Below are 102,103 nucleotides of genomic sequence, written 5' to 3'. Positions count from 1 at the left end.
TGAGATCTCTCCCATCAGCTGGTATCAGCTGACATGAGTAAGCAAGCCTTCAGGTTATTCCAGTCCCCAGTTTTTGAACCATCCCAGCCGACACCAAGTGGAACAAAGCATGCTATTCCTATTGAGTTCTGACCAAACTAGAGATTTGTGAATAAAAATACTGTTTTAAGCCACTAAATTTTTGAGTGGTTGATTAGGTAGCTATAGATAACCAAAATGTATATATTAAACTGTTCCCCACATAGAACCAACATTTCCCATACCTACCAAGTTTCCAAAATCAGAGATACACATAGATATCTGAGAGGAAAACACTCTAAATGCCAGGTGCTTAGTCATTTGAGATTTCTACCCAATAAATAATTGAGACATCCACTCATAATTAAAATTATTCTTAAATTGGGAGCCATGACACAACACCTCCAAAACTGTAAAATTAGTTACCAGTGGTTCCAGGAGTGGAAAGGGGAATTTGGCTTTGAGTAGACTGCTCTGGGAGGAATCACTTTCAACATCTGGATGTAAGTCAATAGGGTAGCCCCAAAGTAATCCAAATGTGATATTAAAGTGCTGTATGGAAATATATACTTTTATTTTTAAAACAAGCCATTTGGGATTGTTTTTAGCCTCTTGTGCTGGTTTGGTATATTTGAAGAGGACTGCTGGCAACTCTAGTTCCAAAAAGTTCTTCAAGATCAGTTAAGTTTAGCAAGTATTGCTATCAATCCATATTGATACACACACACACACACACACACACACACACACACACACACACACACGTCACACTAGCATACTGAAGGCTCTGAGAGCCTGTGGTTGAGAAGTCTGCTTTAACTTGAGAGTCTTACACCAAATTAGTTGTCCAGGGAACCACTAACATCTTAAGTAAGCACTGGGAAATGTTGGTTTGGACCACTCGTTCTCAAACTGTTTAATCTCAGGATGCCTTTACATTCTTAAATTATTGAGGACCCCAAGGAACTTTTGCTTATGACCAATTACATCTACCAATATTTTCCATATTAGAAATTAAAACAAAAATTTAAAAAACATATTCAGACTTCTACTTAAAACAAAGTGAAAACAACACGGGCCAGATTTACCCTCTCACTTGAAACAACCAAAACCACAAGTTGTATGAAAAAAATATGGTTTTCAGGCACTGGACAACAGGCAACAAAGAACAGTTATGGGGAAAATGAGATCAGTCTTAGGATTAGCAAAGCTAACTGCTTTCGGAGTTTCTAGGCTGGAGCTGGAGTGCAGAGAGGGAGAACACAGGTGGGGTTGGAAGGCATTCTGAGTTGAGACTGAGCCAAGTCCAGAGGGACCAAGGCAACTAGGGTTCAAGGGACCGGAGAGAGCTGCACAGAAAACCCCACAAACATGCACACTATGACCCAACCCCACTTTGCAAGTCTTCAGCTGAGTGCTGATAGTACATACATGTAAGTAACTAACCAAGACCAGAGAAAAAAACAACTGAAAGACTTAGAACAAAGACGTGCTCATATGGAGCTGGGAGTAGTACCTGTTCATTCCCACCAGTGAGATGGGGAAACACGATTCATGGGGCTTTAGATGTAACACACAGGTCTTGCTTGCCTCAACAATGGGGAATCATTAACCCAAACTGAACACTGCTCTGATCCTACCTAACAAATCTTGCTTAGCAATAAAACCTGAAAGGATTGAAGCTTCTAAATAACTCCATCCCAGAACAAAGTTCAGCACTTTTTGTACGAATATAAAAATATCCAGCACCCAGTTCATAGTGTCTGGAATCCAATCAAAAATTACTAGTCATGCCAAGAAGCAAGCAAATACGATCCATAATAATGAAGAAAAATCAAAACCAACCTAACCTGACCTAGATGTGAAATTGGTAGGTAAGGATATTAAAAGTTAATTTTAAGTATACTCCGTATCTCCAAAAAAGTAGAGATACAGAAGATATAAAAAATGATCTAAATCAAACACTGTAGGTGAAAACATTATATAATGTCAGAGATGAAAAATACACTGAATGGTATTGACAAAAGACTATACAATATAAGTGAAAAAGTTTAAGTGAACTTAAAGACATAAAAATGATCCAAAGTAAACACTAGGACAAAAGAATTTAAAAGATGAATTGATCAGTGAGCTGTAGGACAATCCCAAGTGGCCTAATATGTGTGTAACTGGAGTTTCCTGAAAAGCAGGGGTGGGGGGAGGAAAAATATTTGAAGATATAATGACTGAAAATTTTCCAAATTTGATGAAAAACTGTAAACCTACAGATCCAAGCAGCACCAGCAGCAATGAGGCTTTCTGATGCTTTGAATGGAAACAGTTCCTCCTCCTGAGTACTAGAAATACTGCTGTCTATTAAAAAGTATTTTTCAACCCAAATGTATGTCTGATGATAGATATTCTTGTAAAATTTATCTGAGTAAAAAATTCATACTCCAAAGGCAAAAAGTTTACTAAAAGGCACATCTGGTTTCCTGGAGTTTGTGACCTAGCTGACCTAGATCAAGGAACATTTTGAATATTCTACTTAGAATTACAGACTTTTCTATTTTATACATCACATAAAGATATTTAATATAAGTAACTCTTATACCAACAACTTTATGGAACTGAAGATTTACTTTTTGATAAGAAGCTAAGACTTCTTGTCCTGATATATATCACTTGTTTCCAGTTATCTCTATATACCCTTAGAACCAGATATCCTTATCATAGGTACAATCTACCAAACTGGGAAGGGCTGAGGAGGAAGAAAGCACCTGCAATGAAAACTGATGGCTTGCTGTAGAATCTGCTTCATTTTTACACTTGTTCAAAATATTGTTACTTGAATTCTATACAGCTCTGGAGGTATCACTTTAAATATCATAAAATAATTATGAAATGAGTATCAGTCCAATCTGAAAATATTTAATACCACTGGGTTCTCAATTAAACTGTAAACAATCCTCTGAACAGGCAGGAAAGAGTCCCTTCACAAATTTTGCTTTTTAAATTCCCCAATAAAGAAGTTGTCATGCACAGCTTTTCAAAGTAACTGAGATCAATGTTCGATAGGTTTCCTTTTCCAAAATTTCACCACAATGTCTTCAGACAATACTTATATTTAAAACTTGGAGATTCATACAATCCCTGAGCATTCTAATTACTCTATGGAATCCAAATTTTTTTTTTTTTTTTAGAGAAAGAGACAGAGAGAGAGAGGCAGAAGGAGAAGCAGGATCCCCGCTGAGCAGGGAGTCCGATGCGGGACTCGATCCCAGGACTCTGGGATCATGACCTGAGCCGAAGGCAGACACTTAACCATCTGAGCCACCCAGGCACCCTGGAATCCAAAATCCTTAAAGAAAAATTTATTCCTTTTATTTAAAAAGTATTAATTACATACACATACATACACACAGAACTGGATATTTTGAAAGAATGCTACCACCTTTTACTTTTGCTAATTTCTAGTCCTGCCATGTGAATCCTAGTTGATCCAGATATAAATACACAGAATAATCTTTTCATACCATAGGTACCACTGCCAGTGTTTCATCAATTTCTTGAAGTGAACTGAGCGAAATAACAAACAAGCACACACTTAAGAGTCAATATTTATTCTGATTAATATTTTACAAAATTTTGACATTTAATTTATGTAAGGAGAGCTAATTTATTAAACACTTTACAGGTTTTTCTTTCCATAGAGTAACATGGTAAGTAGTAAAATAATACTTGGCACAGTTATAAATAAAGAAAATATAAAATAAAAATACCCATAGCTTAAGTATAATGATGCTGTTTTATGCCTATTAATATTTCAAATAAACTCCTGGGAACAACAAAAAATATGAAGAAAAAAAAACCTCCAAGGAAGTAATTCATGTTCAGGGCTGAGAAGTAAGTTGCTATTTGCTAAAAGTATCCAATTAAGCTGATATGAACTATTCCCAGAAGGGTTACCTTCATACACAACTTTAGAACCGGGTTAAGCTGGTTCCACACACAAGACTTAAAAAATAAGTAAATAGACGGTACAGTACGCTGCTGCATAGTTGGCTCCTGACCATCTGACCATCTACTGTGAGATGGTTAGTACTAAAGCATTAACATTGCTAATATGTTCTATGTACTTACAGATCTAGAGGACTTTTTCTATTTAACTGAAAGACATCTCTTTTGCACTGAAAAGAATATTGTACCACAAAGAAAGAACATGGTAACAACACTCTTATCCAAACTCTGAGAATACCACCATTGTATTCGACTGTTAATAAAAATGTATTCAATAAAAATTGCAACTGAGTCTTCATGTGAAGTGGCTCAAAATACAAAAAAATTAAAAGAAATTCTAGCCTTTTATAAATAACTTTGAATTTAAAAATTATCTAAAATTTCCCCCAATTAGTAGTCAAAACTAGCAGAGACATTTGTAAAGTTAACCAATTTTTTACATTCTATGACAAAATGGCACAATGCTATTGCCACCCCACACCCATCTCTTCCCTTTTCAAAAATAAAGTACATATGCCAATTTTCTAATATTAAAACACTCAAATACACTAAAGGTAATCTTTTTGATGTGTGACTTATGGTCAAAGAAACTACTATATAAAAATGGTACTTGGAAATACTGAACATCAACTATATACATTTCACTGCTCCTCTTACTAAGGCAAGGGGCGGGTATACCACTAGATTGCTTTAATACCTTTAATCTGCATTTTACAGAGAATACTAATTTTACCAAGCATCAGACATGCAGTGAACTTGCAGGGTATAATGCCTATTAACAGCAATATTGAACATCACTAGAAGCTCATTAGTTATCTCCCTTTTCTTTTTGGTTGGATAAAATGAAATGAGCAGCTTTAAATACACTAACACATAGAGACACAAAGAGAAAACTATTTGATAAATTATTTATATACAGATACACAATCTTTACACTGGTCTAGGATCTGTCAGCAGTCTGACCACCCTTCGCCCACCCTCCCCCAAGCCCATTCCCTCTCACAGGTTTGCCACAGGTTGCTCGAACCACAGTTTGCTACAGCACTTAAGAGGACTAAACCAAGTCTCACTCTGTAAACAATATTTATGGAAGCAGTGACTAATAGTTCACCGTGAGAGTATGGAAATGCTGCAACAAAAATTGATCAGTGCGTTACATTTAACAATAAGAAAATCTTTCTGAAATTGTTTCAGACAGCATTAACAAATTTTAAAACATTCAATATTGGGAAAATTGAAATAATCTTGAATATTAAATTCTTTCTGATAGGTCACTTTTTAAAAACCAGAATATACCATTAGCTTTTCTTTTATTCACATGTGCTATATGTACAGAGATCATGCTCCATCTTGAGCTAAACTCCATTATTTTGTCTACATTTTGCAGCTCAGAATTCTAGAAGTATATCCATTTATCTCTATTACTGAGAATTTTGCATTAACTTATTTGTTCTGCCTTGAAATTACCTCAACTCTTAAAAATTGGACTGTCTGCACATCAAATTAAATTCTAATTTAAGCTTTACTGGATAGTATGTGCTAGTATACATTCTATGAGGTGTATCATGCACTTAGTAGGGCTTTTAAGTTTGAACAAAATAACATGACTTACTATACTCATGCAAGTGCTTTATTATCAGACCATAAAACCTCAGAGCAAGGTTACTACAAATTATTTCACTGAACTAGAAATATATCAGCTGATATGTTGCAACAGCTGATGGCAGCTGATAGTGCAACAGCTGATGGCAATAAAATATTATTAGCACATATTTTTGTGAACATTATTTTCTTGTGCCCTTGAAGACATATTACAGTAGATCCCTAATAAAACCACATGATTTTTATCACAGTATTTACATGTACATTCTAAAATGTACATAATACTAGCCTGAATCAATTTAAGACAACTCTCCTGGAATTAAATGCAATAGTCATAGTAGATTGCATCATAAAATTTAGCTGTATACCATAAATTTAGTGTTAGCTAGAATCGAACATTTCTGATCAGTATACCATGTCTGTCACCAGAATAAGTTCACTCTTTATTCATGAAAAATGTTATGAGAACAAAACCAAAACGTTGAGTATGTTGTGAATTCCCACATTAAGAACCATTAAAATTCCTTTTATGATCTTTATTCTTCCCAGAAGTGGCAGTGTGCTCTGTCCATGTTTACTTTTGTTAATAAAAGTGTTGGAAAAAAGACTGTAAAATTCACTGTTAGCCCTACATATAGCATGCTATTGTTCAAAAAATGTGGATTCGAGTGTGAGAGAGACACGGACAGACACAATTTTCAGGCACCACTCAGCAATATGCTTCATAGGATAAAGATGTTGCTACACGAGCTGGTACCCAGATCCTGATATTTGGTCATACTCTATTGTATACTGCCTGGTCCAGTCCACGATAACAGGACGAAAGAGGCCACAGCATCGAAATTCAAAGAAGTCTATAATATTCCTTACACATCCATGGCTAAAACACCCCCCCAACAAAAAGAAAAAGAAAAAGTCTATTAGTACAATAATTTAACATATGAATTTAATATAATTTTGGTGTTAAATGTATTTTTTTCTAAACTTAAAAGCTCAGTTTACTTGCCAGAAAGAACCTGTTTATAACTCTATAAGATATACATGCATTCGTGGTTCTTCACAGCTCTGCCAACACTAATTTTTCTTCTCTCTTTTGCTAATTTAATGGGTTACACAATGATATTTTAAAGTTATTCAAATCTGCATTTCTTTCATTCCTGTGTCATATGTAATTTTTGATAAAACCTTTCCTTGATGGGTGGCTCTTTGGCAAGGAGACAAACTATATCCAAAATTGAGAAAGTAAAACACAAAATAATTATAAATAGCATGAAGCTGGCAATGTATCTCAAAGTAACAATTTAAGAAAGGGTATGTCACGGATAAGTTCAGGGAATTTTAGGACTTCAAGAACACCTCTGGAAAAGCAGTCACAGTTTTACATTTTGTATAATAATTATGCCTATGGAAGAATTCTCAAAATTACCCAAATGACTCCTTTATTTTTGCTTTTATTTAAAAGTTTGTATGCTTTCCAGAAGCATGCAATAATTAATAGCATTACAAAAGCTTGAAGGTAGTAGCCAAGTAGTTTGAGTAAAACTCAAAAGTTTTAAATATTTCATTATTTCATTAGGAAGCTCTACTCAGCATCAAACAAAATGTAAGATTAAATATATATATTTAAAATATGAATGAATAGGACAATCTCTTCAATAAAAGGTGTTGGGAAAACTGGGCAGCCAAGTGCAAAAAAATGAAACTGGACCACTATTCTACACCACACACAAAAATTAATTCAAAATGGATTCAAGACTTGAATGCAAGATTCAAAACCATAGAGCTGTTAGAAGAAAACCCGTGGTAAGCTCCTTGACATGGGTCTTGGCGGTGAAATTTTTAATATGACACCAGAAACAAAGGCAACAAATGCAAAATAAACAAGTCAGATTATATCAAAATAGAAAGGTTCTGTACAGAAACCATCAACAAAATGAAAAGGCAGCCTACTGAATGGGAAAGAATTTGTGCAGATCATATATCCAATAAGGGATTAATATCCAAAATATATAAAGAACTCATACAACTCAAAAAAATTCAATTAGACAATGGGCAGAAGATCTGAAGAGACATTTTTCCAAAGATATACAGATGGCCAACAGATACATGAAAAGATGCTCAATATCACTAATCTTCAAGGAAATGCAAATCAAACTCACAATGAGATAGCACCTCATACCTGTTAGAATGGCTATTACCAAGAAGACAAAAAATAACAGGTGTTGGTGAGGATGTGGAGAAAAGGGAACCCTTGTGCACTATTGGTGGGAGGGTAAACTGGTGTAGCCACTAGGAAAACAGTATGAAGTCCTCAAAAAAATTAAAGATGGTACTACAATATCATCCAGCAATTCCAATTCTAGGTATTTCTCCAAAAAAAAAAAACCTCTCAAAAAATAAAAAAAGGAACAAACAGAAAAACGCACTCTAACTCGAAAAGATACATGCACCGCCACGTTCACTTCAGCATTATTTACAACAGCCAAGACATGGAAACAACCTAAGCATCCATCAATGGATCAATGGGTAAAGAAAACGTGGTATGTATGTGTATGTGTACACACATACACACACATGAACACACAGAGAGAGACTATTATTCAGCCATAAAAAAGGAGATCTTGCCATTTGTTACAACAGGAATCGACTTTGAGGGCATTATGCTAAGTGAAATAAATTAGAAAGATAAAGACAAAAACCATATAATCTCACTTATATATGGAATCTGAACAAACAAGCAAAACCAAACTCATAGACAGAGAGAATAAATTGGTGGTTGCCAGAGCCTGAGGGTGGGGTGTGGGTGAAATGGGTGAAGGGAGTCAAAAAGTACAAACTTACAAAATTAGTAAGTCATGGGGATACAATGAACAGCACTGTGACTATTATTAATAATACTCTGTTGCATACTTGAAAGCTGCCAAGACACATCTTAAAAGTTCTCATCACAAGAAAAAAAAATTCTTTGGTGACAAATGTTAATCAGATTTATCGTGTGGGTCATTCTGCAATATACACAAATACTGAATCATTATGCTGTACATCTGAAATTAATATGATATTATATGTCAATTATACCTCAATTTAAAAAAGGAAAAATAAATCCGTGCATGGAAATTTTTGTGTCATGCAGAGGGCAAATAAAATAATTCAAACTGAAAAGCAGCTGCCCTAGAGTCTAGAAAATTTCCCTAAATATGAATTTCAATTGACTGTATTTTTAAAATCATATTTTAACTCTGTGGATACATTCATTTATCAATGAAAATTTGTAGAAACTTATGGCAATATTAAAGCTGTATGTTAATGTATAATACATGTTTATACTAAATGTTAGTAGGTCAATAGAGTTTGGATTGTGCAACTAAGAAAAAAATGTCATAAATTTATATATAGTTAATGTGATGAATTTTAAAGTTTTTAAGTTTAAAATTTTAACCAATGCTATGTCTGGCAGAAAGCTTAGAATTCAGTAAGATTTATAAGCTATTTTACATATTGCTAAGCAAAAGAAATATTCCCTGTTTCATATCCTATTGACATACTTAAAGATGGTATTTCTCTTTGATGTATTCACTAGATATTTGCTAAGTTATATGCCAAAATAAAATACTAAATTTATAAACATGTACGTACTTGAATGGGCTTTCAATAGATGTTGTTGTGACTTTAAAGTGCTTGTATCTTCTGGCATTCATTCTTTCATTTGTAGTAATACCTAAACATGATATCTAAGAGGTAAGAGAAAGCAAACCATTAACTCTCTCTGATGTAAAGTAAGTATTAATGTAAAATAAGTTAATTCTCAAGAGGACCAGGATGGAGAGAAAAATGATGAAGTTTGTTTTTGCTTTTCCATTAGGAGATCATCAAGCTAGTGTACATGATATCACTTTCACTCTTGTGAAAAGTAGCCAGTTAAACAGGAAAAATGTTTAAAAAAACAGGTTATCTGGGGACGCCTGGGTGGCTCAGTCGTTAAGCGTCTGCCTTCGGCTTAGGTCATGATCCCAGGGTCCTGGGATCGAGTCCCGCATCGGGCTCCCTGCTCGGCGGGGAGCCTGCTTCTCCCTCTGCCTCTGTCTCTCTCTCTCTGTCTCTCATGAATAAATAAATAAAATCTTTAAAAAAAAATAAAAAATAAAAATAAAAAACAGGTTATCTGGCATTGTGCATGGGGAGAGATGGACATTATGTACACGGACCACCTCTCCATCAGCCCCTTAAAAATTGAGCTTTTAAAAAAAATCCTTAATTAAAAAAAGGTTCCTGAATAAATACTGATATTTGTAGGTAATAAAACATTACTAATAAACACAAAACTAATGCCATCATTGATCTAAGCTTACACCTATATCCAACTGGATATATCTGAATCAGGAACAACAGAAATAAGTTCTGTCAAAAGTAGTACTGAAAATTCAGGGGTGCCTGGGTGGCTCAGTCAGTTAAATGTCTGCCTTTGGCTCAGCTCATGAGCTCAGGATCCTGGGATCGAGCCCCACATGGGGCAGGGAGCCTGCTTCTCCTTCTCCCTCTCCCCCCTGCTTGTTCTCTCTCTGTCAAATAAATTTTTAAAATAAAAAAAAAATCAAAATGTAAGAACAAAGTTCATATCATAATGAGAGGGGGAAGGGAAGTGGAAGGTAGAAAGGAAAAAAGAAAAGAAGTAAATGTAAAGAAAATAAAGGAAGAGTAAGTAAATTGAAAATTTTAATCTTTGAAAAGCAGAAGTGGTTAGAAAGAGAATGCATTATTATCTTTTCACAATGAATGAAGTGTTAAGAGTTTTCAGTTAGCACACTGAAGAACCGATCATATACTTGCACATACCTGGTACATCTGACACATGAGTAATACAGCCACCCACATGAAATGAAAAACACTGTTCAGAAACATCCAAAACATCCAAGGTGAACATGTAGCAATTTGAGTAATATATGTCCAAAATCCATCCTTGGTGTAAGTGGTCTCACAGTGGAGTCCCCAGTCTAAAATGAGAACAGAAGGTTCACATTTACTCAGTAATCATCCAACCACTTCACAAAGGCATCTGCAGTAGGCACCACTTAGAAGCCATGATCCAAAAGTCTACATTTAGCCAATGACTTTGAATGCAATTTTTTTATACTCTTAAATAACCCCATAATTAGTGAAAAATTAGTATATAATTAGTGTATAGTGAAAAAACACAGCAAAGACAGAAATGGAAAAAGCACCAATCTTAAAAAAAAAAATACTACTGTACTTTAACAATACAGTTTTTATTTGATTGGTCTTACATACAATAGTTAATATTACCTCTATACAAGATAAAATGATATGTATATAAGTGAAATTTTTTTGGGTGGGTGGTACGTATAACAGAACAAGATCACCTTGGTGAGGGAGGGCTTTTTCCAAAACAAAAATCTCTTCTTTTAGAGCTGCTGCCATAAAAAAACTACTGTTGTTAGCGGGAACTACAGCTGTTCATGGGAACTACGGCTGTTAGCGGGAACTACAGTTGTTAGTGAGAACTTCGGCTGTTAGTGGGAACTACAGTTGTTAGCGAGAACTTTGGCTGTTAGCGGGACCTACTGTTGTTAGCGGAAACTACAGCTGTTAGCAGGAACTACGGGCGTTAGCGGGAACTTCGGCCGTTAGTGAGTGGGAACTTCGGCCGTTAGTGGGAACTACTGTTGTTAGCGGGAATTTCGGCCGTTAGCGGGAACTTCGGCCGTTAGCGGGAACTTCGGCCGTTAGCAGGAACTACGGCCGTTAGCAGGAACTACGGCCGTTAGCAGGAACTTCGGCTGTTAGTGGGAACTACTGTTAGCAAGAACTTCGGCCGTTAGCAGGAACTTCGGCTGTTAGCGGGAACTACGGCCACTAGCGGGAACTATGGCCATTAGCGGGAACTACGGCTGTTAGTGGGAACTACTGTTAGCAAGAACTTCGGCCGTTAGCAGGAACTTCGGCCGTTAGCGGGAACTACGGCCGTTAGCGAGAACTTCGGCTGTTAGCGGGAACTACTGTTAGCAAGAACTACGGCTATTAGTGGGGATTATGGATGTTAGTGGGAACCACGGCTGTTAGCGAGAACTTCAGCTATTAGCGGGAACTCAGGCCGTTAGTGGTAGCTATGGCTGTTAGCGGGAACTACTGTTGTTAGCGGGAACTTCGGCTGTTAGCGGGAACTTCGGCTGTTAGCGGGAACTACGGCCGCTAGCGGGAACTACGGCCGCTAGCGGGAACTATGGCCATTAGCGGGAACTACGGCTGTTAGTGGGAACTACTGTTAGCAAGAACTTCGGCCGTTAGCAGGAACTTCGGCTGTTAGCGGGAACTACGGCTGTTAGCGAGAACTTCGGCTGTTAGTGGGAACTACTGTTAGCAAGAACTACGGCTATTAGCGGGAATTATGGATGTTAGTGGGAACCACGGCTGTTAGCGAGAACTATGGCTGTTAGCGAGAACTATGGCTGTTAGCGGAAACTACGGCTATTAGCGGGAACTACTGTTAGCCAAGAACTTGGGCGTTAGCGGGAACTTCGGCTGTTAGCGGGAACTATGGCTGTTAGCGGGAACTATGGCTGTTAGCGAGAACTTCGGCTGTTAGCGGGAACTTCGGCTGTTAGCGAGAACTTCGGCTGTTAGTGGGAACTACTGTTAGCAAGAACTACGGCTATTAGCGGGAATTATGGATGTTAGTGGGAACCACGGCTGTTAGCGAGAACTTCGGCTGTTAGCAGGAACTTCCGCTGTTAGCGGGAACTACTGTTAGCAAGAACTTTGGCTGTTAGCGGGAACTACTGTTGTTAGCAGGCCCATGTGCTTCCTCAGGTTTGTTGGGCCAGAAACTAAGTTAAGATCTTTGACCAAATCTTTCTCTCTCTTAATCTGTATTTCAGAAAGTAGCCTTTTTCATTAGGGCAATAACAGACATTATTTTTAATATGTCTGAAAACAGGAGGGCTAGGAAATCATCCTTCCACAACTTATTTTTAAGTCAGGATTTAATACATATTCATGCTAAGTACCACCAAGCCCTGAAGCATTGTAACTAATACCTTCATTTAAACTCTTCTCAAATCATGTTCTCAATGCATAAAAATCCATCATTGCCCTCATACCCATATGATCAAGTGAATGACAACTTATTCCTAAAAAAGTATCTTCTAACACCTTTTAATACTAATAGGCAATAATTACACCTTACTTTTTGAAATATTTCAAGTTCTGTGCGAAGTTAACTGCATTTTCCCAGCTGTTTGATACTAAAGAGCAACTAGCATAGTCACAAAATCTGTAAGCTACTAGAGTAAAGCAAGCATGTGATGTGAAAAATGTTGGTGTATTTTACCCAGAAGCATTTCAAAGCCTATTAAACCATCAAAGGACACACATATTAAAACATAGCTAACTGATAATTCTGTTGCTTATACTGTATGTTGAACACATTTACAGTTCTACATCTGTTCTTTTCTTTATGCTTCATTGCAATAAGGTGCCCCAGACCATAATTTTTAGTTAAAAGACTTGTCGTTATCATATTTTGTTAATATGGTAAGCAAAAGCACACATTTAAGAAAGTAAAAAGCTAACTGTACTCACAAGAAATACAACCATAAATCATCCAGCAGATCATAAAAAGCAAGAAGAATAGGTAGCCCATAAAGTATCTATGGTTGCCTGCACCTAAAGAACAACACAGAAGCAATTTTTTCAGCTAAGAAAAAACAACTGGAAATGCGCCTTTTGGGGATGGGGGTAAAGGAATGCCATGAATGATACAATCTGGACAATAATGATAAACATTATTTATTTTATAAAATGTTCTTCAGGAAAATAAATGTTTTAATAAGTCTTAAAATAAGGGTGCCTGGGTGGCTCAGTCAGTTAAGTGTCTGCCTTCCGCTCAGGTCACAATCTCAGGGTCCTGGAATTGAGTCCCACATCCGGCTCCCTGCTTCTCCCTCTCCTCCCCCCACTTGTGCTCTCTCTCTCTCTCTCTCTCAAATAAAAAAATGTTTTTAAAAAGAAGTCTTAAAATAAGAATGTTTATAACTACAAAAATGTGATGACTGCAATGACATTGATTCTGAAGTCACATCCCAATGAACCAAATGAATCACAACTTTGAGTTTTTAACCTACTGTTTGCTTTGTGAGGTTTAAAATAACCTATTTTATCTTTACTTTTATAAACTTTATAATCCAACTTTTTAAAGGCTTCTCCCCAACAGTCATGCAATCTCTGCCATGTTTCCCTGTTGTCACCTCATAAAAACCCAGGGTCATCTCTCAGACCACTTAGTTCACCTCCTCAGACCACACCACTCTTGAACACTAAGGTATATAGAGTTTTTATCTGTCGTTCCTCTCTGCTTCTGTACACAACATTCTTCCAAATATTTTTATTGCCTTAACTTTTTCCACTTTAACTAAAAAGCAATACTGTCTCTGCATCCTTATTGATTCCACTATTATCCAATAAAGAAAACAGGAAAGAACAGGCACCAGAAAGAAATGATAGAGAAATGTCAATCTTTTCTAGACACTGATTTTATAACTTTCCCCCCTCTCTTTCTCACAACTGAGTTGCTGTTTGTCAACCAGAAGATTAACTGGGGGCAGGGCTATAGTAGAGTGTAGGAATGAAGTTTCTACCATCTACTTTAATACTGTACTTCATTAGTTATCTAGAATAACTTAAATGAACAATGCACTTAGAAATTATTAATAAAACTTACCTACACAGTTACCCACCCATGGGCAATGATGATCAAATTTTGCTATGCAGCGGTTGCACACACCACAATGTTTGGACCTCACTGGTTTCCGTATCTGTTAATAAGCATTTTAAAAGATTACGAAAGGCACTACACCGAAGAAAGGAAAGCTGAACACTGATTTTCTCAAAATACAATTATGAAGAAAACAAAACTATATTTCCAGAGGCATAAAATAAAACAAAAACCACTACTGTTTTGTTAAATGAGATTTTAACTGCAACACAAAAGATAAAAAGGACAAGCCTACTGTGGAATATAAATGCCTAAGAGTGGGGTAGAACCATCACTTTACAAAACTAATTAAGACTCAAAGACCAATTTGCTGTTGTGATGAATGGTACTGTATTTAATTCACACCCCTCAAGTCTCTGAATAATAAAAACATCACTCTCCAGGCTTCTAAATGAAAAGTTATTGTGATTAATGGTCATGATACTGGTTCTTGTTTAACGAAATGAAATTGTTCCTTAGTAAAAGGAAGGCCAAATTAGAAGTGAATAACAGCAGCTTTTAAAATTCAAAATCATTAATAAAATGTCTTCCCAAAGGTAACAAATCCAACAAAAACCAGTAAGTGTACACACATCTTTCTCTTTCCCTGGCTCCTGAAATCTCAGATTAAGGTACAACATCTCTGCTGAACTTCATGACCCATCTAAGAAAGTACACCATGCTTAGCAAATTTAGGTAGTCCCTATTACTTCAAAAACATAAAATATATTCATTATTCAGCTCCTGACAGGCAATAAAGAATTCATGTTTATGATGCCTTACTGTTTTAGGTGTTGAGAAATGTTTCACTCTATATTACTCTGAATCAGCCAAGTGAATAAAGAACTCATTATTGATCTTTGAAGGGGTGCTCGTCCTAATGCTGGATACACGACAAGAGCTAGTTATTAACCCATGCCAGAAACAAAATTTATAACATCCTTCATTGGTGTTTCAATAAAAGCAATGCCGTTTCTCCACCAGTTTGTATAAGGTTATATATCATTCTGAGGCACTAAGAAAAAGCACAGGTTGACTATGCAGTCCTTACACATACTAAAATGATCTGTGGGCTCTTTAAAGGGTCACTTATTCTTTACCACAGATAGGAAACTACATTTATTTAGGAGAAAGAAGAAGGATGTATTAAACAAATCTTATCTCCACTTCCAACCCTCAACTATACTTGCCCTTTGGGCAATACTTGTCAGTGAATTCTCAACAAAGATTGACACAAGGCTCCTGAGCATGAGAGGCTCCTCGGTTCACTTACAGAGTAATTCATTTTTAGGAAATTCTGATTTACATATGGCTTCTTAGGGACCTGTCTTTTTATCAAAGGGAAGGATACCCACATAATGACAAATACCTCTGCCAATTTGAATTATTTTATAATTGGATATGCTCTTTTCTTTACAACACCGAATTATCTATCCAGAAGTACACGGCTTACAATAATATAATAAAACATTTATGCTAGAATGATAAAAAGTCTTGTTCTTGCCATCGGATATTTATTTAACAGTGAAACCATACTGAGTGACTCTATAAAGAATTTGTTTGCCGCATGGCAAACATATCAGCAATGCATACTTGGCTTTGTGGAATGGAATAATATGTCCAGAGAACAGCAGAATACAAAACTGTTCTGAACATTAGGGTGCCAATCCTGTAAATTAACCATTTGTAAAGCACAGAAACAAAAACCTTTTTAAAGAATGCTTGAAAATTCAAAAGAATCTAGTCAGCACCTTAAAGTTGCTACCAAAAGTAAAGCATTATACATTTTGAATATTCAAAATTGTAACTGTTTGGTTAAGGAATGGAATGTTAGGTGGAACAACTTAAACAATCTGTAGAGTTAAGAGCTCCATTTCAAAGACTTATTCCAGGATCCCAAACTAAGTCAATTCTCTTGTTGTTATTTACATGTTAAGACATTAGTTCAGTGATAGTGTATAACTTAAAAGTATAAAAGGACATTTAGTTTCATGGATGATTTAGGGATTATTTCCATGTAGGAAAACATGGTTTAACACTGTGGCGACCTATATATTTTTTCAAGAACTAATTATAAAAATTAGCAGAAAATAATTAAAACACAAAACAGTATTATTCTGTAGAAATTTGCTATCTATAATAACACAAATAATGTATTACTATACCTGATTCCATAAGTAAATGCTATTTAATTTCATTTATACCTTTTTTATGTCCTGAAGATGACAACTTTTAATATCAATGATATAATAGTGCTCAAAGTTCCATAAATCCTCTAAGACAAAGAGGTAACTACTCAAACCGAACCATTTTAGAGTCCATGCTGTCTTAAGTTAGCTAACAGATTTTCCCAATGTGACCTCTAAATATAAGAAAATTTTTTCTTAAAATGCCTAGGAAAACAATATTAGGGAAGCATAATGAACCTTTGATTTTTAAATATTTTATTACTTAGTTTTTTCTTTGTTGAGTTATATTAAAAAAGAAAAAGAGATTAAGGATGAATACGAAAGAATGGTACGTTGAATCAGAAGTACAGTCAAGGTCCACCATCGGGGGAACAAGCACATTGGGAGGAGACATCTTTTTACCATCTTTCTCCTTACACTATGGTCTAAAAGGAATGTCGCCGGGGGGGTGGGGGGGGGTGGGGGGGTGGGGAGGGCATGAAATGTGCTCAGCAGAAGAAAGTGTTATTGTTCCCCACCCCTTCTATGCTATGCCACTGCTATGCGAAGAGGAGAGAGGGTAGAATAAAGAAAAAAAATACTACCAAACAGGTACTGCAGAATATACTGAGGTCCAGACTTCCTGTCTCTGCAAGTTCAACTATTGTCTGTGAATTAAAAATATATATATATATTTTATTCAAAACTGAACAATGTTCACCAACTATAGTGCCATCAATATGAATCAATAAACATGATGTTCATTTTTAATTAACCAATGTTTTCTGCTCAGAATAAAATCTTTTAGTTACTTCTGCTATTTTATTATAATATGAATATAGAAATTTTATTTCTTGGGTATATGAAAATGCAACTCTAAACTTAGGGGAATACTCCTCTGAAAATAAAACTAAGTTACCTACCCTAAGAACTGGTCTGTATAGGTTTTGATGACTAAGACATGAAAATAAACTTAAGTTCAGTAAAGAACTTAATCTTCCGAACTGGATTATGACTAAGAAAACCTAGCAAACCAATTAGTAGTAATGTCTGAAGAATACGGTAAACATAAGGATAGCAATCTCTATGCGGGCTAGAAAAGGGGGGATTAGACCCTAAGAATTGAATTTGCTACTGTTTTAGTTTATTGTGGACAGTAATAATTCATCAGGATTTGTTTTGTTTTCGGAGACTGGATAAAATAGCTCTTAACATAGTTTAACTGCCTCCAGTCTAATCTAATTCTCTACTTATAGGACACCTTAGGGTTGTAAATTTCGTTTCCTAAAGTACCTGGGCTTTAGATAAGGGAGGCCCTGGATTTTACATATATATACACACACACATATATTTGTTATTGAACACACACATAAATATGTTATTGAAACATAATATCTGAACTATCAACTAGTTTACTGACCTTCCAGTCATTTAATAAACACTTACTGAATTCATATTATTTGCTGAGGGTTTTCATAGATGTTTAAAATGCTGTACTCATCCCTCAAAGCAATCACAGTTCTTATACAGGAGAGAAACATGAAATTTTAAAATGTCATGAAAGTGTAAGGATAGGCATTCAGGAGTACCAAGGGTGAGCAACAACTATGCATAATCTCAATTTGGTTTGAAACTTCTTTATGTTCTAAAAGATAGTTTCTTTCTTCGTACTCTAATATCTGGTATAAATACTGATAATTTGGCAATTAAACACATATAACTAGTTAGATTCTATCTTGCTACCTTTTTCTTTTGTTCTTCTGTAGCTTTAATAATCCCTGGATCTGATTTCCAAGATTTTCCAAAATTGTAGAAAAGTGCAACACTATTGGCAAGGAATGGAAGATGGATAAATAAAAAGTTGAGATGTACCTGAAGTTAAGGAATCTAAAGAAGCAATGATAAATGAGTTACTATCATAGGTAAACTTATAATCTGTAAAATTTTATCACACACACCGACACACACACACACACACACACACACGGGAACACCAAGAAAAAAATACAAGTTGATTTATCTATTATTACATCAAAATAAATATGCTTCTAAATATTCATAACTGAATATAGAAAGTAAAAATGTGATTTCTTTACAAACTTTAAATCATGTAGGATAAGCTTTCTGACACTTTAAAAAAGTCAGTAATGCATTAAAAATTCAGTGAATACATTATTTTTAAATGATCATTATTTCTTCTGATCAAAAATGAAGGGACTTCTCATGTTCAAAGTTATTAACATATTGCTTTATCTATATGCATTAAAGTCTTTATATATCCACCACTTAAGATACCACACCTAGGTATTTAAAAAAGACTGCTTTTAAATTCTCTCCATTGCCTTTTTGGATACATTCAAATTGACCCTAATTTTAGAAAAATATTCATAAACTTGCTTTAAACAGAAGTTTCTATGTTAACATTTTTTCTACCTAATGAAAATATAAGAAATGCACTAGGCTTTATAAATATAAATGAGGAATCAAAAACTACTTAACACTAAGAAAAATAATGTTGCTAGAGCAACACATTTCTGAGGCACAAAATATCTGAAATACTCAAATACTATTTTCAAGACTTTATGCAGGTACAATTATCAACAGCTAAAAATCTCTTGAGAATAAAGCTGGGTAAAATGTACATGCAAAGAATACTGAACTCTGGTATTTTTCAGGAGCAGGACCTTTATACACTCTAAGTTTGAAAAGGTGCTAACATGTAAATAGCTCAGGTTCTTAAAGCCCGGATTAAATTTGCAAGGGGGCTAAACAGCAGCTCAAGAAATGACTACAGATTTAAAAGGCATAGGATATTCAACAACTAAATATCAGATGAACTTACAGAATTTCTTTGCTTGATCTTTAAAGGTAAAGAGATTAGATATCTTTAAATGGTAATTTGAACTTAGCTTTAGTAATAGGTCACACCAGTTAATTTTTTAAATTTACAAACAAAAATTTACAAACTCTCCACAAATGGCATGGTTGTTTTTTGTAAAGGTTTAAAACAACCTTTCTTCCCCCTATAAATCAGAAAACACTAAAAAGTATAAAGGCAAAAACAATACCTCTACAACCCAGGGACAATTTCTTTTATACTTGGTATTCTGCATTTTTAATAATTGAGATCATAGTGTTTTTATGAACATCAGTAAAACAACACCTATTAATCAACTATATGCCATTTAATCTGCACAAAAACTCTATCCCCATGTTACAGATGACAAACCTGAGACAGAAGTTAACTAAATAGTCCAAAGTGGCAGACTAAATTAAAGGTAGAGCAGCTATTAAAATCCAGGCTCTTTTTACCTGTGCTATCCTGCCTCTCCAATGCACTCAGCAGAAGATACTGGGTCCTTAGATATTATGAGAACAACATCTTTGGGTATGACCATACTTAAGGCTTGATGTATATTTTTGTACTGTCAGATTATTTCCAGAAAGATACACCAATTTAAAATCCCACTAACATCACATATTGCTTGACTACTACATTTTCATCAGCTTTGAGCAAAGAAGAGTTGTCAATTTTAGAAGCAAAAGAAACCTTATTTTGTCTTAATTTGTATTTGTTTTTATGTTTAAATAGTCCTCCAATTAGATAAAGAAGAAGTATGTGTCATCAATGTTTTCATTTAAATGTTTATGGAATCCTTTTTTACATTTAACTCTTTAATCTACTTGGATGTTATTTTGATGCTTGCTGTGAACTGCAGCTCTAACTTAACCACAATACCCAAAAAAACAAAACAAAAATAGCAAATCAAATGAATCAACTGTCTGCAAAATACCAGCAACAACTTCAGAAAGGGGACAAGCCACACTCTACCATAAAGTTCAACTGGAGGTCAAGAAAAGACAACTCTGGTAAGGCAAGCTGCCTGGGGTAGTTGTTAATCCCACCTCCACTTGTACGAACAGTATGGAAAATGCAGATGAGAAGATAAAGTCAGAATTCTCATCAGTCCCACCTGGCCCTCTGCTGTGGACTGAATCATGTCCCACTCCCTAACCCCCCCACCCAAATTCATAGAAGCTCTAACCTCTAATGTGACTATTTCTGGAAATGGAGTCTCTAGGTGGTAATTAAGGTTAAATGAGGTCATAAGGGTAGGACCCTAATCCAACAGGATTGTGACTGTGTAAGATTTAAGAGGAAGAAAGAAATCTCACTCTCTCCCCCTGCTATGTGGGACACAGGGAGGAGGTGGCTACAGGAGAGGAAAAGAATCCTCGCCTGAACGTTATCATGCCGGCATCCTTATCCAGAACTGTGAGAAAGTCAATTTCTTTGTGTAAGCTAACCAGTCTATGTTACTTTGTAATGGCAAAGATCTAAACATCAAATTATTCTTCAACTTAAATAGAATTTCAATCAAAATTGCATCAGGCTTCTCACAGAACTTAAAAAGCTAATTCCAAAAAATCTGAAAAGAACAAAGTGCCAAAAAAGCTAAAATATTCCTGAGAAACAAAGAAGCTGGGAAACTTGGCCTACCAGATATCATGATTGAAGACTAAAGCTTTAGGGGAGAGGTGGGGCGGGGGGGGGGGGGGGGAGGATGGGTGAAATAGGAGAAAGGGATGAAGAATACACCTATGGTGAGCACTGTGTAATATACAGAATCACTGCATCATTTGTACACCTACAACTGACATAACACTGTCTGTTATCTGTACTAGAAGAAAAGGAGGAAGGGAGAGAGGAAGGAAGCTAGGAAATTAAGAAGTTAGGAAGGAAGGAAGGACGCGAGGAAGGAAGGAGAAAGCTATAGTAATAAAATAGTACTGAGACAGCAGAGATCAATAAACTGAATAGAGTACAGGAAAACTGATAAATATCAAGGTTGATACTGCAACTGAGTGAAGAAAGGGTATACCGGAGCAATGAGTTCCCTAATAAGCAAAAAGGAAGATAGACACACGCTGGCCCTCACATCATTCATTATACACAGTACTCAAATACACATTAATAAATTAGAGATTATCTTTAATGACTTCAGAAACACCTGCACATGCACGCGCGCGCACACACACATGCACGCGCGCACACACACACACACACACACACACAAATGATATACAAGAATATTTACAACAATATTTTCAGAATTCACAGACGTAGTGACTGGACACCTGAAGACAGGTATTAAAAAGCTTAGAGAATATTATAAGAAAACTGGAAAAGATACCAAACCCCCCCCCCAAACTGAAAAAGTCCTAACAGTAAACGGCAGGAAAAAAATGCTTAAGAGGAAAATGTATAGGAGAAGATGGTGAAAATGATAATTTAGCAATGTCTTCATTTTTATATACATAATCATCCCAGCTTCCAGAAGTTCTTTATATCCATCTTTAGTTTAAGCTTAATTTAACTTAAAACCTGACTGAAAACTAATTTATTTTTAGACATAAAATTTCTAATAGCCTAACATATTTTTTCACTTATTACATCTTAAGTATAAGCCCACATTAAGTCTTAGAAAAGCACTGTAATGGCTATTTTATCCCATACTACACATAGCTAATTGGTAACAACTATTCCCCATTCAGGATGGATACTCAGGTTGTTTCCACTTTTTCCCTACTATAAATAGTACTATGGCAAACAACTTTGTAAATAAATTTTAGATCTTATCTCTGATGATTTACTTATGAATGACTCAGGGTATTTTTAAAGCTTTTTCTACATGTTGCTTTTCAGGAAGGTTTAAAAACTTAAAATTATGTTCAGAGTATAAAATAAGACATTTGAAGATACACTGTTATCAGATCAAAAAGCTGGGCAAGACTCTTGATAATTACCTATCTATGTGACTTTGGGCAAGACATACAACTTCTCTGAACCTCAACATTTCCATCAGTCAGAGAACAGGATTAGGATTTATGTGGTTTGTTTTTCTAATCTCAAAGAATTGCTTTGAGAACCAAGTCAAACAATAGATCTGAAAGAACTATAAACCAAAAAGCACTGAATAAATGTAAGGTATATACAAGATAATAATTAATGAACAGTAGAAAAGAATAAGAACTTACTTGTTAGGACAAATAATTTATATCAATATAAAATTCATTACACCACAAAACACGTAAGTTGGGTATCCTATTATGAGAAACTAAAATAAAGTTTATACAATTGATCCTCATGCCTACTTGCTAAAATTTATTTGTAACCCCAAAATCAATACTCACAGTGCTTTTACAGTCATCCATGGATATATGCAAAGTAGCAAAAACTATGAGTCACCCTAGGTACACAATGCCAGCCGAGCTGAACAAGAGAAGTCTGCCTACTTGTTCTAGCTCTCATACTGTAAACGAGTATCTTTTCATGGTCTCTTCTGTGCCACACTTTTTGCCTATTTGTGCTTTTTGTTGGCAATTGTGCTATTTAAAATGGTCTCCTAGGGTGGTGCTGAAGTGTTATCTTAATGTTCCTAACACAAGAGGGCTGTGATGTGCCTTACAGAGAAAATAGGTGTGTTAGATACGCTTTGTTCAGGCACGGGTTATAATGCAAGCTGGCTGTGAATTCAATGTCAATCAATCAATGATAAATATTAAATCTGATATTTATACAGAAACACATATAAAACCACGGTTATGTACTGATTGGCTCACAAAAATGTTATGACCAGAGGTTTGCATTTCTTTTTCTCCTAGGAGCAACAGGTTTAGTATTTGCTAATTCAATGTTTGCAGCAACTTCATAGAACATAATTACCACATATAATGAAAATTGACTGTAACTCTATTTTTCACAACTGGTCTAATCAGTTTTAATTACATATGTAGTCATGAGTCGCATGAGGAAAGTGGTAGAATCAACAGCAAAGAGGATGAGGTCAACAAGAGAGAGTCCCTGAGAAGAGCTGCCATTTTTAACTCCCTTATCTTATATCATGAACCTTCTGACTCTTTCCTGTCTAACATCCTTTGTGCTTCCATTATAAATTATTCTGGGCTCTTTCTGTTCCCTTCCTATATAGGTTTCCTGAGCTCTTATCTCTGGCCTCAAAGTTTAATACTGAAAAACAAAAAAATATAGTTCTAAAATCACATACGGCATAGAGATCTGGTTCTTTTATAACACAGAAAAGCGTAAAGCTTTTTTTTTATTATCAGAATTTAAAGTTATTTGTGATTTCATTCCACATTCCATGAGCAGCATACACACATACACAAACATTCAAATAAAAGAAATCGTAAATGCACACTTAAAGCCTATGTGGACACAATGATCCCAAAAGTCATGGATAAGATAGTAACACACACTTATTTAACATTTTTTACGTCAGGTGTGTCCTAAGTTTTATTACATTCATCTTCTCAAGAATTCTGTGAGACAGTACTATGATCATCACTCCTTTACAGATAAGTATAAAAACTTTGTATTCTCATACTACAATTTTTATTTGAAAAATTAAATACATACAATTTGTTCAGTGCATCTAAAAAATGAACTATATGCCAATCTATTCTAATGACATAATTATTCAAATAGGGCAAGTTAAATTGCTTGATTGTGCTGACCTTCCTTTCAAAATCTACTTCTTACATTCTCAACTCGCTTTGGAAACTTGCACAGCTATTTTATTCTACCTCCAAATAAGGAAGAAAGAAAAGGAAAAAATTCAAGTCAGACTACATAAAAACTCTCTGGCATGTTTTCATTATTTGTAATTTACTAATTTTCCTACTTTTCTCCACTTAAATGCACAATAGATTAAGAGAAGAGCAACAGTCTAAAATTATTTTGAGATACGAATCTGACTTTTTTCATGATATAAAATTTACTGTCCAATTTAGGAAACAAAATGAGAAAATATGTCTGGAATACTAATGTCATTTCAGAGGTCAGTGCTTTTTATAAATTTAAAATAGATGAGGTAACAAAAATAAGCAGATCTGTTTTACCTAGACTAAATGTTCCAATAAGACAAATTCTAATGTTTAATAAACCCTTGAAGAACAATTTTTATACCAAAGTTTAGTACAAGGCAGAATGAGCTAGCAAAAACTGCCACATCGAAATATTTCAAAAGAAACTTATGCTAAGGAGATATTTTTTAAGCACTATACTTTCTGAAAGTAATCATATAATGATATAAAAATGTAAGAATGACAGGTATAGCCACAATTCTGTGCCTCAGTCTCAAAATAAGCATTTTGTTTTTCAATACTTTTTGTTTAAAACACAAGACAATAAAAAGAACACAGTGCTATAACATGCAAGACTGTGAAGTGAAACTAGGTATTAATTAAAATTGTTCAGAACAGGGGCGCCTGGGTGGCTCAGTCGTTAAGCGTCTGCCTTCGGCTCAGGTCATGATCCCAGGGTCCTGGGATCAAGCCCCACATCAGGCTCCCTGCTCGGAGGGAAGCCTGCTTCTCCCTCTCCCACTTCCCCTGCTTGTGTTCCCTCTCTCACTGTGTCTCTCTCTGTCAAATAAATAAAATCTTTAAAAAAAAAAAATTGTTCAGAACAGTCATAAGTCAACAAAAACTGCATTCCATTTAAAACCTATCATATTTTTTATGGTAATGTTTTAAAAAATGATTTATTAACAGACATTTGTGAAACATGTGCCTTTATTTTAATAAAACAGACTGTTACTGATAGAGCTGCTTCTACATAAAAATATCAAAAGTTGACATTGGTCTTATTTCTTTGATACACACATGCACACACACGTTTACAATTTCAAATTATTACTTTTTAAAAGCATACTACACTGAAATAATCAGCAAATATTTGAAGATACAGTACTGCATGCTTTTCATGATGCAAAAGAGAAAATTAACTGTTACCAACCACAAAAAAATAAAAGGTTGTGATATTAAGAAAGTATTTAGAGAAAATAGTTTGATACTAAAACATGAAAATCATAGTTTAGTAAAAAAGGTTTCGAATAGGTGTTGTTGAATCAGACTAGTGTGTGTTTCTATCCCAGCCTTACCAGAGACTAGCTATGTGGCCTTGGGCAAGGATAACAGCTTAGCCTATTTAAGCCTAAATTTTCTCATCTATAAAATGTGGAGATAAAAATATTAATATATAGAATGTGTACTAAATGAGTACAAATGAGTATTTACGAAAATGCCCTTTAAACACTCAATAAATAATAGCTACTATTATTATTACTGATGTAGTCATTAAAAGCAGCTTTCAAAAGCAAACGATTAAATATGAAACATTTTAAAACAATATTTACTTTGGTTCACAATTAGTATTTTCCTAGAAATACTGTTTTACTGCAGCAAATCATAAGTAGTTCAGTCCTAATGTTAAATCAGTATAAAACATTCATTTAAATAACAAACAAAAATTGCTTTAGATACGACCTTTATAACCAAAGGATATCATTCCAAAACCAGAAGAACCACGTTACATACATCCAGAATTTGGTTGCCAAATATATTCCAAGGGGCAATGCACTATGCATTGAATGATCAAAAAAGGATCTGCAAAATACAAGTTTTTATAAAATTTGAGCTCTATATTTCTTTATAAAAATGAACAATTACTTAAATGAAAATTACACACATTCCATATAGTAAACTCTGGTTTAACCAAAATCCAGAAATCCAGGATGCTTAAATACCAAGACCATTTTTCATGGTAATCAATAACAAATGAGGGCACAGCTGAATCAGTCAGCAAGATTCTGAAGCTCCTAATTTGCCGAGAAATGGAATTCTATTCTATTCTATGTACTTTTCAACCTCAGAATTTCAGTCTATTCCTATACTCTTAAATCAATAATTCGCTTTAGTATATTTAGTAACTCTATCACTCAGCATATTATTCACCAAAGACTCATTATAATTTTGACAAACAAGTCAAAGCAATCCTCAAGTTTTTATGTTCCATTATTTCTCCTTACCTACACACTCTTGTTAAGCTTTTAGTACAGCTTTCAAATAGAATGAACTGGCCAGTGTAATGGAACTGAAGGTCATGATGTACAGAATTTAGAACTGGGGGAAAAATATGTATTAATGAATTTTATTAAACATAAGCAGGATCACCTATCCATGTAGACTAAGTAGGAAGTCTTCCTATTTATGGGATCCCTTGGAGCTCCTAGAAACACTACAATGAGATTCATTACCTAGAATTAAGCCTCTTCCCGACAGTTAACACATTAGTGTATTACCAGTCATCCTCATCTCTGTGAATTATTTTCACAACTCCTTTTTCACAATTCACGTGAAAACAAAGTATAAAGAAATGGAGATTACGTGGAAAGTTCTAGATCATAGACAACTGCCTAGGTTTGCTGAATGGGCAACTTAAAGAAATGAGATCTAAGGATAGGAAGAAAGGGAAAGATCACAGTGTTTTAAAGAAAAATGAGGGAGGAGAAAATACAAAGGCTGAGCCTTACTGCATATGTTCAGACTCTCTCTACCGTAGTACTAAAATCAAACCTCTTTCTTGCACATTATTTATGACCAAAGAAAATATAATTCCTATGGAAAGGTAACCTCAACCATTATAATTACCTAGAAATAAATAATATGCATATGGCAGTTAGAGTTGAACGAACTCAAGTCTACTTCTACTGAAATGTTTTAAAATTGTATTTTAGCCTTAAAAATTATGTTAGACTTTGGTCAATGAAAGTACCTGGGGAATTTCAACATTTCAGTTTCTTTCCTATAGTTATGGGTCTCTCATGGTTTGTCTCCCTCTCTGATTTCTTCCTATTCGGTTTTCCCTCCCTTCCCCTATGATCCTCTGTGCTGTTTCTTATATTCCACATATGAGTGAAACCACATGATAATTGTCTTTCTCTGTTTGACTTGGGATTGCTGGAGGGGAAGGGGGGGAGGATGGAGTAATTGCCTGATGGGCATTAAGGAGGGCACGTGATGTGATGAGCACTGGGTGTTAAATGCAACTGATGTATTACTGAACTCTACATCTAAAACTAATGATGTACTATATGTTGGCTAATTGAATTTAAATAAAAAAAGAAAAAGAAAAAAAAGAATTTCAACATTAAAAAACTTAAAAGATTTCAGATATAAGTCTGCCAAAATTCTTTAACATTAAATTAAAATGAAACATATTACCTAAAGGCAGTGTTCTAAACATACAAAACATTAATTTTACATAGCAGGGTCCAAATTATATCCTTTCATGCAGTTAAAAATATGGTTAAAAACAACATACTTACTTTGAAAGAAATTGTACTGTAGCCCAAACGCCACCATACATTAGCCCTTTAATGAGCCAAGAATCAATATTTAGGTCTGCTATAAACCCAACCAGCCAAATAACTAGGAATGGAGTTCCTAACATTACTTTCTGCCGAAATTCCTGTACAAAAAAAAAAAAAAATCAGTTAGAAAGTTTGCATGTTTCAAGTAATCTGAATGTGAACCACTGTTATCTTTGTGAAAACATGCAACAGAGAGTGAAATTCATTCATTCAAATACGCCTACTATGCACAGGTACTATTCAAGGTGCTAGTCTCAGTCTTCTACAGACAGGCATTAAATAGACAATTTACAAGTACTTCAGTAAAATTGTGGAAAATGAGAATCTAAGTTATAGGAGTGGATCTAGATATTCAGATACAAAAGACAGCAGTACCACCTGCCAATGCATGGATAAACTAGAAAATAGTTCATGATGATACTACCCCATTAACAGGGCCATTGATAACTAGAGAGATAAGAACCCAGAACGACTTCAAGTTCTAAGAGCTACATCAGATAAAGAAGCGTGAGGATGCTTAGCCTGAAGAAAACACTTTGAATGATACATAAAAACAGTAAACTAAAATCTTAAAATGAGATAGAAAATAAAAATCAAACAATCTAAAGGGTCCCAGAGTCCAAAGAATGAAGATTATGTGCCTCTAAACACATATCAAAGCACAGTGCTTAATACTCTGGAGGTACTTCCATTTCATTGTTGTACTGATCTAGTTGTTACAAAGTCTGTCCTTTGTAGGTTGTTAGAAAACCTATCTATATCTACTTCCTTATAACATCTATCACAGTTATATCTTCAGAGCAACACAAAGTAAAATCTACCACCTCCTCCACATAGCAGCCCCTCACAAACTGACAGGCAGCTACCAAGTCTCTGGAGGTACCTTAACAGAACAATGTAAGATCTTCCAGCTGTGATCTAACAAAGCTCAGAGTATAAACATTACTTTTCTCCTTATTTACCTTTCTAAAGGCTAAGATACTACATTTTTTTAGCACCCCTCCTATACTGTTGGCTTTCAGCGAAATACTTTTTCATATAAATGGCCATGTCTTTCCCAACTTAACCACTGTAATTCATTTTCTGAATGGTGCCCAATTTTAACTTGAAAAACAATTAAACATAACTTCAGAGTTTAATTTTATGCTGTAGTAAACTAACTAACCCTGCTGATCTGTTTTTTTCATCTCAAGTATGCATGAATTTTGTATCAAGACATTAGAGAAGATTTATAACTGGGAGGACAAAGTGTATTGGTAAAGGGTGGGTATTGGTGGGAGAGAAGGCAGGTCACTGGAAAAGTATTTTCTAAAATTATCTGTAATTTGCCTTGTTTTTAGTTAAGATGCTTTTTCTCCCTCAGCAATAGCCACATTTTTTCATTATTAAAAATAAAGATACAATTTACATATAGTAAAATTCACCCTCTTTGGGGCAGAGTTCTCTGATTTTTGATTAACATACACTGTTTTGTCAGCATGAAAATCAAGACACAGAACAGTTCTATCAAGCCCTGAAATATCCTGTGTTCCCAGTCCCAGCCCCTAACAAACACTAATCTCTGCCCCTGTATTTTTTGCTTTGCAGGAATGTCTTATAAATGGAATCAAACTGATGCAGTCTTTTAATTTTAAGTCTGGCTTCTTTCACTTAGACAATGCATTTGACATTCACTCACGCTCTTGGGTGTATCAGCAGTTTGTTCCTTTTTAATGTTAACTAGTATTCTATTATAGGATGTATCACAGTTTATTTACCCATCTCCAGCTAAAGGATTAGGGTTGTTTCCAAATTTGAAGACTGTGAATAAAGCCATTATAAACATTTGCACACAGGTTTTTGTGTGAACATAGTTCATTTCACTTGGATAAATACCTATGCGTGGGCTTCTGGAGTGATTTTTTTTTTTTTTTTTTCAAAATATTATTTAACACATGTATTTATGATACATACCATAAAGATGTTTAAAAAAAAGAGATGTAATGGTGATGTGCTGCTACTGTAGATATGAACAATCTATTTTTTCTTGAATTTTATTATGGAAATTTTCAAATATATAATAAGTTTGAAAGAATTTTATAGTAATTTGCATTTCCCTAATGACTAATGATGTTGAACAGCTTTTCATGTGCTTATCTGCCATTTTTATATCTTTTTGGTGAAATATCTCTTTAACCCATTTTTCTAACTGGGTTGTTTGACTTTTTCACTGTTAGTTCTGAAAAATTCTTCATACATTCTGGAAATTAGTCCTTTATTGGGATATATGGTTAGCAAATATTTTATCCCAGTCTGCAGTTTGTCTTTTCATCCTAATTAACAGAGTCTCTCATTGGACAAAAGTTTTTCATTTTGATGAAGTCTAATTGATTAGTTTTTACCTTCATGGATCATACATTTCATGTCAAGTTTCTTTGTATAGCCCCAGATTCTGATGATTTGTTTTTTCCTAAAAGTTTTATAGTTTTACATTTAAGTCTGTGACTCATTTTGAGTTAACTTTTTTATACAGTGTGAGGTTTGAGTAGAGGTTTATTTATTATTTTTTTGCTTATGCAGGTCCAAATGTGCCAACATCATTTGTTGAAAAGGCTGTTTCTCTTCCACTGAACTATATTTGTACTTCTGTAAGTCAGTAGGCATATATCTGTGTGATTCTATTGCTGGGTTCTCTATTTTGTTCCAGTGATCTAGGAATTCGTTCCTCCAATACCACACATTCTTGATTACTGTAGCTACATGGCAGGTCTTAAAATTGCACAGGATGATTTTTTTTTTCAAAACTGTTTTAGCCATTCTTGATCCATTGCCTTTCCATACAAATTTTAGAATAATCTTGGCTATACAAACAAATCTTACCGGAATTTTTATTTAATTGCATTAAATTTGTATAACAATTGGGGCACTATGTTGAGTCTTCCATTTCATGAACACAGCATGTCTCTCCATTTATGTAGATCATCTTTGATTTCTTTCATTGACATTTTAAAAAATTTTCAGTATACAAGTAACTTTACATGTCTGGTTAGATTTATACCTAAGTATTCTGATTTTTTTTTGAGCAGCTGTAAGTAATATTGTAGTAATTCTGGTGTTCACATGTTTATTGCCAAGTATATAAAAATAAAATAAAATATCCTGTGACTTGCTAAACTCATTTATTAGTTCTAGGAGTTTATTTTGTAGATCCCTTGGGATACAGACAATCATGTCAACCACAAATAGGGACAATTTTATTATTTTTTCCTTTCTGAACTATATGCCTTTTAACTTCCTTTTCTTGCTTTATTTCACTAGCTAGAACTTCCAGCATTTAGAGTCTCTGTGTGGTCGGGACTTGCAGCACTAAGTTGAATAGGAACAGTAAAAGGGATATCCTTGCCTTGTTTGTTTGTTTTTTTTAAAGATGTTATTTATTTATTTGACAGAGAGAGACACAGTGAGAGAGGGAACACAAGTGAGGGAGAGGGAGAAGCAGGCTTCCCGCTGAGCAGGGAGCTCGACGTGGGGCTCGATGTGGGGCTCGACGTGGGGCTCGACGTGGGGCTCGATCCCAGGAACCCAGGATCATGACCCGAGACAAAGGCAGACGCTTAACAACTGAGCCACCCAGGCGCCCCAATCTTGTTCTTGACCTTAGGGGGAAATCAGTCTTTCACCATAAAGTATGATGTTAGTTGAAGGTTTTAGAAATGCTCTTTATAAAGTTCAGGAAATTCTCCTCTATTCCTATTTTTCTGAGAGTTTTACCATAAATGGATACTGATCTTTATCAAATGCTTTTTTCTGCATTGATATAATCATGAGATTTTTCTTGTTAATATGGTAGATTACACTGAATAATTTTGAATATTTAAATGAGCCTTGCATTCCTGTAATAAACCCAATTTGGTCATAGTGCATAATTCCTTTTATGTAATGATGATTTCTATTTGTTAGTATTTTGTTAAAAATTTTTAAGTGTACAGTTGACCCTTGAGTAACAGGGGTTAGGGGTACCAACCCCTTGCAATCAAAAACCTGCATATAACTTGACTCCCCAAAAATTCAACTACTAATAGCCTACTATTTTCACTGGAAGCTTTGGCAGTAACACAAACAGTTGACTGAACATATTTTGTATGTTATATGTATTATATACTGTAGTCTTATAGTAAAACTAGAGAAAAGGAAATGTTAAGAAAATCATAAGGAAGAGAAAATACATTTCAATATTGTATTTACCAAATACAAACCTGTGTCTTCAAGGGTCAACTGTATATTCATGAGGGATATTTGTTTATAGTCCTTTGTTTTGTACTGTCTTTGAGTGGTTTTGGTATCAGGCTAACACATACTGCTTCCAATCTGTTACTTACCTATATAAGCTATTTGCCGATATTCTTACACATGAAGTGAGTTTCTTATAGACAGTATATAGTTGCATTATGCTTTATAATACACAGAGCCAATAACTGTCTTTTTCTTGGTATATTAGAATATTTTAATTTAATGTGATGATTGACATGTTAGGTCTATAATTTTATTTTTTGTTTTCTTCTTCTGTTTTAGTTTCTCTGCTTTCTTTTTCCTGCCTTCTTGTGGGTAACTGGAAAGCTTTTTAGAATTCTATTTTATCTACAGTGTTTTCCAGTTTATCCCTCTGAACAGCTTTTTTAGTGGTTACTCTAAATATTATATAAACATAACGTATCACACTGGTATCATTTTACCAGTTCAAATGAAGTGTAGAAATCTTACCTGCCTTTATGTCCCTCTGCCCTCCCATTTATATTATAAATTGCCTCACATGTATACCTACATTTAGAGACACATCAAACAATATTATAATTTTTGCTCCAACTGCCAAGCATAATTTGGAAGGCATAAGATGAGAAGTCTACTGCATTTACCCATAAATTTGTTTACTATGATCTGATGTTCCAAGATTTTTCCTTTTATCGTTTCCTTTCTGTTTAGCGAATATCTCTTAGACATTCTTCTAGGGTAGGTCTGCTGGCAACAAATTCTCTTAATTTTCCTTTATCTGAGAATGTACTGATTTCTCCTTTATTCTTGAAAGATATTTTTACTGGATACTGGATTCTGGGTTGACAGTTCTTTCCATTCAGCACTTGGAAAATGTGCCAGTTTCTTCTGGATTCTCTGGTTTCTGATGAGAAACTCACTGTCATTTGAACTGTTTCACTCCTACTGGTAAGGGGATTTCAAGAATTTTATTGTTTAGTCTTTGGTTTCCACAAGTTTGACTATGATGTGTTCAGGCAGGATTTCTTTGAGTTTATTCTGTTTAGGGTATGTTCCACTTCTTAATCTGGAGGTTGGTCTTTTGTCAAATTTGGGGATTTCATGGACCACTGTATCTTTTGGGTACTTTTTTAGCTCCACCCTCCCTCTCCTCTTTTTCTGGAACCCTAATCATATCAATGTTAGATATTCTGTTATAACTCTTAGGCTCGTTCATTTTTTCAATTTATTTCCTTTTGTTGTTCAGAATGTCTAATTTTTGTTGTTCTAGCTTCAGGGTGACTGATTCTTTCCTCTGTCCCCTCTACTCTGCTGTTGAGCCCATTCACTGAGTTTTGTAAATTTTATTCTAATTTTCAGTTTTAAAATTCCCATTTGGTTCTTCTGTATATTCTATTTCTGTATTTCTACTTCATTGCTGAGACTACTTTTCATTTATTTCAAGCATGTTCATAATTACTCATTGAAGCCTTTGCATAGTGGCCGCTTTAAAATCTTTTGTCAGATAATTCTAATATTTCTGTAATCATTTTGTTGGCGTCTATTTGATTCTCATTTCATCAGTTTCACATCATCTTGGTCCCTGGTATGATGAGAGATTTTCATCTGAAAACTGGACATTTGGGGTATAATGAAACACTGGATCTTCTTCAAACCTTTTCTTTTAGATGGATTCCTCTGCTGTAGCTTGGCAGAACGAGGGGAGTGAAGCACTTACTCATTACTGCCAGGTAGGGTGGAAGTTCAGACCTCAACTTGGACTTTAATGACACCTGAGGAGGGGACTCCTCATTACCGTTGGGCAAAGGTGGAACTTCCAGCTCCCCATTATACCTCTACTGATACCTCCCTGGCTAGGAAGGTTAGGAGTGCCTCATTATTGTGTCCTATGTGGTCTTCCCTCATAGAGCAGGGATGGGACCTCACTAACAGCCAGTGGGGATAAAAGTCCCAAATCCCTATTTAAAGCTTCTCTGACACCACCCCAGGAAAGAGTTGGAGCACCTCATTACAGCCTGGTAAGGGTGGAAGTCTAGGCCTCTGCTGGTGTGATTCAAGGTGGGGCCACAGTTTTTTCTGCAATATTTGGCTGTGGTAGAAAGTTATCTTCTAAAAGTCTCTATCTTGCTAACCTGTCTCTTTTGTGGTTCTCTGGCCAGAGAACAGGATTTTATTGGAGCCCTTTTTGTCTGTACCCATTTGTGATTCTAGGTTGTTGGCTTTGTCAGCTCTGTTTTTGGGATATATGAGGCAAAAAAGGGAACACATTTTTCAGGTCCTGAGCTACCTAGCCAATCTGCCTTCTTCTTTCCATCTCCCAGAATTTTCCTACATTTGTTTTGTACATAATGTCCAAGTTTTTCAGTTGTGCTTAGTGTGAACGAATAGGAAAAGTACAGCTACTCCATCTTCCCAGATTTATTTTCACATAATCAATAAATATTAAAGAAGAAAATATGTGAGATTTCCACAGTTAACAAGAGGGATTGTGGGTTTTTAAGTGTTGAAAAATACAATTTAGAGATTTCCTAACATTATTAAGCATTTATTTAGGAGGCACTCTCTCTCTCTCCCTCTGCCCCTCCCCCATGTCTAAAACTTTCTAACCTTAAAAATCCAAGCGCTTTTAAAATAGTTTTCTAAAATTAAGATTCCCTCCACATCTATCTACTAGCACTGTCCAAAAATACTTTTCCCCCATTGGGATGACTTATTTTTAGTAAAATACTACTGAATCCTAGGTGTGACTATTTCTTGTTTAGTTTTAAATACAGAACATACCTTACAGATTAGCAAATTAAGTCATGTTTATGATTTAAATATTTCAAATGAGATGAAAAGAGAATAGCCTATATAATTACAAATACTTAATTTCAAAAGGCACCCAACCATTGTATATTTTTATTTAGTAATTTTTAAAAATGTAAAATAGAGAAAAGATGGTGGAGGAGTAGGGGACCCTATTCCAACTGGTCCCCTGAAATGAGCTGGATATCTACCAGACCACTCTGAACACCCAGGAAATCAGCCTGAGATGTAAGACGGTATCTCTGGATCTCTACAAACAGCGTATCTCAGGCGGTTAGTTTCAAGGTATGAAGCAGGGAGCTGTGATTCCCCAGGCAGCTATCAGATGATAAACGAAAGGGGGAGGGAGCTGTGGGGATCCAGCACTGCCGGTAAGAGACAGCCTCCCACACTGGGGACAGGGCACAGATTCGCAGACCTGTAGTGGCGGGGAAAGGACTTTAGGGTAGCCCCCCAGACTGAAACCTGGAGCAGCAGGGCCGCGCGCATCAACTGGGGGCGGCTGGTGATTTTAGAAACAAAAGGCAGAGATGTGCCCCCCTGAGCCCCGACCTGGAGGTGAGGACTGGGAGCCCTGCTGGGGGGCACACAACCCAGGATGCTGCAGTTTATAGCAGCACAGACAGAAACTGAGATAGTGTGACCTGGAGAGCTCACTGAAGAACAGACTGTGATCTCTCTGCTCTGAGGCAGAGGGTTGGAAACGATCTTTTCTGCTCTGACTCTCGGAAGAGACACGGAAAGCTGCCAGGGAAAGCCTCCAGAGAACAAAAGCCCCCAAAAACTGTTTTTCACTAAGCCATCCCCCCACCACAGGGGGCAGGGCAACTCTAGCCAAACAGGGTTGCCTGAGTAACTGCGCAGCAAGGCCCCCCCCACCCCAAAAAACAGGCTGGGATAACAAGAGGCCAGCAACCCTAAGGTCCCTAGAAAACAGGTACATCTTGCTTGGGTCATGATCACTAATTTGGATTCTGTACATTCCATCAACCACCCCTCAACAGAATGACTAGGAGGAGGAACCCCCAAAACAGGAAAGACTCAGATACTGTGACTTCTGCCGCAGATTGACAAACGGATACAGATATAACCAAGATGTCGGAAATGGACTTCAGGGTGGCAGTTATGAAGACAATAGCTAAAATGGAGAAATCGATTAATGGCAACATAGTCTCTAAGGGCAGAAATGAAAGCTGAACTGGCAGAACTTAAAAATGCTATCAATGAGATCCAATCCAATCTAGATACTCTAACAGCTAGGGTAAGCGAGGCAGAACGAATTAGTGATCGAGAAGACCAATTGATAGAAAAGAGGGAAAAAGAAGAGGCCTGGGAGAAACAATTCAAAATCCATGAAAACAGAATCAGAGAAATAAGTGATGCCATGAAACGTTCCAATGTCAGAATTATTGGGATCTCTGAGGGGATGGAGAGAGAGAGAGAGGACTAGCAGATATATTTGAGTATACTGTAGCTGAGAACTCCCCTAATCTGGGGGATGAAACAAACATTTGTGTCCTAGAGGCAGAGAGGACCCCTCCCAAAATCAAGGAAAATAGGCCTACGCTCTGGCATGTAATAGTAAAACTCGCAAATCTTCAAACCAAGGAAACCATCTTAAGGGCAGTTAGGGGGAAGAGATTCCTTACGTACAGAGGGAGGATCATCATCAGAATAACGTCACACCTATCCACAGAGACCTGGCAAGCCATAAAGGTCTGGCAAGACATATTCAGGGTACTAAATGAGAAGAATATGCAGCCAAGGATACTTTATCTGGCAAGGCTGTCACTTAGAATGGATGGAGAGATGCAGAGCTTCCAAGAGCAGCAGAAACTGAAAGAATATGTGACCACTAAGCCAACCCTGCAAGAAATATTAAGAGGGGTTCTATATAAGGAGAAAGACCCCAAGAGTGATACAGAACAGAAATTTACAGAGACAATCTATAGAAACAAGGACTTCACAGGAAACATGATGACAGTAAATTTGTATCTTTCAATAATCACTCTCAATGTGAACGGCCTAAATGCTCCCGTAAAATGGCACAGGGTTGCAGAATGGATAAAAAGACAGGAACCATCCATATGCTGTCTACAAGAGACTCATTTTGAACCTAAAGATACATCCAGACTGAAAGGGAAGGGATGGAGATCCATCTTCCATGCCAGCGGACCTCAAAAGAAAGCTGGGGTAGCAATTCTTATATCAGACAAATTAGATTTTAAGCTAAAGACTGTAGTTAGAGACACAGAAGGACAGTATAACATTCTTTTTTTTTTTAAGATTTTATTTATTTATTTGACAAAGAGAGATAGCAGAGCAGGAACACAAGCAGAGGGAGTGGGAGAGGGAGAAGCAGGCCTCCTGCCGAGCAGGAAGCCGGATGTAGGGCTCAATCCCAGGATCCTGAGATCATGACCTGAGCCGAAGGCAGATGCTTAACGACTGAGCCACCCGGCGCCCCAGACACTATATCTTTATCCAACAAGAAGATCTGACAACTGTAAATATCTAGGCCCCCAACATGGGAGCAGCCATCTACATAAGCCAACTGTTAACCAAAATAAAGAGTCATATTGATAATAATAATTAATTGTAGGAGACCTCAATACTCCACTCTCAGCAATGGACAGATCATCTAAGCAGAAAATCAACAAAGAAACAAGAGCTTTGAATGACACACTGGACCAGATGGACCTCATAGATATATACAGAACATTCCAACGTAAAACAACAGAATACTCATTCTTCTTGAGTGCACACGGAACTTTCTACAAAACAGACCACATACTGGATCACAAATCAGGTCTCAACCGATACCAAATGACTGAGATTATTCCCTGCATATTCTCAGACCACAATGCTTTAAAACTGGAACTCAATCACAAGAAAAAATCTGGCAGAAATTCAAACACTTGGAAGCTAAGACCACTCTGCTCAAGAATGTTTTGGTCAACCAGGACATCAAAGAAGAACTTAAACAATTCATGGAAACCAATGAAAACGAAAACACATCACTCTAAAACCTATGGGATACTGCAAAGGTGGTCCTAAGGGGGAAATACATAGCCATCCCAGCCTCACTCAAAAAAATAGAAAAATCCCGAATTCACCAACTAATTTTATACTTTAAAGAACTAGAGAAAAAGCAACAAACGATGCCTAAGCAACAGATTAGAAGAGAAATAATTAAGATTAGAGCAGAGATCAATGAATTAGAAACCAGAAACACAGGAGATCAAATCAATGAAACTAGAAGCTGGTTCTTTGAAAGAATTAATAAGATCGATACACCACTGGCCAGACTTATCCAAAAGAAAAGAGAAAGGACCCAAATTAATAAAATTATGAATGAAAGGGGAGAGATCACGACTAACACCAAGGAAATAGAAACAATTATTAGAATTATCAACAACTATATTGCCAATAAATTAAGCAAGCTGGAAGAAATGGATGCCTTCCTGGAAACCTATAAACTACCAAGACTGGAACAGGAAGAAATTGACAACCTGAATAGGCCAATAACCAGTAACGAGATTGAAGCAGTGATCAAAAACCTCCCAAAAAACAAGAGTCCAGGGCCTGATGGATTCCCTGGGGAATTCTACTAAACATTCAAGAAAGAAAGAATACCTATTCTCCTGAAGCTGTTGCAAAAAAAGGAAACAGAAGGAAAGGTTCTAGACTTATTCTATGAGGCCAGCATTACCTTAATCCCCAAACCAGGCAACAACCCCATCAAAAAGGAGAATTTCAGACCCATATCCCTGATGAATATGGATTCCAAAATCCTCAACAAAATCCTAGTTAATAGGATCCAACAATACATTAAAAAAGATCATCCACCACGACCAAGTAGGATTTATCCCCAGGATGCAAGGGTGGTTCAACATTCGCAAATCAATGTGACAGAACACATTAATAAGAGGAGAGAGAAGAACCATATAGTCCTCTCAATTGATGCAGAAAAAGCATTTGACAAAATACAGCATCCTTTCCTGATTAAAACTCTTCTGGGGATGCGGATAGAGGGAACATTCCTCAAGTTCATAAAACCCATCTATGAAAAACCCACAGCGAATATCATCCTCAATGGGGAAAAGATGAGAGCCTTTCCCTTAAGATCAGGAACACATCAAGGATGCCCACTCTCGCCACTATTGTTCAACATAGTAGTAGAAGTCCTAACAACAGCAATCAGACAACAAAAAGAAATAAAAGGCATTCAAATTGGCAAAGAAGAAGTCAAACTCTCTCTCTTCACAGATGACACGATACTTTATGTAGAAAATCCAAAAGACTCCACCCCAAATTACCAGCACTCATACAGCAACTCAATAATGTGGCAGGATACAAAATCAATGCACAGGAATCAGCTGCTTTCTTATAGACTAACAGTAACTGTAGAAAGAGAAATTAGAGAAACGATTCCATTTACAATAGCACCATAAACCATAAGATACCTCAGAATAAACCTAACCAAAGAGGTAAAGGATCTATACTCTAGGAACTACAGAACACTCCATAAAAGAAATTGAAGAAGACACAAAAAGATGGAAAAACATTCCATGCTCATGGATCGGAAAAGTAAACATCGTTAAAATGTCTATGCTACCCAGGGCAATCTATACCTTCAACACCATCCCGATCAAAATTCCAATGACATTTTTCAAAGTGCTGGAACAAACAATCATAAAATTTGTATGGAATCAGAAAAGACCCCATATCGCCAAGGAAATGTTGAAAAAGAAAAACAAAGCTGGGGGCATCACGTTGACCAATTTCAAGCTATATTACAAAGCAGTGATCACCAAGACAGCATGGTACTGCCACAGAAACAGACATACAGACCAGCTGAACAGAACAGAGAGCCCAGATATGGACCCTCAACTCTATGGTCAAATAATCTTCGACAAAGCAGGAAAAAAAATGCAATGGAAAAGACAGTCTCTTGAATAAATGGTGCTGGGAAAATTGGACGGCCACGTGCAGAAGAATGAAAGTCGACCATTCTCTAACACCACGCACCAAGATAAACTCAAAATGGATGAAAGACCTCAATGTGAGACATCAAAATCCTAGAGAACATAGGCAGTAACCTCTTCAACATCAGGCATGGCAACTTCTTTCAAGATACATCTCCAAAGGCAAGCAAAACAAAAGCAAAAATGAACTTTTGGGACTTCATCAAGATAAAAAGCTTCTGCACAGCAAAGGAAACAGTCAACAAAACAAAGAGGCAAACCACAGAATGAGAGAAGATATTTGCAAATGACACTACAGACAAAGCGCTGATTTCCAAGATCTATAAAGAACTTCTCAAACTCAACACCCAAAAAACAAATAATCAAGTCAAAAAACGGGCAGAAGACATGAACAGACACTTCTCCAAAGAAAACCTACCAATGGCTAACAGACACGTGAAAAAATGTTCATTATTAGCCATCAGGGAAATTCAAATCAAAACCACATTGAGATACCACCTTACACCAGTTAGAATGGCAAAAACTGACAAGTCAGGAATAACAAATGTTGGAGAGGTTGTGCAGAAAGGGGAACCCTCTTACACTGTTGGAGGGAATGCAAGTTGGTACAGCCACTTTGGAAAACAGTGTGGAGGTTCCTCAAAAAATTAAAAACAGAGCTACCCTACGACCCAGAAATTGCACTACTGGGTATTTACCGCAAAGACACAGATGTAGTGAAAAGAAGGGCCACATGCACCCCAATGTTCATAGCAGCAATGTCCACAATAGCCAAACTCTAGAAAGAGCCAAGATGCCCTTCAACAGATGAATGAATAAAGAAGACGTGGTCCATATATACAATGGAATATTACTCAGCCATCAGAAAGGATGAATACGCAACATTTGTATCAGCATGGATGGAACTGGAGATTATGCTAAGTGAAATAAGTAGAAAAAGTCAATTATCATATGGTTTCACTTATTTGTGGAACATGAGGAATAGCATGGAGGACATTAGGAGAAGGAAGGGAAAAATGAAGGGGGGGAAATCGGAGGGGGAGACGAACCATGAGAAACTATGGACTAGGAGAAACTGAGGGTTTTAGAGGGAAGGGGGTGGGGGGATGGGTTAGCCCAGTGATGGGCATCAAGGAGGGCATGGACTGCATGGTGACTAACATAACATAATAAAATTAAATTAAATTTAAAAAAATAAAATAAATAAATAAAAATGTAATATATTTAAAAATACTAATGCAAAAAACACCAAAACAAAAAACAAAGGAATACTCGACTTCTGAACTGATCACAATAATATACACATGTTAATAAAATTGTGCTAAACTCTTTAATGAAGTTCTCTTTTATTTTTTTATTATTTTTTAATGTTTTATTTTATTTTAGAGAGAGAAAGAATGAGTAAGAGGGACAGAGAGAGAAAGAATCCCAAGCAGACTCCACACTGAGTGCAGAGCCCCACACGGACTGCGATCATAACCCAAGCTGAAACCAAGAGTTGGATGCTCAACTGACTGTACCACCCAGGCACCCCTGAAGCTCTCTTTTTTAAAAGAAATTGTATCCAAACACATAAACATGACACATAGCTCATATTGCTATAATAACTACATATTATTAAACATCTAGAATTTACAAAGTCATTTTTATCTGACAATGTATTTTTTAAAAAATCCTTTAGAATATTTACACTAAACAAAATGAAAGTATAAATATTATGGGACTTTCCAAAGTAATACAAGACACTTTTGTTATAAGCTTAGTTATTATGAGACATCAGCCTCTGTTCACTGTGTTGAGAAAAACTGCTTTAAATCCTGGAGGACAGAGCAAAATTAATGAAAATAAAAAAATAAACCATTTTCTATGTTATTATCTAATAGTAAAATGAAAGTTAACACAACGTGCAAAAACTGCTCATTATTCTCAACTATGGGTTTGAAAATAGGCAAGTTTTTTTTTAAGATTTTATTTATTTGACAGAAGGAGAGTGAGTGAGCACAAGGTGGGGAGAGGAAGAGGAAGAAGCAGACTCCCAGCTGAGCAGAGAGCTCAACACAGGGCTCGATCCCAGGACCCTGGGATCATGACCTGAGCCAAAGGCAGATGCTTAGCTGACTGAGCCACCCAGGCGCCTCAAAAGGCAAGTTTATACATCATAAATCTAACTTTTCTCATGTCGAAGTAATGACCAGTGGTTTCAACGCACTAAGGAAGTCTGAACTATAAATGAGACATGTTCTCACGTTTCCCTTTGTCCAAATCTTGTCATTTTGTCCTGATAACACATACATCATTAACTTTAAATAAATAGTAGTACCACTAGGACAGACTGAATAAAAAGGCACTGAAGGCTTAATGCCATTCGACTTGTGATTATTGACAAATTAGCCAAATACCTTGTCAATTATTTAAGTATTATAAAAGAAACTGCCAGATGATTTTTCCTTTTTAAAGGAAAGAAATTTTTAAGGAATACAGACCCCTCTTTGGGGGAAATATTCTTAGTTTTGAAATGATGTTATTATAACTAGGCAAATGAACCAACAACTATACAGTTTAACCTTGAAGGTATATGGGAGATCTAAAACAGGCTTTCCATAGAGAAGTGAAGAATTTAGTTTCTCTCACTCTAAAAAAAGTTACAACATATCACAAAAGAATGGGAAGCCTGAATCAATTAAAGTTGTGAGCAGTTTAAAAAGATATGTTATTAGGACTCAATTTTTCATAATTTATTACCATATTAATAATGCACTTAAACAAGAAGGACTTATTATCTATTACTTAATAACAAAGGCCAGCTGAATCAATGAACTAAAATTTATGTTAGCTTATGGAGATTTAAACAATTTCACACATAACCATCCTTCCCAATTATCAAATTACCTAGTAGGCAGAGCCCTGAAAAACTCTGCTATCCAACTTCATTTTGTCCTGGGCAATACAGTATTTTAAAAATTACACTGGCCAATGGCAAAACTAAAAGCTAAAAATGCTCAGCTAAGAAAGTATGCCTATGAATTTTACTTAAAAAGATTATATCCTGAAAATCTTCAATCATGAATTTACCTTATCAGCTTTCAGCTTTCTAAGGAAGGATGGATTGTCATATCCTTTTGCTTGTCTCGCCTCTTGCAAATGGTTGATCATCCACACGTTTTTTCTCTGCTTTGCCAAATCAAGTGCTGATTCGCCCTGATAAGCAGAAAAAATTCACATTAAAAATAAAAGAAAAAGTAAAATATTTTAGTTACTAACTTTTAAAGTACTCCCACAAAAATAAATTGAACAATTAGTTCATTAACATTATTTTGACACTGGGCAAAGTCAAATACTAAGAGTCTAAATCTTTACATATTATTATTATGCTTTCCCATTCAAGGTACAATCAGTAAATGTATTTACTCATCTTATTCTACAGATTCTATTTCTGGTTGCGTTTTGACTTATATTAAAGTAAATCAAAAAGTAGGTATTTTAGCACCTGCTGGATCAGAGGCTATCATTCAGTTTATCAGGTATTTCATATTCTTTAAGGGTTTTATTAGTAATACTTATTACTACGAAACATCCTACTATAATACCAAATTGCCAGAAACCCCTCAGTTTAATTTCAGTAATGACAAAGGTCTGAAGACAACAGGGAAGAAAAAGAAAAGTCAACTTCTGTATCTACTACTGTGTACTGGCATTCTGATTATCTTAAATTCATTCACCCATCCAGAAATTTCCATAGAGAATGAGAACAGTAACAAAAAATAGTGAAACTCAAGTTATGGACCTACAGCTCCCTTTAATCTCAAGAAGAATGCCAAAGAGTATAAGTGAATAGAACTAAAGTGTTTTAAAGAAAGAAACAAGACATAAGCGCCCCCAATTCTAGATCCACGATTCTTTTTGCCATTATTAATTTAAAATCTTATTCCTTATTAGTCAGACACCTACATTTCTATTTATTTAATATTCTCCACTATTTATCTACTGCTTTAAACAGAAAAGCAAAATGAAAATTCTGTGTGCCAAAATTTTAAGAATGTATGGATGAATATTCAAAACCAGTTAATAAAAAAGGAAAATATTGAAATTTTATTTTGAAAAACTGAAAAAAAAAAAAAGCCTTGGAGTGCCTTTCTTATGAGGGACGATTATTATCAAGTATAAAGTACACTTTATTTAAAAGAAAAACACTAAGAAACAAAAAGCAAACAACAAAATAAGCACGGCACTACCACCAATAGCAACAACTATAACAACACAACAATAACAACAAAAAGCCCAACCAATCCTTTAATAAAAGGTCAACAGTATTTAATAAGGAATGGGTTAATCTAGGTGAGTCTTCCACAAATAGGGATATTTACTGTAAAATCTCTCCTTACCTATTCAAAACTTCTACCACCTAAATTGTAAGAACCAGCTAATTAATCCAAACTATAAAGATTACCTGAATAAAAGCAATCCCTTGGGTAACAATTCCCAGAGAATATCCTGCTGTTGCCTCGGTCCAGCTGAGCATCCCTTCCACTAGAGGGCCATGTGACACCTAAGGATTGCCTAGATAAAAAGATGGAGGGAGCTTTAAGAAATCTTCCAACTACTACTCCTCTAGTCTTCTGACTGCTTTTGTATAGTTCTTTTATTCAGCTGGTAAAATAAACAAGCAATTATTTTAAAGAATGACACTAAAGCCCGGGTTCTGAATTAAGTCTATATTTGATTACTCCATGTGTCAGACAAAATAGTAAATAATAGTAACGAGCAGTAACAACAAGAATCATGGAGTATTTATAGACTATGTAACTAGTAATAAAATAAATTTTTCAAAGGTTTTGGTGAGATAAACATAATGGAAGGTGGAGGGTGGAAGATAACTTTTTGCATGAGATCCAATTTCATTATTAAAACTAAGGAAAATTCTTTCTCGGAGACCATCTAGGTCAGGTACTTAAGAGGTAAAGAAAACCATTTTTAGAAAAAAGTTTCTTACCTCATTTCAAGAAACCATGTAAGAGTCTTTTAATCTATTAACAAAGCTCAGTAATTTTACAGCCTGCACAAACTAAAAATTATGTTGTTTGATAATTTTTAGAAAGACAAAACTAGAAATGCTTGGGCAGCACTCAGAGATTAATTGTTCTCCCAAAATTCAATTCATCTAAATTTATCTGTATAACCAAAACATGCGGAAGGGAGTACAATACTATTTTTTAAAAATTCACATTTAAAAATTCAGCTACCATAAAAAGGGATTACTGCATAGGTCATTAAAAAAAAAAAAATCTTAGTATCCCAAGTCACTTTTCCTTCCCTTACTGTTATCACTTCACAAGATTTGGATTTATTCCATGTAACTATTATCTGGGGCCATGGTTCTTAAATTCTTTTGAGTCATACTTGATGAAAGCCATTGACCTTCTCCCCAAAACGTACTGATACAAGTAATTTCTTTGTAACAATTTATGGGCCCACCCAACCAAAATTCACTGGTAGGTCCCAGATTAAGAATTTCTAATCTAAGGTATAGGGCCATTCCTGTTCCTTCTAAGGATCAAAATAGTCATTTTAAAGTAATCTTATTTTGGGGAAAAAATCATTTATTTATATATTAAAAGAATTGAATTCCTTATTCAAATAACTAATGTACAAGGGTAAATATCTAATATAAAGACAGATTTCTAAGAAACAAGTTTAATCTTAGTTAGCAAATAGCTGTTTTAGAAGAAAAACGATCAACTAACAGTTGTATAACTGTAACACAAAGTATAATTTTTCATATTCTTTGAAGAATGCAACCTTTACCCCTCTTACAGCCATATCCAGATTTGCAGACCACATTTTTTTTGTTATAATTCATGATTATCAACTAAACTCTCTTTCTTAACACTTAAAATGAAAAATGGAAAAATATACAGGCATAGATAAACTTTATTTGTCAAATTCCTGGACAAAGAATCTAGGTTGTTTTTAATTAATGAATTTTTCCCTTTTGAAATTCACAGCAATTTAAATTTACTTAATTAGCCTGCCATTCCACATAGCTAGAAGGCATATGACTAAAATAGAACCAATTCCTATCATCCTCGCCCCAAGAAAGTCTTCCTTCAGTCTTCACAATCTCAATATATGTCACAAGACATTTATTTATTCAGTCATCAAGACTTCCTTTCGCCCTCATATCTAATCTACTCTAAACGATCATTTCCAAATCCATTCATTTCTCTCCATCTCTACTCCTACAATCGTAGGCTAAACTAACATCACCTGCCTGATTTATTACAATGGCCTAACTGATCTTCACCCATCCCCTCCATTTTCTTAATTCTTCAACGCATTCTCCATCAGGAACCAAAGTAGTCTTTTAAAAATATTTAAAACACAAAGATTACAAAGCCAGCCTACGCAAATCCTTCCAACTGCTTCTCATGACTGAGAACATAAAGTTCCTTATCATGGCCTTGTGTGATCTGGCATCTGGCTCTCTCAGTGACTTCACTCCTTTGCTCATTGCACTCAGTCCAGACTGTCATTTTCTGCACCTCTAACATGGCAAGCTTGCTCCTGGCCTTGGGACTTGCACTTGCAGGCTCCTCTATATGGAAAGTTTTTTCCCACATATCTTTGTATAACTGATCCCTTCTTCATCAGACAAGTCTCAAAGCAAATGTCATCTCCTCAGAGGTATTCAGAAGTCGCTCACAGGCCTCATCACTGTACCACAGTTGCCTGTGTACATGCACACGGGCGTTTTAATTAACTTAATGTCTATTTCCTTAATACAATGTAAATTCTGAGAGAATACAGACTTCATCTGTCTTAAACACCTGGACTCCCCAGCACTAATATTTGTTAAATGAATGAATGAATAAATGGTTTCCATTAGAAGGTGGTGACTAAACCGCAGCATATCAGGAATGCCAGATTCCATTAGAAAAAAACAGCTGATACTTATTTCATCCTTTAACTTCCATAAAAAGTGCATTTAAAAAAAAACTACTTTTCCACCAGTGTGGATAAAAGATTATTTTTACTCTGAAAGTATAAATGTTCCCTAAGCAACTGAAGCAACTCCTTAGACTTTATTTCCTTTAAAAATAATGTCACGCCAAATAAGTCAGAGGAAGATAAATACCATATGATCTCACTTATATGTGGAATCTAAAAAACAAAACAAAACAAAACAAAACCAAGCTCACTAATACAGAGAACAGAATAGTGGTTGCCAGAAGCAGGGGTCAGGGGTGGGTGAAAAGAGTGAAGGGAGTTGAAACATACAAACTTTCTAGTTTTAAAATAAGTTAAGTTCTAGGGATGTAATGTACAGCATGGTGACTATAGTTAATACTACTCTATTGTATATCCGAAAGTTCCCAAGAGAATAAATCTTGAGGGTTCCTGTCATAAGGAAAAAGGACATTTTGTGACTATGTAATGGTGACAGTGCTGACTGGACCTGCTGTGGCGGTCATCCCACAACATGTTCAAATCATTATGTTGTATACCTAAAACTAGCATAATGATGCATTCCAACTATACCTCTATTTAAAAAATAAAATAATAATGATGATGATGATGATGACAATGATGATGATGTCACTCCAGAAGCTACCAGAGAATTACATTTAAAATAACTTCTTTTGGGGGGTGCCTGGATGGCTCAGTCAGTTAAGTGTCCGACTCTTGATTTTGGTTCAGGTCATGATCTCAGGCTCATGGGATCGAACCCCGAGCACAATACCACACTCAGTGAGGAGTCCACTTGAGATTCTCTCTCCCTCTCCCTCTGTACCCCACCCTCTCACACATGCTCACTCGTGCTCTCTCTCAGGAAAAAAAAAAGTTCTACATGGACAATTAATTATATGACACTGTAGCTCTGGAAGGTATTCACATGAACCACACTAGTTAGGAAAGCTACATTCAAGGGGCATCTGGGTGGCTCAGTCAGTTAAGCACCTGCCTTCGGCTCAGGTCATGATCCCAGGGTCTGGGAACTGAGCCCGGCATCAGGCTCACACTCAGCAGGCAGTCTGAGTGTCCCTCTCCCTCTGCCCCTCCCCCTGCTCATGAGTGCTCTCTTTCTCAAATAAATAAGTAAATAAAAAGCTACACTGGAGCTTATCCTATCTTGGTACCAAATAATTCATGCACCTGAACCTACAAAATATTAAAAATACAAGGTTCAAACCATATAAATCATCTCAAATGTCTCTCTTATCATTACATTTCTGTTGAAATTCATTACAAATTATTTCTTCTGCTAAGTCTAATAAAAGTTTATGCAATGGTTAATGTGAAGTTCACTATTTATTTGAAAAGACATTAAATTTACAAATTGCACTTTAAATACTTAAAGATCATGATCCAAGTGAAGTTATGTAAATTCTATATGGATAGAAAAGATATTTTTAAATGGTCTAAAAATATATACTACTAGCTTCAAATTTCAGAACTGTATAGTCATGCTGTCACAATTTTTAGTATTCTTGTAATTTCAATATATTGCTGTGGCTCTTGGCAGAGTCTATGGAGACTCAATATTTGCCACAGTAAAACTGGTTCTACCTTTTCAATAATATTAATGCCAAATATTCTGAAATATATTCCTGAGGCATGATCATTTTAGGAATGGTTGTCTGGTACCAAAGAGAAGAAAAATAATGCTCTAAAGCAATTTAGTTATAAAACATAAGGTAAGCTCCCTAATTTTTTCTTATGGGGATATTGGTTAGCCTTAGTCAAACTCATTCTTTCTTATCCTTTAGGCCTTGAGGTGGCCTAATTTACTAATTACAGTGTTGTGAACTTTTCTGAGCTTCCTATTTTAAAACATTTGGAAAAGCAAAATTTTCTATCTATAATTTTGGAAGTGGCAGACAGGTATACTAGCAGAGTCATGAAAACTAGCTTAGAGGTATAGTTCATACTACATAAATAAAGTTCATACTTTAAAGACTACATAAATCTTCAGTCTGTCAACAAATATTTAGAGTGCCCATCATGTGTCAGGCACTATGGTACACTGACTTTCCTCTTTTCATATTTTACTGGTAGACATTAGGCCACTCTGATCACTTTGGGTGGAGATAAAAGGACTCGAAATTTTTTTTTTCAAGATTTTATTTATTTATTTGACAGAGAGCACAAGAGAGCACAAGCAGGGGAAACAGTAGAGGGAAAGGGAGAAGCTGGCTCCCCACCAAGCAGGGAACCTGATGCGGTGCTCGATCCCAGGACCCTGGGATCATGACCTGAGCCGAAGGCAGACGCTTAACCGTCTGAGCCACCCAGACACCCCAGGACTCGAAATTTTAAAAAAAAAAGAGAAGATAATGGATTTCTCAATTTCTTATAGTTTCCAACAAGATATTTGATATTTACTTTTAACTAAATATTTTTAATTAAACTCATTTTTAAAAATTGGTTAAAATTTTAAGTACATTAGGCTCCATATAGCTAGTCTAAGCTGTATTATTTTAGGTAGCTCAAGCTCAAAGTAATGGAATACAGAAAGAACTATTCATTGGAACATAAACAGATGCCCTGATCCAGCAGGAGATAACCTACTTTTTGATTGCCCTTTCGGATTATTATGTGGCTCAAATCTCTTTCAAATTTAATTAGCACATATCCCTTAGAAATTTAAGAAACATGACTCAGAAAATACTATGGTTTATAGTCAAAATTAAAGAACATTTGTCAAAGGGCACAAAGTTATTTATGAATTCACATTACTGAAAGATGATATTTAAAAGTTGAAAGTCATTTCATAGAAAGAGTTGCTGAAAGACGTGGTGGATCCTGAAGCTTTAAAAATGAGAATGGTTAACCAAAATTTAAAACTACCAAAAGAATTTTCTTTCAAGTACTGATAAAATGTCTACAAAATTTCTAAATGGTTCAGAGTGTAAATGTTAATTGTGTTTTGTTCTTAGATAATTTTGTATACTTTTCCTGGATTAGTCCAACATCTGGGGGAGGTGGGGACTTTCCTATAAACATCATAAAGCTGTCTATCAAATTTAAAGGTCTTGACCTTTAAAATAAGACAATAACCAGTCAAAGAATTACTAAAAGGTATTATGCATTATGTGATTTAACTACAAACTTGTGATTCTCTGCACTGACCTTCTTAAAGAAACCAGAAAACTATTCCATTCAGCTATAAAGATAGGGATTATACACTTTTCAAAAGTCAGTAAGAATTCACTAATGAAAAGGCCATCAAAATCTGAAAATTACTTCAATACTGAAAGACAAAAGTAAATAAACCATTCTTTCCAAAGAAATTCTCGCATGGAAGCAAAGGTTTGAGCTTAAATAAGAGGTTTCTTCCATCTTTGACAGTCTGTGAAAAAACCTATTTTTTACTGAGGAATTAAGATCTTAACATTGCACATAGCATAATCAATACAGGATATTTTTACCTTGATGTTCTGGGCATCAACATTAGCCCCAGCTTCCAGAAGAAGACTAATGACTGTGGTATTCCCTGCTAGTACTGCCCAATGCAGAGCAGTGTTTTTGTGATACTTGTCACCAAGGTTAACTGAAACATTGAATGTTAAAAGCAATCTAGTTGGATCCACACTGAAAAGGAAAAAAAAAAAAAACAACAACAACAACCCTAATTTCAATTATAGAAATCATTACAGACACTAAACTGATTGTGGTTGCGTTTGCATTCCATCTTGGAACACTTCTAATCTAACCTATACTCAACCTTATAATCAGTATTGACAGAACATTCTAATATGAAGTATTAAGTATGTGCAACACCATATAAAGTATGGCCCCTCAAAAGAGAGCATACTTGGTCCTGACATTTTCTGATTTTGATTAAGGAGTAAGCTCATTAATATCTATATAATTAAACAATTAAATTTTTAAGTTTAAATCTGGATTGTTCCAAAAATGTTTTCAGGTGACTTACTAATTAATATATTAAACCTGCCAATATACAAATAACATGAAAAAAGTTTTAAGAATAAGATAACATCTTTCATTCTTAAAAATTGCTAAAAGAGGAACAGATTAAGAATACTACAATTACCAAGGTCAAGGTAAGCACAGAGACTCAAATATTCAAAAAGGTAATTTATTATATACTATGTACTCATAATAAGAATTTTAAATATTAATAGAACATTAACTGCTTTTTCTCATTTATTTTACATCTTAATATGTTGAAAATGATCTGAATAAATATTTTATAATGATTACATACCTATGTGTTCTATAAGCTGCCCACATTAAAGGTGTCATTCCATTCTGATCCATCATATCTACATCCTGATAGAATAAAAAGAAAAAAGTCAGACAGTAAAAATTTCTAAGTTTCTACCAAATTTACTTGGAAAAATCTAATTTACATATCACAAGAGAAGCCAATATAACACTCCTCAATCAAGGCTGATTTATGAAAAATTTTTTTAATTTTTTAAAATAAAACTATTGTCACTAAATATTTTAATTAATGGGCATATATTTAATTGACTATACATTAAATATGTATTTAATTAGCATACATTTATAGATTTCCTTTTTCAGATGCTTTAATCACCCTTTCAATGTTTTGCATTTAAAGATCTTGACCTACTCTTCTTCATCTTTCAACCACAGAGCATAAGTTAAATGATTTAAGTCTGTGAAAAACTGATTTATACTAATTCATGATAAGAGGGAATAAGGAAACCCTGTTTATTTCTAGGCATTTCAAAACAAAGAATAAAAAGACCTATCTTTTCAATAAACTCAAAAAAGTCTGTTTGCTTTTTATTGTTATGCATGTACATTTTTAGAGACAAATAATTCTGTAAAATTTGTGGTAATAAAGCAATTCTCTGCCTTACTCCCCACTATTTTCACCTCTTTTAGCCCTCCACATCTTAAAATAAGATGCTTGAATTACTACTTTCTGATTTTTCAGTTTTAGGCATTATCTTCTGAGACTCTTCAGTATGCAGAATGAGAATTTCTCTCTTTACTCTTCCTGACCCATCACAAATATGCACCTCTCTGTTATCCCAAGAGATCTATTGTATTTTTGGTTCTATAAATGTTTGATATTTATATTATTATAAATGTATATGAATACTATTCCCAGCAAAATAGTGTAGTAAACCATGATTATTTTTCTTCTCCTACCCAACTTTTTGCTTTCCTATGGCACTTCCCCCCCTTCCTTAGTTTTTTTAACACATTACAATGAAAACTACCATCTAGTCAACCAAAACTCTTCCCTAGTTATCTAAATCTCCTTTCAAGACATCCTGATGCATCAGGGATTCTATCAGTTTCACTTCCCTAAAATTCTCTCTCCTAACTCCAATCTGGACTAATTATCCTATATGCCTGAGACATTTATCTCATTAACTAGAACAGGAGTTCTTTGACGATTGAACTTATATTAATTTCACCTTTGTATTCTCAGTCCCCAGCAGAGTAAATGATCAAAAACCATTTGCTAAGTGAAACGACAAGTTTATCCACCTACTCGTTTGGGAAAGGCATAGGCTTTAGAATAAGACAGACAAGGTTTTGAATTCTTAGCTGCGCCACTTAACAGCTATAAGACTGGCAAAATTCTCTATGCTTCGGCTTCCTCATCTAAAAATGCAAATATAAATAATGGCTTCATTAGATCCCTGTGATGATCAAATGGAATAATGTGTGTAAAGCACCTAGTCCACAGCCTAGAACATAACAGACATTCAATAGATAGTAAGTTTCCTCTTCTTCCCTTCCCTATCACCCATTCCTGGATTATATAAAGGCAGCAGTTCTAATCCAAGTTGCATTATCTATCTAATACACCAGTCAGTGCAGAGGGGACAGAGTTATAGTGAGTACACTGCAAAACACTCTATACTTCTATACAGCAGTTCTATGTGAGCCACTATTACCGATGGGAGTATGTCTCAAATGTGAACTAGCCAAGTGTACTGAAGCAGAAAAAATGCTGAGAACCAGTACATTAGACACCTAGAACACACATCCTTGGACATCATTAGATTTAGTCCCTCATCATGAATACTGTAATCAAAAGTTACACCTTATCCATTATAAATCCATTTACAGATTTACGTTAACTGTGGTTGGGAACATCTTATGTAACCTCACTATTTCCAATATACACACTGACTTTTTTTTTCAATAAAAATCTTTAAGAAAATTTCAGAAATGAGAAGCTTCCTAGTTCTTTATATGAGTCAAGTACTAACTATTTTACTTCCTTCAGGGTCCTAATTTCAAGAGAGCCCAACTAAATTTGATGTCCAATTAAAACAAACACGTAAATTCTTGTTTTAGTTTCTTCTTCCTTCTTAGTTGTTTTTTCATATCTTTTTAAAAAAGTGATGGTATTAAAAAATATCAATAAGTAAAATCAAAAATGTAAAATAATGCCACATCTCTAGAGTACTAAAAGAAAAATGAAATTCAACCTTTTCTTTCTTTGGGTTGGGGTTTAAAACTTGGTACTTCTTTTCCAAGTTCAGCCTGGACGTATGGGTATTCTCTATTAGGAAGAATTAACAAGCCCAGATCAAAAGCTTATGGGGATTCCATGATCAACAGGGCTCCATAACTTAGCATTTTCCCTTTTCTCCTGAAAATCATCCAAAAGAGTTGGTAGTGAGCACTAAATATATTTTAACAGTATAACTAAAATGAAACAAATGTAAAGAACAGAATGACAAACTAAATGGAAATGTTATATGCCCTAAGGATGTAAAACTGATACAATTAACAAAAAATGGAGAAAATGGAAAAAGGTTGAAAAGAAAGTGTAAGTACCTAATCTGTAATAGCTATGAGTCAAAGAATATTACTTAAAGCTGAAAAATCAAGTAATAGAAATGTAGTTATATCTATCAGAACAAAGTTAACACTAAAAAAAACAATATTATAGACTAAAGTCAGTGAAAGACAGGGAAGAGAAAGAAAAAATAAAAATATACTAATTTTATTATTACTTATAATTGGGAACTAATCAAAACTAGTAAGATGTGAGCAAACATCTGATTGAAGTAAGACAGAAAGAGAACTGTGTGACTAAGGAAAGGATTTACCAAGCAGAAGATAAGATCAAGCACAAAGGCCCAAAGACAACAGCATGGCTGTTCAAGGAACAGCAGGAAGACTGGTGTGTCAAAGCAGAGTAAGGGGGAGATGACAAAAGATGGGCCTGTGAGTTATCTCAGACTACACTACACATGGTTCTGTAGTGCTTCTGTGGGGAACGACTTTGGACTCCATTCAAAGTATGATGGGATGAACACTAGAGGAGTTTTCTTTTATAATTAGTGTATACATGGAAAAAATTCTGGGAAAATAGTATACTAAACTGTTAAAGAAAGTGATCTGTGGGGGGGAGGGGTAAGGGAAGAGGTGGAGTTTCATTTTCTAAGTCATACTCTTCTCTTATATTCAACTATTTTCAATAAGCATGTTAGTTTTGTAGTAAAAAAAACAAAAATAAAAACAAAAACGAACTTACTCATGAAAAAGAAAACAAATTGCCAGACATTTATCATCATCGTGCATTTATTATACGAAAGGTACTGTGACAGGTAGAAATCCCTGTCTCATAAGGATTTTATAGCCAACATCCTCTACCAGAGTTAAAAAGATTACTGAAACATCCAAACCCCAAAATCAGTAAGCTAACAAAAAGACAAAAAACTTACACCACTTCTCTTACCCAGTTAAAAAAACAAAAGAAACAGTGAACTCATATTGTAAATTTATACCTGCAAAATAAAAGACCACTAACGACACTATCATGTGTTACAGCACCATCCACTGCTCCAAACCCCAGTCTAAAAGAAACTTGGGAGAATGAAAGTAATCTCCTGTGGCAGCTAGTATCCAAACATGGCCCCCAATAAACCTCGCCTGCTGCTCTACCCATCTGTTCCCACAATGAACATGAACTGGCCCTGTTACTTGCTTTAACTGACAGAATGGAACAGAAATGTTGCTGTGCCAGTTCAAGACATAAGACTTAAAAAAGGCAGACTGCTTCTGCTTTTGTTCCTTTGGGAGCTCCCACCACGGAAGAAGTCTACTTCCCTCCTATAAAGACTATGTGCAGGGGTACCATGGAGAAGGAATTCTAAGACTACATGGAGTAAAAGAGAGGACTTGCTATCTCAGCACTCAACTGAACCCAGTCTTTTACATTCCTATTAAGGCATAAGGTATGAGTGACCCATCCTCCATTCCAGTCAAGCCCCCAGATAACTGTAGCCCCCAGCCATTACCACAAGGTAAAGAACCACCCAGCCAAGCCCAGTCAACCTAAGGCAATAAATGGTTTGTATTGTTCTAAAGCCATTAGATTTTGGGGGGAGTCTGTAAACACCATAATAGATAATAACGTCCCCCTTCCAGCAATCAGCCAGTCTATGCCTCTTACACTACAATGCACAACACACAATTGTCATTGTGTAGCACTGCCAACAACAAAGTATTCATAAAATAAATACTACTCAAATTCCAAATCTGCATAAACTTTAAAATAAATATGTTAACAGCAATGAATTAAAATCATTTATCTTACTCTTATGATGAGATCCTTAGCTATAAAGCTAATGTTTAAATATAACCAGAGAAAACACATGAAAGAAAAACTGAGTGACATTAATTTCAACAAAATACATTTATCACAAAAATATAGGTACCTGTTTAATGTGATTATAGTCAGTACACATTCATGAAAAATCAGGAAGAAGCACTTAAATCATAAGCAGTATTCTGACATGTAAGAAGCAGCATTATTTTATGCAGCAGAAAATGAGAAACTGATCCTAAAGAATTTATCCCCCACTCTGAGAAGTAACTTAATAAGCAGCAAAATGTTCAAAAAAGTTTAAGTGAATTCAGATTATATTCAAAAGATATAAGTAAGGCGAAAATAAGATACCTAAATTTTCTTACTTTCTGGGATTCATTTCTATCATTCTCAGAAATAAAAGATGCAACTTAATGGATCATTATCTGGTTTTTGAATATCTTATTTTTAACTTAACTATATTACCTCAATATCAAACTAACTATATTATCTTTTCTCTTCATCCATCAGAAAGTACTATTTAAATATCATCAGGTTGTTACACTTGTAACACCAATGATAATAGGCATTTAAACCATGAAGAACATCTGATTAAAATCCACACCATTGTGATTTTTTTACCTGTCCTTTTGCTATGAGATAAGCAACAATTGAGGTATGTCCAAACTGAGCAGCCAGATGAATACAGCTACATCCTTCTCCATCAATTAATGAAGGATCTGCACCATATTTCATTAGTTGCACAACCATAGATAGATGACCTTGTCTAAAACATAAAAGAATAAACACTTAAATATATAATGTTATTTCAAACAGGATCTCCTGGAAAGATCTTTCTTAAATAGGGCAATGGTGGAAAAGATTACACAATTTTTTTTTATTTCTTAAAATATGTTTATGTCAAGACATGCTTAGGATTTTATGGTTCTTAAGTCTCAACTGAAATAAGTCTTTTAAATTTTATAAAGATACTTATAACTTCTTTAAAAATGTAACAAATAGTTCCTATATTCTATTAATCCTATTCAAATATAATCTTAATTGTCCCATGAACCGGACAACTTCTTTAATTGTAAATACATAGAGGCTGTGTAAGTATTACATTTACAAATCCAAAGTTTAACTCAATCGTAAACTAACTGGATTAATATCAGCATGGTGAATTCCCTGAAGACACTTGGGGACAATAAACTTTGCTGCCAATGCAGGTCACACTGTATAGCAATATATTAATATACTGTTGATATTAACTATTAGCATAAGTTTTCGCATTCATTTTAGCATATCATTAAAAAAGGAAAAGTTGTTTAGTTATAGACTAATAAAGGAACCAAAAGAAAAAAAATCCAGAAGCAAATTTAAACCTTGTGGCCCAGTGCAATGGAGTGGAATTTAGGTCTCCTCCAAGTTGATCCACAATAGCACCTTTCGAAATATAGTATCTATAAGACAAAATTTTAAATAATTTAGACAACTTTCATTTTCAATTTTAAGAAATTATGTAAAAAATAAAAAGATGTTTTTCATTGTAGACCTCATGCTAGTTTATGCCTTTGATGATAAACAGTCTTTTGTGATATTTAAAAAATATATTTAGTAGAATTTTATATCAAACACATTACTCTTTTGTTCTAGAAGTAAAAGGAAAGTAATTTTTAAAGTTACAAAAAAGAATAGTAATGCCAATAACAGTCATATAAAAAAGAAGGCAGTCAGAGAACCACAAAGACTTGGATCAGAGCACAGCAGAGAGAAAGTTGGAGAATAGGCCACTTAGTCTACTATAGGGAGCTCAGCTTTATGAGCTTTACTTTCCTCACAAAATTACTGTACATTAAAGCAAACAATATACGTACAAGAATTTTATAAATTTTAAGTATAACACAGAGGTTCTTTACAATGCCTTGTTATACTTTTAAAGCTGTGTTGCTTTAAAAAGAACGAACCACCTCATTGCTTAATATATTAACATTATAACGTCTTGATATCCCCTCTGAAATGAACAGGACCTAGCTGCTTATCATAATGTTTACTTTGGATTGATCAATGAATGAATCTTGAATACAAATGATTTCAAGCCTTTGATGTCAAATGCTGAGATTTACTGAGATTCTTAAACTGTTCTAAGTGACTACCACTTCAGAACACTAATGCATTTACTTCGAATGTACAGTTTTAAACATTTAATATATTCATACTTACATGCTTGATTCAGAAATTTATTGCTTTATGTATCTGTTAAATTGGTATTTTTAAAGCATTATGTAATAAAGGGCCAAACTCCACTCTATCATGTAAAATAGTTTAAAGTAATGTAACAAAATATTTCCAGACTAAAATATTTCCAGTCCAAAATATCAAAGACATTAGTCTGAACACAAACATTTAACTATTCCTAAATTCTTTCTTAAGGAACTTGGTAGACATTATATAATAGTTGAAAATGGTTTTTTGAGCCCAAAGAGAAGTATAGCTCAGCCAAAGAACAACTTTGATAAGAGCTGTGATGTTTTTTTAAGGCAATTTTATTACCTTCTCTACAGTCAATATATTTGTTCCTGAGTTATTTTTACTCACATTTCAAATCTTGGCTAGGGCTACAGCAATGAATGATTTCCAGACTGGTTCTAAAGTACAACTTTTTTTTTTTTTTTTACCCCCACAGGGATAGGAGAATTTTTTTTTCCTGCAAACTAAAGAACAACTTCTATCACCTTTTCATTGTAAACTACTGGCAGGGAAGTACTAACTTTTTATAACATGTTATTCTTTATAGCTGTAAGACCCTAGCTCAAAACTACACAATTCTGAAATGATCATGTAATTCTTATTTTTAAACTCAAGCCTCCCTGCATACTACAAGGTTATCAAGGAATGTTCCTGTAGGTACCAATGAATGATCCCTAGGTTTTGAGACCAGGTCATCGATGAACAAGAGATATCAACAAGTATTTGAAAGATGAAAAGTAAATACTTAAAACTCAAATGTCTCCAGAGGGGGACACCAATGAGAAGCAAACCCCGATATGTTATAAAACCCTAGAAAGACTAAGGGATTAAAGGTAATTGTTACCTCTGTAGAATGCAATGAAAATACTAGAGTATAAACAGAAACACTGGTTCAAAGTTAATAAAAATTGCTGAAAAAACTGTTGTTTTGTAACTTATGTTCTCACTGAAAGTTCAGTATTTAGCATCACAAACAGGCATTTTAGTGACACTGAAACAAGCAGCTGACGGTGCTAGACAAGTATTTCTTTGTGTACTGTAATGTTCAATCTTAAAATGTGACTACTCAAAATTTTAATATTATTGTAATAATAACTCAAACTCTTCAAGTTCAGATTTATTCTTATGTCCCTAAGCTTCATTGTATGACGATGATTTCTGGCTTCAGCCTCAGGCTCACACTGATTTCAACACTCAACCATTCGGCATTTGCTGAAAAGGGTATTCAGTGTACCTTTACCAGAGAAATTTGAGACACATGGAATTAAATCAGAGAACCATATGAGACACTATACTGAAAATAGCAATTCAATGAAAGTTAACACTCTAAACAACAACTACAACCCCCGGCTCCTCTCCTTGTTCAGGTCAGCTGGCAGACATAACTGAACTCCTTCCCACAAAGAGATCAAAAGATTTTTCTCTAAGAGACACTGAACAACCCCAGAGAAAAATTTCTAGAAACAGACATTTGGGAGGTTCCTGTTATGATCTAAGTTCTACAACTTCCAATCAGCTTTGTTATGTCTCTCCTAAATATGACCAAATAATTGAGGAAAGTTTCAAATATGGAAGGAGAAGTTTCAAATAAAGAGAAGCTAACATAAACAGATAATAGAGAAGAAAAAAGAAAACAAAAATTACAATTAATATCCTCCAAAAAGTAAGAGAAGATAATATATTCATGATACGAAGAACAAAATATTTTTTCTTAAAAGGGGGGTGCAGAAATCAAGAGAAAAAAATGCTTGAAAATTGAAAAGGAAATAGATAAATTTAGAAATTCAAAGGAAGCATTAGAAGATAAATTACATAAATTAAGAAAATCCCCCCAAAGTACAACAGCTATACTGGGCGATAAAAACTACTTGGGATATGGGGCGCCTGGGTGGCTCAGTGGGTTGAGCGTCCTACTCTTGATTTCAGCTCGGGTCATGATCTCAGGCTTGTGAGATCAAGCCCCACGTGGGGGTCCAACGCTCAGTGCAGTCTGCTTGGCATTCCCTCTCTGCCCGTCACCACTTGCCCACCCCCGCTCATGCTCTCTACCTCTCTCTAAAATAAATAAATACATAAAATGGAAAAAAAAAGTACTTGGGATGATGATAAGAAAAAGAATCAATCTGGTTGGTTTCAGTATCTGAGTTCCCGGGGGGAAAACAGAGAAAACGAAAGTGAGGCACTCTTGAGGGCACCATGCAAGAACACCTCCCTAATCCAAAGAAGCAAGTTTCCAGAAAAAGTGGCCATTTAATGGTCATAAACTGGATTTAAAGTAAGTCAATAAATAAATAAATAAATAAAGCCAGCTATATCAGTACACAGTAATGTGAGCTCTCACAAAGTCAGGGATAAAGAAAAAAAAATGTAATGTTCCCAGGGGAAGAAGAATAAGCCACACATACAATGTGTTCTCAGAAAACTTTAAACTCAATGTTTTAACAAAGCCCCATATTCCTTAATAAAGCTTTGACTTGAAATCAAACTGAAATCAAGTACTATTACTTACTCTTGAAAAAGAATCCTAAGGTAACAAGACATTATTGAAGACAAGAGCTTGAGATAATCCTTTCTGTTTTATTACATTGGGGGGTAAAGCTCAGAAATAAAGACTTTCACTTGAAAACATTAGAAATACAAACAATCCAGGCTAAGGCGAAGGTCTCCTCCTTTCCATATTATACTTACTTTATACCTCATCATCATGAAAGTGACGCAACTACTTTGTTTGCAGTAAGTTCCTTTAATATACCCTGATGGAACATAACTCTTAGAAGAGACACTTCTCCCTGGATCTCTCACGTTCCCATATGTCTCGCTAGGTATATGAGTAGAATGCAAGGCCCTGACCACTTTTACACAGGTCATTCTCCGAGTTGTGTTTGTATCAAACAACCTTGAGAGATGAGGTAATGTCTCCCTCTGGAACAAAGAGCAAGCTTGCTCTTATTATAAAAGCACTGAATTCCCCAAGATGCAATACAAACCCACTACATGTGCTATATCCATCTGGATAACCTCAAGCCACTCCCATAGGACCTAGGAGTATGAGGGTCCTATGCAAATATGATGTTCATACTATTTGCTGTACTATGGATATGCTATAACTTTTAAGGAGGGGTGTAATTCCAGAGTCAGCAGAAAAAGTAATCCTGAGGCTATGAATACCAGTTGTTATTGGAAACTGCCTTTACTCACCATGTTTGTTTTGGGAAAGTAACTTGCTAGATTATGCATTGTGAAAAATTAAGTGTACCTACCTGAAGATATAATATGTACAGGCACCGATTATTAACCCACTCTACAATTACTGACTTTATTCTATAACCCCACTAGTTCACAAGTAGCTTGGAACATTTGTAAGGCAGGCAGCATCAAGTCTTTTCGTCTGTATTTCTCACTTCAGACTTTCTTGTTTATTTTTTAAACACAAGACAAATGGAAATTTTTTAACCAACAGAATCTCAATAGTAATATACAAATTAAAAAAATAATAAGGTAATGCTTCAAAATTCTGAGAAAACTACTTTTAATCTGTAAGTCCATGCTCAGCTAAATCACCAATAAGGTGTAAGGGCAGAAATGATAGTAACTTCAAAACATTTACCTCCCAAGTGCTCTCTCTCTCTCTCTCAGAAAGCTATCAGAAATTGTGCTCTACTAAAACCAGGTAGCAACCCAAAAGAGACAAAAACCTGAGATCCAGGAAACTGAGACCAACACTGGAGCAAAGGGATTTCCCAGAATAATGGCAAAGGAAAAGTCTCACGATAATGGCTGCTTAGTAGCTCTAAAGAGCAAACAATCTGGGTTGGAGCAGAAAAGTGGAGAATTCAGAAATGATTTCCTCTATCCCCCACCTCCAAAAATGGAACGGATCAATTAGCTAATACTGTTTGCTATACAGAGGGATTTTACACTTCTAAGAGTATGAGAAGAATTAGTTACAACATAGAGAAAGTTTTAAAAATGAAATAACTGTTACTTCAGGCAAAAATCAAAATTCCACAAGGAAAGAATAGATAATCATAGAACACTTCTGGACTTAGCACTGAGAATTTATATACAACAACTTAAACTTTGCATGGTGATTTAACTAAAACTATAGTAGAGGATGGAAGAATTATTAGTGGTGAGGAGATCTAGGACACCTAGAAATCCCAAAAATAGTCAAAATATAGTAAGTGATAAATCAAGAAATAACAGCATAAACGTTGGCAATATTTATTAAAATTCAAAATTCATCTTTCTTACTTTTTTACTCCTATAAATTTTACAGATATATATGAACATAGCAAAATGATATGTGACCAAGATAACAATTACACCAGTGGTTGCTAATGGTAAAAACACCAAAATCAATCTAAATGTCCATCAACAGGAAAACCATTAAATAAATTAAACCCATATAACTGAACATAATATAGCTGTTTAAAAAGAATGATACAGCTCTTATTTGTACTGACAATGAGAAATCTTGAAGGTATATATTTAAAATGAAAAAGGAGAAAAAATGTTTTGCTGTCATTTTTTTCTAGATAAATGTAGCAACATAAATAGATAAAATAAAGAGTAAATACTGAAAGAAACAGTTCAAGGGCTAAAAATAGTTATTTCTGGGCTACAGGACAGAGAGGGTGGGGAAGGACTGCCATTTTCCATTGTAAGCCTTTAAGTACTATTTGAGTTTTCAAAGTGTTTATACACTATTTTGATTAAAATAACACTAACTGAAAAACAGAGGTTGAGAGGTTAGATCATTTGAATCAACTCTTCCATTAAAGAAAACTAAAAAAGTTCAATGAAATCTGAGGAACATTTCCTAAAAAGTAAAACCTAAGAAGATTAAGAGCATTAACCAGGCCAAGATTCAGGAGAGGGTTAAAATCTGGAGAAGTTAGAAAACTGCTTGGGCACCATCTGCCCTAGAGATAATTTGCTGACACAGAAGAGTTGGCCAAGAAGCAAGCTAAAGAGGCAAAAGCAAAACAAAGGTTGGGACCCCAAAATGTTACACTGTAGCAGTAATTATGAACCAGAAGTAAACCTGGCTCTAGCCTGGTCTTCAGCCACCTGAGGAATCCAGAAAATCTAAAGCCTTGAAATTAAATTAAAGGTGGGCCTAGCAGAAACAAAAGGAAGTCTCATCTTAGGCCTCAAATTATTCAACAAATAATTTTCAAACACACTGTCTAGTACATATTTAAAGATAATCAGGCACAGGAAGGAACAACATTAACAGATACAGATTATCTTCTCAGGTACAATTATAAAGTAACTATATTTACTACATTCAAGTATACAAGACAAGATTGAAAATTTCAGCCACCGATGATTTAAGTAATACAGGTTTGAAAAAGATAAATGATAAAAATTCTAGAACTGGAAAATAAAATTAGGAACACACTGAATAGATTTAACAGCAGATTATACATAGAAAGAATAAATGAACTGGAAGGTAAGTCAGAAGTTTCCAGAATGAAGCACACCAAAGGACAGCACATACAAAAGAGAAGAGACACAGAGTATACAATGAAAAGGTCAAACAGACGTTTAACTGTAGTTCCAGAAGGAGAGCAAAAAAAAGAATGGGGTAGAAGCAATAGTTGAAGAAATAACAGTTGAGATTTTTCCCAGAACTGATGAAAACATCAATCCAAAGAATCAAGAATTCCTTGCAATCTCATTCAGGGTAAATAAAAAGAAATCCACACCTACTTACATCATCATGAAACTGCAGAAAACCAGAAACAGAGAAAAATCTTAAAAGCAGACAGGGGAAAAAAAACGCCTTCAAAAGTACAATATTTAGACTGATTTCTCAATAGTAACAGAAGCCAGAAAACAGAGGAATGTTATTTTCAATAGGTAAAACACAAAAATAAAACAAACAAAAACTGCCAACCTAGATTTCTATACCATGTGAAAATTTCTTTCACAAATGAAGATGAAATAAAAACATTTTCCGACAAACAAAAACAGAATTAGACATCAGGAGACCCATTATCGAAGGCAGAGGGAAGGTCAGACACACAAGAATAAAAAAGGAACAAATAAAATGGAGATATGCTCTCTGGAAGAAAGTGATTACCTGCTTAACCTTCCTTTAGTATTCAAAAGGGCAATTTCTTTTCCCTAGCCTTAATACCCTAGTTGTCTCTAGACTCTGTATGCTGTACTTAAGTGCATATCTGCAGCTAGTTTATTTCAGATTCATGTCTTCATTTGAAGAACTTATGTCCAAATTGTCAGAGACTACTAAACTAGATTTACTAAGACTGCTTATTACCCTGACTCTTGCTTATCTAACTACCTCTTATTAATACCAAGCAAGCAGATTAGCAAGTAACAAAAACCATTTACACTTAATATGTATTCATCACTTATGCTGGCAAGAATACTTAAAACAGATTATTATTACCTATTATTTTTGTAACCCCTCTTTTCTTTTGTAGCTTTTTCCCCACAGAATTCACATTTTGAATGTGAGCTGCAAATTACACTGCTGAAATCCTGATTCCAACTTTTATTAGCTGCATGTCATTGGTAACATATTTAATCTATATATGCTTCAGTTTCCACATTAGGAGGACAGCAATGATTATTTCAAGAATTAAAATTAAAGGAAAGATACATGAAAAAGCACTCAGCACAATACCTTGTATAATGCGTATTCAATATATGTTAAAACAATTTTCAGGAAAAAAAGGTACACAGAAATTACATTTTAAAAGCAATGAATTTTAGAAAGTATTTTTTATAATTATTTGTAATAATTTTATAATAAATAATTACTTTAAAATACAGAAAACACATACTTGACTAAATCTATTCTGTTATTGATGGCAGCCCAATGGAGGAGTGTAACATTTTCTTTGTCTGGTTGCCGTACATCATAACCTGCTTCCACCAATTCTCGGCAGCGTTCATATATTCCATATCTGAGAAAGAAAGAAAATATGAGATTGTTACTACCATCTGACAAAAAATTTAAAGCTGAAAGTAACATTTCCAGAAAAAAATAATGCTCCATTTTGATACCTGGAAATTATTTTTTTAAAGATTTTTATTTATTTGTCAGAGAGAGAGAGAGAGAGCACAAGCAGGGGCAGCTACAGGCAGAGGGAGGAGAAGGCTCCCCACTGAGCGGGGAGCCCGATGCGGGACTCGATCCCAGGACCCTGAGAGCATGACCTGAGCCAAAGGCAGGAGCTTGACTGAACCACCCAGGCATCCTGATACCTGGAAACTGAAATGGACTTCTTAAGGTAAAATGTTACTTTAAAAATATCAATATTCCAGGGTGCCTGGGTGGTTCTGTCAGTTAAGCGTCTGCCTTCGGCTCAGGTCACGGTCCCAGGGTCCTGGAATCGAGCCCCACATCAGGCTACCTGCTCAGTGGGGAGCCTGCTTCTCCCTCTCCCTCTGCTCTCCCACTCGTGCTACCTCTCTCACTCACTCTATCTCAAGTAAATAAATAAAATCTTAAAAAAAAAATCAATATTCCAACAGCTTTTACTAATCCAGTTAGTAAAATTTTTAGTTTTATTAAAGGTCTCATCTATAAGAATGCAATATATCTCATCAGTTGGAAGAGAAAAAGATACCAGAAATAAAATGTCTAGCGATTGCTTGTTTTTACTAATATCACCACTTATTCTTCAAAACACTTAAGGCTGCTTATAAAAATAACAAAATTATGTTAAAAAATATTAAATCACACACACACAAAGAAACAGTAACAAAGAGCTTATCAATCATTTTAAAAATGAAAAGAAGAAAGGAAGCTTTCCAAGCTTCAGGATTCTTTGTTTACAAATTTAGCTTTGATATTCCTGAGGGCAAATGAAAAAGGATGTGTGGGCACGGGAAGCACGGTGGGTAGGGGAAGAGTCCTGTGAGTTCAAGCCAATGAGGCAGAAGAGAAAGCATACTGGGCGAGTTCTAGGAAAGGTGATTTTATTTGATAAAGAAGAAAGGCACTTGTGGAGAGCCTGATCCTTTCCTCCCTTTCAGCTTTTGATCACTGTGTGGCAACATAAAGTTTTTAAGCTTTTTACTATGGAAAATTTCAAGCATAAGCAAAAATGGAGAGAGCAGTACAATAAACCGCCAAGAATCCGTCACGGAGCCTCAAGAACCATCGACTTTATTCTAAACAAAATATATGATCCTTGGAAATATGAGACACAAAAACAAATTTAAATGAGCTTTGACTATATTTGTAATTTCTCAGAGTAGTCTCCAAAATGGGGAAGGCACACCAAAGGGTGGGGCTGGGGGACATAATGGGACAGTAGAAGCAAATATTAGAACATCTACCTATATTCATGGTGTAGTTAATAAATTAAGCTTCACTTACACTTAACACATCCTTCACACTGCTGCCCTCACTGGCTCTGTACTGTGTGTGTACACATGCACACACACATTCACAAGGTAATCAACCCACGGGAAGAGCAAGAGTTCCACAATTCACAGGAGATGACAGTGGTACCTTATTTGTTCTTTTTCAGAAAACTGCCTACATGTGAACTAGACATATTACCTTAAAGAGCAGAATCTACCTCATACTTTAAATGAGATAAGTGACAAGTGACCACAAAAATCATTTTTTAAAACTTAATGTATGTATATATGTAATCTCTACACCCAACATGGGGCTTGAACTCACAACCTCGAGATTAAGAGTTGCACAATCCTCTAAGCCAGCCAAAAATCTTTTCAACCATACAAAGAAAACTGCAGTTTCCCTTTAACGAAAGAGAAAAGTATATCAAATTTACTGCCTTCTGGGGGCAGGGGGCAAGGGCTGGGAGTGGTAGTGATGGCAAATGAATACACAGTATACTATCAACCATATATTCTTAAAATGGGTAAAGACAGTCTGTTACCCTTCAAGGCAAAGGGGTATTTTAGACACAATGAGAAAGTAACTACTTTTACCTCAGAAAAAAACTTGCTATAAAGAGAGTATTTTTTAAAAACTGTATGCTGGGCAATGTTTACATCATTATGTAATATAGTCTCTGGAAGATCTAAATATATCACCTATAAAAACCTCATGTGAATGCACTAAAATATTTTGAAACAATCTTGTTAACACCTGCAAACCCATTTGTTATAATTATAAAAACACCAAAACCTGAATAGTTTGCAAGAACTGGCATTAAAAAATGGATATTTACAAGGTAAAGTTCAGTAAAATATTTGCCTAGTGAGTAATGCTGAAAAAGTAATTACTATGACTTAGTAAACGCAGCATACGCTGTAATTCTCCCATCAGGTAATTATGTATTTTTGTGAGGTTATCTTTTTTCCAGCAAAAGAAAATCATTAAAACAAAGTAACCAAGTAAAAAAAATTTAGGATCAGACTCTATATAATTATAATATGAAATGTTAAACCATCTAAAATAATAATGAAAAGCATATTTAATTACACTACTCCCACTATAAATAAGATTTATGAAAGATATTAAAGACCTAAAGAAATATATATACCAATTTCCCCCAAATTGATCTGCAAATTGAATGAAATTCTAATTAAAATCACAAATGAGTATCTCACGAACTTCTCAAGTAGAACCTAAAATTCATTTGTGAGAGTAAAAGCCAAAAATAGCTAAGACAACTGTGAAGACTAAGAAACGATTAAAACAATGTGGTACTATACAAGATGAAACAAATGAAAAGAGTATTTAGAAATGGACCAGAGTGACATCAGCATCAGAGTAGAATAAGACATCCATCGTTTTGTCTCCCTTCCAACAACAGTAATTTGGCATCTAATCATGGACAAAAGTGCCTCTGTGGGAGCTGCAGGATCCAGTACCACACTCAAAGGGAGCTGAGAAGTCTCAGCCACCCACGTGTTGGGTAATAGGCATACCGACTTCAGTCCAGCCATGGATCCTGCAGTGGCCCATGAACTGGCTCCAGTCCTTCTGGACAGTGGTCTGGGAACCCTGTACAACACTGTCTTAGACAACCACCCACAGATGAGAGAACCATAATGGAAGTCCAGGTTTCCAGAGGAGATGTTCCACCACATTACTGCAGAAAAGAAATATAAGTTTTGACAAACTGAATAGGAGTACCGAATGGTGAGCTACATGACTGGGGGGCGGGGGGTGAGAAGGGGCTAGGAGAGCAGCAAGACAGGATTCTGGAGAACACTAAGGGGACACAAATCCCACTAACTTCTTTGTGAACTCCATCAAAATACATAAAGAGCCTTCACAAATCAATCACAAAAAGACAAAAGAACGCAAATGTTTGCTCAGGAAGAAACCCAAATGGCCAATAAACATAGGAAATATATTCAACACCATTTGTAATCAGAGAAAGGCCAATCAAAACAGAAAACCATTTCACAACCACTAAACTGACAACAATTATTAGTGTGACAAAACTAGAAGTTAGCAAGAAGTAGTCAAAGCAGAACTCATTTCCTGCAGGTGCAAGTACAAATTGGTACAGCCATTTTGGAAATCAATTTGGCAATAGCTGGTAAAGTTGAAAGAACAGACTGAAGAAGCCAGAAATTCCACTTGGGAAGAACTCTTGTTTATGTACATAGGAAAACAGGAAAAAGGACATTCATTGATGCAAAGTTTGTAATAATAAAAAAGTACTGTAGAAACAATTTTAAGTGTCCCTCAGTAAGGAATGATAGAATAATACAAAGCAGTTAAACAATAAACTAGGTCCTTATCTGTCAACACTGATAAATCACAAAAGCTATACAGTTTTTTTATTTAAAAAAAAAACAACAAGCTGTAAAGTGATATGCAGAGTAGAATACAATTTATATAAATTTTAGGCACATATTACAATGACATATTTTGTTTGTAGATGTTTGTAGAAATAAATGTATAGGAATGTTCATGAGAATGATTCACAGCAGTTTCAAGAGAGGTTTCCTTAGGGAGAATGAAGAAAGCACACTGAGCAACCTGTAGCAATTACAGCAAAACGTTAGTAGCATCTGCTTAATCTGACATTATATTCTTCTCTATACTTTACTGTAGAATTGAAATGTTTCATAATTTAAAAAAGTGTTTTTAAAGGTAGAAATTACAGACAGCATGCTTTTCAAGAAATAAAAGAGTATGTGAAGTATAAAGAAAGGTGGTTATTTTTTTCTTCAGATACTGGCGTCTATTTGCTGATGGAAATGATGCATTTGGGTGAGACAGATTAATCCCAAATGAGTGAAAGGAGATATCAAAAGGAGCAGTCTCAAAAGGAAAGATGAATGTAATGCAGTGTAATTTGTTTGCTAAATACAGGTGGCACAATGTGCTCTGATTTTCGACTACACATAACATTCAAGAAAGTAAGAGTGCCACCAGTGAAGTAAGGACCTCCAAAAGTTTGTCCTTCCACAAAAGTAATGAAAAAACTGTCAGAAAGTGTCAAAATCAACTTTTTCAAAACTCTGGGAAATAACAAAAGGCGTCCAGCAAACCAAGGAGCATTCAGTCAAAAAAAACAGCTGAATTTCAGTAAGAGCAGAGAACTTTGTGGTACTTTAACATATCATAGTACCAGCCTCTCTGCTTGAAAAAATGTTTGTATTCCTGGTACTAGCGTCACTAGCTAGACCCCAAGACCTGACCTCTTATTGCCCACCTGCTTGAACTCATTGACCTTTGTCCCACATTTTTCCTTAAGCTCTTCTTTCCAGCTATCTCAACTCAGGCAAATGGAAACCGAAACCACCCCTCAAGTGACAGCGACTGCCCTAACAAGACCTCCAGCTGGCCCACACCACCCAGACCAGTTCGATTCTAACCCCCGAACTGCATGAATGGACTATGGAGTAACCTCTAGAAAGACTGACAACTACCTGTATTCATTATAATACTAAAATCTCTGCCCAAAGAGGAGCACAAGCCTCATTTACATAACATACAATGTATGCACAGGCATGTTTCCTTTTCCTTAAGGCACGTGTGCAACTTTATACCCACCTCTACATGCAGTGACAAGAATCCCTTTTAAAATATTCATTCATCATAATCCTACATAAAAGGAACTCATCCACACTTGCTCAGGGAATCACAGCTTTGCAAGTTACTCCCCGTGATCTCCTCACTTGCTGCAAATAACATTTACTTGTGCAACAACTCCACCTGGTCTATCTGTGACTCACCAAGAAGTGAACTCACATTGGTTTGGTTACACTAGTAACTAGTAACCAGAGTTCTCTCAAAGCCTCATTCCAAAAGAGAAGTCATTATCTGACCTGTCTGGTGGTTCCCAGACAGGGAAGAGTCCACTCGAAAGGCTCATCTATTGAACCTCACTTAAACTCATTAAAAGCTTCACCTTGGGGGTTGTTTGTCAAATGTTTTAACATCACAGCTGCTTAAGAGGATGGGTGACAGTTGGGTCCAATAACAGACAAATCAAAAAGCTTAAAAGCAAAAGCTGAGGAATAAGATATCCATACGGGCTTTGAAAAGCTCAGACATATCCCTGGGAATCCAGAAGGCTATACACAAGCTTAAGGTTGTGTGCACATGTTCAACAAAGACCAAGGAAGGCCCGAAGCTCTCAGGTCTAATTCACACACACACACACACACACACACACACACACACAGTTCCTCAACAAAGATCAGGCTTACTGGTACGTACGTGTGTACACACACACACACACACACACACACACACACACACACACACACACACACACACACACACACACACACACACACAGTTCCTCAACAAAGATCAGGCTTACTGGTTCTAGGGATTTAAGAAGTTTCTCTCCAGTCATTTATTGACCACTACCTAACTGAGCAGAGGTTTCAGTGGCCACACCATGACAAAAATACAGACTTTAAAGAATTAGTTTAGATATGGTATAAATAACAACAAACCCCAGAAGAATCTGATATAAAAACTATCACCTCAGGGGTGCCTGGGTGGCTCAGTCGGTTAAGCGTCTGCCTTTAGCTCAAGTTATGATCTCACGGTCCTGGGATCAAGCCCTGCATTGGGCTCCCTGCTCAGTGGAGAGTCTGCTTCCCCCTCTCTTTCTCCCTCAGTGCTCTCTCCCTCTCTTGCTCTCTCTCAAATAAATAAAATCTTTTTAAAAAAAACTATCACCTCATAGAATTTGAATAGTCCGGTTTTCAATAAAAAAAATTACAAGACATGCAAAGGAACAAGAAAGTATAACCCATTGGGGGGTAGCAATTAATAGAAAACTGTCCCTGAGGAATCCCAGACATTGGACTGACTAGAGGAAGACTTTAATCAGCTATGTTAAATCTGTACAAAGAGCGGGACGTCTGGGTGGCTCAGTTGGTTAAGCGGCTGCTTTCGAGTCCCACATCGGGCTCCTTGCTCTGCAGGGAACCTGCTTCTCCCTCTCTCTCCCTCTGCCTGTGCTCTCTCTGTCAGATAAATAAAATATTAAAAAAATATCTGTACAAAGAGCTAAAGTATGAGAACAATGTCTCACCAAATAGAGAATTATCAATAAAGAGAAATAAATGCATGTGCTCATATTTCACCTAAAATACAGATGTCAAAGAAGAAAACAACTACAACAAAAAACTTACTGTGTAGCCTTGACTATGTCCCATGTGCTGTAATCATCAATATGAGTTTTCCGTCCAAGAGGTTCACCATATCCATGGTTATAATGGCTTTGGGGTTTGATTTCCTGTTAAAGAGTAAATCACACAAAGGCAAAAGTTCAGAAGAGAGGTACAGAAAACGTTTCAATATTTTACTACCATTTTTGCACTGTTTGAACAATGTTCACTATTGAAATTAAGTTTTACCTTATTCTGAAGTCTGTACTCTTCAGAGAAAAAGCATGTTCAATAGATCTACCCCCTGTGCACACTCAAAACAGAAAAGCTGTGAGACTAGAAATGAGTGACAAATCTGAAACAAATTTATCTTTAGCTCCATAGAATTCTTACTTCATCAAATCAACTCTCATTCTCTCAGACCAATTTTTTTTATTCCAGCATAACCCCTACCTTTAACACTCTATTTTTTATTTTTAAAATTTATTTGAGTACAACTGACATGCAATATTACATTAGTTTCAGGTATACAACACAGTGATTCAACAACACTCTTTTTTTTTTTTTTTAAAGATTTTATTTATTTATTTGACAGAGAGACAGTGAGAGAGGGAACACAAGCAGGGGGACTGGGAGAGGGAGAAGCAGGCTTCCTGCCAAGCAGGGAGCCCAATGAGGGGCTCAATCCCAGGACCCCGAGATCATGACCTGAGCCGAAGGCAGTTGCTTAACCAACTGAGCCACCCAGGCACCCCAACAACATTCTAAACTCTACTTTAACACCTAACACTCTACTTTAAAACCTTCATCACATGCCAAATAAACTCTAAGGTGGTAAAGAAACAAACCAATGGAGATTATTCTTCTATTATTTTCAGATACTATCTTTTCTTATACTCCTTTATGCTGAGGGCTTGTTAAACATCTACCGTTAGGTGAGTAAGGGAACAACGGGGCAGCTCTGATAAAATGTAAATCCACTTAAATAGTTCTAAAAAGGTCAACAGTTAATTTTAAACTTTTACAGAATATTACATCCATTCAAAGCTCGTACGCTGTAGTTTTCTATTTAAAATACAAAATTTGTTACACGTAGTCGGCTCCCTCAATAAAACACAGCACTAAGATACAATTATTTTTCCTTTGTATGACAACACAAAACCAAGCATGTTTGGCCTGCTACACATAAAGCACTATATGGTGTACTGCAACCTCAGGCCAGGACACGGTAAGGCCAGTACAAAGTTTAAGAGGTTGCCAAAAAATTCAGTCATCAAGATAGAAACTGCCCAAGTGTCCATCAATAGATGAATGGATAAAGAAGATGTGGTATATCAGCCATAAAAAAAAGAATGAAATCTTGCCATTTGCAGGAACATGGATGGATAGAGGGTATAATGCTAAGTGAAATAAGTCAGTCCGAGAAAGACAAATATCGTATGATTTCACTCATATGTACAATTTAAGAAACAAAACAAAGAAAAAGAGACAAACTGAAAAAGAGACTCTTAACTATAGAGAAAAACCGATGGTTACCAGAGGGGAAAAGGGGATGGGTGAAATAGATAAAGGGGATTAAAGAATACACTTATCATGATGAACACTGAATAATACAGAGAATTGCTGAATCACTATATTGTACACCTGAAAGTAATGTAACACTGTACGTTAACTATACTGGAATTTTTAAAAATATATTTTAATGGATTCTGTTTTAAAAATCAAAGCCAAGGGATGCCTAGGTGGCTCAGGTGGTCAAGCTATTGCCTTCAGCTCAGGTTGTGATCCTGGGGTCCTGGGATGGTGCCCCACCTCTTGGCTCCCTGCTCAGCGGGGAGTCTGCTTCTCCCTCTGCCTCTGTCCCTCCCCTCTGCTCATGCACTAGCTCTCTCTCTATCAAATAAATAAAATCTTTAAAAAAATAAAAAAGCCAGCACACACACAAAGAAAAATCCCAAACATCAACCTTTTAAATATAGACAGCGTCAGTATTGTTGATTTTTCCTTTTGTACCAGGCTCCACTGTGGCTCGGAGCAGCACTGCGAACATACACCAATACAGTCACTTGCCTTTTACAATCCAGAGAGGAAGGACAAAGTAGGTAAGAAACTTAAGTCACATACTAGAAGCAAGAACCTTCCAATAATAAGTTAAAACCTAAACAAAGACAACATAAGATCTAAAAAGTAGTAACTTTAAAACCTATTTCAGTTTGAAAACCTGTTAGGGCAAACTGCTATTCTTATTTACTAAGGACAAACATTTTGCTTTTATAGACAAAAAACCAAATATTTATAAAATACAAAATAAATCTTTTTAAGGCTTACTATCCTAATGCTTCCATGTGACTTTAATTCCATTTTTATCCCCAGAAACCTCACTCATTGTACAAAATGATTAAATTGTACTCTTAAGTTTCTCCACAGACCATTCTGCCTCAATGACATTGCCAAATGTTCTAGAAATGACCTTTTTCTTCCAGTTACATTTTTAAATTAAATCTCTATTTTATCCATCTATAAGGTTTTTGTTTTTACTTTTTGATAAAAGAAACGACTTTTTTTTTAAGATTTTATTTATTCATTTGACAGAGCTCACACACAAGCAAGGGGAGTGGCAGGCAGAGGGAGAGGGAGAAGCAGGCTCCCCACCAAGCAGGGAGCCCGATGTGGGACTCGATCCCAGGACCCCGGGACCATGACCTGAGCCGAAGGCAGCCGCTTAACTGGCTGAGCCACCCAGGTGCCCCAGAAACTTGATTTTTTTAAAAAAATAACTTTAATATATCCCTACAGTAATTCCAGAGAGGTAAAGTTATTCCCACTAAAAGGCAGAAGTAATGATGTTAAAGCAAATCTCCAGCCTATTTCATTTCAAAAAAAAAAAAAAATTGCAATACAGATTTTGAATTATCTTTTTCACTTTTAAACAGACTGGAAACTGATTCATCTGTAGAAATAGTACCCCATCACTGTGACAAATGACAACACTCTCTATTAAGATAATCACCACTATCAGTAGGCCTAGGAATAACAACTGTAATTTTTTAATTTCAAAAACATAAAGAAATACACTGTATTCATGTAAATAAGTATATCTTCAACAAATGTACAGATTAACTTTTCATTACAAATTTGCTATTACATATCAGATACATTTTCAACATATAAATATTTAATGATAATTTTAAATTGTATAATTTTTCCTTGATTTTTATGGGAACCGAGAAACAATTTAATTGATACTTGCCAAGAAAAGAATTTAAAAATACATATGTAGATCACTGTAACTTTTAAGAAAGCAGTAAATCCATCAGAAGCAGCTTGGTGTAATAGAAAAAGTCCTAGACCGGGAGGCTACTGAATTCAAGTCTGCCACTTTCTTATCTAGGTTATACCCAGGGAGGCAATTCACTACTACAGGATTCAGGTCCCTTATCTGTAAAAAGACAAAGATAAATAAGACAAGGACACGGTTCCTCTGAGGTCCCTCAAGGACCAACAACAGGGTGTCCAAGAGCTCTAAGGCTTAAGCCCTACTCTCAATTCATTTACTTCTTAAAGAAAGGCCTGTGTTATTTATCCTATCTTTAGATACTGAGGTTTTACACAAGATTAATTGAAAAAAAGATGAAGCCGCTTTTTTTAAAAAAAGTTCAAAAACTACTAGATTACAAGTCCTCCAAGATGCCTTCTAAGGCTAACACACAATGATTTTCTATATTGGAGTAAAGAAAGTACAGCCACAGGAAGATCCTTAAAGTACTTAGTTAACAGCCAAAGGTTCTATTTTGTTTCGATTTTTAAAGATTTTATTTATTTATTTGACAGAGAGAAAGAGCACAAGCAGGGCGAGAGCAGCAGAGGGAGAGAGGGAAGCCAGCTCCCTGCTGAGCAGGGAGCCTGATGAAGGGCTCGATCCCGGGACCCTGGGATCACGACCTGAGCTGAAGGCAGACACTTAACCGACTGAGCCACCCAGGCGCCCCAACAACCAGAGGTTTTTACAGTCCTGGTAGTTGTTGAAGAGAACTGAAGGAAGGAGAAAGCAACTCCAGAATCTAAAGCAAAAGTAGTAGACAAGAATGAGAAGAGCTGGAATAAGCTCAGCAGCTGCACACTGTTGCAAAGGGTAATCAACATGACAGTACTTAAACTTATACAACAGGTACAGGCAAATGTTGGCTGGTATATCAAGATGACAGATGCCATAATACATGTTTTTTCACATGTTCCAGTGGAATATAACCAATCAACTAGTTACCAAGTGTCCGTGTGCAATCTAGTTAACTTTGTTTTAGAATGCTAGACCTATTAAATCTTTAGTTTACATTTATTTTTATTTTTAAAAAAGAGGGACGCAGTATTGACCAAAGAATCCTCTATGGCCCAGTGCTTATTATGTTTATTAATTAGCAACTGAACACAGATGTTTTATAAGTGCTCTAGGAGAAAGGTTCTCTAAGAATTGATTCGATGGTGGAGTATTTCTGAAAGAATAAATGTGCAAGAAGAGTAAATTCAGGAATATTCAAGAAAAAAAGGGTAAGGGAGGAGATTTGCCCTACCACTGAGTACAATATATTAGGAAGGAAACACATGCAAAAATAGGAGCAATGCAGTAATGAACAGGGCAATGAAATAGAGCTTGAAGAATGAGAATTAGAATCAGGAGGAAAAGATGTATTATTCAATAAATGGACAAATGGCTAGCCATTTGGGATAAAAAAAAAAAATTTAGCAATCTCCAACATAAAGGCTGATATGCTTGCAGGAAAGATGTTAACAAATATAGCCAAAGACATAGTTTCCTTAATGGCAGATGATACTGAAATGTGTTTGAAAATAACAGGGCCACACAAAACAGAATTCAGGGCAGCATGAATGGAGGCTTCCCAGGTCAGCCACACTCCCAGAAGAACATACAGATGCCTATGTGAGAAAAGGATAGGGTTCTCCTCGTGAGAGAAGGATGCATCTTCCTTCCTCTTCTTGGAGGAATGTGTGCCCCTCCTGGACTCTCCTGACTGTTCTGGAAATTCTGGCCAAATACCAAGTCTAAGTAACTTGTTCAAAAGGCTCTAGGATTTTCTTCAATGTTTACTACAGGACAAGGCAAACTGCAGGTCAATTTCCCAGGCTTCCCAGAAATGTGACTATCCCCTGGCAGGACCAGGCTCCAGCCTACCTATTCCCACCTCACTCCTCATACATATGAGGTAACTTCCAGCCAAACCAAAGACTTAAATATAAGAATACTGGCGATAACAGTCCTAATGTAAGCAAAACCAAACAAAACAAAGCTCTGAGAAAAGCATGAATAACATCACATTTGACAAAATGGGAAAAGGGTATGAAGATAATTCAAAGGGGGCAAAATATAATTGCCAGGGAGAGAGAGCACACATGAACATGCAAAAGAGACGAAAAAGACACCACAATTCCAAATTAATTAAATAAATGCATTCCCAAACCCTCCCTCCAAAAAGAGGGAGAAATCAATTTAACAACATTCTAGGACACAAACATGTTACCCACAAGGCACATGTTACCGGCCTATCTCTGGTGCATAGCCCACATTACACAGAGAATTAGCAAGCCAGCAGGGATGAACTATATGCTTATGATTTGCACTGTGTAAATGTCTGCGGTCAGGTATCACTCTAATAAGGCAGACTCTGAATCAAGAAGTTAAATGTACTTAATTATATAATTTTGAGTCATTCAAATTTAATTCCATTAAATGTATGAGATAAAATTAGAGCACCATAAAGGGTTACTGACAAGAAGGAAAGGAAAAAAGGTCTATGCATACTTGACTTATTTTTAAGTCCCAGCTAAAACTGACAAGCCAAATGTGAGACCTTCTTAAAACCTGAGGTAGTGATGAACTAGATTCTATGTATACCATAAGGATTTTTTTAAAAAGGAATATCAATTATATATAACAAAAAGACAGCATAAGCATAAAACAAATACCAAGGGAACAATAAATAAGGAAAAGCAGTAGCCATCACGATTATAAAAGGATTTAAAAAGTGTATTTAGTTAATATTGCCAGCAGATGGCACTACACTCAAGCCAGAATGCTTTTTTTTTTTTTTCTGATGCTCTCTCTTTAAGGGAAGTTAGACAAAAATGATTTGATTATAAAATGGAAAGATTTAGAATCAATTTTTTCAGTAAGCAACCGGTCCCATATATTACATATTCAGCTGCAGTTCCAGATCTCTGCCTGACAGTACATGATTGCTGCTTCTAATAGAGTCCAACCTGACTCACAGGTCCTCATACTGGAGTAATACCACCACCGCCTCAATCCAAACTATCAAATTAATCTTGTTAGCTTCCAGCAAATTTTAGAGTAGGAAAGTGTTCATCATCACCTTCTAGCTTCTTTAAAAACCGGTTTCCACTTCATTTCCTTCTAGGATTAATCCACACATATACAGATATTTGTAACAATATACATAAATTTGGCATACATTTTTTTCTTTCCACCGGCATTTGATGAACAAATGCCTATATGTACATTTTTCTCTCTCTCCTATCTCCTTAAAAATAAACTTTATTTTTAGGATTTTTATTTAGGATAGTATAAGATTTACAAAAACAATTCAGAGTTCCCATATTCTGCACACCCAGTTTCCTCTAGCATTAAAATCCATCATTAGTACCGCATATTTGTTGCAATTAATGAACTAATACTAATACATTATTATTAACTGAAGTTTATACTTTATTCACATTTCCTTAGTTTTTACATAATATCCTTTTTCTGTTCCAGGACCCCATCTATGACATCACACTACACTTAAGTTGTCATGGCTTCCTAAGCTTCTCTTGGCTATAACAATTTCTCAGACAGCCCCTTGTTTTTAATGACCTTGACAGTTTTTTGAAGAGAGGTAGTCAGGTATTTTGCAGAATGACCCTCAATTGGGATTTGTCTGATTTTTTTTCATTATTAGTCTAGAGTTATGTGTTTTTAGGAGAAAGTGTTGTTTTCTAATTTAACCTAATTTTTAAAATTTCTTTGAACACTGCTATAACAATCTTTATTCATCCAAATATCTTCATGTAGTCTGTAATCATAGTACTCATTTTATATTCTTCCATTTTACATTTCTTCATACCATTATAGGTAGTTTTTATAAGTAATGCTTTGAACCACTGCAAAATATTTAATTAAACATTTCCCAATCACTGAAAATTTAGGTTATTCTTACATTTCCTAACTAAACTCAGATGTTATTTCTTAGGCATTCCATTCTTTGTCTTCTAACAACCTCTTCACCAATGAACATAAACTATGACAAGTCAAGAAGCCTATCTTAAATCATTTGTGCACTCCCAGTGCTTAGCACAAACAGAGCCTGGCATAGTATTTAGTGCCCTTAAAGGAAATTACAGAACAAATGGATGGATTTTCCCCACTACTAAAAAATACTACCTTTAACTCATTTTTCCTCTTTTTAACTGGAGTAAACTTCCTAAAGAGGAATTCTTAAAGAGGATGAGTATTTTATGGTTCTTGATACAATATGTAAATTGTTTTGCAAAAGGATTATACTATAATCCCACCAGCATCGTATAATTAACCATTTCTCCATAAATTTGCTAGAACTACTCTTATTTTCATTGAATTCTTCCCCTAATTTAAGTAAAGTAAACAATACTTGATGTATTATTTAATACTGTGTGCCTGGATGGCTCAGTCGGTTAAGCATCTGCCTTAGGCTCGGGTCATGATTGGGTCCTGGGATGGAGCCCCATGTCAGGCTTCTTGCTCAGCAGGGAGTCTGCTTGTCCCTCTGCCTCTGCCCCTCCCACTCTCTCCAGGCACCACCCCCCACCCCCCCAACCCTGCTCATACACCTAATCGCTTTCACTCTCTCAAATAAATAAAATCTTTAAAAAAAAAATACTTGATATTTTAACCCTCAATATATTTTCCTATTCTATGTCATCTTTTGAGAACTGCCTATTCTTATCCTTTGGCCATTTTATTCTATTTGAGGCCTGAAATTTGTTTAATAGATTTGAATCAGATTTTCACATATTGAGAAAGTTAGATATTAACCTTTTTCATACTGATCTAAACACTTCTGTTGTATTTTTTAGTTGTTATTTATCCTTTCAATATATTTCAAGAATTATACTTTTTATACTCACAATCTTTTTCTTGGGCCTTTTGGCCTTGGGCCTTTTACATTTAAATGCTACTGTAATCATTTAATGCTACCCATTAAATATTTCCAGTTCTCTTCCCAAGCACATAGCAGGATTATACACCATGCCCTTTGAAAGTTAAGTGAGTCCAAGTGATTTTTTTTTTAACTAATGTAATATGAATAAAACAGACATGTTGCTTTCAGAGAATAGGTTTTAAGAGCCAGTATGCAATTCCTCATTCTCTTTCCCTCTACCATGGAAAATGGCAATATTCCAGAAAGTAATCAGTCTAAGTCCCAAAGCAGCCACTATCCAACCCACAATGCATGTGTACTGCACACTGACATGTAAGCCACTAAGACTTTAGTGTGGCTACTGCAGAAAAACCTAGCTTAATCTGACTAATACAACTCCGAGAATTATTTTGGTAAAGAGTATGCAATGGAGAGCTACATAAAGCATTTTCATTGTATTTTGGAGCTTGATATCCAGGATAACCTCCACATCTCAAGACCTTTAATGTAATAACTAGTATACAGGAGTACTGCTAATGTTCAAATTTATCTTGTATCTGGACACATGGTTAAAAATATTATTTTGTTTTTTGATGATTTCTTTGAGTAGCCTAAGAATACAAGTATTCCAAACATTTACTCCTCCAAGTAAATGTGGTATTTCACTTCCATGCCATATGACATTGGCAAAAACATCAAATGCAATATTGGGGAAAAAATGATGACAGTACATCCTTATTTCCTTACCTTTTCTTTCCATTTTAAAAATGCAATGCCTTTATTGTTTCTCAATTATATATAAAGTTGTTAAATAGTATTCAAATATATTCCAGAGAATGAGTAACATTGTACTTGGATATAAATACCCAGCCAACCACCACACCCTTTCACTATAAAATATGTCCAATTTCATATTTCACTTGAGATTAACAATCAGTTTTACCCTCCAACTATAGGATTCTGACTAGCCTTCTTTTACTATTATCTCCTACTTGGCCTGAAAATCTTATGGAAGTCTCTCTCCACCTCTCTGCTTCCTGACCTTCACACACAGCCAACTCTTCTTAACCAGCAGCCCAAGTTCAAGTGCTGGCCACTTTACCAACTTGGCCCCAAAAAGCTAGGGCAGACACAAAATGTCTCATCTGTGGCAAATCTGAGGAAGTACCTTTGAAGCACTCTAAGTTTTGTTTTTTAAATGTATGAGTCAAGTGCACGTGTACTGTAAGTTTTAAATTTAATTACCAAATTGCAAATATGATGTCAAAGAAACACTGAAAATCCTAAAAGAAGAAAGGCAAAAATTCCATCTTCAATTGAGAATAAAGGCATTTATTAGGCATCCAGTTCAGTAGGCAATAGATAATCAGGGAGTTCTGAGCAAGGAAATTACAGATATCTAATGATGTTTTTCCTCCTCACCATCTCCACAATATATTCTTCCACCTTCCTGTATAATTTATTAAAAGGCATTTCTAACTAGCAAAATGTTTACATTAAATCGCATTCAAGCCCCCAAAATTTCAGGTGCAATTAATTAGCTACCGAGTCTTACTACTTCTTTTCTCAAAACAAATCCAACACTTCATTTTTGTCTTGCCTCTACAATATCTTCTCAAATGGTCTATCCACCTTGCTCTTCCAATCACTCCCCTGCTTAAAATCCTTATAATCCTGTAAATAGGGTTAAGCGGTAACATTTCAGTAAGCATGCAAAATTGCATGAACTGGCCCCAACTTACTTTTTCCAGCTTTAGTATCCACCTTCTAAGCATCTTAAATGTTTATGTATAACAGCCATCCCAAGAAGTCTTGTATATTAAAAACCTCAGGGTCCTTTCACTCAAGTTAGCTATTCCACTCAGAAGGCACACCCCATCTCAGATCTGGCAAACTTTTACAAATCCTTCAATTCACAATTCAAATATCACCACAGCCTTCCTCGTTTCCCTCAGGAAGAGTAGGCAATCCAGTTTTCTGTGTTCCCAATGCTCTGCAAACAAATAATTACAGTACTGCGTGATGATGTATTAGTTTCCCACTACAACTATAAGTTACCACAAACTTAGTGGCTTAAAACAACACAAATATATTATCTTATAGTTCTGGAGGTCAGAAGTCCAAAATCAAACATCAGTATCAGAAGGTGTCAGCAGGGCCACACTCCCTCAGGAGGTACTAGGGGAGAAGCCATTCTTTGCCTCTTCCAGCTCTGGTAGCTTCCAGCATTCCTTGGCTTGTGGCAACATCACTCCAATATTCCAGGCCCACATCTCCAAATCTCTCCAGTCGGCTTCATATAACCTTCTGTGCATGTGTGTTCAAATCTCCCTCTGCCTCCCTCTTATAAGGACACATATGATTGTAATTAGAGTCCACCTGGCTATCCAAGATAACCTCCCCATCTCAACACCCTTAATTTAATTGTCCCTGCAAAGACTTTTTTCCATTAATAATGTAACAAAGGTTCCAGGGATTAAGATTTGATCTTTGGGGGGCCATCATTCTGCCTACCACAGGACAGGAATAAAGATAGAAAAATGAGAAGTAAAGAGGCAAGTTCATACTATATAAGCTGGTGCTGTCTGTAGTTTCCTCTTGGCTATCAAATACCCTCAATCATTGGTAATAATGTGGCTCTTTTCTGTGGAGCATTCTGAGAATTCTGAAATTCACCTCATGGAGATAAACAATAACTCTTTCCTTGACCAAACTTTGGTCAGAGTCCTCTGAAGTCTCTTCTCAACTAGGCCTCGACCTTGTCCTCCCATATCCTTACTGGGACTGCACAGTCCAGCTTTAGCAGCTCAGAGAGAAATTCCCATCCTTGATTTCTGATCATCCTGACCTGCTTTCAGCAAGAGTCCTATTAAGTCAGTTCAGCAAGAATCCCCCTGTCCTTGATGTCTCCTCTTAGTATTTCTATCCACTGACCCCCTCATTCTGCTTATTGGCTATAAGTCCCCAGTTGTACTTGCTATATTCAGCACTGAGCCCAGTTCTATTCTTAGGGGCTTCTTCTCCCCCTATTGCAATGGTTCCTGAATAAAATTAATTTTTACCACTTTAACTACTGTCCAGCTCTGGTTTTCTTTGACAGAATCTCTGTAACATCCTCAGCTGTAGAAGAGGCGTTCTCCAGCTCACTTCTAAAAACTCCTCCTCAGCTCTTATGCTACTGGTATAACCCTGGAGTTGCTTATACTAACCAGGTAACTATCTTTTGGTAAGTTTCTTTCATGATGGCTCTAGCCTAACTAGCCTCTAAAGTGTTCACCTGGTCCAAAGGAAACAACTCAACATCACTACATAAACAGAGGAAGCCCTCTCTTCTGGCTTTTCCACGATAGGACTATTTTATGTATCCCTTACCTTTATGCTTCCCAAGGAAAGCAGCAGCAGCCCCCAGTCTCTGGGCCTTCAATAACTGCAGGCGACCCAAATCACACTTTTCCATGAATTCTCTAATACTCCACTAAGCATCCCAGCAGGCATCCAGCCATAGACACATTCTCCCTCCTGAAAAGTCCCCCAGTCTTTCAAAGAAATTGTTTGCAACCCACATAGAGGACAATATAAACACTACAGCATTCCCTTTTGGATTAATAACCCTTCAAAGAGCCCTTCCTCTCAATTAAGTCTCCTTTATTTTGTATAAGCTGGAGGTAACAGAGTTTCAGAACAAATCATGGCCACTTCCCAGCAAGTTCAGCATCTCTGTTTACACCACAGGGATCCTTTGTCAGCTACTGTCCTCAGCTTTGAGCTCCTGGAAAAATGCTTAGATGACACAAAAAGGTCCCACTTAATCCTGTTATACACAAGTATGTCATAAATTACTTCTTTCTTACCTAGTATTTTTCACTTAACGTTATGTTTCTGAGATTCTTCTGTGCTGATACATGTAGTTCAATACAACTACTAGATGGTACTCTGTTATATGAATAAACCACATCCAGTTTCCTACTGAGACTTTTTGCTACTATAAACCATACTACAATGAACACTCATACAGATCTCACCTGTAAAAGTTTCTCTAGGGTAAGCACCTAGTAATAGAACTTTTGGATAAAAAGATTTTAGTATCTTCAACTTCCCTACCATTAAATTGCTTTCTAAGATGGTAGTACCAATTTAAACTCTCACTATTAATGTTTGAGTTTTCCTTTCACTATATTTAGATTTACCAGACTTAATTTTGAGGAAATATGATGGGTACCAAATTACACCTTGTTTTAATCTGCATTTCCCTGAAGCAAAGAAAATTTATCCAGGAGAAATCAACTCTATCAATGCTGATGAAAACTCAAGAAGGATAAGGACCACATGCTGACCACTGGATTTAGCAATCTAGATGCTGCTTTACTTTGACAAGGTGGGGCACATGCCAGGCTGGATTGATTAAAGAAAAGATGGGAAGGAAAGGAACTGGGAACAGCAAATATAAGTAACTCTTCTGAGGAGTTTTGCTATAAAGAAGAGCAAAGAAATAGGGCAGAAGACAGAAGGTAAGTGGGATCAAAGAAAATATGGTTTGATTTGGGGATTTTTTTTTTTTTTAGGATGGGAGCAATGATCGTTAGTAGATATAATCTGATAAAGCCAAAAACTGACAATGGAGGAGTGTGAGAACCGCTGGAGAGATGCCATAAGTCAGCCTGAGAGAACAGAAATTAGTGTAACCAAACATATACAGAACTTTTATGTTGAAAACCACAAAACACTGATGAAAGAAATCAAAGAAGATCTAAACAAACAGAGAGACATACCATATTCGTGGATTGGAAGACTTAATATGGTAAAGATGTCAATTCTCCCCATACTGATATATAAGCTTAACGCAATTCCTATCAAAATCCTAGCAAGATTTTTTGTAGATATAGACAAGATTATTTTAAAATTTATATGGGAAGGCAAATAAAGTAGCTAAAATAATTTTTTAAAAAATGAATAAAGAAAGCGGGGGTACTCAATTTCAAGACCTATTATATAGCTACAGTAATCAAGATGGTATAGTACTGGCTGAGGGACAGACACATAGATCAATGAAGCAGAACACAGAACCCAGAAATAATCACACACAAATATGCTCAACTGATCTCTGACAATGTAAAAGCAATTCAATGGTGGAAAGATAAGCTTTTCAACAAATGGTACTGAAGCCGCTAGACATTTACAGGCCACAAAAAGCCCAAAACACAAAAAACCTCAACCTAATTCTCACACTTTATGCAAAAAATAACTGATCCTGAACTTCAGTGTTACCTGTAAAACTATAACTGTAAAAAAGAAAAAGAAAATCTTTGAGATCTATGGCTAGGGAAGGAGAATCTTAAGACTTAAAAAAATACAGCCCATAAAAGTAAAAAGTTATAAACTGGACCTCATCAAACTTTAAACTTATGCCATGAGAAAGATCCTATTGAGGCTGAAAAGACAAGGTGATAGACTGGGAGAAAATATCTGCAAGCCAAGACAAAGAACTAGTGTCTAGGATATATTAAAAACTCAACAGTAAAATAAAGAATCAATTGAAAAAAAAAGGGGGCAAAAGGCATTGTTATGGGCTGAATTGTGTCCCCCAAAATCCATTTGTTGAAGCCAAGATGCCAGTACCTCAGAATGTTACTGTATTGGGAACTAAGCCCTTTAAAGGGGGAATTAAATTTAAATGAGGTCACCAGGGTGAGCCCCAATCCAATCTGACTGGTGTCCTTAAAGGAAAAGGATATCTGGACACAGACACCAGGGGCACCGTGAGCACAGAAAAAAAACCATGTGAGGACACAGCAAGAGGGCAGCCATTTATAAGCCAAAGAGTGGGACCTCAAAAGAAACCAAACCGGCTAATACCTTGATCTTGGACTTCCATCCTCCAGAACAATGAAAAAATAAATTTCCATTACTTAAGCCACCTTGTATGTGGTATTTCTATGCTCTAGCAAACTAATACAAAGAGACATTTCACCCAAGAGGATATAAAAATGGCAAATAAGCACATGAAAACATAGTATCATTAGCCATTAGGGAAATACAAATCAATACCACAATGGCTTATCATCATCTACTATTCAAATGGGCTAAAATCAAAAAGTATCAATACCAAATGCTGGTGAAAATGCAGAGATCAGATTACTCATACACTGCTGATTGAAATGTAAAATGTACAGCCACTCTGGAAAACAACTTGACAGTTTCTTGAGAACACTGACATACAACTACCATAAAACCCAGTAATTGCGCTCCTGGGCATTTATCCCAGAGAAATGAAATCTTTTTTCTTAAGATTTATTATTTTAGAGAGAGACAAAACATGTGCATGGGGAGGAGGGGCAGAAGGAGAGGGAGAGAATCTTAAGGAGACTCCATGCCCAGGGCAGAGCCCAACTCGGGGCTCAATCTCAAGACCCCGAGATCACGACCTGAGCTGAAATCCAGAGTCAGACACTTAACTGACTGGACCACCCAGGTGCCCCATGAAAACTTATTTTTACTTTACCTGTACACAAATGGTTAAAGAAACTTCATTTATAATAACCAAAACCGGAAACAATCCAGATATCCTTCAACAGGTAAATGGTTAAGCAAACGGTAGTATATCCATATACCACCCAGTAATAAAAAGGAACAAACTAATGACTGACTGCTACAACCAGATGAATCCCCAGAGAATTATGCTGATTGAAAAACGCCAAACCCATAAGGTTACATACCACGATGATTCCATTTAAATAACATTCTTAACATTAGAAAACTATAGAAATGGATAACAGATTAGCATGGTATACAAGGGCAATACGAAGGATCTCTGTGATATGAAATGATCCATATCTTTACTGATTCAATATCAATCTACTGGTTGTGTTATTATACTATAATTTTGCAAGGTGTTGCCACTGGAGGAACCTGGGTAAAGGGTACACAAGATCTCTTTGTACTTTTTCTTACAACTGCATGTGAATCTAAACTACCTCAAAATCAAAAGTTTAACTTAAAAATTATCAACTTAAAAATGTTAATTTGTACAATTTATCATAAATAAAATATGCCTTAACAAAAAGAGCTATGCAGTAGAAAATATTTTTAAAAGGCATACACATTTTTAAAAAGCCATCCAGATCAGTGTTGTCCAACAGAACTTTCTGCAATCAGATATATTCTACATTTCTATGCTGTCTCAAACAGTAGTCACTAGGCACACATAGCTAATAAACACTTGAAATTTGACTAGTGTGACTGAAAAGCTGAATTTTCTATTATATTCACTTTAATTAATTTACATCTAAATTGCCACATGTCACTGGTGGTGGCTACCACATTAAACAAGACAGGTCTAGACATTACAAATAATGGGAAAGAAAATTATATGCTACAATGGAACTACATCCAAAGTATATTCAGAAAAAATGCATTGGTTATATACTTTTACCTTCTACTATATAACCTTCTGTATTCCTTAAATATTTGACAATAATCATGTGTCACTTTTTTTAAAAGCCAAAAAACCCATACTCCAAACTAAATTTCTGATACCTTAAAAATTCATATATACTATTCAACAACATAGAGCAAATCAGATGTTAGGATAAGAGTTCAGAAAGTTTTTCTTTGGTCTGCTATGTTATGGTTCCAGATTCTAGTTTGTCGAAGTTTTTTTCCCCAAGGATAGTCTTTCTTGGATTTGGTTACATTCAATTATCCACAGAAAAAAAGAAGAAAAATAATGATAAAACAAGTTTAAATAATGGAAACTTATGAAATCAACTCAACTAACTTCTTAAACAGCTGAAAGATCTTGGATATTCACGAGCATTCAATCAGAAAGCAAAATTCCATTAGAAAGAATGTCTATAGTTTATTAATGATCATAGTTGCAGAATTACAAGTAGAGAGTAGTGAATACTTATAATTACAGCAAAGGATGATAATACAAGCAACAGTGGGACTCTTCAAAAAGGTTTAGGTTTAAACCCAAGGTGCCTAGACTCAAGCCAGCAACACTTGTCCTCTCATCAGCTATTCCACAGATTTAATACTAAGAATATTTATCTACAACCCCTCAAACCCCTCCCCCTTGATCACACCTAGGGTTATTTCATTTCCTTTCAAGGAATTTTATTAATGAAAACATACTTTACCTTATACGTTCAGAATAAGCAGGGGAAAGAAAAAACAGAATAAATGGAATAAACAAAAATTTTGAAGAAGAGTGTTTTTAAGAAAATCCAGTTTTAGGATTTCAAGTCAAATGATAACTCAAAGAAGTGGACTTAGAGCAACTGCCAAAATTGAGTCCTCCCCAACACCTTTAACAAAAGCTGAGAGTAATTCTGACAGAGCTTTTCAATTATATAGTCAAAAATAATTTGTGTTTTGACCTATTAAATTATATGGCAGAATATATATAAGGATTATGGGTTTGGAGTCAGAGAGAGAGTTTAGGTTAATATAAGCTGCCAACTACTAATGACATGAACCCAAATAAATTACTTCACCCCTCTGACTGCTTCCTAATCTGTAAACAGTTCAATAATACCTGCTTTGCAGAACTGTAAAAAGTAAATGAGCAGAATACTGAAATAACCAAAATGTCCTTCAGTAGGTGAATGAATAAACTATGGTGCACCCACACAATGGAACATTATTCAGCATTAAAAAGATGAGCTGTTGAGTCATGAAAAAACATGGAAGAAACTTAAATGCATATTGCTAAGAAGCCAATCTGAAAAGGCTACATACTATATGATTCCAATTACATGACATTATGGTAAAGGCAAAACTATGGAAACAGTAAAAAGATCAGTAGTTGCCAGAATTAACAGGGAGGGAGGGATGAATATAGACGGAGCACAGAGGATTTTTAGGGCAGTGAAACTATTCTGTACACTACTGTAACAATGGATATATGTCATTATACATTTGTCAAAACCCAAAGAACATATACCAAAAGTGAACCCTAAAGTAATGTATGAACTTTGGGTGATAATGATGTGTCAATGTAGGTACATAACAAATGTAACTCTGATGCAGGGGAGGGTGGTGCAGGTGTGGGGACAACAAGTATATGGGAAATCTTTATACTTTCTGCTCAGTTTTGCTGTGAACTCAAAACTGATCTAAAAAATAGAGCCTATTAAAAAAACTTCAAGAATTTTTTAAAAAGTAAATGAGGGCATTTGCAATCACAGCTAACCAGTGCCTGGCAAATAACAGTCAATCAACTCCATGACTGTATTATCACTTTCACATCGCGCTGCACTATAAAAAAGGAGCAACTGAGTTCAAGCGGTTTAAACCTGGATTCTAATTCAGTTCTGCCAGTTACCAACAAGTAACTTATTCCCTCTGTGCCTCCATTTCCTCATTTGTAAAATAGGTATAAAAAAGTGTGAGAATTAAATGAATGACTATATATGCAAAACTGTTCAGGATAGTGACTAGCTCATAGTTAAAATTTGATAAATGTTAGCAATTACATTATCAAACCAAAGAGATAACATGAAAAGCATACAGTACAATGTCTCATACATTAAATGTCAAATCAGCTTCCTTCCTCCTCCTGTTGTAAACCTTTTCCCACATATTAAGTATGTATCAATGGAGAACAAAATGTGAGAGAGTTTTGTAAGAATCATCTCTGGAACTTTTTCAAAATATACATACCACAAATCCACATACTAAATTAGAAACTTTAAGAGGTGTGCATGGAAATAGATGTATTCTAACAAAGTTCTCCATAAGATTCTAATACACACACACATACATTCTTAGTTCACAACCCATCTCCCACACAAATGCAGTTCTGATAAAGTTATTGAATATCAGTGACTAATGGGATTCAATGCACTGAAACATATATTTTAATATAAATTTCTTGGAGTTTCTATGTATTGTCCCAATAAGGGGCTGACAAATATAACCCACAGGTCAAATCTGGCTCACTACCTGGTTTTATATATAAAACCAGGAACACGGCACACCCAATCATTTCCATATCGTCTTTGGCTGCTCTCATACAACCACCACAGGGCTAAGTAATTGCTACAGAGACTATATGACCCACAAACTTGAAAATACTTACTATGTTGCCTTTACAGAGAGTTTCCCAACTCCTGGTCCAGATTATTCATACAGAACGCTATTCAGTAACTCTACTAGAACATTTGGCATTAAGAATGAGTTCAATGTAATTACAACATCTCTTAAAGCATGTAAAAAACTAGATGACTGGAAACAAAGCAAATAAACAGTGCTTTCAATTAAGAATATAGAGGACAGAAATAATTTTGCCTGCTAGCATTCCTTCTTTAAGGAAACTGTTCTCCCCCCAAGTCCAACCAAGAGATCTTAGCAAATTATAGGCCCTATTTCATGGTCACAAGAGTGGAAACAACCTAAATCAGGAAAACGCAGTGCCACTTCCCATCATGGAATAAGGGAAGACATGCAGTCCCTCTCTAATGGTTAGTTAAAATTTGAGATATATGGAAAAAAAAAAAAAGTCAGCATCCATGTCGCCACTATAGAGAAGAAAGAAGCTGCTCTACATTAGGAGAAAATAGAGCTGAAATGCAGAGATGAGACTAGATAGAAAACAGAGTCTTGGTGACATTCTCGGCTCAAGTTCCAGGTATCCTTGAGTCCAAATGCATCCCTGACATCCTAAATTAGGGTTATGTAAATCAGTAACTTCCCTTTTTTGCTCAAGTAAGTTTTAAAAGGGTTTGCAACTCAAGGATTCTAACACAACAAGCAAACTCTTCTCTTTAGCTCACGGAAGGGTTTATTTTTTTCATTTTTCATGAAAATAGGGATAGTTTTGCTCATCCCTCATTAAATCCTTCGTAAGTTAACAAATGTTAGTAATACAGAAACTTATTTTTAAAAAATTGAGAAGGGTAGGGGTGCCGGGGTGGCTCAGTCAGTTTATTATCTGCCTTCGGCTCAGGTCATGATCTCAGCGTCCTGGGATGGAGCCTCCCCACATTGGGTTCCCTGCTCAGCGGGGAGTCTGCTTTTCCCTCTCCCTCTGCGCCTCCCCACTTCATGCATGCACTCTCTCAATCAAATAAAATCTTTTTCTACGGCCATACCACCCTGAATGGGCCCGATCTCGTCAAATAAAATCTTTTAAAAAAATTTGACAAGGGTACAGTACAGTAACATCTTAATCAGTAGTTACTATTTTTCACTTGATTTTTCCTAGTATTAAAGAACTGAATTTTAAAAATATATGTTAACATATATGCAAAAATATATATATATGTTAACATATATGCAAAAAAAAAAAAAACACACTTCAGGTACATTTATCCCCCTCATCTCCATCTCCTCAATAATAATCATTGATAATCAGAAAGACAAGCTTAAGACATAATATTGTGATTTATCAAAGATTCTATCATATTTAGTGCTTATTAACCCTAGAAAATGCAATAATCATATGACAAATTTTCACCAACAATTAAAACAAAAGCAAAAAATAATATCCCTTTATAACTCAGGAAATTAAGTTCTTTGCAACATCTCCTTTACTGAAAGCTGTAGTTTCACCACACTTTCAAATTAGCTGCCTGTGTAGTTCTATTTTAAGGATATTTTAATAGAAGATATTATCCTACCACTGGAAAATTATTATATCGGATGAAAATTTTATTTGTATATTTTATAAATACGATATCACCTTGAATCAATTTTTCAAACTCCAAAGTTTAAAGTATTTGATATTTAATTTTAAATTACCTTTCTGTACTAGAATCTAATTACAAAATAATACAAGAGTTAGATGATGCTGTCAAAGAGCATTTCACATAACCCTGATATTGAAATGCTTTTTGGATTATGTGGTTGTAAGAGGTTCTGTTAAAAAGCACACTGTATCAAGATGCCTTAACTAACAAATCCTAACTACCCTAAAATAACCTTAGGATACTCTCTAAAGGAAAAGAGGTTTGCCATGGGTTTTTAATTTTTAACAAAATTTTAACAAACTCACTTCTGTCTACTGTGAGGGATCTGAAGGCCTACAGTTAATCTTTTGTCATTTTGCAATGCCTTATTTTATATTCCCCATTACTTTGTGGCCTATCAAAGTACGAAGATCATACTTAGATGTTCAATAAACTCTCCTCATAACAAAGCACACATCTTTAAGAAAATTAAAGATTATAGAAAATTAAAATCAAAATAAGAAAAAAGCTTATAATAAAGTCCTCTGCCCATATTGCTTGAGAATTACTAACTTCTTACCACAACATTAATACTAACATGTATTGTGTTACTAAGTGCCAGACTCAACTTTATATATATTATCTGACTTAACCTTGACAACAACTTCATGAGGTAGGTGCTATTATACTCCCATTTTAGTCTGGAAAATTAGGACACAGTTTAGTAACTTGCCCAGGGTCACATAGCTAGTAAGTGGCAACACTAGGATTTAAACTCAAGCAGCCATACTTTTAATCTATATCTTCTTACATCTATCCACTCCACAGTCCATTCTTAATAAATACTTTTGAGATGATGGTCTCAAACTAAATCAAAATAATGAGCAAAATAAAACAAAGAAGTCAAAACTGTTAAGTGGCATTTCTCACAGCCAAATATAATTTTTTGGTTTACAGGTCAGTAGTTTTCAACTTTGGCTTTTGCCACAATCTATGATGTCACCAATTAGTTGCATTTTCATTTTACATCTATTGATTCAGTGGTTACCAGGCTTAAGGTACAGTATTTTTAAATCTAAATTACAACTACATGACCTATAGCATTCTTCCTGAATAAAAAAAGGCATCAGATTCTAAAGACTTCCAGAAAGACATGTTTTAAAGGGAAAGAATATGCCAGTAACCTATTAGAAAAACAATTTTCAAAGGAATTTTCTATCTACTTTCTGAAAGCAAATGATTTATTTATGTGTATACATGTGTATATCTAACTACATAATAGGGCAAATAATAGTAATGGAAAAAGGCAAAATCATTTTCACTAAAGAAAAACTTCAAAAAGATTTTATAAAATCTGATGGCAAGAGAAGTAGTAATACTTTGGCTTAACGTTTGTTTGTTTGTTTGTTCTGGTTTGGTTTTTTTTTAAGATTTTATTCATTTATTTGACAGAGAGAAACACAGCGAGAGAAGGAACACAAGCAGGGGCAGTGGTAGAGGGAGAAGCAGGCTTCCGGCCTAGCAGGGAGCCCAATGCGGGGCTCGATCCCAGCACCCCGGGATCACGACCTGAGCCGAAGGCAGACGCTTAATGACTGAGCCACCCAGGTGCCCTTGACTTAACGTTTTAAACAAAGGAAAAAAAAATGAGACATGAATATGGACAAAATTAATGTGAAGCAAAAAATGTTGCTATTTTAAAAAAGAGAAACTAGAGAAAAGGCAGTAACAGAAGTTTTGAAATTGATTAAAAAGGGAAGCAAACAAGAGATGAAAGCCCTAGATAATCTAGGCAATCCAGTTCAAAGCTCTTGAGTCAGATCTTGCTGAAACAGAGAGCCCCTATAATAATACTCTGGCAAAAGGAGGTATTGTGGCCTCATTCTATGAAAGAGCTAGGACGGCTTACTGAGGATATACTATGGCTGAAAGGGAAGAGTGGTGATAGCAAGGCAGCTGGATTGTAGACCAACATATGGTCTCTATCTCCCTGCTGAAGTCATTCTTCTAACCATTTGAGGGGACAGAAATCTGACACTGCTTACAGGCTAACCAATTCAGCACTTATTTGCTTCTGTTACGTGTTTCACAAGATGTATATATATATTCCCAACCAGATCATTAACTTCTGGAGAGCAGAAGCTATCCTAGCCTATTTTATTTTCACCCATATAACCTAGCACAGTGCTATGCATGTAACGGATAGATGCGCAAACCTACAATCACAACATCAGAGTTTAAGAAATCTTAAGAGATCTAGCCTAGCCTCTTTCTTTTTATCTGAGATCAGGGCCTGAGCTGAGATCAAGAGTCGGACGCTTAACCAACTGAGCCACACAAGCGCCCCTAGCCTATCTCAAAAGCAAAGAAACTAAGAGTAGTTAAATGTCCAATAGCCTAAAGTCACAGAGGTAGGATTAACATCCCTAATCCCATGATAATCAGTTCATCTTTTTCCAAATAGCCTCTAATTTCTTCCATTATGATAAAATGAATAATCACCTACTTCATCAGAAAACAAAGTAAGAGCACCAGTATTCACTACATGCTAGGACTTTCAGAAGGCCAGATCTGCTTGGCAGCCTATGTGCCTTGGTCTGGGATGACTGCTTTATAAACATTATATAAACATTTATAAACATTATTTCTTTTACTTAATACAATAAATACTCTAAGAGATATTAACCCAATTTTACAAATGTAAACTGACCATGGTAACAGCAAGCGGCAGAACGCAGATTCTGTTTGTCACCAGTGGCTCTTAACCACTATCCTATACCACCTCTCGTTGAATTTAACACAAAAATCCCAAAGTCTCAAGAGTCCAGCACAGTACCTGACCCAAACAAAATAAAGAAATGTTTAAAAGACTGACTAAATGGATGGGTCATTTAATTAATTAAAAAGTATGGTTCTCTCATAGTAAATACTTCTAAAAAGCAGCTTTCACTGTTCATCTAATTACATAATCCCCTGAGAAAGGGTTTAATAGTGAGCAGTTTGCATACTAACAGAAGATTTAAAGAATGGCTAATTTCCTCATCCTACAAATAATTCATCTGTTCAACAAAGATTAAGTGAGAAACTATTTTTGTGTCACAGTGTTAAATTCGAAGATAAGTAAAATAAAACTTTTTACTACAAGATTCTATTCCATAAATTAAAACCCACACAAGTCTCTAAACTACTTACCAAAATCAAAATACATGTCGTACATCTCCCTCCTTCTTTGGTAAAGGAAAAAGAAATAACATTAACTGAACACCTACAATGTGACAGTTCTTAATCCTCAACATACAGTCTCGCTTAATCCCTTACAGCTAACTGAACTAGGCCACATCTCCATTTCTGATGAACAAATTTGGGCTTTAAAAGATTAAGTACTTGTCTCAGGTCCCTTAGCTAATTACTACAAATTACAGAATTGGAACCTAAGTCTGTCTGACCAAAAGTCTATGTTCTCTCCTAAAAGGAGTTCAAAGTATTATTTTATTTGCTCACCAAAGCATAGAATGGGTTTCTTTCCAAGGGAGACTGAAAACACTGCTTATTTTAACAACAAAAAAAGAATATATTATCACAATCCTCACAATAGCCTATTAGTTATTATCATTTCATACCATTATTATAAATGATGAAGCTAGAACTCAGAGAAGTAGCTTGCCCGAGAACATACTGCAAGGAAGCAGAACTTTACCAGATCCGCACCAGGTGTGCATGCAACAGTAACCACAAGAATAATGCAGAAAGATTTTAGCTCTTGTAATTCTAAGCTTAAGATGCAAAACATCTAAATTAATCAGACCTTGTGTTTGCTAGGTGAAAAAGAATGGTAGGGGCGTCTCCGTGGCTCAGTCGTTGGGGGTCTGTCTTCGGCTCAGGTCATGATCCCATGGTCCTAGGATTGAGCCCTGCATCGGGCTCCCTGCTCAGAGGGAAGCCTGCTTCTCCCTTTCCCACTCCCCCTGCTCATGTTCCCTCTCTGGCTGTGTCTCTCTCTGACACAAGAAAGAAAGAAAAAGAACAGTAGATATCACTTATATCAACTACCACTTTCAATGATAAGTCTATTTTCTAATAATATTCTTTAAATAGCAACCTGAAGACTGGTCTCTAAATTTCAAGCCTACAGGCCATTTTATTATTACAAGCAATATCTCTCTGGATTTGTTACCAGTTAAAATTATTCCTAAAGTACCAAATAATGTACTATTTCACAAAGCAAAGGTCTGTTAAAAGAACAATATGTTAAAAATACATAAAATCAACATTTAAGCATTTGAAACTTTCACAGGAATAGATGAATAGAAATATTCCTTAGCAATATTTTCAATGCATCATCTGAAAACTTTATTTCTTGGCATATTTTTAAGGCCTAAGTGTGAACTAAAAGAAAGGATGCATCCAATGCCAGTTCTAAAAATGGTACTACCTTGGTCACAAAAATATTTAGTTTTACTGTACAGCTGTTTCTCAGAAATCCAGAGGAGACTTTTCTACTGAGAGTGGCTCAAGCATATTACTAAGGAACAGTCCCACCTGTTTCTGGTAAATCAAAGTGATGAATAAGAGGATGGTTGAGTATTAATACACAGCATGTTTAAGTGTGCGTTTTTATTTACATTTTACTAAATAATAAAAGCATGCCTTAACCCAAAATTCAGAAATAAGTAAAATCATTCTACTGCAAAGTAGAATGTACTTTCTAACCAGAGACTTCCATGTTTGTTCCCCCCACTACAACACAAAGGTTGTCTTCTTCCCTTAACCTCATAAAAACTACAGGAGTTCTTCAGGAAGCTTTGCCACTGCCTGATCCGCACCTAACTGTGGATCATTAAAAACTTGAATGTACCACAAATTACTTCCAGTACTGAACTAGCACTAGCTCAGCTATAAACTAATAAGAGGTAAACAAGTACAGAATGTGACTGATCCTGGAGCGGGGCACTGTTTACTTACATGGGAAGATACTCATGTTGTGATGGGAAACGTGTTGCACTGTCCTCCCCTGGCTCCAAAAAACAAACAAACAAAACAAAAAACGGTACTTTGACAAGCTAGCGTAATCGGGGGTCTATTCCCAAAAGTTCTGACCTCTCTTTAAAGCTTAAAGACAAACGCTCAAATAAGGATACAAGGTGCCCGAGGTGCTGCCTGTGGCATAACCTGGAAGGACACCACTTTATCCAAAAACTGTTCTCCCCCACAGTGATGAGCTAAATGGGAGGAACAGATACTGTCATTCACCGTAGCGAAGCAAAAGAGAAAAAATCAAAACCAGACGCGCTCCCTCCTCGCCCCCGAGAAGCTTGGAGCAGGACTAGGGGCGTTAAGTTGCGGTTCCAAACCAGTACCAGGCCCCCGTCGCCTGTGCACCCGCGAGCAGCGTGGCGACAGAGCAGAACCATCAACATCTCCACCTCTGTCCTCTAGGCACAGCCAGGGACTGCGTCCCAGAGCCCGCCCCGACCAGGCCCGCCCCGCTATCTCCACCCCGTTATCCGCTCGCAGCTGCGCTCGGGCCTGGATTTGCCTCCCCGCCCTCCCCAACTTCGGCACGTTCCACTACCCCGACACGGTTAGGCCACAGCCCTCGGCAAGTCGGGGGGGAGGGGAAAGGTCGGGACCCGAAGGGCGAGGAATGCGCTCGGTGCCGTCCCTCACCTCTGGATGGAGAAGGGGCACGCAGCCCGCTTCGGTATCGTACTCATCCGGGCCGTCCGCCATCTTGGTATTAAATCCCTCCTCCCGCTGCATGCCGGGAGAAAGCGTTTCACCCTCGCGGGGCTCGGGCGCTGCGGAGGGCACGCGCGAAGGCGAGCTCGAGCCCCGCCGGAGGCGATGCGGCCGCCTCCTCCGCCTCCTTCCCCTCCCCCCGTGCCGCCCCCCTTTGCCCCCACCCCACTCTGAGGGCGGGGGCGGGGGGGAGGGTCCCTGCGCGCGTGCGCGCGAGCCGGGCCAGCCCCGAGCGGGAGCGCGCTCTGCTGCACTGCGCTGGGCCAGACCGGCGGAAGGCTCTGGGCGTGGGCAGCGCGGCCCGGGGGCGGGCCCCGGGCACGAGGCAGATGTGCGCCGCTGTCCGCTCCAGGGAGGCGGTCAAGAGACAACGCGGTAACGCGGGAAACCTGGCGGCCCGATGGGAGCAAGACAGAGCTGCGGCACAGCGTAGCGGAGAACTGGGGGCCTCGGGCTGCCGAGGCGGCGCACGCCCACGAGCACCTTGTCCGTCTCCGAGACCCCTTGGACTCCTTCCCAGGGACCGGGGCAGAACTTTCACCCGGCTCCAGGTACAAGGCTTTGGGCTTTTAGGCTTGAATCCAGACGTGCATCTCTCCCGAAGACGACAGACGCGCCCCCGTCCTCCACACTCAAAAAGATCATCCTGCAATTTATGCCTCCGGGGGGCGCCCGGAAAAACATGGGTGAAGCTTGAGGCTTCTTCCTAGAGAAGCCTTTTTTAAATGACCCAACCTGCCATCGTTGGTCTTGAATTAACAGTAACTACATAAAAAATTTACACCGTCAAAGCCCACACACCCCCATCTGCTACATTTTAATGCAACCCAGGAATGCAGAGCCGGAGTCATTTAAACCAAATTCGCTGAAATTCGAACCCGATAAAATGACTAAAGCCATTTTTAAACGGATATTAGGGCTCTATGATGGGGGTGGGGGGAATTCCTTCCTAGAAATGTGCTGATGTAACAATTATAGAAAACATGTATCTCTGCTTTTAGTTATTAAGAACTGTAAATCTAAACTGCTCAGAAAAAGATGTAGGAGACATCACGAAACATGCCTATTAGAGATTCTGATACTAACCTGTTTCCTGTTAAAGCCAAATCAGCCAAGACCACCGGGAAGAAGCCTGCCATCTGATAAGGTCAGATTTATGTGTAAATCAGGAGGAAGGGCACTCCAGAGGAAGCGTGGAGACCACGGGAAAAGGGAGGATGAAGTGTCTTTTGAAAGGTTTAGGTTCCCGCCAAAGGGAGTCAGGAGGGTCTAGGGAGAGCGAGTACCAGTTCTGGATTGGACGCTGTTTTTGAGGTGGGATTAGGAAAAGCAGAGATTAACCGGGGATTGGATGCTATCATGAGGAGAGGACCGTTCACTAATTGGGTGCACCCAGTAATAAATAAAAATAGCTTAATAGCTAATAATAGCTAGGTATTAGCTACTAAAGAACTAGATATTAGCTAGAGATTAGCTATTAAATAGCTAGATAGCTAATAAATAGCCTTGGCGTCATTGGTAAGAGAGCAGTATCCCTCAGATAGGTGGATACAGCTTTTTACAGCTGCTGCGTGGCCGTGAGAAGAACAAGATTCTCTGTTAACTGCAGCCGTTGTATCTGTCTCTGTCCTCCCAGCACTGCTGCTTTTTCTTTCAGTTTGAGCTGATTTTAATTCTTTGGGTCCTAGCCCAAACGAAGAATTTTGGTTTGACTCTTTCACCCAGCATGCAGAACTAGACAGAATTAGGGTTCTCCCTTTGGCGCTCCAAACTGCTTTTAGATGCATTTTAACATGGACAGAAGTAATTTGCACTTCAACAATTCAATTTTCATCTTGCTCCCCCTTACCCTATGTCATGCATTTACTGGAAATAGAAGCTGGGAGTAAAGAAAAGAAACAGTTGGGAGATGGGGTAAAGAAGATACTGAATTGGGGTGCCTGGGTGGCTCAGTCGGTTAAGCGTCTGCCTTTGGCTCAGGTCATGATCCCAGGGTCCTGGGATCGAGCCCCGCATCGGGCTCCCTACTCCGCAGGAAGCCTGCTTCTCCCTCCCCTACTCCCCCTGCTTGTGTTCCCTCTCTTGCTGTGTCTCTCTCTGTCAAATAAATAAATAAAATCTTAAAAAAAAAAGATACTGAATTGTGGGGGAGTGACATAGAGACAAGTATAGATAACAGGAAAGAATGTTTCACTGGTGCCCATATATTAGGAACATTGGGGTGTATGAGTTCTCAAAAAATGGAGATGTTTAGCCTTCCCAGAGATCACTGCTGTATGACTGAAAACAATAGTTATTAAATTAAGAAAGAAAGAAATCAGGAGTAAGAGCAGCCATTCTTGGGAAAATATGTTGAAGTTGAGGCTTGGGGGAGGTTCAGTATGGACCGAAATGAACCCTATAGACATAATCAGAGTCCATCTCGGTAATTGCATAGTTCTTACCTACGTGCAGAATTGAGTCAATATATTCAGGGTACTGTGAATGACAGCCAAGAAAGTAGACATGTCAATGGATAAATTGGCAAAAGAATACCATAGAACTAGGGAGGTATGCAGAATAATTGCTGAAAGAGAATAAAATACAAAGAGAAGATGGACCTTGTTAGAGAAGAATTATGAAATGGATTTAGAAGCAGACAGAGAGGACCTGGGAATTACTGTATAGATGTGGCTTCATATGTAATTTCAGAGAGTACTAGAGCTAAAGACATCATTAGAGGTCATCCAGTTCCAGTCAAACTCCAACATTTCACAAATAGGGATATGACAATTGGGGAATTTAAGAAACCTGCTTAAAGTCATAAAACTAGGTAGCAGCAGAACCATGTCTAGGAGCCTCCTAACTCTTCCCCATCTACTGTTCTTGGTTCTACCCCACATTTTTTCTGTTGCAATTATCCTCAGTGAATTATTATTTGGTCTATTTAATACTTTATTAAACGCTTGTTCTGTGAAGTGCTAGAAATAGTAACCACAACAAAGAGATAATTTTTAAGATACCATACAGATTATTTGACTTAGCTAAATGCTGTTCCTTAGTTACAGTCCTTTGAAATCTAATGAGATCCACTGATGGTAAGATTTTCCTATAAGCCATTTCATAAATTTCTCTAACTCACTAGAATTGTGGACTCTAGGACCAAATAAGATACTATCTACTTAAAACTGGGATGGGGCAACGTATTGTTATTTTAACACAGAAAAGCAAGCACATATAGAGCAATACTCTATAATTTTATGTTAAATGAAAGGAGAACAATATTTTTGCACTCATCTTCTGTAGGAATCACTGATGTAAATAAAATTAAGCTGGAGAACTAAAGGAAACATGGAATTTCACATGTGTGATAGTCAACTGCTAAGCCAACAATTCTCATCTCCTGGTATCCACACTTTTGGGTAGTGCCCTCCCACACTGAATAAGGCTGATATGCATAACCAATAAGATATTGCAGAAAAATTTTGTGTGACTTTGGAAGCTGGATCATCAAAGGCATTGTGGATTCTGTCTCATTTTCTCTTGGATTACCAACTCTCGGGGATGTAGCTGCCATGTCATGAAGACACTCGTGCAGCCCCTATGGAGAGGTCCACATGGCAAGGAAGTGGAGCCTCCTGCCAACAGCCGGCACTGACTTGGCAGGCATGTGAATGAGCCACCTTACTAGCAGATCCTCTAGCCCTAGTCAAGCCTTCAGATGATTGCAACACCAGCTGACATTTTTACTACAAGCTCATTTGAGACCCTGATCCAGAACCACCCACCTAAACTGCACCATGATTCCTCAACCAATAAAATTGTGTAAAATATTAAGTGTTTATTTTTTTGAGCTGCTGAATTTTAGGATAACATATATATTATATTATATTATATTATATATTAATTATATTTATTATATTTATTATATTATATATTCTATTTATTATACAGCAGTAGTAGATAATCAGTATGTAAAGCCTGAAACCCCTGAAATCATTTACAGAGTTATGTGTTTATAAGAATAGAGCAGGATCAAAACATCCAATTTGATTTAAAAGAACTGTTCAATTTTTTCCTAAGTTTTAGTCCCTTAAAAGGAATATATAACCGACTTTGGGGGTTTGTTTTTGTTTTTTAAGTAGGCCCCACGCCCAATGTGGGGCTTGAACTCTTGACCCTGAGGTCAAGACCTGAGCTTAGATCAAGAGTCAGACTCAACCTATGAACCCACCCAGGTTCCCCTCTTGTTATTTTTGGTGGGGGAGACGGAAGTGTGGCATGCAAATTCTTCCTTTCCAGGGAATGTTTAAAAAGTGAGCTGGTCACATCCCTAAAGAGAATGGAATCAGTTCTAGTAACTTGGGGTCAGCCTTCAAGGACCGTCAATGTGAAAGATAATGGAACTTTGTGTTGAAAAATAATGAGGATTTGAAATAACAATGTATATTTTGAAGGGGGAACAAGGAGAAAGAATTGTCCAGGTAGCAAGAGTATGGAGTGCTAGATCTGAATTTGTCTAAGAAAATATCCTGCTGCCAGGAAATGGGGAATTGTGGGGAGTGAGTGCACTCATAGAAGAAGGGAAGAGTCCCCTGTGAAGGCATGTTGAATGCCCAGGAGCCTCATAGATCAGAGCCCTTTGCAACAGCCATTCTGTACATGGAAGCGAATTTTTCTTGTTAGGCACCAGGGCTCCACCATTTTACTACTCCTTAGGAATAACAAGGTATGGCCATGCCAGGCAGTGCCACTAAGTTTTATTTTACTCTGTCTTTTGACCCTCCACCCTCTGCAATGTTCCTGGGCACCTCTAAGCCCAAAAAGATCACATGAGCACCTGCCATTGGGGAGATAGGAAGAGTAAGAAAGGCTCAAGTGAACAAGCTTGAGACTAAGACAGTGATCAATGAAAGCCCTTACATGGATATGCACATTTTTCTTTCTGGGGAGAGAATCTATAGCTTTCATCAGATTTTCAAGTGGGTGTATGATCCAAAAATGGTTGCTCATATCTAGGAACATTTAAAATGTGAAATCTCCATTGTTTTAGAAGTACTGCTCCCTTTTACATAAATGAAAATTTATATTGGGCATTTTTATTATATTATTATATTATTTACATGATATTAACTTACATGAGTGATTTGTAAATAACAATCTCCATGAGGACAAGAATACCAATCCTATACGTAATACTTAGCATATTGCTTTCTCAAAGTAGTTATTCCATAATTATGTTACATAAATGGATAATAAATGAAGAGAAAAAAGAAAGCATATATGATCCTTTATAGGAATAAAATTCCACATAATCTATTTCTCATAGTAGGGA

At 36.2% G+C, this 102,103-nt stretch overlaps 1 protein-coding gene across 2 annotated transcripts; it reads right to left on the bottom strand.

Annotated features, from left to right (window-relative positions):
* Positions 1-3,674: 3,674 nt before the first annotated feature.
* ZDHHC17 (zDHHC palmitoyltransferase 17) lies at positions 3,675-96,888 on the bottom strand. 2 transcript variants are annotated; one of them, XM_028105480.2, is made up of 17 exons: positions 96,718-96,888; positions 71,217-71,320; positions 64,457-64,579; positions 56,774-56,851; positions 56,031-56,175; positions 51,060-51,124; positions 50,260-50,422; positions 42,905-43,030; positions 27,744-27,886; positions 25,922-26,022; positions 18,298-18,422; positions 17,160-17,222; positions 14,354-14,447; positions 13,216-13,299; positions 10,453-10,610; positions 9,256-9,350; positions 3,675-6,499 (listed from the first exon to the last, which is right to left on the bottom strand). In XM_028105480.2, the coding sequence occupies exons 1-17, from the start codon at positions 96,808-96,810 to the stop codon at positions 6,361-6,363; spliced, it is 1,899 nt and encodes a 632-aa protein (XP_027961281.1). In that variant the 5' UTR covers positions 96,811-96,888; the 3' UTR covers positions 3,675-6,360. The 2 variants fall into 2 exon arrangements, with proteins under 2 accessions (XP_027961281.1, XP_027961282.1); XM_028105481.2 differs by lacking the exon at positions 13,216-13,299.
* Positions 96,889-102,103: the final 5,215 nt, after the last annotated feature.

This window comes from Eumetopias jubatus, unplaced genomic scaffold (assembly GCF_037043125.1).
Source record: "Eumetopias jubatus isolate StellerSeaLion01/CBP00866 unplaced genomic scaffold, mEumJub1_p1.0 scaffold_8, whole genome shotgun sequence".
Taxonomy (NCBI): domain Eukaryota; kingdom Metazoa; phylum Chordata; class Mammalia; order Carnivora; family Otariidae; genus Eumetopias; species Eumetopias jubatus.
This window is presented reverse-complemented; position numbering and strand designations above follow the sequence as displayed.

Coding starts and splice junctions, on each gene's coding strand:
- ZDHHC17 (XM_028105480.2), bottom strand. CDS start 96,810: ATGCAGCGGGAGGAGGGATTTAATACCAAGATGGCGGACGGCCCGGAT. Junction 71,321..96,717: donor TGCCCCTTCTCCATCCAGAG/GTGAGGGACGGC, acceptor ACTCTTTAACAG/GAAATCAAACCCCAAAGCCA. Junction 10,611..13,215: donor GATTTATGGTTGTATTTCTT/GTGAGTACAGTT, acceptor TTCTCATTTTAG/ACTGGGGACTCCACTGTGAG.